This window comes from Diabrotica undecimpunctata, chromosome 5, assembly GCF_040954645.1.
Source record: "Diabrotica undecimpunctata isolate CICGRU chromosome 5, icDiaUnde3, whole genome shotgun sequence".
Taxonomy (NCBI): domain Eukaryota; kingdom Metazoa; phylum Arthropoda; class Insecta; order Coleoptera; family Chrysomelidae; genus Diabrotica; species Diabrotica undecimpunctata.
In genome coordinates this window covers 101,504,633-101,627,659 of record NC_092807.1, presented here as the reverse complement: position 1 = coordinate 101,627,659, position 123,027 = coordinate 101,504,633, and the positions used below count along the sequence as shown (strand labels likewise).

Here is a 123,027-nt window from a genome sequence, read left to right as displayed (position 1 = left end):
CGTCAAAAAGATATAATTTCTAACTAATATTCAGGCTTATTTCCAATTAAAATAGTAAATTTGCATAAGATACCACAAGAAAATAACTTCAGAACGATATAAAGAAACAGTTACCTCTATTTTCAGTACAACTATGATTTCATTTTCGTTGTTTGTTGATAATTCTTCTGTAGCCAATCAAAGCGGAGTGTTGGAAATTGTACCTGTGTGGGAGTGTTCAAAATAGATCTACAGAAAGGAAAATGATTTGCCCTAACAAAAAGTAGATGATGATGAAGAATCGTATATTTTAAAACAGGTTCCGAAGATCAACTGACTGAGGAAATTTTTGATCCGACCTGTGATCCGACTTCCAACTTCACCATTCACGCTCCCACTTCGTCGCCAGTTGGAAGTCGAACCTTCAAGTCGTCCCTCTAGATTATCCGACTCGTACCACCACTAGTTGTCCAACTAATCCAACGAGCCCACTTACGGTCCGATTTCAGATCCAACTGCGGAAGTTGGACCACTAGTCGGACTACAAATCGGAACGTGAATGGCATGTTTAAACGATACGATAAATGTAAATGATCACGCTCATGACTCTTTTCATTTTATGTTCATTACATTTCGTTTTAAAACTGCTTTATGGCAAAAAAAATATTTAGACATAACACATAAATGCGACTATTTAAGTTGCTTTGCTATAATCTAAAGTTTTAGTAGCTGAAAAATATTATAAACAAATTATATGCCTTTTTTTAATAAAAAAAATATCCGTTTATAATTGTTATAACTTTGTTATAAATAATATTTCGATTATAATTAAGCTTTATTTTTAAAAATGGTAACTTTTTCTTTAATTTGAGCTATTATAAAGTTCTTTTACTCAAAATTCAGCCAAGTTACAAGTGAAAAATCGCCTAAATGCCGTAAATTTGCAAGGTTTTTCCACAAATTTTGCAATATCTTCGGTTCTAAATATTGGATCAAGGTTAACCGAACATAACTTTATAGGTTTTTTCTTAAGTAACAAGTTGCATTATATAAAAATGATTTATATTTGTTTGTTTACGAATTATAATCATTTAAACAATTAAATTGTTTATAAAAAATTCGAATTCAGCGTGCCAAAATACATAAGAATACACTCTGAAACTCCGTGGACTTTGATCGGCCACGAAAGAGCCCTGATCCCTAGACTATCATAAACAACGCTTATATTGACAATCATAATGATAGGAAAACGCACTAACATTGATGATATAATACAAACTGGCGGAAATTCAAAAAATCGTCAATTAAATGTAAAATCAAAAACATATTTAATTACGATTTTTTTCCGTCATTCATGATTTTATGCAACACTACATAAATAAAAACACTTTCACATAATTACTGTTTTATTTATTACATTGTGCCTTCTATTCATATGCATACCATCTACGTAAATATAGATATTTTAATTCTTATCTTCACAATTAGTAGTAGCATTGACAAAGGTATACAATATGCTAATGTTAATAATTTATACAGCTTATTATTAACAATATTATCCATGTTTATTTCCAAAGTGTCTGGTGAACAAGTAAGTGAGGTTACGTTTTTAGTTGGTGGATGATCTCGATTTTTTATCTCCTTCCGACAGACAAAATTGAGAAAATTAATTTAAATGTTATAATTCTCTTCATTTATGGATATCTTCTTCTTGTACTGTCTATCCGTTTTGGATGTTTTACTGTATCAAATGCTTTATGGCAATCAATGAAGCATGTATAAAAAATATCGCAGTTCACATATCTACATCGTTGAAATTTTTTTCAGCACTTTTATGATAAAGAGAGCCTCTCTCCTACCCACTGCGTTCCGAAAACCAAACTGTGTCGGGCTGATTTTTTCTTCGCATAGTCTATATATCCTTTGATGTATGATTTTTAGAAATAACTTTAAAATGTGACTCATTAAGCTGATGGTCCGGAAATCATTGCAGGATACGGATTTTGTCTTCTTTGGTACAGCAATAAACGTTGACTTTGGCCATGATCTTGGTATTACTCCGTTTAAATATATGTCATTGAATATTTTTGTTAGTCGTTGTTTTACGTTTTTATGCATATTAAATGTATCGTGTTTTTGTTCCAACAACTCTATCTCTTCATACTGTGTTTTCAACCAATTTCTTTGGCTTTTCGTATTTCAGTTCTTATTTGTCTCTGAATATTTTTGTACATCCTTTTCTTATTCTTTGATTTGATTTTCTTCTTTCTTCCATGAGTTGCACTATATTGTCATTCATCCAACTTTTTCTCTTCTCTTTATTTTCTATTAGATGTTCTTCTCTGATCTTGTTAAAGGTTTTACATATATTCTGGAGTGATTCTTCTGTATCTTATGTTTGCTCCATGTTACTTAGCTTTTCTGAAAGAATCTGTGCCACTGTCTCCTTTTTTCCTTATCTTTTAGTCTTCTCATATCGAATTTTTTGTTACTATTCTTTTTTGTTACCATTTTAAATCTAAACCTAAATTTACCAATAACAGGAATATGATCTGACGATACGTCAACACCGGGGTAACTTTTAATTGATAGGCATCCATTACGGAATTAATTATTTATGGATATATTTAAGTATATCCATGTTTATAGATATACTTGATAAAAACGCCGATATATTTTTTTGAAATTACGACTTTTTTAAGATGTTTTCAGTCACGCTCGCTTCTTCTTCTCATACCTATTTAGATGTGTTCGCCGTCTCATATTCTTCTCTTTCTTCTGATAATAAGTTATTATAGTATTGCATCCATTGTTTTTCTGGTATTACCTGTATTGATATTTTCTCTTTTCTTTCTGTGTTCAATCATTCTTGCTACGTTGTTTACATTTTTTATCCAATGCTTCTTCCGCTGCTTCATGAATACTTCTGACTATATTAGTATGTATTTCCTGGAATGATTGATTTGGATCATCTATAATCTTTTGACCTAGTCTTTTCTGGTAAAGAAAGCGCGCATTGTCTTTCATAAAAGTATCTACATTATACGTTGGGTCTTCTATTATTTCATATTAATCTCTGATTATTAGAACAAGAAAATTTTCCAGAATACAGTGAAATGTTTTGAAATAAATAGTTTCGCCATAGGTAATTTAATGACAAAAAAATATCATGTTGTTCCATCAGTTCATTTAACTAAATTGTAATTAAAAAATATCAAAATTTTGCTTTTCCGTTTCTTATACATATGGGCGATTACTGTAATTTTTAATGTAATTTTTACGTCCCTCTAGGCAAATAACTGATATTTCTTAGTTCTATGTTTTTTTTTTTTTTTTTTTTTTTGGCTTAGACTTATCGTCATACAGCCAGACACAAAAGGACTAAGACAGTCATCATTATAATTATTTACCTAAATGCCCTATCAAAATAAAAGATTATTACATCGATATTAGGAGAACAGGGACACACTCTTCTCGCTAGTTTTATGGTTTAAAGATTTACAAAAATAAAGCTTCTAACGTTATTTATCTAACTAAGTGATAAAATATATGAATAGTTTCGTAAATGGTGCACAAAAATATTTTTAATCTCTTAATATGTATGTCAAGACCGTCCCTGTCCCGATCGTCCATTTTTAGTTTGTACTATTAAAAAGCTAAAAACATTTACCAGGAAGAATTATTTATTATTATTATTATTTTTTAATCTTCATTAGTTCTTACTATGTCCATAACTTTACTCCATTTTTAACTTTAAAAGAAAGTTAGATATTTTCTATAATATCCTGTCGCGACGTTGTAATTCAAGACCATCAAATTGATATATTTTCCACTCTATGATTTCATATTTCCCGCCAATCTAAAAGTTACTATCACGTGACATACGTTCTTTTACTGCAACGTTTTAATTACATTATTAATTTAGGGTGGTTTTTCTAGTGTCAAGACGTCCACATATCTTCATAAAATACGGTAAGTTATAAATGTCTTTGCGTTTTTACCAATTAAAGTTATTGCTTCTTGGTTAAAATATACATCAACCCATAGACATAGACGCGTCAGTACGACTTCAGCAAATTTATTGGCACGAACGATGTGTGCGCAAAAATGCTTAGATCTATTATACGTGTGCCTACATAAAGTTAACCCGCACAAATGCTATGTCAGTAGTTAGTTTCTGGGCATCAAAGAATATTTACGCGTCAATTTGCTTAATTTAATATATAGGGTAAGAGCACCAGTTATTGGCCTCTTAAGGAGAGCATGTCGATATATCTATGAAATGTTTTGTCACTGTGGCCTATTGTAACTATTTTTAACACCATGGATTTTTATTATTATTTATACATATTGCAAAATTTTATTACGTTAATATTTTATGTGTGAAAATATTTTATATGTGTTCTTTTGTAAACGTGCAAATGAACCAGTTATTGGCCACCCTGTTCCAGTTATTGACACCATATGTGTTAGTGATTGGCCATCATTTTTGAAGAGATATTTTACCAAATAATTCGTAAGTTAAAATAGATAGATAGGTAGGTGTTTGGGTAAGCAAGGATTTTGTGATGAGTGTGGACACAAAAAAAACACGTGTCAAAGTAAACTTTTATTTTTTATTTTGGCAAGATTCGCAAACATATAGGTACTTGATCTGTGTCACCATAGAATCTTGTTATGCAAGTTACATGATATGTTCTAAGATACATTTGACATCTAATGCCTTCTTTACACTCTGTAATATTTAGTACACATAGATAACAAAGGTAAATGCTGAAAAGGTTTGTTTCAATATTTGGTAATCATCAGATTGAGTTTTACAATTATTTGGACATAGCTCTTTAATTTTGTCATTGCCAACTATTTCACAAAATTGTTTATAAGAAATTGTTGTATTTCGATCAATAATTGTTGGTAAATCATTGTGCTCATCCAGATTATCTTCAGTTTCAAATTCTTTCCCAAGATATTTTGAATAGTCAAGAGCAGAAGAATTCCAAGGAAATATACCGCATGCCCTAAACCCACTTCTGATAACATCTGAATTTAACCTATCTATAGCAGATTTTAAAACAGGGGCAAACTGTACTTTCGTTAACACTTTTTGGGGGTTGTCTCTCCTAAACTGAAGCACAGCTTTGTTCCAAAAAGTTTTTAAAGGCTTAAATGCAGCCACATCCGCTGGTTGCAATAATCTCGTGGCATTAGGATATAACGCTACTAAAATAATTTTTAAATATGTACAAAGTTGACTTGTCTGTACAGTAAAATGGGTTTTATGCCCATCAACAAAAAGTATCACAGGACGTGTAATATAATTTCGATCTAAATAAGGGTTAAATATATTTCCAATATATTCATAAAAGTTTTTGTTGTCCATCCAACCATTTTCAGTTAAACCAATACCCCACGAATTCGGCACAGCACTTAGTATATCATTTGGCAATCTTTTATGGGGATAAATTATCATAGGAGGTAAAATATTGCCTATTGCAGAAAATGTGAATATAACTGTTAAGTTAACCTTTGGGTTATGTTCAATTTCATAGACGTTTCTGGAACCCTTCATAGCCAAAACCTTTTTATTTTTGGGACATGGATAAAAACATGTCTCGTCACCATTGAAGATTCTTGTTGGGTCTTGAAGAACGTCTGAAAGTCCTTTTTTATTTAGATAAGATTTTATGTTGTCAAACCATTTGGTAATACCCCTTAAAGGAGTCCTTAATGTCGTCAACACGAACAGGATATCCTCGATTTTGACAATGAAAAATCCAGAGTTTCAGTTGTTCCTCTTCATCCTTCGAAAGAAATGGATCTGGTCCATGGGTTATTTTGTAATGAAATTTTTCACTTTTCCGGTAACTTATAGTGGCTCTGGGAATATTAAAAATTCTTGAGGCTTCTCGCTCACTCATTTTTAATTAACTCTAACGCTTTTTTAACATCGTCTTCGGAATACTTTTTTTTATAATTGTTTTCAGTTTTAGATCGTTTTGGCATACTTTCTAAAACAATTTATAATAATTAGTTATTGGCCACATATAAAACACTAGTTATTAACATATGTCAATCACTAGATTCTTACAAAATCTAATGTTTCAGTTATTGGCCATCTAGGCCAATAACTGATACATTGATAATTTCATGCATTAGTAGTTGGCCACCTTAAAATTTACGTTATTTGTATAAATAACGTTATATTCGTTATGCAGTTTGGAACAGGACATAGACTATATTCTCACAAAAACATAAAATATAAAGTAGAAAGAAAATTGCAGTATATAGTACTTACCGACCAACACAAGTTTCTATAGGTAAATAACAAAATTTCGGTTGCAAACTAGCGGCACAGAACAGTGTCTCATTCAACATCGAATACTGACTAAAATTTAATGGTTACCTTGAAACTAGATGTGTCATACTCTAGGAGACATGTGGCCAAACTTAAAAAAAGTAGTTAGAATTAACAAAATACCAACATTTTCCTAATTCTAATCAAAACATATTAGTAGGCCAATAACTAGCACATGGCCAACAACTGGTGCATTTACCCTATATAATATATATATATAATAAAATATTTATTAATATTATTTTTTATGTGATATGTTTTGTATTATTTATTAAATGTTCATAATTATATTAGCCTTTTGTATTTCAAAATAATAATCTCACTAAATCACTCTATGACACAGAACTGTCAATTTTGAAATACGTTTGTGTCATATCCTCGGTAGTATAGTAGTCAGTATCCCCGTCTGTCACACGGGAGACCGGGGTTCGATTCCCAGTCGGGGAGGACTTTTTTATTAATATTATTACAACACATGCGTAAGTAGAAAAGTCATGTATATTATTGTCATTTTTTAATACTTATGAATATTGCATTTTGATTTGTATTGTATTATTATATTGAATTATGTTGCAGTTTATTGTATTGTACAATGAATTTTACTGCAGAGTATGTGTAAAAATTTTTTTGCATTCAACTCCTCTCATACATACATGAAAATAAAAATATACATTTTCATCAAAATATTGATTCAATCCTTCATTTACTATACTCCTATGAGAGGTCAAATGTTATTTATTAATTGTTAGTAAGTTGTTATTAATTCTGTTTCTCTTTCTGCTATGTCTTACCTCTAGCATTACATATGTAATGATTGTGCAGATTGACTCCCATATAAATTTGTAACGACGAACGCGTGTATAGAAGTATAATTTCTACCCGTAGTCCCAGTGGACTGCCACACCCGTTTTTTTTTTATTTTGTGTCTCTTTATGTATACACTGTACGTTACATTTTCTTTTAATGTCTTCACTTCTCTTTCAATCTCTCAACGTATTTCCTGTAATTCTTCTCAGTACTCTCATCTTTGTCGTTTCCAGTAGCCTTTGTGTTGTGGCTGTGTTGGGTCTTGTTTCTGAGGCATATGTCATTATTGGTCTTATACTGGCTTTATAAATTCTTGACTACATCTCAGTGTTAATGTGTCTGTTTCGCCATATAATGTTATTAAGGCATCCTGTCAGTTTATTTGTTTTTTGTACTTGATCTTTCACTTCTTTGTCCAGGTCTCCATAGCTGGACAATTTAATTCCAAGATATTTCATTTCCATTACTTACTGATGCCATCAATTTTTATTTTACATCTGGTTGGTTCTTTGCTGGTTACTATTTAGTTTTCTGAGATGAGATTTTCATATTAAATTCTTTTGCTCTTATGTTAAATCTTTGGACCAGTCTTTGCAGACTATCTTCATCTTGGACTATCAATACTGCGTCGTCTTTTTTTTTTCTGCTTAAGTATATTATGAATTACTACGTACTTGCACTTGCTATTATGATCTCTTTCCTTGTTGACATCTTGTATAAAACTAAACCGTCGCACAACCAGAGCACCCCTACGCGTAGAATAATTGGCATAAATCAAAATCACTCGCACGAACGTGTGTGCGTGCATAGCGACGTGCAAATTAATTTGCTTAAGTCAGTACGCACCTTTAGACTTGAAATTTCCTTAACACAGCTAATAATACAAAACCCATACGGAGCTGCTCGATCTTTCATAGGCGTCAACATGGTATTATAATCGTGAAAAATGTAATCGTGATTACATTGAAAAGTTAAGAATTATATTGATTAATATAATGAAAATTTGTAATTAAAATTTGAATAGGTAACTATTATATTGTCAAATAATAGATTATACGAAAGAAAGTAAAAAACAATTAAAATTATTGTAATAAAATACCACTTTAATTTGATAACGAGCGCACATTTGTCTAATACCATTCTGGTAACTGACAAATTTGTTTTAAATTGCCTGTAATAATAATTGTATGCATGTCTAAGTCTAAAACACAAGAATAAATCATCAGTTAAAGAAGGCTCCGAGAAAAACCGTAAGTTATGTGCAAATCCATTCGATATTGATCGAAATACGAATTATTTATCGCTGCCGAAATCCGCTAATAGTTTTTCAATGATACTTATATCTTCATACAAGTAATGTATTTCTTCTGGTATTTTTATTATTTTTTTTTATCTATAAATATGAATTTTATTATAATTTTGTTGTAGATTATGAAAATGGCATGTAGCAACAAGATAACTGTAGAAGTTCCTCTATTTCTTAATTACGTATATTTTTTGTTCACATGTAAGTAGCACTTTTTATTATTTCTTTAATTATAATTCGCACGTTTATGTTTAATTTAGTTTAAATATATGAATATCTAGAATGAGCACCTCTGTATATATATATATATATATATATATATATATATATATATATATATATATATATATATATATATTGTTATGATGTGTTTTTTGTTTGAATGATGAGCAATGAGTATTTTTAATAATATAATATATAGGGTTTTTATCGCGGTTCTCAAAGAATTAGCTTGTAAGTATTTTTTTAAATTATCTTTATTATAACTATTATGAAACACACATATATATCTAACCTAGCCAATGTAAATTTAAAATAAACTATCTTTAAATTGATATTCTTATAAAACTAATTAAATTCTATAGACAATGTAAAATTTAAACAAACTATCTTCAAAATTGAAATTGTTATGACACTAACTAAATTATATTAACAAAATTTTGTACCTTTCTTTCACTGAATGCCTAAATGAACTGTTTTCCACTATATAGATTCTAATCACCACTGAATGTCTTCGTACTTCGGTTATCCTTGTTTTTGTGAAATTACTTTTTCCAATTATCAGCTTCTACCAATTTAAGATATAGTTTTCTTCACCAGCATTTATACACCACCAAGCAAACCAGCAAACACCATTTATATTTATTCTTCTTTTCAATATACCAATATCCAATTATTATAAGTTGATTTATACTAATCTCCAATCATAATATAATTTTAATTCCTTCCAATGTCCATCCAATATTCTTCTAATATACTTTTATAATCTTCAATAATTATTTGTGTATAATTATAAATGTGCATTAAATATATGCATAATTTTTAATCTTCATTTAACTCACTATATTAAACAATTGGACTATTTGTACTTGATTCACTGACTCCAACTAACTTTCATATTTCTTCCTAAACTTTTCTGACTGACTTCTTGAAAATTCTGAACAATTTACTAAATGTGTCTACTAACTTTCATAATGAACTGGCCTGACTTCTGACTAAAAACTCCCTCTTGAATTAAAATCACGGGTATTTATATCTTTTTGGATATTCCAGAATCATCTGGTAAGAAACCATGTTCGATCTCGTTCTATTTCTTCGATATGGATGTTCTCGAAAAAATATCTGTTCCATCCACCGACATAATCATTATTCCAGAATGTTTGACCGTAAACAATGGTCACACTCTGCACTCTGGAGAATTCGTTAATGTTCCATTGATAATTTTGTTGACATTTAGGCTTTTCAGATCAGAATAAACACTTAAATCATTAAATATATATAAACTAAACATTTTAAACTAACATTATTATTATAACCCCACTTTATATTCCTTATAATTCTTAATTTCTATCTGTCACTTCGAGAGTATTTTTGGTTGCCTATGCACATGGCTCACTTAAATATATTTACAACATTAAAATACAACTTTTTACAATTATTATATGATAATTTCTTAAAAATACCCTCACATAAATAATTTTTATTAAATTCTCTAGTATATAACTTATTTAAAACAACCAAATATCTAATATTATGTAGTATATAACTTATAAATTATTTTCTATAAACCCTAATCGTATCAATACCCCAAAATAATATTTAAAATAAATAATTTACTTATTATTTTTTTAAATATTAATTTTCTCATACCTTATTAAATTTAATAAATTAATAATTCAATTTTTTTTTTATTATTTAAAATGTGTTAAATACATCCCTGTTCGCTGTCTATGTCAAAGCAGAGAACAACGGAGCACAGTTCGGCTATTCTATAGTCAAACTGTCATGTCAAATGGGGCAATGGATGCGATATCAGAGAATAAAATATAACCTTAATTAAAAATATAATCGATATGGTGTTCTGTTTGTTTATAGACAAAATCTAGGAATTATTTCCATTCAAAATAACTTTCATCAATATAAATTGGTAAGTTTTTTTTCACTTTATTATATTAGAAAGACATTTTTATAGCAATTATAGTATCAATTTTGTGTCTAACCCCAAATTATGATTTTTAGGGTACAAATTAATTTCCATATATACAAAATTCAACAAGTATGATGTCAAATTGATTCAAAATAATGAAATCTACCATCTACCATTTAACAAATCAAGTCTATTGAATAAAATGGATATATCAGTAAGTTATTAGTGTTATTATATTTGTGTTAAAGGTATAGAAATCATTATTCAATCTCTTCATGATATTGAAAAATGTCGTTGATATGAAATATGCCTCTTAGTCTGTTCTCTGCATCTATTAACACATAACTATTTAGTCCATTCTGATTTTCAATTGTATATGGACCTTCAAACATTGGTTGTAATTTCTTACAACGGTTTTCTTTAACATTACTTTTTCTAAGTGAACGAATTAACACTAGGTCTCCTTTTTGAAATGTGATTGGTTTTTTTATATTTCGATTTTGTCTTCTGATATATTTTTCAGCTTTCCTCCTAATTCGGTTATTCACTTTCTGCATTACTTGTTCTAACATATCCTGATTATATTCACTAATCCACTTTCTGTTTCCTATATGGCCAAACATTAAATATTCTGGTACTTCCTCTGTATTCAAATTATGTGTATTATTTAAAAAATACTCTACTTGTGGTATATGTTGCTGCCAAGTTTCGTGTTGATTTTGGCACAGTATCCTTAAATATTTTATAACTTCTTTAATATATCTTTCTGCGGGATTTGCCTGAGGATGTCTGATACTTGTAAAATGAATGTTGATTCCCTTTTTCTCACAAAATGTCCGAAATTTTTGGTTGTTAAAATATGTAGCATTATCTATTATGCAATTTCTAAATGGTCCTATTTCTTCGAAAAATTGATTAATATATAATTTTAATGTTTTAACATTTGTTCTAGAGCAGGGATATAGTTTAATAAATTTTGTATATAAATCAACTATCACTAGTATATGCTTTTTTTCTGTTGGACTGAGAACTAAATTTGAAATAAAATCCATGGAAACTGTATTTAGTTTTTCATATACAACATTAGATTTATATGTGTTCTGGTTTTTGAAATTCTTTTCTTTGTTTAGTTGACATATTGGGCATTGGGTAGTAATTTCTTTTGCTATACTTATGTCATTCTTTGCAAAATAATTGTCCCTAAATAGCATCCATAGCTTTCTTGAACCAATATGCATATAATTGTTATGTAAATTTTTCAATATTTTCTTTGCTAAAGTTCTAGTTATTACATATACTTCTATGCCATTTATTATTTTATAATATACTCCATCTTTCCTAAGGACTTTTTGTTTTTCACTCAAATTGATCTGATCTCTTATAATTTCTTCTTTAGAATATAATCCAGTACTTTCTACTAATTGATTTAATCCAATTTTTATTGTTCGCTGCCCTTTTTGTGGTGTATTTTCTAACCTTGATAAAGCATCTGCCACTATATTGGATTTTCCAGAAATGTATTTGATTTCAAAGCAGTATTCACTAAGTATTAGACTCCACCGATGTATTCTACTGTTTCCATATTTGTTATTTAATATAGACGTTAAAGCTTGGTGTCTGTTTCTATTGTAAATTCATTACCCAACAAATAAAATCTTAATTTTGTGACACAGTGTATTATACTTGCTAGTTCTAATTCTGAAACTGAGTAACCCTTTTCATGTGGCTTTGTAATTCTTGAAATGAATTGTATTGGGTATTCGACCCCATCATGTATTTGTAATAATACCCCTGATAATCTCTCTATTGATGCATCTGTTCTTAATATGAATGGCTGTGTGTAGTCAGGATAGTATATTTTCAAATTTGACAGAAAAATGTTTTTAATTTCTTGGAATGCTAGTTCTCTTCTCTGATCCCATCTCCATTTTACACCTTTTCTCAGTAGTTCAAGTAATGGAATTTCTTTTATACTTAGATCTGGTATCATCTTTTTATAATAATTAATTATTCCAATAAATCCTCTTAAAGTTCTTAAATTGTGTGGTGTTTTATATTCCTGAATGACTTGTGTCCGTTCTGGATCCATTTCGATTCCCTTAGTGTTTAGTTTATAACCTAGATATATGACTTCTTTTTGAAAAAATGTACATTTTTCTTGATTTATTTTTAGTCCAACTTTGTCTAATCTATTTATTATAATTTTTAGGTGTTTCTCATGATCTTCAGCCGTTTTAGAAAAAATTAATATATCATCAATGTAGTGAATTACAAAATGTTCATATTGATCCAAAATATCATGAAGACATCTACATAGAGCACTGCAAGATGATTGAAGTCCAAATGATACTACTTTGAATTGATATACTACTCCATCTATCTGAAATCCTGTATACTGTCTACTTTTTCTTTCTAGAGGTATTAACCAGAAACTATGCTGTAAATCGATTTTAGTGAAAAATGACATTCCTGTAATTCTTCCTAATATTCCATCTATACTCATTGGTGCTTCAAATTGCTTTTCAGTAATCTTGTTAATATTCCTTGCATCCAAACATAACCTGATTTCACCTGATCTTTTTCGTACTACTACTATGGGGTTAATAAAACGTGTGTCTGCCTTCTCAATGATCCCATCTTCTAACATATTATTAATTGTTTTGTTTACTTCTTCTCTGTATTTATATGGTATTGGGTATGATTTTGTTTTAAAATCTTTTTCTTCTTTAACTTTTATACTATGGATATAATTTTGTGCAATTCTATTTTCTTTATTGACAAGTCCCTTGTGTTGCTGCAATATGGAAATGACTATTGATTTATATTCTTCAGGGCAATTTAAAACTTTCCTTCTTTACAAATCACATTATTCTTCAATATGTACTCATTATTCCTTGCTTCCAATTTTACGCACTCCGCCTCGTAGGCATCCATCTGCTTAAAATTTCCATTCCTTAAATATTCACTACAATAATTATTCTTTACATTCTTTTGGGACATTTCCCTATCATCAAAATACATTTCTTCTTCATAAACATCATTATTTTCTTTTAATAATATCCTATCAACTCTTATTCCTTCTTCCACCTCATCTTTCTGCATAAATTTAATTATTTGCCTTTCCAAAGTTACCATTTTTTCTTCAAAATCTATCTTTACTTTCTTCTTTTCCAATTCATCATTTCCCATTAATATATCAACACATAAATCCTTGACAATAAATCCTTGCATATTAATTTCTTTATTAAGAATATTAATTTTAAAATTGGCTAGTTTATCAATTTCACCCAACTTCTTATTATTTGCACCAACAATTTTAATTTTTGGAATCTTTATTATATCTGATAATTTTAATGTATTAAAAATAAAATTCTCCGAGACTAAAGTACTTTCTGAACCAGTATCTATCATAATCTTAATCATTTTATTTTTGGCCAAAGCATTTATATAAATTAAATTAATAGATTCAATAATTTTATCTTCATCTAAAGAAATAAATTCAGAAGGTTTTTCATAATAGCAATGGCCTAACTTGTAATTCAAAAAGTTTACTGCACAAAATTTTGATTATTAGAATTGTCAGATTGTATCTGACCACTTGGATCTGATGTACTATGTCTTTCCCTACTATGACTTCTACTCACATTTTCTTGCCTTGTACGATTTCGTTCCCTGTCTTCGCAGCTCCTATTCCTTCGAACACAATTTACCTGTCTGTTATAGTTAGGTCGCTCTGTATTTCTTCTATTGTTAAAATCTTGTCTATTATTATTAGTACTGTTATTAAAATGTTGTCTATTATAATTACTGTTATTATTATTAAAATTTTGTAAATTATTACCATATCTATTATATGATTGTCTATATTGTTGATTATCATTTTTATTATATTGAAAGTTATTATTGTTTTTTCTGTTGATATTATTACTTGTCATATTGCCTCTTTGTATTCTTTGAATAAAATTAATAAAACTATCTATTGTTTGAATATTTTGTACAGTTACGGTTTGCACAACATCAGCATCAAAATGTCTAGATACATTTAAGACTGTTTCATCCTCTCTAAGTGGTGGTTCTAAATATTTTGCAACTGTTATCAATTTCAATGCATAATCTACCATATTTGATTTTAAATTTTGATTATACTTTCCAAAATATAGAATTTCTCTAAACTTGGCTTGCTCTAATTCACCCCAATAATAATTTAAAAATTTATTTTCAAATGTTTGAAAATTATCTAAATCATTCTCAATACTAGCAAACCAAGTTGCTGCATTGTCATTTAATGTCATTCTAATATAATCTTTAATATCATTAATATTATTCACAAATCTTAATTTATGTTTTAAACTATTTATGTATACTCTAGGATGCAAATTTTTTATATTACCAGAGAATTTAATCCCAGTCTCATTTGTTAAATTTAAGTAAGGTCTCCCTATGTCTCTCATTTGTGAAATATCATCTATTCTCTGTTCCACATTTCTTATTTGATTACAATTTATTTGGATATTTTGTTGTATATCGTCTAATTTTTCTTCTGTGTTTCTCCTGTCTTCGTTAATTTTTACTTCTAAGTTACATTTCTGTAACTCTATTTTCTGTTCTATATCTATCTTATTATCTTGAATAATCCTCTTTACTTCTGTCCTCTCATTGTCTATCCTTTTCTTGTAGTCATTCCGTATACTTTTTATTTCATTTGCTACTTTTTTCTCTGCAGCTTCAAGTTTTTTATCCATTTGTTTTACAATTTTATTATTATTATCTTCTATTTTCTTTTCTAATTTTCTATAATTCTCTTCCAATTTCTGTTCCATTTTTTTCATGTCTTCTTTGACTTCTTTTGAATTCTCTTCCAATTTTTTTATGTCTTCTTTGATTTCTTTTGAATTCTCTTCCATTTTTTTCGTATTCTCTTCCATTTTCTGTTCCATTTTTTTCATGTCTTCTTTGATTTCTTTTGAATTCTCTTCCATTGTCTTGTTCATCTGCATCATTAATGACATCAAAGCTGCCATATTGACATTTTCCTCTCTTTCTGGATTCATTTCTGCAGTATCTTGTGGAACTTGAACTAAACTCTCCTCTTGTATAGGTTGTGTTTCTACTTCCACATCTTCTTCATTCTTTTTGCTTCTTGTACCTTTCTTTCCTTGAGACATTTTGAGACTTTACTTGTTCAAATATAATTAAAAATAAAATCTATAATTTTTTCTTTCTACTGATAATTAATTTAATTATATGAGAGCACTTATCTTCCCAAACTAATTCTTTTAAATAGAGAGCCACCGCGTTGGGTGCCAAATTGTTATGATGTGTTTTTTGTTTGAATGATGAGCAATGAGTATTTTTAATAATATAATATATAGGGTTTTTATCGCGGTTCTCAAAGAATTAGCTTGTAAGTACTTTTTTAAATTATCTTTATTATAACTATTATGAAACACACATATATATCTAACCTAGCCAATGTAAATTTAAAATAAACTATCTTTAAATTGATATTCTTATAAAACTAATTAAATTCTATAGACAATGTAAAATTTAAACAAACTATCTTCAAAATTGAAATTGTTATGACACTAACTAAATTATATTAACAAAATTTTGTACCTTTCTTTCACTGAATGCCTAAATGAACTGTTTTCCACTATATAGATTCTAATCACCACTGAATGTCTTCGTACTTCGGTTATCCTTGTTTTTGTGAAATTACTTTTTCCAATTATCAGCTTCTACCAATTTAAGATATAGTTTTCTTCACCAGCATTTATACACCACCAAGCAAACCAGCAAACACCATTTATATTTATTCTTCTTTTCAATATACCAATATCTAATTATTATAAGTTGATTTATACTAATCTCCAATCATAATATAATTTTAATTCCTTCCAATGTCCATCCAATATTCTTCTAATATACTTTTATAATCTTCAATAATTATTTGTGTATAATTATAAATGTGCATTAAATATATGCATAATTTTTAATCTTCATTTAACTCACTATATTAAACAATTGGACTATTTGTACTTGATTCACTGACTCCAACTAACTTTCATATTTCTTCCTAAACTTTTCTGACTGACTTCCTAAAAATTCTGAACATTTTACTAAATGTGTCTACTAACTTTCATAATGAACTGGCCTGACTTCTGACTAAAAACTCCCTCTTGAATCCAAATCACGGGTATTTATATCTTTTTGGATATTCCAGAATCATCTGGTAAGAAACCATGTTCGATCTCGTTCTATTTCTTCGATATGGATGTTCTCGAAAAAATATCTGTACCGACATAATCATTATTCCAGAATGTTCGACCGTAAACAATGGTCACACTCTGCACTCTGGAGAATTCGTTAATGTTCCATTGATAATTTTGTTGACATTTAGGCTTTTCAGATCAGAATAAACACTTAAATCATTAAATATATATAAATTAAACATTTTAAACTAACATTATTATTATAACCCCACTTTATATTCCTTATAATTCTTAATTTCTATCTGTCACTTCGAGAGTATTTTTGGTTACCTATGCACATGGCTCACTTAAATATATTTACAACATTAAAATACAACTTTTTACAATTATTATATGATAATTTCTTAAAAATACCCTCACATAAATAATTTTTATTAAATTCTCTAGTATATAACTTATTTAAAACAACCAAATATCTAATATTATGTAGTATATAACTTATAAATTATTTTCTATAAACCCCTTATCGTATCAATATATATATATATATATATATATATATATATATATATATATATATATATATGTATATATATAAAAAAATGTGCACTCGTATGTGAATGGGATATTTTCGGTCAATTTGGAGATAAAAAAGACAAGAGTTGTGCTACTTTATCTATTTATTGAAGACGTTTCGCCCAATGTTCATTGGGCATCATAAGTTCATCTAAAAGAGTATTATAAGCGATACATCTATATGAAAAACAATTAAGTAAATGATCTTACCTTTAAAAGATCTGTAGCATTAAGATGTTATTATTGTGAAGAAACATCAAAAATTAATCTATTAAATAAATCAGCAAAAACACAGAAACACAGAACGCCGGAAGATTCCCAATTAAAGTAATTTTATATTAATTTTTTTTTAATTTAACTTTTGAAAACATTGATTGATTCTAAAATCTATCAAAAAATGTAATTGTCAATTTTGAAATGTTATTTACCGTAACCGAAACGAAGAAATAGAAAAAAGATTAAATTGCCTTAACAAAAGTGATGACGCCATACGGTTACCTTCCACATGGAGACCTCTCATAAAGAAAATATCACCCCCTCCATCCTCGAATCAAAATCCCACTGTCGGAAATGTTCGCGCCAACTCTCGCACCAACCCCCACCTAGGCCACGTCACCATCGTCGGTATAAATGAACCGTCCCCTGGTCCCAGCCGTAGTAGTGCAGTGACTAGTGAGTGTAGTAGTGTCTGGGGGCTCGCGAGATTAAGACCTCGGAAGCCCTGAAGAAGACATCAGAGAGGATGTCGAAAGCTCGGCCCAATGGATATCGACGCGGTTCAACCCGGAAGACTGATTTTTTTTAATGGAGAAAGTATTTTAAGGAACTCCTAAATACAGAAAAACCCACAACGACAGGGCAACAAAGACAGTACCAGTTAGCCGAACCTGAAATACCAGACCCACACTAGCTGAAGTAAAGTCCGCAATTTCGTCCCTAAAAAACCATAAAGCCCCAGACTCAAGACCCCAGACTAAAAAAAAGGGGGGGGGAGAAAAGCTCTACCTTGAGATATATCATCTTATAAGAGAAGGCTGGGAAAGAGAAGAATTCAGAGACCGATAGACCAGATATTCGTCCTACGCCAGGTGTTGGAAAAAAGCTGGGAATTCAACCGCGATGTACACCATATCTTCGTGGACTTTAAACAAGCTTACGATTCTGTTAGCAGAGAAGCATTGTGGGAGACCATGGTAGAAATGGGAGTATCTGGAAAGCTGGTACGATTAGCACAGGTGAGCACAGAGAACGCTTCCGCACGGATCAGAATTGGCAGCACCACGTCGGAGGAATTCCTCATTGACACCGGGCTTAGACAAGGAGATCCTCTCGCCCTCCTGCTATTTAATTTTGCACTGGAACATGCGGTAAGGAAAGCTCAACCACAACTGACAAACGGATTTGTCGCCCAAGGATCAAAAATACTATTGGCGACAAGATTAAGTACATGGTGGTTACGAAGAACCCAAGACCAAGCGTTAGACAAAACGTAAGAATCAATGAATACAACTTTGAAGTCGTCAAAGAATTCAAGTACCTGGGAGCGATCATAACATCTGAAAATAAATATAAAAAGGACGTGGCAACCAGGATCATTGCAAGAAACAGGACATATTTCATATGACTTAATCAAAAATACTCTCAATACCAGCAAAAATAAAAGAGTGTACAAGACAATAATTCGTCCCACAGTAACGTATAAAAGCGAGACATGGACTCTAAACCAGCGGGAAACGACAAAATTACTAGTACTGGAAAGAAAGATACTGCGGACTATCTATGGGTCTTGAAGAGACGAGACAACAAGAGAATAAAGAATAAGATACAATGATGAACTCCAGACAGTATATGGAGATGAAAACATAGTACGCTACATTAAAGCAAACCGAATAAGATGGGCGGGCCACTTACTAAGATCGAGTGACGAAAGACTCATGAACATCACATTCTGAGAAAGGCCCCATGGCAGAAGGTCAGTTGGCCGCCCAAGAAAGAGATGTTAGGACGCAGTAGCCAGTGATCTATGCAAAATGGGAATACAGCATTGGTAGAGTTGTAGAGTCAAATGAGATGATGATACCTGTGTACAGCTTCCTTAGCAGCGTTTATATTTTTAGGCGGTCCACAGTTTAGAAAGTGGAAGATCGCATTTCAATCATTTCTCTACTCTACTATAATATAATTTCTCTTCACTACTATATAATTCTTTTTTTTTAGCTTCAGTTATAGCAAATTTAATTATATATCGAACTTGCTACATATCACTCGGTTATGAAAAAAGCGATTGTGCTCAGTTGGGAAATAAAGATAATAATGTAACTCATCACTATGAAAAAATGGTTCAATCTCATGCAGATATCATATTATTGATAAAGTCTCTACTCGATTTACTTCTACCGACGTTTATTTGCCTGATAGCTGGATCATGGTCTGATAAGCATGGCAGGAAACCAGTTATGTTGTTAACTTTAGGAGGTGATGTATTTTGCATTATTTTTTAGTTTTTTTAACAAATAGGAACGAATGGAGAAAACACACAGCGGACTGTAGAAGAAAAATTATAAAATAAAATAAGAATAGGCTGATCTCAATCCAAAAATTATTTTTAAGTAAAACATTGCTTCAGCTTCTACAATTTTTATGTATGCATAATTAGTTGGTAAACAATAAAAATGCTTCTACTTGCAGGATGATATGTCTATATTTCCAATAACGATGATAAAGTACAGAAGACAGTTGGGCTAACAGCTGAGTGTCAATAGATCGCAGCGTGGAAACTGATCTACTACGTACAACACCCTGCCAGGCACGTAAGTCGTCTACAGACAAAAACATCGAAAAGTTTATAATACCTATGTTTGTCTGTCAAAAGATTAGATCTACTGACAAGGCTTGATTCCATCGTAAATCGATAATATCAAGAGAAATTAGGACTCGTGCGACAATCGTAGCGAAATACTATTGCCTACTGTAGTTAAGTCACATTTTTTTAGCCTTTCAACTCTCGGAACTTCCAAGAGATATATTTGCCACCTTTGGTTAGAAAAGATCAACCGCTCGAATAAGTGTGTCAACCAAATGTCCGAACCTGAGATTCTTCTCGTACTGATCAGGATTACCATCACAACGAGTCTCAGTAGGATACTAGCCTGTCTAACCCAACTCAGTTTAAAATATAGCTAAAATAGCAGATAAAAAAGCAGATTGAAAAAATATCAGGGAAAATGTGTTCTATATTTGTATCTAATCAATAATTAAAGATGTTTAAGAAACTGTAGGAACCTTAGATGAAAAAGTATTGCATATTTTAATCAAATAATTCAGTAGGAGCAAATTTTGTTTAAGATAGATGAGATAGACAGATAGACAAGATATATAATGTTGATTTTCAAGGAATAAGAATCAGTTTTCTTGATAATGTATGTAGCATTTTAAAAAGTATCAACCAGATATTTTATGCAAACTTACTAGCATATATGGTAAAAAAAGCGCATACACAATTTCATTGCCTGGAAAGGTTATAGTAATGTTTTTGTATGTATGATTTTCCAAAGAAAAAAAAATTCAAAACTCTTTCATTATTCTTAGAACCATCTGAATATTAGACAAATAAGCATTTTTTAAGCTAGAAAGTTTGCTATGTAGACCTGTCTACGTATGAATTTTTCATTGTAATTAAGAATTGGAAGAAAAACCTTAGTTGGCGTGAAATACTCCATCAAATAAATAAATATGTAAAATAGTATTATTATAGAGGAATCTGCATTTTTCCATTCCGTACAAGAGAACAGGCCACCCGTAACACTTAAGCATCTTGTATCGGAGGTTGAAGTCCAATTTGCGATCAGTCAGAAACTTACGAAGCCTCAAAAAAGCATTTCTGACTTGTTCAACTCTGCTCTTTATTTCATTCTCGGGGTCCCAACCCTCGTTCAGCAAACAACCCAAGTATTTAAATTGCCTGACCTGTTCGATTTCTTCTCCAGAGACATATATCTTTGCGTTGGGGTAATCATTTCTACTTATAATCATTGGTTTTGTCTTCTTGATATTTATTTTCAAACCCCGAGCTTCACTTGCAAGAGTTAGATCTTTTAAAAGGCATTGAAGATCTTCGATGTTATCTGCCACTATGGCTGTATCATCGGCATACCTGATGTTATTAATAAATATGCCATAAACTTTAATACCCTTATTAGAGTCTGCCACTGCTTCTGCGAAGGCTTTTTCTACGTATAAATTGAACAGCATTGGAGACAGTGTACAACCTTGCCTTACTCCTTTTTAATGGAGAAATCTTCTGTTTCGTTGAAATTTTGAAGACGTTCTGTTGCTGTCTGCATTGTAAAAACAATAAAACTAATTTAAGTTAATATTTATATTTGAAACTTTAATTTTTGTAGGTATGGCTTTAAGTTGTGTGCTAATGACATTATATTGCCTATTTGAAGATTTATCTCCCTGGATATTTTTGGTAACTGCAATACCAACCATGCTAACGGGCAATAACACTACATTTTTTGCCATAATACTATCCTACATATCCGATACTTCAACAAAGGAAACTAGGGGCATGAGGTAAGTTCTCAGTCCATTATCACACTAAACTATTTTTTAATATTGTTTACTCGTGTCGATTTTGTCTCGCTTATAGTAATTTTGTATGATTGTATTAATGTTACGATGACATGAAAAGCACCGTGAAAAGCTTGATGACGCAAATGCTTCAGCGGACGGGCCTCAAAATATTACACAAAAGACGATCCGGAGTCTGAACGGACCCATTCTTAAATGGGTGAACTATGCTTACATGAAAAAAAACTGTACCAGTAACACATTATTTTTATAGTATTGAACATTTCTTAGACTACAGCATACACCTTACTTCAAAATGCATTCTACTGCTGAGGCTAACAGAGGCTAACAGACTAAATAACAAATACATACTATTTGTACAATGTACACAAACTATCTCTGATTTTGCGTGTTCTAGGCATACAAAATTGTTACATTTTACACATATTTTACTAGTTTTTCTGTCTTTGCCTCTACGACACACATGGCACTGCCCCCTTGTATTGTTTGATTGTTCTACTCTGGGCTCAGTAATATTCAAAAGTTCTGCCCATCCTGGGCCCCAAAAGCCCATCGAAGTCTCTAAAGTTTAACGAATTCTGAGACCGGTACCTCTTTGAACAGTTGGTAGAGTTCATGGTTGTACCTGAATATCCATACTCCGTTTTCGTTAACGTTCCTAAGGAAGATGTTTGGACCTATTACCGATAACGAGGCAATTATTGGCTGAAGTGTTCTGTATACGGTAATTTAAAAAAAAAATAAGGAAAACGTTGCAAGGTTTTTCTACACATTTTTTTAAATTAAAAATTATGAGTGTACCACAATTATGATCGGAACATATTCCTAACTGCGTTACGTCAATTCAAGAGGGGCCAATAAGTCTACGAGAGGCTCAGGAAATATATGAAATTCCCAAGTCAACTTTAGAGAGAAATAACAAAGGGCCAATGAAGAAAAAAGGGAGACAAACCATTCTCACACAAAATGAGGAGGACCATTTGGTTCAGCTTATCGTATTATCAGCAGGAGAATGGAGCTATCCGTTCGACAAATAACATATTCGGTGTGCTGTGAAAGGTTATTTGGATCGAAAAGAAAAGTAAAATGAGACTATCCGGACTGGGTCCGTTCTTTTTTATTTCGATATAAGAATATCCTAACGCAGAGGCTTTGTGAAAATATCAAGAGGGCCCGCGCAGGTGTCTCTCACTGTTAAAGTGAACTCGCAGGTGAACTTATATTTTGATAATCTCCAGGATACCTTGAAAGATATCCAACCTAATTCCATAATTAATTACGACGATAATCATGAGTGTGTAAATATATAGTATTTTCCCCATAAGGGCCATCAAAATTACACTGAGAATCGCCACTAGTCCCGTGGTTAAATGAGAAATCCAATTATGGGTGACAATGGTTTATGAGTAACAGGGCTTACGGAAACCTTTAGATAACTTCCGAATGCTGTTTGCAATCCGCTACTAGACATTGAGATTAAGCTTCAAAGTAGACTTTGAAGATGCTACTTGATGGGAATATGGTGCTTTGTGGTCGTCTTTCTGAAATCTGTTCCATCTACTGTTTGTTCTTTTTATACACTTTGATTGCGATTATTGATCTTTTACGGAAGTGGATAACACCTCTTCAGCTCACTAGTGTGAATCGACTTCTTCGAAGCTCTAATATAATTTAACGTCCTATTATCGTTGTTTTTCTCGTTTAGGTGTTTGTATTTTGAGCTACCAATAAATTATTTTTTTATCCACACTGCTACAATCCACTTTTCTGCAATATTTTTGAATCGTCAATTAAGAACACCGGAAAAGGGGTAATAAATTTCTACAAACATTAAAAACTCATAAAACTTATTGATATTTAACATAATACCCTATTTTATTTTAGAATGGCTTTTTCTGAAGTGGCCTTAGCGACTGGATCTCTCTTGGGAAGCATTTCAAGTTCTTACATATTTTACGCCACAAATTATCCATCCATGTTTGCCATTGGTTTAGGATGTGTATTAATGAGTATAGCTTATACAATATTTTTTGTACCCGAATCTATAGAAAATATTTCCAATTCTAAGGAAATAAAAATAGATAACGAGGTAAGCATAGACATAAGCTTAGGTTTTGTATCATAACGAAATACGTCAACCATATATGGACTGAGCGCAGCTGATACAAAAAATAAACTAGAGACAACTACTAGACACGTCGAAACAAATAAAAGATTTACGATCATAAACTTTAGGTGATGTCATTAATTAGTCATAATTATTGATGCTAAAGTAAACAAAAGTATTAGTGTCATTTTGAGAAAGTTTCGAAAAGTTTTAGTTGCGAAAATTTGGGTCTTATGTCAGAAACCTTTACTACCCTACCATCTTTATTTTATTTAATAGCTGACGTGACTTCTTCAATGGAATCGAGGGTCCTGTTTGGCATTCCGTATTTTCACTGGTATTCTGCCTTCCATCTGCAAAAGTTACTTTAACATATTTCTTCCAAGTGTCTAGTCTCTCTTCCAGGCTTAATAGTGGTTTGCTTAGTTGCCTGTTAAACACCCAACTCTTCTAAGCTTGTGTAAGTCTGCAGCTTCATTAAATTTTTGAGCATATTAAATGAATCATCTTTATGTTTCAATATCTGTATTTCCTCACATTGCTCTCTTGGCCGTATGTGCTTAGCTATTTCGAATTGCTCTTTTGATCTTTTGGTTTGCCTTTTATATAATGTCGTGTCCTGATCTTTGAACTTTTATCTCTCCTGCATCATATCCAAAATCTCATTTGTCATCCACGATTTTTTCTTTATTTTTTATAGTTACATTAGTTGTCCAAACTTGATCGTAAAACACCTATTTGTACTAAATAATTATTACTGTTATTAATTTTCCATTAAAACATAATTATGCTGTAATGGATTTGAATCGATAAAAATTAATCTGCTGTTGTGATACGAAACAGGTACCTACTTAGATTTTCAATCAAATATTTTAATATACTTACCATTATTAGTGCGGGCGATTGTGTCAAAAATGTGCTGTGATTTTATTTGGAATCCAGAAATCAAATCTAATATTAATATTTATATGTAAATCAACATTTTCAATGGATATAATTAGTATCCAGATCCATTTCCATACTCTCAATGTCCAACTTCGAGCCAAATCAATCTCGGCGGTCAAAACTTACCAGTCCAACAACTAGGATAGTTTTCACAACAAATGCAAATGGCAGCACATCCTACATCACAAATCCAGAAAAATTTCGCTCCAAGCCAGCCAAACCAGTCAATGAAGCTACCTCAACCTCAATACCACTATTCAGTCTAAAGTACATTACCGCAATATCACCCACCCAGCACATCTAAAACAAATAATAAAGAATGGCAAACAGTTCAAAATAAAAAAAACGTGCGAGAAATAGTCCAGAACAACATCTCAAACTTAAACCAACCAAAATAGATAACTATTGGCTAAACACACCAACAGCAAATAAATTTAATGTATTTATTAATGAAGAAGCAGAGACTGAAGAGGCAAAAAACAGGAAAGGAAACCCTCACTGATTTTTATTGCTGGTGTTAAAAATATCCAACCATTAAACGAGCTATTAAACACTATAGCCGAAGACAAACATTTAATCAGAGTACTGAATGAAGAACAAATCAAGGTACATGCCCAAACAATTAAAATATAAGACAGTATAGTAAAAGCACTTGATGAGAAAAAAACCGAATATCATACATGTCGCAAGAAGCAAGACAAACCCGTATTGGTTCATTATATTCATCCCACTATGGATATACAAGAATTTAATAAAGAAATAGAGAGCCCAGGACACATCGTTCTACAAATAACGAATATACGACAAAGAACTACAAAAAAACCCTACCACTGTTTTTTGTGGACTTGAAAATGCAAGAAAATAATAAAGAAATTTATAAGTTGGAATATTTACTCAACGCAAAAATCGATGTCGAAGATCCAAGACTAAAAAGAGAGTTAGTATAATGTACTAGATGTCAAAGATACAGTCACACAAAAAATTTCTGCTATCATCAATACAGGTGTGTAAAATGTACTCTAAATCACCCAACGTCTGACTGCCCTAAAAAAATAATCACCCAGCGAATTACAAACGATGCAGTGTACATAAAAAATTGCAGGAAGCAAGATTTTCAACCTTAAGATAGAAAGAATCACTAAACGAACTACAAAACCAACAAATATAAGTACAACACAAAGATCTACATATGTTCAAACGGTAAATAATAATCAACAAAAGATTCCAATGATCACTCAGACAAATGACATACAGGAGTTAAGGAATGTAATGAAAGGGCTTATGGAACAAATGGGCTCTATGCTAAACTTACTCACATCACTTGTCTCAAAAATGAACTAATGACTAATACTCTAAAATTTGCACTATGGAATGCTAATGGCCTGACAAAACATAAACATGAGTTGCATGCATCATAAACTAGACATAATATTGATTTCAGAAACACACTTCACGAAAAAAAAGTTTCATACAATTTTATATCATTATTATAGCAAAAAACAACATCAAACATTACCAGACAAACCCAGTATCAAAAAGCATATAATCAAGCCACGAAGGACCTGCGTAGCGCAAGTGGTAGGATGCTTGCCTCGCATGCCGGTGGTCCGGAGTTCGAATCCTACCGCCGGCAAGAATAACTAGACATTCTTAAAAATGTCTATAGGCCCCAAGTCGACTCAGCCTGAATAAAAATGAGTACCTTGGGTAAAACCAGGGGTAATAATAGGCGGTTGAAGCGTAGCACTGGGCATGTTACCTTCCTTGTATACCGTAGGCCCTAGATATAGCAGACTACCCTGCTATACTCCCAAAGCCGCGAAGCGGTATAAAACGGGAGACTATTATTATTATCAAGCCACGAATATAGTTGTAGATGATTGGACAGGATTTATAACTTTTTCAGCTATATATTGTTCACCAAAACACTCAATTAAACAGCCAGAATTTAAAATATTTTTTGATACACTTGGACCTAGGTTTATTTGTGGCGGAGACTACAATTCAAAACATCTAATGTGGGCTCTAGACTTAATGATACCAAAGGCCGTAACTGTATAAATACTAATAGATAACCTAAACATAGTATCCCCAAGAGAGCCAACATACTGGCCAGTTCTTAGTGTTGGTCTTTAATTAGCCCAATGTTCTATTTTGGGTTGACACTACATCGAATATTTTTAGCCTGAGCCTAATTTTACTAATCAGTGGGTTATGGTCTGACTTTATATCGGCTCCTGGGTATATCTTGACTGATGTTATGCTGTTACGAAATCTTCTATTAATAAAAACTTTGCGACCTTGCATTATAGAATGCTTCACTTATGTTGTCTGGTTTGTCAGCTGTAGGGGCATATACTTGAATAACGTTAGTTGTAATTAGGTGGGTATTAAGTTGAAGGATGAGTATAATTTCCGATACCGTTACAAAGTGTTTAACGTGTTTGGCAGTTTCTTGATTTACGATTATACCTATTCCATTTTGTCCAGAGTTTCGTCCAAATTCATTTCGCTTATTCACATTATATCTATTGATAGTTTATCCATATCATTGATTGCATTATGCGTCTTGCCTGCCTGGTATAATGTTTTAACATTCTATTTGCAGTTTTCTTTACACTAGATTGGCGAGGATTTCGTCTGTTGTCGACCGAGAAAGCCTTGCCGTCTTGTATTTGTCCTTCTCTGTCGGATTTTGATATCCAAATTCCATCATTAGTATTTAATATCGTTTCTACGATTTGTCGTAGTCATGATAATGGTACTAGGGATACTCTACGAGTGTTTAATACAGAGGTTCGCCGTTATCGCCTGCATTTTTATGGAGTTGATTGTTGTTAATGGGTTCCTCCACCTTCGAGACCGATTTACCAATCTCAAGACAAAAAGGTAGAAACTTGTCAGCTCATCCACCCGGAGCCGTTGGCCAATAAGTGTGGGGATTGCTTGTACCGGCAAGAATTATAGAATGAAAATAGAGAAATTAATAAGTTTCTACTTACACCGAATAATATCAGCACCATTGCCAGTAGAACTATGCGTTAAATGTCTTTTACTAAAACAGTGAATGAATATCTTAAAACTTTATTTTCCTGGACCGATAACTTTGTTACACTAAGTTTATTGCCACCTTCTTTAAGGGAACAAAATCTTTGATGAGATAATAATATGGACTTTCGATTTGTAAATAAAATGTTAATAAAACATTAATTTTCCACATTAGGTATGTATAAATACCTAAAATATTGTAGAACAAAAATTCCAAATTACATTAAAATTAGGTATTTTAGGTTTATTTCGGTTTTACTTACACTATTTTCGTATATATTTCAGGCTAAAAAAGAAAAACTAATTCAGTTAAAGTTATTTAAAGAAATTATTCAAACTACCATTAAAAAACGGGAAAATTATGACAGATCGATAATAGTCCTAACAATTATCTCTATCATAATTTACATCTCCATCACACATGCAGATACATCTACGCGATATATATTCCTTCGAGGAAAACTGAACTGGACCTTTACAAAGTACAATATTTATAATAGTATTTGTAGCTTAATTTGGGTTGCTGGTACGATGACTGGAACTTATATTCTTCAAAGGAAATTTCATGTTCCGGATTCCATACTTGCCTTTATAGGGTTGATTTCGATGTTAAGTTGCTTCGTTTTGCAGTTTATTGCAACCAACGATACAATTATGTATATTGGTAAGTACCTCACTCTTCACACCCATGTTTTGATGGGTATTTACTGAGAACGAACCAAGCCAACTGAATTGTTGTGAAAAGTTAATTGTTTTCGCTTATTGTAGTGTAAAATTTTTTCTGACGGATAATTTTGGTTGCCGCGAGGCTCGGCCGAGGTTGACTAGACTGTGCTTCGTAGTGCATTTATAAAAGCTGCTAATGTTTTGGATAGTTTGTTAGCTTAACTGGTGGACACTCGTCTCTGGCAGCAAATTAGCGTGCAATGGGAACTTTTACGCTTAGGAAGTAAATTACAAAGAGCTTAATGAAGTGGAAAGTGCGTGGGAATGATGTTTTCGTATTCATGGAAAATATGGAAGATGCTGTAGAAGTTACAACTTTATAAACAAGATTGAGTGGGCTAATAAGCTTTTTACAGAGTAAAGTTCAAAATAACAAAAAATTGGTTTTGCAACGGAAGGTTTAATTTGCCGACTGAAAATAAAATTATGTCCAATAGCCTTGTTTCTAAGAAAAATGTAAAATTAAAATGTGTACTGATTCGTCTATTATTGATACATCGACCTTAGGAATTAGCCGCTCGGAAGAAAATAGAACTGAGCATCAGATGCTTGTTAATTTGAACAGTACACAGGTTTTTTACAAACTGTAAATAAACGTAAGCAGTGCACATAGTACTAAACAAGTAAGGGCACTTATTGACACTGAATCGCAGAGAACATAGGTATATTTTACAGTCTACCACAGAAAAAATGGGTTTTTCTGCTAAAAGGACGGAAAATATTGTACACACATTATTTGCCGGTAAAAGCACTTCTGAACAGTGATATAAATTGTACGAGGTAACTGCGAATGAAGGAGCTTTTGATCATTTGATACATAAATGTGTGCAGATGTCTCTCCTGTTTATATCGTTGAAGAACTCAGTGGTATGAATATTTCGCTCAGCGACGTCGGAAAAACAGTAGCTAAGGAGGGCTGTAAGGAGGAGTGGAAACGAAGCATCGTGTGTGTGCCAACTTTTCAACATCTAATTCAGCAATCGCCGCTAGAGCGATTCCCCAGCTAAGGTACTTCCCAAAACGTAACAACTATACTTCTGTTATGAGTTATCCAATTATTATTGCTTACTTAGCATTTAATTTGCCAACGCTGCGAAATTGGCTATTTTTTGAGCTATTTAAGACTCACGTCTGCAAATACTGTCTAATTATAATTGTCTAAATTTGGAAAATAATTTGTCATTTAAAATAAAAGTAGCATTTATTGCTTGTAAGAGGTAAAAATAATAATTAATATAGCAAATTATAAATTAAATAATATTAAATATATATTAATGTTTAATAATGATGCATTTTGTTTAATTTATTATTAAATTAATTACCCGTTAAATTAGATACGCTCTTGTACTTTTCAATTAGCTTGAATCTGAATTAGCTTCTTCTGTAGTAAACGTGAACACATTAATAGTTGTTTAACCAACAAGTGTATTAATAAGGGCGATTAACAATTGAGATATTTTAACGCGTGAGTGGAGCGAGCGCGTTAATGTTCGAGATTGTTAACCGCCATTTTAATTCACGAGTTCGTTACAAAACTTTTCCGTCGACCGTCCTTTTCAGAAATAAAGATATCTTAGTTTAAATTTTTATTTACTTAACGATAAACAACAATTTTTTCAGCTTTCATTAACTTTATTCAAAGTTTAATTTTCCTTAGTGGTAGTTTTATTATTGTAAACATTAATATTCGAAATAGTACAATAACTGAAATTAAAGGAAGGTATTGATAAATCTGCTGTGTAGCATTTTGACAAATTTATATTTAAGTCTTCTTGGACCTCTGTAAATTCTGTGATAGAAGAAGAAGCGGTGGTGCTGAAGGAAGTACTTTGACAAGGTTTAGTGGTATTTTGTCCCAAGAGTTTTTCAGCCGTCTCAAGTTGATTCTGCATAGAATTATCTTTATAACCTTCTGCTACAGCCGTCGATTTCCAGCCACCTAGTCTTTTAATAGCTGAAAAATCTACACAACTGTCACACAGTATTGAGGCAGAGGAACGTCTAAAACAATGCCCAATGTAGAGATGCAAGTAAGTGCTCTAATTTTAAGAATTTAGCAATAACTGAAGGAATTTTGGAAAACGTATTTATGCCAACTGGCTCTGTGGAACATTTGTTATTTTTGTAAACAATGAAAAATCGTTTATGTGGTGTGACGGTCTTAAAGAAATATAGTTTTTGATCGCATTGAGAATGGTATTTACTTCATTATCTACTATGGTAAATATTCTATTTGTGTGTGTGTTTTTGATACTTTTATTGTGACAAGAAACTTTGACCCCAAGTCTTGAACGTTATTTATTTCTAATTTGAATAGTTCGTGCTTTCTTAACGCACCAGCCACTCCGAAAATCAATGCAACCTACAAAATGAAATGTTATGAAATACGAGTATTAAATATATAAACTTAATTTGCTGGTTTACCTTTATCATTAGAAACACGTCGTTAGGAGCATCAGAGATGAAATTCTGGACTTGTTCTTTTTCGAGTGTTTTTGATTTCTTTGGTACATAACCTGTTCTTTTTATCTTGATAAACATAATTAACTTATTAAATTTGGATATATCAATGTTTGATTTTAAACTTAAGGTTGATTTTACCATCGAATATTTGGGCCACAAACTTGCTATTAGTCCTTTTTCGACAATTTTTGAAAAATATGTCAACAATACAGATTCTGAATATCGTATTATTTTTCTCTCGTTACACCATGCAATAAATTCAGCGTATAATTTTTCGTACAACACTCTGCTTTTTTCAGGCAGTAAAACTTAAAGATATTTCATTTGCAGTTTCTGCCACTTCTGGTGGAGTTAAATAAAACTCTTCCTTAATATCCATCTTTTTATTTTTCAAATACACAGAATTTTAAACAATAAAGTAAATAATGACATACAATGACAGATAGTACTAACAGCGGCTACTTCATTTTAAATTTTTTAGTGGGAATATAAATAGGTATATGTTTGGTTGCCTATACCACAGGTCTACCACAAAGCAATGTATTTTGTGTTGCCTATAATGAAATAGTTCATTAATAGAAAATCATTCATTAATAGGGGTCATTAATCAATTATTTTGACGGTGTTAAAATTGATCATAAATGGACGGTCGACGGAAAAAATAATTTAATTTAATGAATTGACAACACTGCCATGGATTTAACGTTAGGAAATCGTTCAGTAATATAAATTTTGATCAACATGCAACAAGCCACTTCTCGCTTGTCTTACTGTACTTACCTCTATATTTAACAAACCTTTTTTTAGCCGGTGGGTCAAGGTGCTTGATAGGACTGGTCGCTCCCATGCTGCGAGCTAATATATCCCGCTTAGTACCATCCGATGAAGTTGGTAAGATATTTGCAATGGTAGTAGGAGGTGGAGCTCTGGCAGCTGCTAGTTTAACGCCTGTCTATACAGTAGTGTATAACAGTACGATCTACATCAATTCTGCGTTATATAACCTGATATCCATTTCTCTATTGACAGTAACCATTGCTTTAGTAATGTAAGTATTTATTTATCCTTCTTTTAAACTCCACAAATTCAATATATTTTACCCAATATATCTAATTCCATAAGCACAACTTATTGCTTAAAAGTGTCAACGAAACTTCTTCTTTGAGATAACTCAGCATTAATCGTTCCTGCATATTTGAGAACATAAATACTAATTCTTCTTACATGCTAACATAGTTATTCATGTGATTCAGTAGAAACTATTATGAATAATATGATTTGACGTTAATTTTTAATATTGTTCTGAAGCTATTTTCTTCTGAGATCTTAATGCAATTTACTATTTTAATTGAGAATAAGCCCCAATTTTACTTTAAAATAAGTGTATTTTATGTTTTGATTTCCCCTTCGGAAATCGTTCTCAAACTACAAAACATTAATAAATTAAACAGATAGTGTTTTTTGTTATTTGGTAAAAAATTCTTCTAATAATTTAATTTTATCTGACTATATATATTGACAATTCAGACACATAAAAGATCGATTAAGGGAGACACGGGCAAAGCGGCATCACTTGCAAAGTGATAAGTATTAGTGCTATGAGGTGTTGTGAAAGCAGATTGTTTGCTAAATTGATTTATTGATGATATAAAGAAAACATTGGATTTTCCTACTGGTGATTTGAGATATGTGCTTGATACTACATTTGTTTTATCTTTACTCTGATTTTCTGAAGTTTATCAAACGCATTGCTCAAGGACAGTATGTATTTACGCATAGTTTAAATGATGTACTCCCAAATCTCTCTATTCATGAGAATTTACAATTTCCAAAATTTTGGCTACATAATGAATGTTCTTCTCAAATTTCACTAACACAAAAGAGTCTTTTAAAATTTCAGTATTTTCACCATTTGCATAAGATTCTGAGTCATGCTTTTGTTCCTGCATCATAGGAGAACTTAATTCATCATCTGAAGAGACTGCCAACTCTAAACTTTCGGAATCCGTTTCTGAATCACTTTCACCTGGCTTGGTCTTTTTTCTGGGATGATCCATTTTACAGGCTTTTTGTGCTTCTTCTTTAGGTGCCGTCTTCTTAGCGAAGGTTGGCGATGACCTCTGCAAAGTCTTCCCTATTATGGGCTTTCCTTATTAACCTTTGAAAGTCTAATCCTGTCCAATCTTTGATGTTGCGCAGCCAGGTCATTTGTCGTCTACCCGGGGCGCGTCTGCCTTCTATTTTCCCTTCTATAATAAGCTGAAGGAAGTTATACCTGTCGTGTCTAAATATGTGTCCAAGATAAGACGTTTTACGAATAAAAGAACTTTTTGATGTCGAAGGTATTTCAAGAGTCGAGTTCGGTTCAGTTTCTTGGGTTGTATTAAATGAAGTAGAAGCTATATTAGCTGAAGATGAAGACACAGTCTGGTGGGACTGGTGGGTCGTGTTTAGTGTCATTCGATAGATTTTTGAAAAATATTGAATGAGTTTTTTTATTGTAATTGAGATGTAATTTCCGCGAAATATTCAACCATTTCACTTCTTTTGGCACATCCTATATAATTTGATTATCAGTATTGACGAACCGTTTTGTAAGCGATATCCGTGTGAATTGTAAGCGATAATTATTAATGTAATTAGAATTTATCATATTTGTAATTTCGAGATTTTTTTGGAGTTAAAATAAAGTTAGTAAACCAAACGTTCTTAACTTATTCTCTGAACACACAAAAAACGTAACAATATTATATAACAGTATATATCAGTTTCATTAGTGAAACAAAAGAAACATCTATATACCTTAGGACACTATAAATGTAGTACGAGAATATAGTATCATAACATATACAGTATCATATCAATATATACTTTTGAAAGAAAGGTATTGGGAAGGATATTGAGACCAATTTGCGACAATGGTATGTGGAGAATAAGATTCAACCACGAGTTATACCAATATTAAAAAGAACCCTCTTTAATATTAACCACTTAGGGCGCGTGATTTTGGATGACTAATTTAATTTTTTATTTGCTAGTCTATAGTAGTATATGAATAATAACCCGAAAGTAGAAAAAAAGAATAAAAATATTTATAAGTTTAGAGATGTTGTATTTTAATAGTTTTATTAATTTTTAGCATTATCTCTTTATCAAAATTTTTCAGTGCGTGTCTATATTCCATATCATGTTTTAGGTTAATCATATTTTTAGAACAAATATCTAAAGCTGAAGTTCAGACTGTTAAAGAAGTAGATGTAAAAGAAAGCTAACAGCCTTACAATTGTGATATAATAATATGTTTCACTTTTTTTAAATTTTCTAATTTATTAAAGAAATATTAACTCTGTCGTGTTTTTTATATGTACCCTTTTATAGTATAGAATTATTTACTTTTTGTCGGTGTGGATTTTTTGCTCAGACTTAAAGGAGTAAAAGTCTGTCAATCAACTCACGAGTAGCGTCTGCTCTGTTCTTCTTCTTCTCGTGCCACTCCTAGCGGAGATTGGAAATCATCATGGCCACTGCGATTTTGTTAGCAGCGCGCCTAAAAAGTTCAATCGAACTACACCCGAACCATTCACGTAGATTACGAAGCCACGATATTTTTCTTCTTCCCACACTTCTTTTGCCCTGCATGATATTTCTTAAAAGTTCGTACTTTTCACCTCTCACAATGTGCCCCAAGTATTCCATCTTTCTAGTTTTTATCTCATTTAGAATTTCACATCTTTTGTCTAAAGTTTGGAGTACTTGCGTGTTAGTGACGCGGTCCATCCATGATATTCTGAGAATGCGCCTATAGCACCACATCTCGAAAGCTTCGATGTTTTTTGTGGTCAACTGTTTTAGTGTCCAAGCCTCTACTCCATACAACAGGGTAGAAAAGACATAACACCGCAGCATTCGTATTCGTAACTTTATATTGATATCACGATTGCAAAAGAGTCTGCGCATTCTATTAAAGACTGATCTAGCGATTTCTATTCTACCTCTAATCTCTTTTGTTTGATCAGTATCGTCTGTGATCCAAGCACCTAGATATTTATAACAGGACACACGCTCAATCGTTGTATTGTCTATTACAAGATTAGCTCTGTTGAGACCTGCTTATTTTAGCTGCTGTCCACGGTATTTTTATTGTTCGTCTATACAACCATATTTCAAAAGCCTCTAAGAAGTTAATAGTAGCTTCTTTTAAGATCCATGCTTCGAAAACATATAAGGAAACTAACCAAATGTAACATTGAATCATGCGTTTGAGAATGGCAAATTTATAAATCCAACCATCTCCTCTTTTCATGTTTTTCATCAAATTTTCCATGAGTGCGTCTGGTTACTACTAACGTAGTCACCACTCTCTTGGTTATTGGATTTATCTGCTGATTCCCAGTGAACCTTGAGACTTAATATTACCCCAAAATACTTTACTTGACCAAGTTCGTATAACTACGACCTATTGCATTATATATCTGGCTTGCTGTAGAAAACCCTGCTCTATATGCATTTTGTTCCTGATGTATCTTGGCTGTTCCCATGCTTTTGGTTTGTATCCCAAATCTAAGCTGGCCTATAATATCATGCATAATTTTTTATACAGGTCATTTTCTTTTTGGAGAAATATTGGATGAATCCCGTCCGGACCCGGTGATTTATATGGCTCAAATGAAATTATTGCTATTTGATTTATAGTGATCTACCACTTACTTTACCACATCTCAGTTTTCTTTAGAACCATAAAATAAAATATGGTATATAAAATATAAATGAACTATTTGTGTATATAATTAATGTAATTAATTAATAAAAGGGATCAAAAATACGTTGATTTAGTAGAACGGAAAAAAGTGTTATTTATAATGTTTATATATCGACAATAGAATCGCATCCGAAAGCTTTGGTATCGCAATTAGTGAAACAGACAGCTTTTTCTTGTGGAGTAGGTGAAGCTTCTGTGTACAGAATTGTTAGAGAGCAAAGGAATACCGTGGCGTCATCGTTATTAACGCTCAATTCGTAAATACCGTGCAGAAGGATACAACATAGTGTATTTGGATGAATCATGGGTAAATATCGAGCACAGTGTGAAAAAAGAATTGGTTGATAAAACAATTACATCTCATCGCGATGCTTTTGTTCGTGGTCTGACAGGAATTAAAAGCTCGTGGTGCAGGGTTCATTTTATTGAACGCAGGATCTACAAAGAAAAACACTCAGGACTACCACGACGAAATGGATGGATCGACCTTCGAAGATTCGTCCGAAAATAACTTAATGCTAAATTTGCCAGAAAAAACTGTTGTGGTAATGGACAATGCCTCCTATCACAGCAGAAAGTCAGAACAAATTCTTACCAGTTCAACAGTAAAAAATGATATTCAAGAATGGCTTCTGTCACCCTATCACTGTGAACTCAATCCCATCGAAATGGTTTGGAGTGAAGTGAAACGGTATATAGCTGGACACAACGCGAATTTTAAAGAAACTAAAGTGCGAAATTTAGGAAAAACTACGTAAACCACGTAATAGCAAGAGAAAAAAAAGTGGGAAATTGACAATTTGTTGGATGTATATCTAATAAACCAATTATTATAAATATAATAACGGAGATAGTGATGGCAGTAACGATAATAATGATGATGACGATAGTGAAGCAGAAACTAAATGTGACAGCGATTGACAGAAAAAGGGACTAAATATAATGGTGTACAATTACGATTACTTACACACGAAATTAAATACAATGACTTCTTTTATTTTCAACTTATTTATTAGTTTTATTTTCGGATATTTCTACGTTTTGTTACGGCCAACATATACAGTGCGGTTTTTAAAAGTCCTTCCCCGCTTAACTTTTGAACGGAACAATACAGAAATAAAATGTTTCTGTATATTTTAGTTTTATTTTATTCGATTTTATTTAAATCTATAAACAAATGGTTTGAATCGCTAGTACATACTGTAGAATTAAAAACAAACTGCTTGTGTGACATAAATAAAAGGCATTTCTTAATTTCTATTTTATTTTAATTTAACCCAAGTATGTTGTAGCAAATATTATTTGTTTGAGAACCACTGAGCGAAGGAAGTCAGGCAGGGTCGTTAGTGAGCATTAGTACTTGAGCTACCTTCAACACAAAAGATGGATTAGGCCAAGTAGCAAGAAGTGACGTTTATTTTAATACAAGTTTGCAAAGAAGTATGGCATCGATGTTGTGCATTTACCCTGTACAGACTAGTCACATTGACAATCTATAGTAGTATCAATTTTGTTTTAAACTCAAAAAAGTGCACCCTGAAAAATTCTTTATATACAACCCCGCCACACTCCTTTTAAAACACATATTTTTTCATGTGAAGTATTTTATATAGAACAGAAGTAACAAGTCATTTACTCGCAGTAAAAATTATTTCAAATGTTACCATCCTCAAAACGGACTTCCCTAAGGAAATACAAGTAAAAAAATCTTTATTGGAATAATCTACCTACATAATAAACACATATCACAGATAAAACACATAATTTTAAATTAAAACCATATTTATCAGAAGTACCTACTTTTATCTATATTGCAATAAACACTGCATATATCTTCTACATTATAATAATACATTAAACAAATTATATATAAAATATAAAAATTATTTACAATATATATTCTCTTACAAATAGAAATTATTAATTACCCTTTCAATAGGATATATGGTTGGAACTGGATCAATTTACAGACTTCTTACAGGCGTAACATTTCGCTTTAGAAGGAGCTGGTCCGTCTATATGAATAAAACTTTCCGGTCGGTTGTAATGCTCGTAGCACGGCAGGTTTTCGAGTATTTCTCTATCTTCTTGTAATTCCTTAGGAATATATTGCCAGTTTTTTGATAACTGTCGTGCAGATAACTGCAATAAAAACTTTTTTGGTAACAGCCTGATGACCTCTGGCGTGAGATCGCTATCCCGAAATTTAATAAAAAAGAAATTTGAACCAGATGATTCAACGGGATCGTTAATAGTATTCGCCGAACCCATTATAAAAGTTTGATTTTACTAGTGCTAAATGAGAACTAAAAAGATACAAACATCAATATTTCCCCATAGATTATTTGATAAGCTTTATCGTGTAGATTAGATATGAAAAATGATTCAATAAAAAAACACATTTCTTAATAAACTGTTCTAAAAAAAACAATAATATTTTCTGTCCCAAATAAATAAAACTAATGTTCTGATCTTCACTGTGTCTACTGGTTGGATAAAGATAATCTGATGCCAACTTCATATTATTAATGTAAATTCTTTAGTTGTAGTCACGTTTCCTCATATTAGGGTAAAGTGGGGAAATGGCGGCTGCTTAAGGTCTTTCGGTAATAACATGAAACCAAAATGATTTTTAAAAAAGGAAAGGGGATAAATTTAAAGAATACAATGTTAATTACAATTAACATTGTTACAATAATTACAATACAATTACAACTTTAAGTCGGAATTATTAATATAAGTTACAAAAATGATATTTTTCGAAATAAAAACGAATGAAAGAAAAAATATGCCTTGGCTGGTATTTATAAATTATAATAATATATTTTTATTTTAGTTTGGTTAAAGATTCAATTAAAAAACTAGCCAGAAACAAATCACCCGGAATAGATAAGAAAGCACAGCACAGTACAGCAGCTTATAAAAGAAATAAGAAATAGAAACCCCTTCCCAATGATTGGAATACTTTGCACCATACATAAAAAAAAATATCTTTGAATGCTCTAACGACAGAGGAATTACGCTTTTAAATGCAGCGTATAAAATATTTTCCACAGTATTATGACATTGTATGGCACCATATGCAGAACGGATAGTAGGAAAATACCAATAAGCTGGTTTCAAAGGTGGTAAATCGACAATTCATCAGATTACAACCCTGAAACAAATTTTGGAAGAAACACTGGAATATGGCATTGATACTCATCGCTTATAGACTACAAAGCAGCCTACGGCTCTGTGAATAGAAGAGAAATGTTCAAAGCAATGAAAGAGCTAGTAATACCAAATCAGTTGGTAAATTTAACAAAACTAACTATTGAAAAAGTTGAATGTAGAGTACGAATTCAGGGGGAACTGTCTGAACCATTTAAAACAAATAACGGGCTGTGCCAGGGATACACTCTCTCCTGTATACTGTTCAATCCGACACTGGAAAAAATAATACGTTTGTAACAAATCACAACCACTGGTTCAATATAGACCAATCTAGACAATCAGAAAAGACAGAATTGTTAGAAATCGAATTGACTTCATTTTGCTCAATAACACCTTTAAGAAGTACATACAATCTACGAAAACATATCCTGGAGCTGATATACATAGCGATCACAATCCAGTTATAATGGATTTTAGATTAAAAAGATTTCTAAAAGTCAAAATAAAAACAGTGACAAGAAAAATAGACATCTCACAAACAAGGAACCCTAAACAGAAAAAAGAAATAAGTATCAAGCTTGAGGAAGAAATAAAAACGATCGAAAACTTGGTACAGACAGACATTGAAGTAACATGGACTGCTCTAAAAACAAAAATAACAAAGATACAAGAAGAAGACATCGGGTTCATAAAACACGAAAAAAAAATAAAAATGGATAACGCAAGAGATCATGGACCTCATGGACGTTAGACGAAAACATAAAACAAGACCAATAGAATACAAGCCAATCAACAAAATCATTAGAAAAAAGTGTAGGGAGGCGAAAAAAAACTGGATGTCAACAAAATGCCCAGAAATCGAACAACTTCAGGAAAAATACGACACCTTTAATATTCATTAGAAAAGTAGAAGAAATGACAGGTAGATACAAAAAGAGACAAGCAACAATATTGAAAAATAATAATAACGAAATAAATATGGGTCTATGATATGGGTACAGAAGACAAACTAGAGAGATGGAAATAATACATATAAACTCTTTTTGACGACGATAGACCTTGTTCTCCACCATCCACAGATAATCGAATAAAGGAAAAAGGCCCAGAAATAACCAAAGAAGAAGTGATTCTCACAGTAAAATCTCAGAAAGATGGAAAAGCTACCGATCCAGACGATATCAATGTCGAGATACTAAAACTAATTGCAGATAACGAAAGTAAAAGCCTAGACTTAATAACAGCACTATTGAATAAGATATATGACACAGGTAAAATACCAACACACTGGCTAAAATCAACATTCGTAGCATTACCAAAAAAATCGAATTCCTCATAATACGATGATTATCGAATATTAAGCTTGATGTCTCATGTCCTTAAAACTTTTCTCAGAATTATCCATACACGAATTTACAAGAAGTGGGAGTTCTAGATGAGTGACACTCAATTCGGATTTCGAAACGGATTGGGAACACGAGAGGCTCTTTTTGCTTTAAATTTGTTAACGCAACGATGCAGAGACATGAATGTAGATGTATATGCATGTTTTATTGACTATCGAAAAGCAATTGACTGCGTTAACCATCAAAAGATGATCGAAATTCTGAGAACAACTGGAGTTGATTCTCCATCGATGGAGAACCAATCAACCAGAAGCCCACCGGTAGTCGAAAAATTAAGGAAATGGTAAAAAAAACACAAGTGTAGCATGTAAGTAAATCTTATGACATGTTTATCAAAAAATTCCTGAATTGAGTTAGTATCGAATTTTTGAATTTTCTAATATATATTTTGAATTTTTTTTTAATATTGAATTTTTGTATAGTTTTTGAGTTTTTGAATATTTACGTTTTTATTAAATTTACAATATATCATTTTTGAATATTATTATTGATTTTTGGACCTGAATATTTTAATAAGATCTAAATGATTTTTTTTTCTTTATAAATAAAATTAAGTAATTACATCATACAAATGCAAAATTTGTATTTAAATATATATATATATATATATATATATATATATATATATATAAACTTATTTTAACCTTTAATTGTGGCAATTATTATTTTATTAGTAAATACTTAATGCTACAATTTAGAAATAATGGAATTTGTAATTTTCTTCTATCTTTGCACTAATAATTGGGTATCTCTCTAAATAAATGTAAAATACATTATCAGTTAAAACCGTATTTTTACTTGTCTTCGACAGTGCTTCAAATATTGTAAGAATTTGCTATTAACTCTCTCAGTACAGCGAACCGTTTATCCAGCGTTCATCCCTAATCCAAAATGTTGCAAATTCGTGAAATGTACTATGGGAAGAGTTCAGTCAATAGAGGTATGGAAAGCGGCGACAGGCATGAAGAGAAAGCACAAAACAAAGCAGTCACTGATTTAATTCCTTTACCAGAATGATAAAGTCATCATGAATCAGAAGTTTATATTTGTAGAACATAGTTTGTATTTCCTTTAATGAGAATATCTGATCCGTTATTATTTCTGAAGCCAGCTTGGTATCCCCTTATCATCTGATTGGCGTACCTATTCAGTATGGAACGGAGAATATTCGCTAGTATTTTGTAACATATGTTTATTAGAGCTATCCCTCTGTAATTTTCGCAGCAAAGCTTACTCCCTTTTTTGTGTATTGGACATATCAGTGGTTTGGTAGTTTGGTATTTTCTTTTGTATCTTTGTTTCATCTTCCACCTTTTAGCATCTCCACAACTATTCCGCTCTCTAATCAAGTGTTTTACTATTATTGAGTTCTTGTACAGCCTGGAAATTGCTGTTCACAATGTTCTGTTCTTGTACAGCCTCTTCCCTTTGCTGGCATTACCTGATTCGCAGATCAATGTTCTTCCTCTGTTTGTATATGATTTCCCTTTCAGTATTTCCTATTAATAAAACAATCATCAGCATATATTAATTTCTACGGAATGTTTCCTTGTTATCTCATAAAACACTAATGGGAATAAATAAAGATTAAACACTGAGCCCCGATGCAATCCTATTTTCATCTAAAATTTAAATCACTCGTAGGGGAGGGAAGGGTAAAGTGAAATGTTGGGTAAAGTGAAATAGCACGTTTTCAAATTCTTCCGCGAACGGAGCCGCCACTCTTTACGTGTTTATAATCCAGTCAATGTTTAGAAGTAGTACGTGCTTATCGACCATTTTGTGGCAATCGTCTGTCGGTGTTATTGAAAATATCACTGTTTATACATTTTTGGGCGACAATTTGTAATATCTGCAGGTGAGTGTAATTGCTAAATCTTCTTGTTTAACTAAACATATTTTTGAAACTAACACACAAAAACAATTATAGTTAACCATATATTATACAAAATATAGATTGTTAGGTTAGGGTTAATAATTTTTACTGGACCAGTATTGCTTTTAAATAAATTTGGGGCAATGTGAAATGTTAAGAGATGGGGCATAATGAAATATAGATTCACTTTGCCCCACATGTAATTATACTTGATTACCACCATTAAATAAAGAATATCTGTCTTTCCAGGTATAAAATGCGAAATTATAAACGAAAAACGACCCAACAACAATGGTCCTTGGAGTCACTGAAATCTGCTTTCAGGTCTGTGCAAACTGGCATCCTTAGCCAAAATCAAGCTGCTAGGCAATACGGAATTCATGTTGCTACGTTAAATTGGAGAATCAAATCCGGTAAAATTGCGTTCTCAGCAATTTTTCTGCACTTCGCCATGGAATAATTAAATTTTCATAAATGTTTTTCTTATTTTAAAATTATCATTTGCAACAAATATTAGAATAGGTAATTTTGTGTTATTTTTCTTAATTAAATTTTCATTTTAAAGACTTTTTATGTATGCTAGTTATATCCCACATTACCCCACCACCTATTTCACTTTACCCAACCGTGTGGGGCAAAGTGAAAAAAAGACAATGCCTGGCAAACCCTCGCATAACAAAAAATTTACTGACTTAATTTAATTTATATTTCGTGATAATGATCATAAACGTTGCGGTTATAAGATATGTTTTTTACAAAATCTTATTTCGAAAAATGTAAAATTTATTTAATTTCAAAGTTTAGCTATTCTACTTTACCCTACTCTCCCCTACACCTGTCATCTAGCACTAATTCTTGCTCCATAAAACATATATCCGACAATCTTCACATACTCACCTGAAACACCTTTGATATCCAATAAAACCTCCCGAAGTACTCTCTTACACGCTTTATCAACATCAATGATATTTTTATATGTTCAAATATTTTATTAAATGATCATAGTCAACATTCTCTAATATTTTATTAATAACTATCCTTTTATAATAGAAATTTATATAAAAATATTTATCACATTCTGGTAAGTTATGATTTATAAATCATACATATATGACTTTGTTACATTATCACATTCTAGTTCCAATTTAATATCTATAAAATTTCACATAAATTTGGCCGACGAATTAAATGTTTAAACGACAAATTAAATTTTTAAATTATGTTTTCATTTCGAATAATTTGTTTATTACTAAAAAATGTCCTTTATTTTAAATGATATTAAAAAAATATTTTTTAGGTTATTGTAGCTACTTTAATGTTATCTATAATTCAAAATACAAAAATTGGCGACAAAAAATTGTCTTGTTAAGAAATGATGTGACACACTATTTTATTGATATTGTTATTCTTACTTGCTAATACTCACTTACATAAAAATGCGAAGATAAATTATAAAAATCAAAATAAAATAAGAGTAAAATATTTAAAATCCTTCAGATGACCATAAATTGTAAAAAAACGGCTAATATACTATTTCTACATACAGTAAAACCTCATAAGACGAATCCTGCTTTGACAATTAATCCTAATTGATTGTTCAGTACTAAATTAATAACAAGTAATAGATTGCTTGGCGAAGTAAATAGTTTTGATGATTTCAAAGATTTTGGAATGCGATTCGGTAAGCATAAATTCTCCCACCTTTTGACAGGAAAAACAAAAAGTGCATAAAAACACCAGGTAACTATATAGAATAGGAGGTGAGCGCCAAAATAGAGATTTATTTTATCGTATGGCATACAATCAGAACACATAATTAAAAATCAATATAAAACGTTACATGGAGTATTACAAACGAACTTCTAATGTATTATTAATTATAATGTAAAAAAATTTCGGTCGCATTCTGGAACTCATCGAAAACTCCAGTTAATCGCTTCTGGGGCATTTTTCAACAATGTGACGGGCTGTCGTTGCGCATCACAGTCACACTCATGACTAAGGGCTTTTCTCCATCTATATAAGCTGTCAGCACATCTACCGCTGCTTGTTCTTATTCTGTTTAGCGTTGTCCATGTATTGCGGGTCAGTAAAAACCTGGCGGTTTCTTATCGATACAGGCCATTTGGTGTGCTTCGTGTGGTGAGTCGATCTCTCATTGTCTTCTCCAAGCATTGGTGAGGTTGAAATGTTCCTGAGTGCAGAAGCTGAGGACCCCCATGTATAGCCACATAGCTTTTGGACTATATTATTTCGCGTTTTCAGTTTGGCTGCCGTTCTTTGTAGGTCTTCTGTCCAGAGTAACTCTAAGATATTTTGGTGTTGAGTTATGAGTGAGCAGTCTGTTTCCAAAGTGAACGGAGAGTTTTTTGTTGGCTTGTGCATTATTCAGATGGAAACAGCACTTTGGTTTTCGTTGCATTGGGCCATAGCCTCCATTTGCGAAAGTATTCTCCCATAACGGCAAGGTCATCCGTTAGTATTGTTTCTGTAATATCCATGTTATTATGTCTTGCTGCAATGGCCCAGTCGTCAGCGTAGCCAAATTTCTGCGAGGTTGTCCCAAGTAGGTCCGCGATGTCTAGATTAAACAGTAAAGGTGCCAAAACAGATCGCTGTGGCAGTCCATTGCTGAGCTTCATTTGGACACTTATAAAGTTGCTCATTGTAACTTGAAACGATATTTCCTTTGAAAACCTACTTCAATATGTGTTAGGGAAAACTGTCAAAACAGAGACTTTTTTAGACTCAGCTGGAATATTTAAAAAAGCCAGATAGTAATGTTATTCATTGCGGAACTTCTTAAAATTGATTCAAAAACCAAAATATAAAAATTTCACAGAAAATTAAAATAAAAAATTTAAATAAAGACATTAATTGTAATATAACCTAATACCAGCATCTCTTGTCCGAGCACTGCTCTGCCTTTAATAAAGATACCCAATAGACATATTAAACGAAGTTGTTATTTTCATAAAAAACTATATTTTGTATAACTATAGCAGCACTGTCAGTTAGGGCTTTAGTTTTATCTACGGTGGCGGCTAGATCTATTTATTTCACAATTCTAGTTCCACGTAGAGTTCTATGATGTCTCTTGTGGGTTAGTCCATAAAGTTTACATCGTCTGCGTATATCATACTCTGTTTATAATCATATTAAACAATATATTTTTTGGGTATTCGCTCCGTGCGTGACCATGGTAGGGGTACCTTGAAACGATGCCAGCGTGCGTTGTGGCGAAATATGACAAAATTGGACCTACCTTTTTACGCATAAATTTTATCAAAAATGTGTGCAAATACATGTTGCGTATTTAATTGTGCTAATAATAGCAAACATAGTAATTGTAGTGTTTATAGGTTCCTAAAGATTACATATAAATTAGAGGAAAGAAAAAGATGGAAAAATAAGTGCTATTAATATGAAAAAGTAAATATCACATAACTTCATTTTTATGCAATTGAAATAGAAAAAATTTAAATAATTTACCTTAAATGATATTTTATAAAGCTTCGAGCTAATTGCAGAGTGCCTGATGACTTTAGCTTTTATATCATAACTTTTACTATTACTGTTTTTAATTATATGCTCTTTCACGTGAAAAACTTGATTTGCCAGTACTAGATTTTTCCCTTTCTTTTCCGTTTGGGGTTGAAAAGATATATTATGATAAATTTTGAGAAACCCAGTTTTTAATACTACATTTATTTTGTATATAAACTGAAAAAATATAATTAAAAAGTTAATTATTAATAATTGTCAATTTTGCATGTATTTAACAATGTCAAAGATATGTCATATGTTTAACCTGAAAATTGGTAGGTCCAAAACTGTCAGATGAAGGCTGTAGGTGTCGCGTCAGTCACGCACGGAGCGAATACAAACATTTTTCTTATAACATACATATTCTATACATACATTAAACAAAATCGGAGCCAGGCCATTTCCCTGTTTTAGCTCTTAAGTTATCTGGAAGGGGTCTGTTAGTTAGTTTTGAACTCGTACTTTTGCATTTCTGTGTGATTAAGTTGCCACAGGCTTCTCGAAAATCTACGAAGATTTCGTAAATAGATAAATCGTGCTCTCAGGCTTTAACTAATACAATTATATAGCTAATATATCTAATGATATTTCTATGACGTCCTACATTTGATATATGTAAAAAAAAAACAAATTAATGAAAATAAGAAAAATAAAATGAAGAACATCAAAGTTTTCATACTTTTTTTACACTGTCGCTACGCTATTGAACGTTAAAAGGTCGCCAGATCTAAAAATATATTGAATGACACGGGAGCTGTCAAATAGTGTATCACGTGCCATGTATTCGTGTCATTTAAGAACATTCTCGATGACGTCACATTTTTGACAGATGTCATAAATGAACAAATTAATTCTACCAATATGCGGGAAAATGGAAAATAAATTGATTTGTTCAAGCGTTTTTCATAACACCTGGCGACTACCATAATATAGTGGTCAAAACAGAACCGCATAACAATCTAGAAAGATACTGAAAGGCACACGAGTTGTCAAATGAGCTATTACTTGTCATATGATTACTAATTTTACAAAATAGCACATACTATAATTGCACCACTAAAATGCCTTAATAATAATTAAAAACTGTGTTAGCTCAGTTCCATTAGCGGTTTCCTGGTGCCGAACAAAACAGCAACTATCATTTAGTAATAATTAACAACCCTAATATTTTTCAAGCGATTTTGTGGTTTAAAGTTTTTAAAACAAAATATTCGTTTTGAATAAACAAATTATTCGAGAATTAATGTTTTGGTACATTTTTAAAATGTTTCAATAAGACTTTCTGGTGTAATTTGAGGTTCTTCGTTGTTTAATTCCACATAAGGTAACGTTGTTTTGTATTCCAGTAACATTATAATTCTGAAAAAAAAAACAAATAAAATATGCCCAAAAAATCAATGAACTTCAATGTTAAAAGGTTCTAAAAAACCAAAAGCTACCATGATAAAAACAGAGAACCCGAGAAACAAAGAATTATTAATTTTCAATAAATGTTAAATTAATTAAATAAAGGGTAGTAATTTGGTCTTGTAGTTTTAAAATTGTGGTTAAAATTTCAGAGTGATTCATCAATTAGTTTAAAAGATATTCGTAATATATTCGTAATTTAAAGAAGTACATACGAATAGAAGTGATTTATGTCAGTACATACAAATTATAAAAAGAAACGTCAAAATCTATCAGCAAGAACCGGAGCATGAGTTTAATGTTTATATTTCATTTTTCGATATCGCCTATTTGAAAAAAAGGACTAACTTCGTATCTTCTTCTTCATGTGCCATCTCCTCTAAGAAGGTTGGCAACCATCATGGCAATTCGCACTTTCGATACCGCTGCTCTGAGGTCAGCAGAAGTGCAGTTAAACCAAGCTCTCAAATTGTTTAACCAGGAAATGCGTCTTCTTCCGTGACTCCTTCTACCGTATATGCTTCCTTGCATTATTAATGACAACAAGTTATAACGCTCGCCCCTCATGACATGTCCCAGATATTGCAGTTTTATGACTTTAATTGTATTTAAAACCTCTTTATCTTTTCCCATTCATCTCAACACCTCGACATTCGTGACTCAATCCACCCAACTTATTCTTAATATCCTTCTGTAGGCCCATCCCTTGAAGGCTTCTAATCTGTCCGAAACAACTTTCTTTAATGTCCAAGTCTCCAACCCATAAAATAATACGGAGAACACGTAGCATCTCATAAGTCTTATCTTTAAAGAAATTGAAATGTCCCTGCTGCAGAGTACTTTTTTCAGTTTGTTGAAAGAATTTCTTGCCTGTCCTATTCTTGCCTTAATCTCTTCTGTGTGCTCATTATTTTCGTTAATTATAATTATTGTACTCAGATATTTATATTTTTCAACTTTTTTAATTTGTTCTCCATGTATTGTTATATTTTCTTGGCGCTGTATAAAACCTTTTAAACCTGCTACAAATAAATATATGATGACTAGAAAAGAATTGATCGAGAATAGTAAATCGATGTGAAGAACCGCTATTTCGTGACGCTACCCATGACCCCTTCTCGTTGCACTAGTTCCGTGTTCGCCTCAACATTTTGCTATAGAAAAAAAGTAATACGACGCCAGTATAGAAGCTGTGCTTCAAAAATTTGTGCTTCAAAGTCCGAAAATGTTTTTTGCTTGTAGATTTTTTTTTTATTATATTAGGAACATTTTTTTTATTGTGAAACTATTGTGTTATGAAAAGACGGTTAATTTGAGTTTTTACAAAGTTCAAATACATGAATAATTTACTGAGATAATTGGAAAATCTTTTTTTTTTGTATAAAAAGGGTATATTTAAAGGTATTTTGTTTTTACGGGCAATACCTCTATACACGAATCAAATGTTGTCGTCCAGACAATTCGTGATTTAGGGTTCGAATTGCTGGAATACCCTCCGTATTCACCAGATCTGGCTCTGTCTTTCTTCGACTGTACTAAGATACTACATAAGTAAAAGTTATTTTGATCTAAATAGTACTCCATACAGTTAAAAACCATCAAAGAGAGTTTGATGGTTTTCCAGTTGGAAAAGCAACAATCATTTCATAATTATATAAAATATACTTACAGAATTACAATAATATCGACGCCGAAGAGCCCAGCAGATACAAAATTATAAAACCCAGGATCAGTATCGACTGTGGCATTGTAAATCAAAGTATAAAATGGCGAAGCTCCTATACTAACAACAAATTCAACCACCATTATCAAAGCAAATACTTTGGCTATTTCGTCAACAGGTACTAATTTCGAGATCAGTGTTCTAGATTGTGGGCTTATTATTCCAGAAATAAATTTTAGTCCAGCCGCTAAAACAAAAAATCGAAAAATTACTTAATCATCGCCATCATCATCATAAAATATTTTCATATCGTCTTTTCATACATCTTTTCTAAAAACCAATAGTTTGATTTTACTATTTTTCTTCTGGACATACAGCGGCTGACAGCTTAACATTTATTTATTATTTTGGATATGTCTCATTGGCTATATCCATTTCTATGGTGAGCAGTAATTAAATTTCTTTCACCAATCGTAGTTGGGTGACCCATTCTCAAACAATTTTAATATTTTCCGATTAAATACTTTGAAATGTCAAATTAAACAAAAATAACTGCAATATACTGTGTAATGCTTCACTTTATCTGCATCACTTTAGCTTGACATCAAAATCATACATAAAATAATTAAATGTTTATTGTTATTTAAGTATGGTATATTTTAAACCCAAAAAGTAGCTTATGCTTTTTTTTCTAATAAATATTAAGCCACTGATACAAGCTAGTTTTATTGAGCTAGCGACTGCATCATTTTAAGCTGTGAGTCACTGTAGTTGACGTCCAATTTCTTTTACAAATATCCTGTCCAATGATTGTTTTTCAGTTTTCTACCAATGTAAGGTTCTGTATGTGACAACTATTTGGAAGTGTGTGTTCTGCCAAGCATATGGCTTGAAAACCGGCAAATGCGCATTCCTATCTTAACCGTACTGCACTCTCAGTGTGAATTTCGCTATAGTGTAAATTGAAGAAACACAATCTTAATCGCTATCAACTTCAAGAGGTACAAATATTGGAACCAGGCGATATCAATCGTTTAAATTTTACTCGGTGAATTATACAGGAGGCCTTATTTATCAGATATGATATTTATAGTATTAGAAATGCGGAATGAGAGACATGTAAAAAGAAAGTAACAATTAGTATTAGGACAGGTATGGAAGAGACTGATAAATTTCATGTGAAAGTACAGAGTACATTACCTGGTGCCTAATGTAGTGTTAATAAAAATAGTGAAAGCGACTTAGAACAAGTAAGAAATCAATATATGTGGCGGAAATGACAATGCTTAGATGAATAAATGAAGACGTTAATCACCCAATACGAAGAATTGCTGATCTGCGAGTTTCTGGAAGGAGTATGAGAGAAGAGCAAAGAAGACCTGTGGGGAGACGCTTAGGCAAAAAATGTCAGTAAAGGGGATTGATATCGATATCACTTAAGATAGACCCTTATGGAGAAATGTAATTAGGGATGCCGACCCCGCATAGGGATAAAGGCAAAGAGAATGATGATGAATCTGAGAAATGCGTATATATTTCAAAAGAGTTATAGTTGTACTTACCAAAATAAATATGAAAATCTGTTGTTGCAAGTCCTCGTACTAAGTCACCGTTGAATGCACACATCAAACCTAACAAAATAACGACTGATTCGGTTACCGCTAACTTCTTGAAAAGGTAGGTACCACCTAGTGTACCGATAACGAAGATTATCACAGTTACACTGTTAAAAATAGTGTAATGTTGCAAGTTCCAGTTGAATTTTCCCATTAAAAAAAGATATGTTTTACCATCACCGCTGGATATGAAAATATACAATACCATAATCACAGTCATTAATAAAATTATCGCTCTATTAAAGTTTTCTCTTGGTTTGGTCATTACGTGAACCATTCCTTTTAGGTCTGAGGGTTTGAAAATATCCTTCCAACTTTTCTATAAAAATATATAAAGTTAAAAAATGTACATCTGAAAATAAAATAACTAAAATTTAATATATAACTCCATTTGCTTATTAACAGAAGTCAGGTAACCAGTACTATTTACTACACCGTCCTTAGCCACTTTTGTTAATCACAATTACCGTTACGTTCACCGATAACATCACAATATTTATTATACAGGGTGAGTCATGAGGAACTTTACATACTTCTACCATATGTAGAGTCCCTCAGGGAGCATATCATGTGGCCACTAAAAAATGTCAACTCCTCTTCTTTATTAATTAACAGGGTGATTTGTGTAATTGACCATTTATTTCATTTTACTGTAGTGTTTATACGGCTCATTTGATTTTTTAAATTTTTGCATGATACAGTACACTACTATCAAGCATTCGACTGGTATTAGCTAAACTAAAAAAATTCCAGGACTGGCTTTGGAAAAATTAATTTAGGGATTCGTATTAAATATTACACCCTGTATAATTTTTTTTTAAATGCAATAAGTGATTTTCAAACTACATAAATAGCCAATGAAAACGACATATGCGACAATGTTGTCGCACTTTTATTAAATTTTTAGTGAACGATCAAATCTTACCAAAAATAGAACAACCATAATGAAGTATCAAATTATAAGGTATTAATTTAAACAAATGTTATAAATTTCAAATATTTTAATTAAAATGAGTTCCTACAACATAATCTAATACGTAGAAAATTAACATCTTTACTGTCACTTCGTATTATCTCTATGATAGAATCAATTGTTTTTCAATTTTAAATTAAATTGATTAAAAAGTCAAACCTCTTGTATGTGTTAGTTTTTGTTGATTGTAAATGATTAAAATTTTATGTCAAATAATAATACATTGCATCAACTGTACTAAATAAAAATAAATATAAAAAAAGTTTAAAATGAAGGTTGGCGTTGACCGTTTGACGTTTCTTGATATTTTATACCCATTGTCATTATTGTCATTATCAATTGTTATTTATGTGTACAAGAATACATATTTCTTCTGTCATCTCTACGTTAAGTACATTGTGTTAGTTTTGGTAGAGCATTTGTTACTTTCGTTCAAAATGCCACATCAGTTTTCGACCACAGAATATGCAGACATAATATTTGTTTATGGATTCTGTAATGGGAATGGTAGGGCTGCTAGTAGAGAATATCGCAGGAGATTTCCTAATCGTCGAACTCCCAGTCATCCAAAATTTGGGTCAGTTTTTAATTATTTGCGAGAAAATGGCACTTTTCCTAGTGGAACAACAGAGCGACATGTAGATGAAGCGCAGGAAGATGACATTATGGACGCCGTTACTATGAACCCTACAATAAGCACTAGACAAATAAGTCGAGAACTCAATGTTACTCAATCAAAAGTAAGTAGAGTCTTACAAAAAAATAATCTATACCCATATCACATTCAAATGTTTCAGCGACTACATGCTGGAGATGAGATCGATAGGTTGGAATTTTGTAGATGGATTAACAATAATCGACCAACGCTATACAGGACACGATTTACAGATAAAGCCCAATTTACCAGAGACGGGATAAATAATTCACGAAATTCACCTGTGTGGGCAGAAGAAAATCCCCATGCTATTCGAGAACGTCGCTCTCAGTTAAGGTTTTCGGTTAACGTGTGGATTGGTGTCATAAATAACCAATTAGTAGGTCCTCACTTTTTTGATGGTTCTTTAACAGGGCAGGTCTATTTGAACTTTCTACAAAATATTTTGCCGAATTTGCTTGCCAACGCGAACGTTGCTATCCGAGGGATTTATTTTCAGCATGATGGGGCACCCCCAAACTTTTTACTGGCAGTGAGACAACATCTCAATAATGTTTATGGCAACAGGTGGATAGGACGTGCAGGTCCTATTTCGTGGCCTTCAAGATCCCCTGATTTCAATCCCTTTGATTACCATATTTGGGGACGATTGAAGCAACTAGTTTACGCAGTGAATATTAATAACCGACAACAATTAATTGATAGAATTATACATTGTTGTAATACTATTAGAAACGATCCCCAGAGTATCCGTAATTCAATAGGTCAATTAACAATTCGGCAACAAAAATGTGTACAGGCTGCAGGGTTCCAATTCGAAAATCTATTTTGAATTATTTTTATTTTGTTACCATTATTGTATCTTTTCCAGTTCTAATTTATGGGTTTATCATAACTATGTACATATTTTTAGTTTTTTTTTAAATTGTTCTTCGTTATTGTTAGTAGTTACTGTTTTTTGTTGTGCAGTGACTCAGTTTATCATTTCAATTAAAATGTTTGAAATTTATAACATTTGTTTAAATTAATTACCTTATAATTTGATACTTCATTATGGTTGTTCTATTTTTGGTAAGATTTGATCGTTCATTAAAAATGTAATAAAAGTGCGACAACATTGTCGCATATGTCGTTTTCATTGGCTATTTATGTAGTTTGAAAATCACTTATTGCATTTTATAAAAAATATATACAGGGTGTAATATTTAATACGAATCCCTAAATTAATTTTTCCAAAGCCAGTCCTGGAATTTTTTAGTTTAGCTAATACCAGTCGAATGCTTGATAGTAGTGTACTGTATCATGCAAAAATTAAAAAAATCAAATGAGCCGTATAAACACTACAGTAAAATGAAATAAATGGTCAATTACACAAATCACCCTGTTAATTAATATAGAAGAGGAGTAGACATTTTTTAGTGGCCACATGATATGCTCCCTGAGGGACTCTACATATGGTAGAAGTATGTAAAGTTCCTCATGACTCACCCTGTATAAACATGTTTTGTGAGACGGTGACGGAATTGATAACTGGTCTATGACGGTTATCGAAGTTGGCAAGGAACGGTAATTATCACTGATCACTGAATCACTAAACCACCGTGATTAAATCACCGGTGGTGAAATCACGTCAGGTGGTTCACACAAACATCCCAAGAGATCCCATACTGAATGCACTGAACAAACATTAGTTATCGTCGATTACTTTCCTTAAGTAGTATATAAATTATTATAACTCTGTTAAGTTAAGAATTAAATTGGTTAAGTATCAACAGTAAGGTTAGAAAATAGTTCGAAAAAGAGTTAATAAATTCCTAGTTATTATAACCTACAAATAACTTACTTCATGTTCGATACTTTCCAAAGACTCGGACAAAAAAAAATAAATATAAATTATGTTTAATCCTATTATTCCAGCTGCGATACCATACATGGACGGGTAGTTAGTTGCATAATATAGATAGGAACTACAAAGACTACCAAATAACATGCCTGCTCCTAACATCCCTTCCATCATAGCCATTCTGTAAACATACACGAAGAGTTCATATACACATTAGTAGACGTTATAATATTATATGCGGACAAAAATACAGTAGTACTACTAATACTAATAAATAAAAAACCAAAACTACTGTCTCATTATTTTCCCAAAGTTAGTTCAAACATTCACATTATTTGTTACATTTTCTAAGCACCCTTCTCAAACTAAACTGCTGGACATAAAACCTGGATATCTTATTTTTGCGTGATTATCTACAACTGTTAATAGACAATATACGCAATGTTGTACAAAATATTCCTAGAACATTAGTAATGTAGAGTAAAAAGACTATTTGGGCCGGAAACAATATTTAATAATAATTACAGTATTTCAATGCTACAACACTGTAAGTAATTGTTTATACCGTGAAACTACGTGTTTTCGCGAACCTAAACAAAAGTTGGATCAGTGTCAAATCATGATATAAATGGATCGGTCAGCAGAAGCACGATTATTCATTTTTGTAGTTCCATAAACTATTTTCCAGTTATCATTTCATCTCCTTTTTTTTGACGTTCATTCATTTCAATTTTTCATTTATTTTATTATGATGTACTAAATTCCCCCCACCAACCTCCATATAGTAATAGAGACATTGATTAAAGTATTCTCTAACAAGGTGAATAATTTCAGGAGTAATGTTGTTCCATTCGTGAAGGATGCGTTGCCGCAAATTTTGTAATGATGTTACTCTGTTAAATACATTTTAAATGTCTTTAAATGGCAACACAAAAATAGTCCAATAGAGACAAATCTGGTGAACGTGTAAGCCATGAAATAGTTCCCTACTTCTGATCCATTCTAGGTTAGGATAGGTTAGGTTTAGTACATGTGGGCGCTTAACCACCCTTCCACTCGACCTAAGAGATCTATTGTGGCTTTACAACCCTGTGTGAGTCCTAGCCTCCTCAAGAATTTCTCTTCCGTCATCCCTAACCATCGCCTTACTTCGCCAAGCACGTTTTTCCATATTTCTCGTGTCTTCATCGATGTTATCAAGGAACCTTGTTTTAGGTCTTCCTCTTCTTCTCTGACCAATGGGTCTATAAAGGAGCGTTTTTCTAGCCGGATCATTTTGTTCCATCCGTATTACATGTCCTATCCACCTCGGATGTCCTATCTTACTATGTTTTACGATATCAGGTTCCTGGTATATTCTATAAAGTTCGAAATTGTATCGTCTTCTCCACACTGCATTGTCATTCACTGCTCCATAGATTCGCCTTAGTACTTTTCTTTCGAAACATCTTAACATGTTTTCATTATTTTTTTGTTAGAGTCCAGGTCTCTGAACTATATGTTAGGACTGGGCGTTTTATCGTTTTGTAGAGTTTTATTTTTGCATTTCTCGATATAATCGTGGATTTAAGGAGTAGATTGAGCACAAAATAGCATCTGTTGGCCGTGCAAATTCCACGGTTTATCTCTGCGGTAGTATTATTTTAAGTGTTACGAAGCGCTCCCAGGTATACAAATTCATTCACTGAATAGATATCTCCTTTTTGTATATGGTACAAAGTATTCCAATATTCCAATCATTGTAGAGGGTTTTTTGTGTCCATATTTCTTTAATAAGCTGCTGTAATTCCATTATGGTATCATGGTATCAGCCTTTTTAACAAACTTTATTAAGACCTTCTACGGTGACACTTCCACAAAGTCGTAGAGCTCGAATTGATAATGTTCAAATGTATGGAGCCTTATCCTATCCAACCATGGGCAGTTGCACAAAAAGTGTTCCGCCGTCTTGTCTTTAGCCTGATCAAATCTGCAATTCGCACTTTCTGTCAGTCCGATTTTATTCATGTGCCCCTTGAGGTGACAGTGTCCTGTTAAGAGACGTACGATACTTCGCAGATCATTCTTATTCATATCAAGTAGATCTTTGAACCTCTTCTTCGAATGTTCATGTATAAAATGAATGAATTGAGAAGAAAAGTACTTTAAAAGTAAGTTAAAAGCATTGAATTCCTAGCTGAGCGCTTTCGGCTTACACAGTCATCTTCAGAGCTGTGGTCAAAATTTAAAAAGGACCACACAAATTGTATACCGTCTTACTCAATTGAGGTTGTTAAAACGAGGTTAATGTAATTTTCCAACAAATCCCGATATGTTTCACATTTCAAAGTTCCAGGTAAAAAGCATGGTCAAACAATATGATCCCCGAAAATTCCTGCCCAAACGTTGAGTTTCTGTAAATTTTGCCGTATACCTTACGAAACATTTTTTTTACTGTCCAACCAATAACGACAGTTATGACAGCTAAAATTACCATTGGGGTAAATCGAACACTCATCAGAAAAACAAATATTAAAAACATAATTTTGTAAGGGTGAAATTTGTGTCGTTTTAATATTCTTCGAACAGTACTTAAGGTAAGTTTCATTGCAATGTGACCAAAAAGATTGCTTCATTCCTTATCGAATCTTTTATTACACTTTTTTTTTTGCCATACATCCACTTTCTTAAAACTTTCTCGCTAGTTCGCTGACAGAAGTCTAAAAAACTCTATTAAGAGTGTAGCATTTTTTTACTGTCCACATTAATTTGTTTCATTTCTCCAATTTTTTTACTCAATTTCTTTAAAAACTGTTCGAGTAACCTGGTATATATAGGAGAACGGCGAACACTCTATAAGATTACTATGACCGATAAAGCCAGGATTGTGTGCCAGTCTCACTGGCACGCCAGTTCCTACTTGATGAAGTCAGTCGTTTGTTGTACTCTTTACAGGTACGCCAGCGACTAGAACGATGTGTTTACGCGCAGGCGCGGGGTTAGTTAGATTAGCGGGAAAGCAGATCTTGCTTTCTCTATCCTGCATTTTATTTCCAGGGAATGGTCCCAATTTTCATTGACGTTCGTACCAAGGTGTATGTTGACCCTTTGATAGTCGATTAAATTTAAAGGTGAGTTATATTGGAAAGAATGTTGAATTTATTTGTATTTATTTCAAAGTTTCGTTCTATATTATTAGCGTTAAAGTTGAAAATATACAGATATCCAAGTTTTTTGTCTAGCAATTTATTTTAACGTGTGGGCACGGTTTTTTATAAGTAGACGTTGAACAATTTGCATTTATTTACCTCATCCCCCTAGTTTCTTCAGTGCTAATATCAGAAATGTAAGACAATATTGTCACTAAAAATGCTGCAAATCCACCAGTTAACGTTGAAGGTATAGATGACAACATGAAGTACCATGGATTTATATAAGGAATGGCACTAAACAATGTCATAATTAACAAACTAAAAAATTGGCCTAAAAACAAACATATATATATATATATATATATATATATATATATATATATATATATATATATATATATAGAATAATACATAAAAATAAATTTTTGGGTGGCACAAAATTTGGACAAAATTTAAATTTGGCAACATTTGTGTCATAAAAGGTGACCAACAAAAGTTGAAGAAAATGTGGCAGTTATACATTTTTTAGAACTAAGAAGCATCCAATATTTAATTCAAAAATGTTACTAAAATCCTAATCAGAGTTAACTAGCAAGTTACTTTTTTTTATGCCGACATTTACTCCTCTAGTCATTACAAAGTCATTTTTGTCGCTTTTCCTAAAAAGCATGAGACCTATAGGCATCGACCAAACCATTTGACATCCCCAAAGAACTCCGTCAGGGTTGTACCTTTGCAACCTTTTTTTTTATAATTAGATTAGTAACTAATTATTATAATATAGTACTTTAAGATTAATTTTAAAAACCGTTTACAATTACCGCAGCTACTTTTGAAAGTAGGCCTAGAATCTCATATTTTATATAGGTCTTATTATTGTAATCTGTTTAGTATGAGAGGTGCCGATATAGGTTATGAGAATGTAACGGTACTTTAGAATTTTGTATCTTTATAGACCTAATTCTTCGTATATCTTTCGGCTTTTTTATTCCTGAAAAGAAGTACCGAAACATGCAGATTACTTTATGGCTGCTTTGTTAGAAATTTGAGAGCAACCGGCTTTATCGCCCTTTTTTATAGCGCTGGGAAGAGAGTAATAAAAATTTTTAAACTTCTTACAAGTTGCTACCTTTATCCGACTTGTGGCAGTTGAGTCAAGGAAGTGGCTACTTTACTTCAAAGAGAACATTTCCCTCAATATTGTATTTATTTGTCTTTTGCTTCCCTTTTTAAAAAATATCGTCATGTTTATATGTTTTCGCACAAAATGAAAATAAGTCGGTTCTTGTTAGGAAAGGGGATTATTCTGTTCGAGGGGATTATTCTGTTCGAGGGGATAGTTGGTCCAATTTGAGAATGAGAGAAGGACTTTCGTTTGGTAGTCTAAGAGATTAGACTGACTTTTGGTTGCGTCGTCTAAGAGTTTGGACGTATTTCTTTCTCTGGGAATTTATCTATAAGTGTATATATACACTTCTATTGTATCTCAAGTAGTTTGACCTAACACCCGAGTAGATCAAATATACATTATAAATTAACTTCAGTGTTTGATACTAAAGTTGAGTACAGTTTAAATTCAGTGCGATTTAAAAGGCAACATCATCTATAGTTACTTTAAGTGGTCTTACTATTAATATTAGCTCCAACTATCCCCAAAAGTAGAGAAATCTACAGGCTATCTTCGACAACATTTTCCTGATCGGTGGTTAAAGCTAAGCACCGATGCAATCAATTCCTCTAAGGAACTATTTCATCAATAGAACTTTTCAGAACTTTCATTAACTTTCATATCTTTTCAATAATAAATATTAATGACAAACATTCATTATTTAAATTAAAGCTGTGCCAGTAGCTTATTTTGAACCGTGAAGTGCGGGTTGGTCCTTATTTTAATTTTTGGTAAATCCGATTTTTATAATAATGTCTCTGTACTTTTGCAACTTTATTGTAAATTAATTTAGTATTATTTCGTACTTGCTATAAATTATTACTTTTGAAGCCAGTTATCTCGAGATAAGCCTACAACATTAAGGAGAGATATTTATATGAATTACTGTTTTGGAATTTTTTTAAAACATCAATTTCTCCTTAATGTTATATTTTATTTATATGTACATGTGTATATGTCTATCATATTCAAAGATTTCGCATTTTTTACATTTTACGGTAGATTTATTTATATTTCTTGTGTTTGGAATTCACCCTTCTAGTGATTCAGTTATTGAATATATTTTGTTTTGTTTACCTACTGAATTTTATTTATATATTCCTAATAAGTTTCCTGATAATAAAGTACTTATCTCTGAATATTTGCTAATTAAAATTTTTAACTATCATGATATCTTTGACCAGAAGAAAGATCAGGATGTATATGTTTGTAGGTAAGTAGGTGGACGAATTCCACCGAACATATTTATTATTTGTTTATGTAGTGTGTTGGTTGACCACATATCTTCTCTTATCTTTGGTAATTTTACCTATCTCTTTTGTTATCTATTTCTCTGTCTTATCTTATCTTATCTTTATTATTTCTTCTGCTGGATCCATTCCCGGTTCCAAAAGCTAGTTTCGAACCCCCGACTTGCTCTCCACCAACCATCTAGCTGCCGTTCGCAGTATCTCCAATGGTGACGTTTCTAGCTCCATACAAAAAAGGTTTCCGAGGTTACACCTTGTCATCGATAATATTCAATATATGCGTTGAAGAAAAAATCTTTGAAATAACGCTATAAAACGAATCAAAAGGCGTTAAAATCAATGGTATATCAGCTGTTAAGAGAACATCCATAAACTACGTCGTAGAGAAGAAGGGGGACTTTGCTTATTACGATGGTATACGACAGGAGTGAGGGGAGCATGAGTGCTCATCCGACGTCGTTTGGTATACTTCAATTTGTTGCTACTGTCTCTATAAATATAATTTTTTACTAGCTGTTGATACATTCATTACTAGAGTTGCAACTCTCAACGTCGGAAGCACGACAGGTAAAAGAAGAGAGCTCGCCGATTTCATGAAGAGAATAAGGATTGGTGTATTTTGTGTATAGGAAACTTGTTGGAACAGTCACGGCAGAAATGGAGTAGGTATTATTTTGAACAACGAATGGAAGTAAACATCTTGTAAGGGGTACGAACCTTACAAGAATACCTTGAATACAACCAGACGAAGTGATGAATAATGAGTGTCCAACTGAATACAGGCAATACGAACGTGAACATCATATGTGCTCACGCTACAAACTTAGGGGGTGAAGAACAGGATAATGAAAAATTTTTGGAGGGCACTTGGTTGCGAGATGCTCGAGATTCCAGTAGACGAAAAGTGTTTTATTGGAGGTGATTTTAATGGGTGGGAATAGAAAGAGTTCATGGAGGTTTGGGCATGTGAATAAGAAATGATAAAGGAAATAGTGTGATTGACTTTGCAGTGGCATGGGATTTGGCTGACATTAATACGTTCTTTATGAAGACTGAAGACCAGTATGTTACCTATAGTAGCGGGGGAAGGAAAAGTCAGATTAAAAGGTGAGTGTGTAAATAGTCAACACCGACCGGTTATAGTGGATACGGAGATAAAGGTGAGGTGAAAAGAAAAGCAACTAGGATACCAGACAGTAAAGTGGTGGAAGTGAAAGGCAGACCTTGACTCACGTGCGGCAGATTAAGAGTGCGCATGGAAGAGTGTTAAAAACCGATGTTGAAATAAAGCAAAGATGTATGAGTACTTTAGAAAGTTGTTAAATGAAGAACACCAGAGGAGAGACAGGATCCGGGATCCCAAATGAGAATGTAATACCGGGGATAGCAAAAGATGAAGTTGTCGAAACGTTAAAAAGGATGAAGAATGGTAAGGCGGCAGGACCTAATGGAGGTTACTGTGGAGGTTTGGAAGGCTGTAGGAAAGGAAATCGTTGTTATTTTGTGGCAAATTATGAGTAGGATGTATGAGGAAGAAATGATGCTCAATGTATGGAGAGATAGTGTGATGGTATCATTGTATAAGATAAAGAGGACATTCAGGACTATAAGAACTATAGATAGATAAAGTTAATGTCGCACACAATGAAAATTTGGGAGAGAACTGTAGGGCGAAGGTTAAGGAGAGAGACATCGATAGGAGCAGAACAGAAGAAGATAGAAACGTTCGTAAATAAAGTTTTATAGTTAATTTTAAAAAATCCAGAAATAGCATTGATTTTTTTTAAATCCCTGAAAAGGTGAGTCATGAGTTGCAATTGCGACAATGTATATGAGGGAGTGTCTCAACTGTAAACGACGCTTTACGACGAAGGGGTGAGAGGGTTTTAAAAAGTCAAAATACTCTACGACGTAGTCTATGGATAATCTCTAACCACCGAACACAGCATAATAAATCGATTACCTCTGTTAATCACTGCGTACACCCCAACTCTATCGGCTTTTATCAGAATTATCCGATTGTATTTTGCCTTATACCTGTTTAGACTCCAAATTTGGACCAGGTAATGCTTTTTGTAATTATTGTTGGATAAAAGTTTATTTTATTGACTTACATAACCGGAGTTACTCATTTACTTATCTTAGATAACCGAAATTGAACAGCTGCACAGGAACTGAGACATTAATTTATATGTGATATATTTTTTAGCAATAAGAAACAAGATATTTTAGAAACTAAAGCGCTTTTGTTAGATGCTATAATGGGATTCACTGATAAAGCCGTTCCTGTTATCTTACACAATAACAACAAAAATGTATTTATCATCATGACCTTGTGATTATCTTGGAAACGCAAATATGTGTCACTATAAAAGTGTTTTGTAGAATAAATATGTAACACATTGAATAACATCAACTATATATGCATCCCAGGGGAGTATTTTAGATAATGTCTAATAATTTTTATCTATACGAGGTGTGGCTATTAAATAACGAAACTGACGCTCTAAAACAGTTTATTTTTACTTTATATGTAATTACTTATTATCACCTTCAAAATGCACCTCTACTTTATCCCTAAAATGGTCCATGCGAATCTTTGATTGTTCAAAACTGCTGGAAGTATTCTTCTATAATGTCTTTCAAGACGCGTGCCGCTTTCTCTTTTACATCTCAATGGTATAGAATATTGTTCCCTACGATACAGGTTATGTGTATGTGTGTGTGTGTGGTTGAAATTATGACTGCGGATTACCGGATTCATTCGCCTAACTAATTTTTGTTCGACGCATTAATAGACAGTTAAGAGAGGAACGTATGATCCTAAAAGGAGTCAGACAAGGTTGCTTACTATACCCACTGTTGTTTAATCTATATTCTGATATAATCTTCTAAATGGTATTCTAGAAAAAACCTTCTGTTATAAGCCAGTCGCCGGCGCTCGGTCCACAGCGACATTAGACGCCTAAATGCTTCAGTAGAAACCTAAGACTGGTGAAAACACTGAATCTTTCGTTTAGAATATCAGTTATCTCGGCTCTTTGTGTAGTGTCTTTTTCATTTTCGAGAAAAACAAAATCTTCTATCTCAAGATAAAGTTGAAAATAATACATGCAAATTAAAAGGTTTTATGTTTTGTTCTTCTTCTCTCCTTTTCCTTCTTTTTATATAGACATGACTCTGTCTGTTTTGCAATGTGTCTCCAGTAAGTTGTCGTTCCATCGTTTTCGTGGTCTTCCTACTGATCGTCTTCCTATTGGGGAACCGTCTCTTGCAGTCTTTACTACTCTATTTGTTGTCATTCGGCTTATATGATCGTTCCATTCCACTCTTCTATTTCTTATCCTTGATGTTCTCCACCTTGCATCTATGTCGTATCTGTACTTCTAGCTCTGTCCTATAGTGTTTTACCATCAATTTATCTAAGTGTTTTTGTCCTCTCATCTCCTGGAGGTAACTCGAGATTTGTTAGTCCCAAATGATGATGTTCTTGATGTAACAATAAATGAAATAAAGACAGGACGTGCTGAAACCCAACGTGTGTCTAGGAAGGAATGTAAAACTTGCAGACAAAACAAAGTGAGGAAACAGAAGATGTTTGAAGGCAAACAATGTCCTGGAAGTCCTGGTTTTTGTGTAAAGTGCTTCAAAGACTTTGATGTAAGTTAAATAAAATGATTTAAGTTAATAAAACTATTATTTATATGATTTATAAATTTATAAAATGTTAAAACAAAATTAGAAATATAAAAGTCTTTTTGTTTACTATTTAATAATTATACATCTCTCATCCGATCTATGTATATCAATATAAATTCTCTTACCTATTTGCGTCACCAACAGAATCGGTTTCCTTCCAAACTTATCAGACCATTGACCAGCAAACAAACAAATAGTTAATCCGAAGACTTGGGTAACTATTGAACTGACTGTACTTATAACATTTACTGTTGGTTGAACTTTCTTTTGTAAATCATTATATGTAGAATTTTCTGTGTTTCCTAACAAGGCACAGTCTGTTTCGTTATATCCTAATATAATGTAGCAGGTACGATATAGTGTTAGATTTGTTCCTACCGGACCTGAAACAGAAAATTACTTAGATCGTTTGAATAAGTAAAACCGATTGGTAATATTGCAATATTTCTTATTTTGTTTGAAAAAAAGAGTGAATTAGCTGTTAGAAAATGCATAGTGTGAAAATTAAAAATAAATAGGCAAATTATTTAAGGTTTTTCGGAGATCCTTTTTTTAACAAGCAAATACCAACTTTAGCCAAAGTTTTACAAGCCATTACCGATGATCTGATCTGCCCATGACAAGTAGAATCAAATTTGGAAAGTTTGCTTATAAAACCCGAAGAAATTCTATGTTGGAGAGGAGAATACATACGAAAAAGTAAAAAACATAGGAGAGAAAAGAATATTATGTATTTATTATTTAAATCAAAAGTGGAGAGTAGGCGCAAAATTTCGGACCAATGCTTTTTAAATGCATTCATTTTTTTTTCGAATCCTGAGAAAACTAATAAATATTTTTGAAAAATTTAAATGCAGAATGAAAGATTGCATTATTACCGAGGGTCGAAAGTCCCTTAGAATAAACACAAAGTTTTTTTGAATGGGATATATGAAATTAAAAATCACACTAGATTTTCTCTTCTTTTTCACCTCTGTAACTTATTAAAATAAACATTATACAAGTTTTCAGGGACTTTTGGCCCTCAGTAATAATGGAATTATTACTGATTAATAATACTTATTAGTTTTCTCAGGATTCGAAACAAATGAATGCATTTAAAAAGCATTGGCCCGAAATTTTGCTCCTACGCTCTTAATGAAGGGCATTCTATAGGAAGAATATAGAAAGATAAATTTATAAAAACGACTTGCCATAGGTAATGAGTTCATTCAGTCATAGTCGTTTTTATATTGTCTATATTTATTATTAATGATAATGATCATTCCCAACTTTTAGACAGCATCTTCTAAGTGGGACAAAATATTTTTCAGTTATGGTGTAACCAATTTTGGCACACAAGTTAGACATTCCCAAATCCTCGAAGAAACACAAGTTTCATGATCACATTCTAGTTCATGCACAGACAAACGATGTTCTTTAATCTCACACGTATGATATAGTTTTAAGTCTACCGCCTCAGTTTGAGTTTATGCAGTCACCCTGTACAGGAGTGTTTTGAAGTATAATAACGGTGACCAAATCGCCCATCTGAAATGTCCTTTTATATTCTTTGCCAAAGTACAGAAGGTAAGGTTCATATCTTTGGTATTAAAAACATTTATCTGTAATTAAAGCTGTAATTTGGATATTTAAAAATAAATAAAAAATTGCTACATATACAGCACATTTCTCTAAATGGAAACAGATATTAAATTTAAATTAAACAGTGTATGTAAACTGGAGATTTTTGAATAATACAGTAATGGACACATCTATCTCATTAACAAGTATAAGTCACTTCACTCCGCTTAGGAATTATGTTGACATAATCATTATAGGCACATACAACACAAAAATTCATACTAATCGCTATTAATAACTCAAATAAACTTACTGATGTGAAGTTCTTTAACTTCTTTGAAAAAAGAAAAATTATGAAAAAATGAATAGTGGAATTGTAGACACATTAATTTTAATTAAAATCTATTTGTAAATAAAAATCCATAAACAACTATGAAATTTCAAAAATAAAAATATAAACCTTTATTTTATTTTTTTAATTGACTCAGTTTTATTTTGTTAATAAAAAACATGTAAATAATTGTTTACTTTCAAGTTACAGTCAATATTGGCTATAAGCATGTATGCTTGGTGGTCTAGTGACTTCCAATCACTTCTACTTGAAATCATAATTTGATCAATATAGCAAAAAAATAATTACTAAATTTACTAGACAGGACTGAGTTCAGTGAACAAGAGACACAAAACAGTTTATTTGGCCCATAAACTAATTGAACACACAGTTGATTCTAAAAGAAAAACTTAAAGGCAAATACAGACTTGACATTACATGTTAAGAATATTAGAGAACTGGCATGGGCTAAAATACTTTTTTTATTTGATCAACCTGCATGGACACAAGCACACCAACAAATCTCCAAATTTGACTTTTCATTTAGTTTATTGTATGCATAAAAATAAAGCTGAAAATAGGGTAAATAAATAAAATCTCCCCCTTCTACTAAACCCAGATGAATAACAGTTTGAGAGTATGAATCATGTATGTCCCATATTATTTGTAATAAACTATAATATTGGTTTAACATATGCATACTGTAGTGCTTAGTTTCATCTTGTCTTAATTAGTGAATTTGTGTGAAACTTATAGGATTGTGCTAATTTCATAATAGCACAAAGAAATAACTAACAAAATCATTATTATTTTGGCAGAAATTTATCTACAAATTATATATCACAAATATATTATATAATAATCAAATATCAAGAAATACATTTAAATATTAATCTTAACTTCTAAAATATTTACTTAAATACTTACCTAATAATTCTAAAGCAAAAAATGTGAGTAAGAGAGGCACTTCTATTACATGCCTTTTAAAAGCCATTTTTATTCTAAAACACAAATGAAAGAATAAATTTTGATATAACACAACTAAATATAGACATTATTACACTATTTGTAATTTTATATGCCAGTAATATACTTCCTATTATGCACAGATAAGATAACATTACTTTTACTATATTTTCAATGAAAGATGACTTTTATTTAATGAGGTAATATGTTGCATTAAAGACAAAACAAATTAAACATTTACAATTATTTGTTGTACTTCATGCCCTTCACAAAATTGTCTATTTATTATAGAATGGGGATTTTTATTACTGAAGGTCAACCAACTAAATTTTACACAAAGACAATATGTACTTACCCTAAAATATAATATTTCTAGTTGTACTGGATATATCAATTAAAATATATTGTCCTTAAATAAACATTTAATCAAACTTTGACTAGAAAACGTAGGTTTAATGGATTAAATTTATATATTATGTACACCATAGGTATGTCTAACAACTGTACTGTCTCATTAATGCATATTGTTTTTTGTAATTATTATTCCATAATAAAGACAGCATACTGAATCATATTATCTATTTCTATCATTAATTCTAGTTTCCAGGAATGTTCTTTTAAATGTTTTGTTTGAATAAAACAATCACAACAAACAAAGCCAAGGTCAGTTTGACATTTACGTCAAAAGGCGGTCAAAAATATTTAATCATACAGGAACATGGGAAATTTAAACAGTTATACCACAGAATAATAAACAATTGTTGTTATTGTTATTTATTCTGTGGTTATACTATTGATATTTTTTAGAGATTCAATATTTTAAGAAAACTACAATAGAGCTGCGCCAGTATACGTTCCAATTTTAGCTTAAAATAAATGCTAAAAAAATAACAGCTACGCATATGAAAACTCGAAATATTTCTGATAAAACGATGCATATTTTGTAGCAGTAATTCATATTTAGTAGTTTAATGCATTTTTGTATTGTAGTCCAATGTCCGTGGAAGAAACTTTTTTAAATATGAAATCAAAATAAAAAATGATGATGACTGATGAGACTGTCATTAGACATGTCTATGGTCTATAGCCATGGTACAATGAATACACACATTGTATCATGGTCTATAGCCACTAACTGTCAAATGTGTCACCAATTGTCACCTCACAATCAAGGTCATACAAATTGTCAATATCATATTTGATTTAATCATATGTAAAAATTTTTTAAACTCTATTAAAGATGAACTTTTGATAAGAGATGTAAATAAAAATCGTAAGCATAAAATCAAATATGCTCACAGCTTATCTTTATCAACATTACTACTACTGTTATCAAAATAATTTTATTAGGAGCAATTAACAGTGAAATCCAAAATATTGATTGCTAGTATTGGGATAAGAAATCTTTAAAATATTTTAAATATAGTGCCATGGGAGCTAATAGTAGTAAAAAGTTAGCAGCAAAATGTCCCTTCTTATCCAAAGATGAGCAACTGATTGTTAGTAATTCTTTCAAACTTGCCAGTAAAAATTCAGAAAAAATCAAAGAGGAAGAGCTGACTGTAAGTACAAATTTACCAAATTATACTGACACTGTAAAAGCATTTTCTTAGCATACCTATCTATATTCTACAGTAAATATACTTATATCCCACGTATTTTTATCCTAGGATGTTAAAAATTTTTATAAAGGCCTTTTAAGTGATTGCAACATGTTGGACTGAACGGAAAAGTGCAAGTGGAATTTTGCCATATAAAATAGTGAATGAATATTTATGTTATATCATAAGTTATATCATTTAAAATCACATGCACTAGTAAATTACACAAATTGTTTAAACAAATAACATTTTGATCTTATATAATTTAGTCAACTATTTCACTACATTTGATTTTATTAATGAAAAAGTAGTTAGGAATACATTTATTTCAGTAAGTATGTAAGAAATAATATATGTAAATACTTTTAAATCACTAAGTGGTCAAGCAACTAGTTACTTGTAAATGTCTGCAAATATTTGAATTTAGCGTCAATTCACAGTCAATTGGAACATTGTTGAATACAAACTATTGAAATTATATACATAAAACAGGCTAGATCTTTTGGGCAACAAACCTACAAACCAACATATTACTTGCTTTAAAAAGGCCTTTTGTCTTATTTTTGATGTAATTATTTTACAAAGATTTCAGATATAAGTATTTACCTATACTCAGATATACTTACCTATATCCTATCTACAGGCCTTGAAGGCCCTTATCTAAATTTCAGATTGATTTGAACATATACACTGATTTTTTGCAACTCATCTCTAAGGAATCTAATCTAATTTGTTCAAATTTAATTAATCATGTATTTGTATATTTTCTTAAAGGTATATATTCTAAAAATAAGAAAAAATTGTTTGAAGTTTTTAAACTGAGAGCACACATATATTAAATCTCTATAACTCTAGTAATATTGCTCGAATTTACTTCAAATTTGCTGTGAACTCTACTTTCATATGGAATAGAAAAATTAATTGGATTTTTTGAAAACGCAAGACCTATGTAACCACTTAATATAAAATGCACAATGAAGAAATCAGATGAACAAATATAAAAGATAATTTATTTACCCCATATTTATTGAGATAAAAACGGCAAACGCAATTTGAACCTGCTTTACAATAGTTTAAAATAAAAAAAATAAATCTCAATTCTGCATAAATGATAATAAATAAATATTAAATGGGATTGATGTTGAATTGAATTGCTAATGTGTTCTTCTTACATGTTAAATGGAATTGATGTTACATTGAATTGCTACTAAGTTCCTCCATGTTAAATGAAACTGCTATTGTATTCTCACATGTTAGATAGAATTGCAACAAAATTCCAGGAAAGAACTGACAATGAAAGATTATTATGGCCATGACCAATAATTGGAAAACAAAATATTTTAACCAAGTGAGACCTACTTAAATATTTCAAGATTGGACCCTAATTCCTACTGTTTACTAGAAAAGTCGGTACATACACATTTGCAATTCCTGTATTTCATATTCACTTATATTAATTTATTTGCCAAGATCAATTATTACCAATCAATGAATATCTTAGTACTTCATTAACTTTGTCTTATTCTTGTCTTATCTCATCTCATAACTATTAAAAAATCTGCTGTATTCAGTTAATTAAGTGCTTTATTTACATATATTATTGCAAATAAATTTAAAAATGGTTAGTGATATAAGGAAACTTATAAGTTGAAAATTGCTTTTATTCTTATTATAGCAAATATTACATAGTTTTCAAGCTTCTTTTTTTGGCCTTTTTTGAATGTTTGTTACTAATGTATTATTTGTAACCCTGTATACAGCTTTTTTAGATAGTCAATCTATGTATCCTTTTCTATATGTTTCAGGTCTATTAGTTTCTTTACCACCATTTTTAACCTCTCATGAAGCATAGATTCTTCACTCTCTTTCTCGCATTGGTCATCGTCATTGAATTTTTCATGTTTTAAGCTATAATTCTATTCCTATGAGCTTTTTGAGTATATAGTATATCAGTAGGATACCAACCTGGCTGTAGACACCATCCAAAAGGACTGTAAGCAGTGTTAAAACTTAAGTTAACTGTGTGAATGTTATAGTGCCATCTAGCAGCATAGATGAAACTATAATATTGACATTGTTTATTGGATTTTTTAGTGTTTTTTAATTATCTTATTAAATACTTTCGTGGGTTCACTTGTCTAATTCCCCTTCTAGTTTTATTCATAATTTGTTACATTTTGTTTCTTGAAAAATGACATTATATGTATTTATGGTCCAGTCTTCATCATTTGTTTTGATCAAATTATCTCATTTACATTTAAATAAATGATTTTATTTTTGCCTTTCACACATGTATTTTAATATTTCAGTCCTAATTTCATGGTCTTCTAAGGACTTTCTCTTTTTTAGTTTATACATGTTCGATAGTTTCTTTTCTTCATTTCGAATCAATCTTAGCACATTATAAATGACATATTGAGTAAAGTGTAATGTGATGACAGATTATTTAGCAGTTATTTAGTAGACCATAGGGTAATTTGGATAATCCATTTTACATTCCTTTTAACATTAACAAAACATATATTTGTGTTGCTATAATAATTTGGAACACACTTTATATAATTAACCTTTTTCTAGTAGTAAGGAGAATTTCATTATACCTTTATTTATATTTTAGAAAATATGGGGCTCCCAAGTAGATCCAAGACTGCTGCAATATCTAAACAATTATTTATTCGGTTTAGGAGATCTAAGACAGACTACAGTTGAACTGGAAAAGTTTGCTGAATTATTTGTATTTTGTACAAGAGGAACCGTTGATGAAAAAGTAAAAGTACTTTTAACTTCACTGGGAAATAATGATAGTGAGAGTAGTGACATACCTTATATGTTGGTAAAAGAGGTAAGTCTAAATAAGCTTCTTTTTTTCACTTAAGTGCTTTTAGTTGTATGTGCCCATTTTTGGCTTCTACTAAAGTAATCTCATTATAATTGTCCCATGCATCTAGTTACTTTAAACAAGAGGCATGTTTGTTATTTTGTAATCCAATTACAAATGCTGTGTAAATCTCAATAAGCTCCCTTAAGATCAATTCTTTTCAATCTGTGGATATTGAGTGTTTTATCATTGTTTACATTTTTTGACATTTTAAATTTTGTATCCTGATAGAACACCTGATAGAACAGATGATGCAATTCAGATATCTGGGCATAGATATATCAAGCAGACACGACCCAGTAAAGGACCTAAGGAGTCAGATCAACACAGCATCTGCATTGTCGGGATGTCTGCGGGAGATAGTCTGGTCAAATCCGTATATGCGCACAGATAGTAAAAGTAGAATCTACAAGACTTGTATACGACTGATCATGACATATGGCATAGAAGTGCGAGAAGATACAAACAAAACGAAGCAGATGCTAAGGGTTGCCAAAATGAAAACCCTAAGAACAATAGTGGGCAAAACAAGAAGAGGCAGGGTGAGAAATACAAACGTCAGAGAGCAGTGCAAAATTCAAGATATTGTAAGATGGGGAAGGCAGCGTAAAAGGATGTGGTACAGTCATGTAAGACGAATGGATGAGAATAGACTCCCAAAAATTGCCCTAGAAAACAAACCGCCCGGTTCAAGACCTCCCGGAAGATCGCCTAAAAGATGGAGGGATAGTTGGCAATCTACCTCCCAGGAAATTAACCAGAGGCAGCTTCAGAATTAAACAGATCGAAAGATCTCAAAGAAGTAGAAGAAGAAGAAATTTTGTGTCCGAGGTACAAATGATATTTCTATCCTATGTAAATATACACATATTTTATTATATTTTTTCCTTTGTTGTGAGCTATGCTGATACTTTCTGCCTTTATTTTACTATTAACTCCCATTAACCCTTTTCTTGTTGTTTAAAACTTTCTAAACGTTTGGCATTCCTTTCCTCGGGTAGCTTAGCTTCCTCCTTGGATGTGTTAGTTGTTGCTCTGGAAACCTCAGAGTCTTCTAACATTATTGCCATGAATGTGTCGCATTGCTCCTGTAGTGATTATTCTATCCACTTTTCCCTTGGTCTGCCTTTTGATTTTATTTGTTATTGTTGCTTCGATTATCCTCTTACCTACATTGTTTTGGTTTTTAATTATTGTGTTTCTCTACCAAAATTATAAAAAAATTTGACTGTCCGGGTAGTGTACTGTAACTGACAGTGACTGTCTAGATGGGTTTAGAGTGGATGTACATGTATAAATGACTAAAGGTAGCTAATGTATGTACACATGTGTAAACATATATTATAATGAGGTGTATTAAGTATATATAGTACAGATGTATCAGTGTAAGAAGTACCAATTGATTTTTACCACACTCACCACCAGCATGTACAATAATCAAATGATTTCCTTTTGATGTTGGTTGCTTAATACCTTCATTCGAATCATCACTCCAACTATTGCGTGTAGTATGTGTTGAGTGAATGTGTTTCACTCATATACACTATAGGGCGACCTTCTTCTCGATACTTATTAACAGCTCTTAAGTAGTGTATACGAAGCTTCTGAATGTCATGTCTTTCTATTGGAAGTCTTCGATTTGTTTTTGCTTATCTCTAGCAGAAGCCAATGTCTCTTTAAATTAATCTTAAAGATTCTCGATTACCTTGATAGCCTCTACAGCATCTCTACTAAATTTACACAGAATATTTTTTAGCTTATATGCATATTATGAATAATACGACTTAACACCCCTTTGTCAACGTCGTCAGTAGTTTGCTTCTTTTTTTTCTTTTATGATATGTTTTCTTGGAGAGGAGAACGAGGGGCATTGCCCTGCAAGTATATTTATTCCATTAGTGCTAGCATACATAATTTGGTATGGATACCATATAAATAACTAAATAAATAGATACTTACTCCAGTCGTCAGAGACGAAAATGCCACTGAACCTCTAAAAATCATACAAACAAGCTGAATTTTGCTGAGAATGTCAATTTTGGGACCCCAAAACAGATGTTAAAAGTTCACCACTTTTAATCTCGGGCGCTTCCCCCTAAAATTTCTGGTTTATTCTACAGCAAAAGTGCTAATACACATTTTTATTCAAAATTATCTTAGCTACATTTTTTATTGCAAACATTTTTTTCTACGGCGCGCGGCGTACAAATTTTTGGTAAATCGATTTTTATTGTTTCTCCCACTACGAGGAGGGTTTTCGGGGGAAGCCCAGGGGAAAAAGTGGTAAAGTTTTTTGCATCTTTTATTTGGGTACCAAAATTGACATTGTCACTTGTCAGTATAATGCAGCTTGTTCGTATGATTTTTAGAGATCAAATCTCTGACTACGAGACTAGGCAGTTACGTAAAATTTAATTAGATTACTAATGATGTAATAAAACGTGAGTTATAAAAAATGTGGCGTTTCAAAACTTAAAAATGCATGTAAAGATAGGGGTTAGATAAAGGTATTTTTTATTACTTTCTATAAGACATATCTTGTTCAATTTTCGTTTGTTCAACTGAAACTCTGTAAATTGTACTTTCGGAAACACCTATCGCTACCGCTACACGCTTTTTATGCAATGATGAGGTATTGTAACACCTTCCTCAGCTTCATTTTTCATAAAGCCTAACACATTGACAATTATTTCTCGACTTTGACTATTAACAGCCCGTCCGGATAATTAGCTCTTACACTCCATGCTATAATATTAAATAACACTAATTTAGGTATATCTACTTTTTTATATCACAATTATTTTCTTATCTTTACAGTTTTTAATTTTAACAGAGCTCTGAAAAGAACTTTTTCAGAAAATAGGTAAAACAAAATACACAAATACAAAACGTAAAATTAAACAAAATTAAATTTAAATACCGCGAGTAAAAGAAACAATGCAACAGTGTAAAAATATCTAGCTACTCACTGCATAACGTTTACTGCACGAATTTCTTTGCTAGACCCTCACTTTCAAATTTGTTTCTGCGCGGTGACTTTTTAATTTCACGGGATATCTGTTTGACTGTAATGAGTATCAATTTAAGTTAAAATCCAGTTGAACTGAAAATTATGTATACCATAATTTTGAATTGAATATTGAATAATAAGTGTTATCATCATCACCCAGCCTTTTGCGTCCACTGCTGGACATAGGCCTCTCTCTTTCTTGTCCATTGTGCTCTATCTTGAGCACTTTTCATCCAATTTCTTGACATTTTCTTGAGATCGTCAGTCCAACGAGTAGTGAGTCTCTTTGTCCACCTTTTATCACTGATTCGAGCGAGGTGTCCAGCCCAGTTCCATTTCAGTGTGGTAAAGAGAAGTTAAAGCTATGAGATGATAAATTAAAAATATTAGTAGAAGGGGAATTGTTCAATTAATTGGACATGAAGCGGGGTCATATACATAGAAGGGGGATCATATACATAGAAGGGGGATCATTTTTTAAATTGAATTAAAAATTAATTAAATAAATTAAAGCTATGAGATGATAAATTAAATATATTATAGGAAACAAACTTGTAAACAATCAGGAAAGGAAGGGGTGGGAATTAAAAAATTGTGGTGTAAGAGTAATTTGGGGTTCGATGTATAAGAGGAGAAATGTTCAATTAATTGGACATGAAGAGTCGTCATAGAAGTAGAAGAAGGAAATTTTTTTAATTGATGAGTAATGTGTGTTAATAGTCTTGAACTGTAAAGATGATAAAGAGGATATAGAATGAATTGATAAACAATAAATGAATGGAGAAAAGAATCTATAGGTAATGTTAGTGGGTGATTGATGAAAGAATGTAAGAATTTATACGATTGAGAGAATAGTTGACGATGAATGGGGACAAAGTCACGAGTGAAGGAGTGACGATTGACGTAGTGGTCTGACTATTTTACCATCCTTACTTTCGTTTTATCTGTATTATTTTTTAAATAAAATTGTATTTAATCTGTCGACAAGATATTGTCGCTGTCGGCTGTTATAACTGTGTCATCGGCATAGTAAAAGTTCATCATCATCATCATCAATCTGTATACTTCCACTGCTGGACATAGGTCTCCCTCAGCTCTTTCCATCTGTCTCTGTCTTGTGTATTATTGCTAACACGCTTCCAGTCGTCAGTCCATCCAGTTGATGAGCGTCCGAGCAAAAGTTATTATCAAATTAACAACCTGCCCATTAATCTTTATGCCAACCTCAGTAATCTTTATACCAATCTCAAGGCTCTTTCAAGAATTGCTTCTATATATTTATTTAAGTATATTGGAATAAAAAGAATTATAAAATATCTTTGTTTCAGTATGTCGAAAGTATAGTTGCCTCTTATATGAAGATTCAAAAGCTAAGTAACAATAAACAGTACAAAACATGGTTTTCAAAAGGTTGTTTTACATTACCTCAAAATATTCAACGGTTAGCCGAAAGTTTAACACATGAATTAGCCACTGGAGAAATTATCACCAGACGAACTTTAGAAACGTGGCTACAAGGCGCCACTCTGTTAGGACAACTTCTACTGTATGTGTCAATGTATTTGTTTAGTATTACTCATAAGGAAAAGGGAGGAGTAGCTAGTGAAAAAACAGGTATAGTATTGTAGTAATTTTTATTAAAACTAAGCTCCTTCAGATGAAGACGAAGAAAAAGATTGCGATGAAACGTCAGTTTTTGATGAGAGCAAAAACAAATTTCCCATATTTTAATCTCGTTTGTGGATTACAATTAAAAATAAACTAGTAATTTTGCCCATCGCATGCGATGGTAGGTCCAATCTAAGGCAATCTACACTCACTTGTTAAATTTTTAAATAATAAACTTCTTGCATGTAAACCAAGTAATAAAGTATGATCTAGTAATTTTCTGACACTTGTGATCATTCAGATCACACAAATTCAGATTTTTGCTTTAATCTGTGCCTTCTAAGAATTGCAAAGCAAAACAGACGTTGATAAAGATGTTATTAGAGACATGGGGAATCTAAAATTGCATTCCACAACATATCTCCTCTACTAAGCAAAAATCCTTAGCGAATTGGTTTCTAGTACTCATAAAGAGTATACCGGAATAAAAGGAAAAAGACAGTTAAGATTTGATTTCACGTATAGTGCGTCTGTATATCCGTTTATACATATTTCACCCTAAAAGGCATCATCAGAACGGCTATTCACAGACGCTCTGAACATGAAAATAAATCATTCCTGTCTTGAGAAGCAACTCTAACATGGCTTCGTATGGACGCAAATAGCGACATCTGATAATAAATCCGTAAACTAATTTTTTTGAGAACGATTTTCGAAGTGGAAATTGAAACGTCAATAAACTTACTTTAACCTTTAATTGTGGCTTATTCCCATTTAAGTAGTAATTACTTTAACAGTTTTTTTTTATTTCGGTTTTCTCTTTATGAGTACAAAAAACCAATTCGCCAAGGATTTTTGCTTAGAATAGGAGATATATTGTGGAATGCAACTTTTAGATTCTCCTTATCTTATTTACATCATTAGCATCGTCTGTTTTGCCTTCCAAATTATAGAAGGCACGGAATAAAGCAAAAATCTGAATTTTAGTTTAGTCAATAGAAATCTTTGGATTTCTACTTTCATGATTTAAAGAGTTAAATGTTTAATACCAATCGAAAAAGCAAAATTCGCCTTATGATGTTCTCATCCAACGCCGCAGATATGTCAGTTGTCCCAGAAATCACATTAAGATAATAATCTGAGACTTTAATTTAAAAATTGGAGGGAAGGAAATTTATCTACACCACGTCAGTAAACAGTCTCCACAATAACACAAATTTTAATGGGAATCGAGTAGTTACTCCACACAAAAAATACATAATATGATGACTTGGACCGCTTCCGATGATTTAATGAATAACTCAGTCGATCGTGTGTTTATAGAAATTACTCCAACATAATAGATTGCCGTACCTACCGAGGAGCCAATATTGACTCAGGCTACTTTCTAGTTGGCATACATATAGGAAGGCTAAGATAAGCAGGACATCTAGCCAGATCAAAGCAGAACAACCCTCCTAGACGAATTCTCATTTCACAGCCGGTCGGAAGTAGACGGAGAAGTAGACCAAAACTTAGATGAAAGATGGTGTAGACGAAGGTGCAGCACAATGACAACGGTTGACAATGGATAAAGCTGGTAAAATGGAAATAGGGGAAAGTTGAAGCTCTGCTATAGGACTGTAAAACCATTGATGATGGTCATCATTATTGTTCTTTGTCTTTATCTCTATGCTGGGTCGACGAAATTTCTAGCGATAATTAGTAGATAAATACATTTGTAATATTGATTATTTTAAATTATTTTAGGATCATCGATACCAACGGAAGAACATGATAGCGCCATAGAAAAGGAAAAGGACCGAAGTCTAGTTCCGTTCTGTCGCGGTTTAGACCTGATGCCTTCTTATCCAAGTATACTGGATTTAAATCAGATAGTTTTTATTAATGCGCACTTACCTCAACAATATCAACTAGAGTGGAGGTTTCTCTTTAGTTCACAAATTCACGGAGAATCTTTTTCAACACTTATAGGTAAGATTCGTAGAATAAAAAAGTTGCGCGTGGCAAGAGTGCCGATAGAAATGAATATTTCTTATAGCGCGTTATTACTATACAGATTTGGAATTTATTTTGCAATTTTATAACAATGATTAGCTGATTTGCAATTAACCAGTGTAAATTTCAATATAACGTCGCGATGTTTTATAATTAATTCATTTGTTCGACTGGACTCCCTCTACAGTCGATATTTTTCGACTGCTGCGCACGTGCGCACGTTACCAAACGCAAACGATCATCGTATAATAAAATCTCGCATCTCGCCAAGTCGCCAGTATAAAAACCGAACATAAGTAGGGTATCTACATGCCAATTCGCCAAATCCAGGCACACACGTAGCCAGGATGGTAACGCAATATCTGGAAACTGTCGGTGTGCCAAAAATTAACTGGCCAGCTCAAAGTCCAGATTTGAACCCGATTGAACATGTTTGGGACCAACTCAAACGAAGGGTAAGAAACAGAATACCTGCCCAATAAATCGTGAGCAGCTTCGGTTGGCGCTCATGGAAGAATGGGGAGCTTTTCCTCAAAACGACATCCAGAATTTGGTCAATTCAATGCCAAATCGAATGAGGAGTGTAATTCACATTAGAAGTGGTAATGCACAGTATTGATAATCATGACTTAATTGTAATTTTATAAAGAAAACTGTATATTTTCATCATTACTGATCCAAGTGGTTTAGGGCCATTTAAACGAATTTAAAAATTTTTTTAATTAGAAATTTTTAAGCAGATTTAACTGTACCATGCATCTACGTGGCACAAAGTTGTTACCACTCGGAATTAGGCAGCGCAGTATTCGCAGCACAAATTTCCCTGTTGATGAGCCAGTTGTGATCATCATAAGTGGCTCGATAATCCGTTGTGGATCTTGGCTTGCTCACAAAGAAGTCGCCACTCCTGTCGATTCCTGGCAACTTCTCTCCATCTTCTGACCCTTAGAATCCATCTCCTTTGTGGTCGTCTTCTACTTCTTGTGCCCTCTGGTTTTGAAAATGTTAATCTCTTCGTATATTCGTGATCTGATCCTCTATAGTTATTACGCTCCAACTGATCACCCTTTTTATGCAACGGAAATATTATTCCCTTTAGCCACTCTTCTGGTACCAATTCATACTGCCATATAAGTACTACTAGTTTATGGATTGCTGCAAAAAGTTGATCACCACCTTTTTTATACATTTCCTAGCAGAATTTATCGATTCCTGGGGCTTTATTGTCTTTGAGTTTTAGGATGACATTTGTTTATAAAGCCCGATTCATCTTATATGATTGGTTCCCTTTTATTTTTTATATTTTACAACCGGTCTTTAGAAGATTAGACTAATGACATGAATTATTTCAGGTAGGATAGTTAATCAGGGACCATCAGTGCTCGTAGTGGAAGATTCCAACGGTTACACGTTTGGAGGATTCGCTCCCGCAAATTGGGAACTGAATGCCAAATTCTTTGGTGACGATAGCAGTTTCCTCTTTACGTTAGCTCCAAGAATGCGAGTGTTTACCTCTACAGGTTATAACCAGAACTTCCAATATCTTAATTTACATCAGCAGACGCTTCCAAACGGCATGGTAAGATAATATTTTTGTGTAAAAATCAAATGAATTCAACTTGGACATACTTAACCTATTTGCTGCATATATTGATTGTATATATATACAGTAATGTTCGTAGAATCGTGGCTCTTTATCAAAAGGGCTTCTGAAACAGAAGGATGACTCTTTATTATCTCTTGTGTTACATTCCCCTGTTATTTTGTCCATTCTTCATTAAAGAAATTGTCGTTTACATCTTCTGGACTATTATTATTAAGTATATAAAATATTGTGATTGTGTTTTAGGCAATGGGCGGTCAACATGGATATTGGGGTCTTTGGATCGACAGCGAATATGGTAGTGGTCAAAGTAGTCCCACGTGTACAACATACAGAAGCTACAATCAACTCTCCCATGCCAAAGAATTTACCTTCCGACATATGGAAGTCTGGGGAATCGGTCAACCACCTCCAACGCCTCAAGAAAAAGGGGAGCGAATCACAGGGGCCGGAATGAGCGTTCTTGATGGAAATTTGGAGAGCAAAGCCATGTTGAAAATGGCCGGTAAAACACTGCACAGTGAAGGAATAGTAGAACCTCAGCCGGAATAGTCAAAGCGAAACTTGCCTTTTCACACGTCTTAACCACAAAGAGTGATAACTTATTTTAAACTAACTGAAATTATACGGGAAATCTCTATTTTAAAAATATCAATTTAAGTACACAGATTTTTGTGATAGTTATATTCATAATATAAACTTAGGAATTCGGTATACACTTTAACACGGACGAAAAATACATAAATGTTTTATGACCGTATTCACCAACTACAAATACCATAGGGAATAACGAAATATTTCCTCCTGATTTTCTGTCGGATAATCCTTAACGCCTTCCCGTGGAAATCATTAAGTGAGCGCAAGATCCAATTTTGCACCATACTTTACACATCCTCTGGCCTACTCGATTAAAACGTTCGCAAATTCCAATTCGAAGTTTCGAAAAATTTTTGGTTGTATCGAGTCTGCCAGCCCTCTGTGTCATCGAGACGACTTTTTGAAAATTTTAAGGATATATTTTTACAATTTGGCAACTTTTAGCGTATTAGTTGCATTTATATTTTCTATCTTACATTTTGTCCATCAGTAGATAAGCAACGTTTGTGTCACTATACTTGGAAATCAATGTGTTAAAGAGAGAAGTACCTTTAAAGGAATCTACATTACTTACTGTCACAGTTCAACTATTATCCGCTAGTTGCCGCCAGTAATTCGCCATTTTTTAAATTAAATTAATTTCCTTTTTACATATGTGACATTTGACATAAAACGTGACAATATGTAACTTTTGATATATAATATGGGAGATAGAACATAACGTATGTGATAAACTCGGTTCGCTAATCCCAGTCCGAACTGTCTAGTGAATTTAGTAATTATTTTTTTGCGAAGTTAGTTACTTTTTGACAGACTAAAAGTGGCTGGAAATTACTATACAACCAAGCACCCGTACTCATAGCCAATATTCATAGTAAACAAACTAAATAGTAAATAAAATAGAACTTTGCAAATTACCGACAATCAATATTTATTTATCTGCACCATATAATAAATAGTTATGTTAAATTATAACAACTAAATATATATTTTTTAAATATATACTACCCAAAATTTGATGGGTTTAGTATACACTTCGACTATTTAGAATAATTCTTCTTTTTTTAAAGAAAGAAGTCTGTAATAGCAGGATACTTGAGCTATTAATACTGAGAAGTAGGAATTGTTGTGTTGTAGGTTTCCGACAATGAATCTGTCAAAATATGCCCGAGCTAAGCGAATGGAGTTTATTTGGCGAATTACTGGCGGCGACTAGCGGATAATACTTAAACTATAACAGTCAGTAATGTAGATTCCTTCGACGTACTATATATATATATATATATATATATATATATATATATATATATATATATATATATATATATATATATATATATATATATATATATATATATATTGTTCCCACTCTTACAAACGTAAAAGGTACTTATCTCTCTAACACGTTGATTTCCCTATACCTGTAACACGAACGTTACTTATCTACTTCCACCTCAGACATTACAAAATAATTTTTTAATTGGAAATTGGAGGATGCCAGGAACTGCCTGGGAACGTGTTCATGGAAAAGAACAGCGGTAAATCGAGATGATTGGAGAAGCCTGTTGAACGAGGCCAAGGCCCGATTTGGGCTGTAGTGCCATTGGATGGATGGACACATGACAGATGTCGATTATTTTTGAAATTCGGTTTACCGGCTTTATTCATGTCACACATTCCTTGTAAAAAACATATCTTTATCTTTTCCTGTCTTTATATACTTATTGTTGAGAGATCCTCTTATAAAATAAAAAAATATTGTGAAAAAACGTGAAAAAAATTAATAAAACACATTGATAAAAACAAAGTTATTTTTGTAAAACGTGTATTGGTGAATAAGGGCATAAAATAATTAAGACTCATAGTACTACTAAGTTACATCGAAATTCATGGGATTTGTCAAGAAAAATTTTCCAGAAAAGTATTTTCCAAAGTAAAAAATGTTTTTACTGGTCGTACTGAATGGCAAAATACATTTTTTTTTTTAATTCTATTGTAAAAAATTCAATTCAAGACTGTAAAAAATGGATGAACTGTGAAGTAATGTACGTGTAGCATTAGTACAAAACAAAAAAATTGAATACAAAATGCCGTGACACAACCAAGTAATTGGACACTTAAATTTAAGGTATTTCAAAAAATGAAGTTAATTAATTTTTCTAGTGAACTGCTTGTATGTTAATGTATGACAAGAGAGCTCTTACGTTGATGTACCCACCTTCAAATCTGATGAGCAATATGAGCTGAATAGTAATCTCGACACTCAATCTGCTATAATATTGTTAGTAAAACCTTCGAAGTAATTTATCAAGCTGTACTCATCGAAAATTTTGGGATCCATAAAAACTTTTGGGTTTTACATGAAAACTTTTATGTTCTTTATGACAACTTTTGGATCTTCATGTCAAAACGTTTGTTTCAGTGTGGAAAAGTTTATGTTCCGTATGGAAACTTTTGAGTTTCTAAGGAAATTAAAAACTTTTGGGTATCGCATGGAAATTTTTAGTTTCATTTTAAATGCTTTTGGATTTCGTGTGATAATCCTGTGGTTCCGTATGGAAATGTTCAGATCCCTTATGACAATTTTTGAAATTCTATCTGGAAATGTTTTTCTTCTGTTTGAAAATTTTTGGATATGCTGAAAAAACTCTTGGGTTCCATCTGAATACTTATGGATGTCTTAAGGATATTTTGTGTTTAATATGGAAAATCTAAGGACCCTCATGAAAACTTTTGGACTATCTGATAGGAACCCAATATTAGTCTCGGCGGTTAGTTTACTGTTAAAGTTCATTCGTTTAGCAAATTCCCATCTGTCAACAAACGCACGTGTTGGTATTCGCCGTCTCATTCGTCAAGAGGCTATTAAATATAATTTATTGCCTTAAGCCACACAGATTCTCATGTTACCGATCCAAACTTGCCAGCATGTTTAAATTCAAATTGTATCGTGTTGATTTTTAAGTTAATATATTATGTTATATTTATGTTATAGTTATTGTTAAGTTATTTACTGGTCGTGTTATTTTTTAGAGTTGAGTTTAATTGTGATTTAATGATTAAATTTCAAGAAATTCTTACACTAATAGTTTCAAAAGTAAATATTTTTAAAAATCATATGATACACATCAGTACGACCCTGTTTGGCTTTCACGTGCTTCTGTTGACAATTGGGAATATGTAAAATGAATGTAGTTTAGTACTAAACCTTTGAAGTCATCAATCATGTGTGCAAATTTCGGGTTCCTTGATCAAACTTAGGGATTTCGTGTGAAAATCATGTGATTTCATATCGAAACTTCCAAGTACGTTACTAAAAATTGTTTGGTTTCTATGTGGACATCGTTTGGTTTCATTTGAAAACTTATAGGTTGCTTATACAACTATATAGGTTCCATTTGCAAACTCGTTTCCTAATGGATACTTATGGGTTTCATAAGGAAATTTTGGAAATATTAGGTTTCTTATAAAAACTTCTGGATTATCTGATCGGCAACCTTAGCTGAATATTATTCTCAACATTGTCTTCTATAATATTGTTATTAATAAAACACTTACAGTTATTTATCAATTATGTGGGATCTTAATAAAAAATGTATAAACCTTACTGCAAATTGTGGGTTTCTTAAGAAAACTTCTAGGTTATTAAGGAAACTTTTAGGTTCCTTATGGAGAATTTTAGAATTGATTTGAGAACCATGTTTTTCCTTTCAGGTTCCAAAGAAAAAACAATTTAGGTCATAAGGAAACTATTTAGTTGCATTTGAAAACTTTTCGTTTTCCTAAAACCTAGTGGAAACGTTTAGGTCCTTAAGGGATACATTTGGATACCATGTGGTAACTTTTGGATTCCATATGAGTACTTTTGGGTTTCATAAGGAAAGTTTGGGTTTTATGTGGAAACTTTTGTTTCTTATGAAAACTTTTGGATTATATGATAGGCAACCTTAGCTGAATGTCTTGGCAGTAAATCTATTATAATATTGTTACTAATAAAATCTTTGAAGTTATTTATAAATTATTCAATTGTTTGATAATCACAACTATATTTCATCTTGCCTAATAGGTTGGGATCCTAATAAAAAATCTTTATTCTAAATCCTATCCTATTTACAATTTTTGGGTTCCTTAAGAAAACGTTTGGGTTGCGTTTAGTAACCTTAATATGCTTTGAAATCGTTTATATACCTTATGTTAACTTTTGAATACCTATGAAAATTGGAAACAATCTGGAAACTTTTTGGTACCTCACGAAACCTTTTGTATAGAAACCGTTACAAAAACTTCAGATTTTATAAGAAATCCTAATAGTTCCATATAGAAACGTTCAGGTTCCTTATGAGAACTTTTGGGTTCCATGTGGAAATCGTTTAGTTTTTATTCGAAAATTTGACACGTTTAGGTTCCCTGTAGAAACTTTTGGGTAGCGTATGGAAACTTTCGATTTCCAGGTTCTGTTTGAATATCAGGAAACATTTTGTATGTAGCAACTTTTCAAATAGGTGTGAAACCATGTGGTTCTTTATGGAAACTGTTAGGTTCTGTGTGTTAACTATCTTTGTTACATTGTAGAAAATGTTTGATCCTTGGAAAATGGAAACGTTAAATTTGGCAATGGAAACTTTTAGATTCCCCATTGAAATTTTTGGAAGTTTGGCTGTTTGGAATTATCTTATGGATAATACATTGTATACGAAAGTAAAAAAACGGCAGCTAGGGATTAATCACTACAGACAAGAATGCAAAATATACGTTATTGGTAATTTCAATACAGTAACAATATCCGATTGGCCAGTCCATGAATTAAAGTAAAACTACTCATGTTTAAACGATAACATTTACTGTAAAATGCAGTTTGCTATTCCGTATGTCTAGTTAATATCTGATTTATTAGACCTGGTAAAGTTTCTGTTTATTAGACCTGATTGTACTAGAATCAAACTATCCGTAAAAAAGTTGAGTATAAATATGTAAATAACTGTATGATTGTCTAAAAGATTATTACTATATTAACGCTGAGGATAAAATCTTCAAAAAATATTTATTTCTAGATACTTTCTAAAATGGTATATCTAAAACTTTAAAAAATATGATTTAAACTAGTTTTTTAATCATCTTTACAAAACAATAACTATTTATACTTGACATATCATAACACGATATAGAAACAACTATATCGTGTTGTCATATACTTGATGTACTTATTACACATATACCTACTTTGTGTGTATGTGCGACCTTCACGAGATGAACGACAAACCTACAGTGTTGCCAGTTGTCGGTGGCGATCCGGATAAATTTCCCGTATGTACCGTGGTATTATATCTATATCCGTCAGGCCAATGAGCAGAGATCTTTATACTATCATAATTAAAATCAATTATAATTATGCATTTATCACGTTATCATTAATTTATATATCATTTTTCACGCCATTTTATAGCTTTTTCTATAATATTTTAGTTTTTGGTTATCTCATTGATCACTCATGGTATTTAGCCCTATTGTTTGCTACTGTGTGTATATTTAATATCATTTTCAATATAATTCGTTGTTTACTTATTTAAATATATGCATTTTGAACTGTTATTGCGTTGCATAATCACGTTTAAAGATTTGTTTTCAATTATTGTAGTATTTATCATTAAACTATTTATAATCCGTTCCAAAAAGTGTGCATTGGATTGAATATTGCACGATTCAAGCAAATGTTTTTTCTTTTACGTTAGTAGTGGCGTCAAATACAAGGAAAGTAATGTAACGGGATTGTTTATATACAGATTAACTGATCAGTGCAAGCTTCACTACCAAAACAACATCTCAAGTTGTTTATCTGCGTGTTCTTAGTTTTAAAATCTATTTTGAGAATAAATCCAAATCATTAGTGGTTAAGTAAAACAACTTAACCGTAATATATTTATTATTTACACAAAAACAAACTGAAACACGACTTTTTTTGTCTTCTTCTTTTGGTGCCTATCGTCTGTGGATGTTGGCAATCACGTTGGTCCATACAACTTTGTTGACAGCTGCTCTAAATAGATGTATGGTAGTCATTCCTGCCCACTGTCTAATGTTCTTCAACCACAATGTCCTTCTGCGCCCTTGAGATATTTTGCCTTCTAGCTTGCGTTGTAAAATTAGTTGATACTTTTCATTGCGCATCACATGCCCTACGTATTTCATCTTTCTGAATTTCCAGATCTTTATTCATACGTTGGATCACGGTGTTGTTTGTAACATAATGGATATAGGAAATTCTGAGCATGCGGCGGTAGCACCACATTTCGAAGACTTCTAATCGTTTGGATGTTGCCTCCGTCAAGGTTCAGGGTTCGACTCCATATAAAAGGGTAGAAAATACATAGCATCTCAAGACTCGTGTTCTTATATCAATGTTCAGGTGCATATTACATAAAATCTTCCTGAGGCGATTGAAGACAGCTCTCGCCTTTTCTATACGACATCTTATTTCCTGTGAGTGGTCCCATTTCTTATTTAGGCTGCATCCAAGGTATGTAATTTTGTCGATTATTTTCAAGGGTTCATTATTAGCTGTGAATTGGTGCTGTATTACGTCGTTTTTACTTACTACAAGAATTTTGGTCTTCTTACAGTTTAATTTCATGCCGTATCTGTCACAGGCTTCCACTACGGTCTATTAATGTTTGCAGAGCCTCCGCATTATCAGCAATCAAAACTGTATCGTCCACATATCTTAAATTGTTTATGATTTCACCATTGATTTTTATACCTTCTCTTGAACCATCAATAGCTTCTCTGAACAGCATTTCCGAGTAAGTTTTGAACGTCAGTGATAAAATGCAGCCCTGACGTACTCCCCGTTTTATCGTGAATTCTTGTGAGATTTCGTTGTCTACTTGTAGAGTTGCCCTTTGCTGTAAGTATAAATTTTTAATTAGGCGTAAATCTTTGTCATCAATACTAGATTCTTTGCATCTGAAATAATGTTTGGTTCCAATGCGCATGTCAATGATTCTACAAGGGGCGATTTAAGCGATTCTTAACATTTTAGCAATGGTTGTCAAAATAAAATTTTAATAAGAATAAGCAATGAGCGATAAACGTTTCACGAACGAACGAAATAGGAAGGGACCGATGTTTCGTTGGAATACACCTGTCGATGATGATTTTTCATGTAATTTGAACGTGTCTTAACTTTCCCATAGCAGTTATAAAATTATAGAAAGTTATTCAGTTAATTAACTGATTATGCGATTAAACGATATTGAAGGAGAGTACAATATAGAAAATGAACAAAATATACAACGTCAACTACACAGTGAAGACCCAACAAGAAAAGAAGTGTCAAATGCGATCCTAAAACTCAAAGACAATAAAGCCCCAGGAATCGATGACATCTGTTCGGAAATGTATAAAAAAGGTGGTGATCAACTTTTTGCAGCAATCCATAAACTAATAGTACTTATATGGCAGAATGAATGGGTACCAGAAGAGTGGCTGAAGGGAATAATATGTCCATTGCATAAAAAGGGGGATCAACTGGAGTGTAAGAACTATAGAGGCATTACTCTGTTAGCATCTGCGTATAAAATCTTCGGCAATGTATTATTTGAAAGACTTAAACATTTTACAAAGGATATTGTTGGTCAATATCAATGCGGATTTACTACTGGAAAGTCAACTACACATCAAATTCAAGCACATAGGCAGATTCTAGAAAAGTCACTAGAATATAACATAGAAACTCACCATCTCTTCATTGACTTCAAAGCAGCCTATGACAGTGTGAAAAGAACTGCATTATATAATGCAATGATAGATTTTGGGATCCCACCTAAGTTAGTTAAGTTGACCCACCTAACAATGCAAAACGTAAGCTCATGCGTTAGAATTGAAGGAGAAAACTCTACGTTCTTTGACATTAATAATGGTCTAAGACAGAGGGATACACTGGCGTGTCTCCTCTTTAATATTGCCTTGGAAAAGGCAATCAGACAATTAAATATTAGAATGAATGGAACTATTTTTAATAGATCGACGCAAATTCTCGCATTCGCTGACGATATAGTTATAGTGGGCAGAAGTATGAGAGACATGGTGCAGTGTTTTACAAGGCTTGCGGACGCAGCAAGTGAATTAGGACTTGTGGTAAACGAGGAAAAAACCAAATATATGTTGGTTTCTAAAAACCCTCGAAATATCCAACAAAGAATTCAAATTAACAACCATACCTTTGAGCAAGTCAAAGAATTTACATATCTTGGATCGCTAGTAAACGCAACAAACACGACAAGCGACGAAATAAAAAGACGCATAGCAATAGCAAAAAGAACTGTTCACGGCCTCCAGAGACATTTAAAAAATAAAAATATAAAACGTGCACTAAAGCTTAATATATACAGGACCTTAATAAGACCAGTTTTGATATATGGGGCTGAAACGTGGATCTTATCTCAAAATCATAAAAGACTTCTTGGTATTTTTGAGAGAAAAATTCTTAGAAAGATTTTTGGGGCCGTAAATGAAAATGGGCTATGGGCTATGTCGAAGATACAACTTTGAACTGTATCAGTTATACACCGATCCAGATATTGTGAAATTCGTTAAAGTGCAGAGACTTAGATGGGCTGGACACATTGCTAGGATGTCAGATCACGAATACACGAAGAGATTAACATTTTCAAAACCAGAGAGCACAAGAAGCAGAGGACGACCACGAATGAGATGGATTGATGATGTGGAAGAAGACCTACAGATTCTAGGGTTTAGAAGATGGAGGGAAGTTGCCAGGAATCGACAGGAGTGGCGACTTCTTTGTGAACAGGCCAAGATCCACAACGGATTGTCGAGCCACTTATGATGATGAACTGATTATGCAGAAAAGATCGGTAGGAAGAACGGTGGAAAAGGATCCACGGGCGGTCTTTTTTCATCGAAGACGAACCAAACCGATTTGAACATCTTTAGCGTTTGTCAAAATTAATAAACTGTTACACAGCTGTTAATACGTAGAAATCAGTCCAAATAATGGGCCCAAGAACGATTCTTGAGTGGTCTTTTCTAAGCATTGGAGTCAAAAGTTAGACGGAATCAATGGTTGATTCCAGTGCGCATGGCAATGATCCTACGAAGTACGATTTTTATGCGATTTAAATGACTTAACATTTTAGGAATTGTTATCAAAACAAATTTCACGAACGGTTTTCCTTAACTTGGAACCGAAAATAAAAGTAGACCAATTTTCGAATGAAATGCGATCGATGATAATTTTTCAAGCGATTTGAACGATTTTAAATTTTCCGTAGCCGTTGTTAAAAAATATAAAGAGTTATTCAGTAATCAAACTGATGATGTAAAGAAATCGATAAGAATAATGGTCCTAAAAACAATCAACGAGCCGTCTTTTTTTATTGAAACCAAAAAAGAGATAAGTTAATTTTCGATTCGAATGTGTATGCTAATGATCTTACGAGAGACCATCCAATTTCAAGCGATTTGATCGAGTCTTAACATTGCAGCAGCCATTTTCAAAATAAATAAAATGTTAATAATCAGTTAATGATTTAAACAAATCACTAACTGATACAACCAACAATAAAATAATGAAGCAGAAACGTTTTAAGAACGCTGATAAGCTGATGATGTAAGTATAAATATCAAAATAATAATCCAAAAAACTATCCACGAGCGGTCTTTTCAGTTGGAACAGTATCAATGTTTGATTGAATGCCCATGTATGGGGGACGATTTGCGAGCAATTTGAATGAGTCTTGACGTTTCAGCAGCCTTTGTTAAAATAATTAGAGTTATCTGCTAGAATGTCTTAAAATCTATGTTAAATTTTTGACTATTTAAAAAATTATTTCATATTTTTAAGTTACCTATGACGTCATCGCCAGTTTTATAACAGAAATGATAACAAATAAAATATATAAATCTAATGTACACTTGAACGCTTTCGCGAAATATTCCTATTAATTGTTAATTTTAATGAAGTTTATGTGTGTTTTAACTGTTGTTAAATCTTTTCAAATATTTATGAAGCTTTTTCTGTGTGAGATCTACTTGATGTTACTTCTTAAATTAAAGAATTGCTTAAATTTTATTTAATATTTACTTCCACAAGCCACCTACGATTTTTAACCATATAGAAATTGATTTGTTCATTAATACTAGAATGAATGTGATATTAGGTATTTTTTGTAATTATTTTTATATTGCCATAAATCGAACAATTACGTTTGTAATTACGAACAATTACGATAATTCTATGACCTTGAATTGTTAACGTCGGTAAGTAGTAGATCTGCATTATTTGAGTACAGTCTCAAACCATTTAAAGTACAACTTGTCAATTAAATATATATGCAACCTTATTCCAGGACCATAAACATAAACGAGAACATAAACGCAAAGGCAGAAATAACGATGGGGTTAAGAATAACTAACTAACTTTACGAGCAGAAACGGCGTGAATTTTTGACCGGCTAAAAATTATGTTTACATATCAAAGTAGGCAACCCGTTATACTTCGATAACATCGGATTTGAAATTTTTTTACACAAATATTTTAAAATTCGTTTGCATTATATATATATATATATATATATATATATATATATATATATATATATATATATATATATATATATATATATATATATATACATCGGTTTAGAATGTCTTTCGACGTTGTCCGATACCTAAACACCATCTCTTCCTATCTACGCAGTCGTTTGTTGTTAAATTTCTTTCGCTCATGGACTTGTTTACGCCGTGTTGCCATTCTAATCTGGGTCTTCCTCTTTTCCGTCGACCTATCGGTTGCCATTCTATTACTTTTTTGGGGAGTCTTGATGCTGGCATCCGTTGAACATGCCCATACCACCTTAGTTGTTTCTTCTCTATATCTTGAGTTATATTTCCTTCTATTCCCATACGTTGTTTTATTACATCATTTCTGATTCGGTCTCGTCTGGAAATACCTAAAGATCTTCTCATTGCATCCATCTCTACTGCTTCTATTCGCTTTTTGTTCTTTTCACTAATTCTCCATGTTTCAGCGCCATAAAGAAGAGTAGCTTTAATCATGGTCTCATATATATTAAATTTCCTTCCTTTCGTTATCTCTTTACTCCACAGTATACTATTGAGACATCCTAAGATTTTCTTGAGTGATTCGTTTTTCTATTTCCCGTGTATCAGTTCCTGTATTGTCAAAGGCAACACCCAAGTAGTCATAGCTCTGACAGCAGGAAATATGTTGTCCGTTTTCGAGGTCTATGTTATCTGACTCGTTTCCAATACAAAGATATTTAGTTTTTGTTGTATTGACATTCATTCGTTTGCATTATGACGACATATAAACGTCACTGATGACATGCAATGGACTTAAAGGAAATAATTTATAGAATGATATGGCATATATTTAATATTAATAAGTGTATTTTTTAGAAAATGATCCTTTAGTTTTTAACCTTTTGATAAGAAATGTTGCTTTAAATTTGAGAAGTACATCGAGTAAACTGATATTTTAAAAGTACATATATTCATGTTACGTGTGTATTTTAAAATCCACATGTAATCAGTGGTCAAGTACGCATTTTGTACTTTTCGCTCACTGAATTACATATCATATTATCTACACAAAGAAACTGCACAAATTTTAAATATTTATGCCTTTTAAAAGGAGTACGTCAGTACTTTTACTGTCATTATTCGTATACCAGCGTGCCAAACTTATAAGCACAAAGAATGGTAACAGTTTTTTCAATTTTTAATTTACCGAAAATCGCATTGTGCATATAACTTATTTTTAATTACTGTACTTTTTCCTCTACTTAATATGCCATACTCAATTTTTGAGCCTAGTCTCTTCTTTTGCATACATTTGTGTTATGTTAAGACAACAAAGATATAGGGGACCTGCAGTTTAGCGTCGCATTCTTAATGTAGAGGTGCTAGTGGCGATCTTAGCAATACTTTTTGATGTTATAGTGCGAATCAAACCCAAATTAGTCGATACCAGAGGCGGATATTATACATTATTATTCCATCTTATACCTAATACGTCAAGAATTGTCAGAAATCTAATTGACTTTATTCTACTCGACCTTAAGTTTAAGTAATATATAAAAACTTTCCCTTGTACAGACTGTTAAATGACACAAACCAGTCTTAATGGATTTTAAACACATAAGGTTTTTGAAAGTAGAGTTTTAAAGTTTTTGAAGAAAAAAAAGTGGCAAGAAAAATAGATATTGCACAACACCCAAAGAAAGAGATAAGTCTCAAGGTCGAGAAAGAAATAGAAACGATAGCAAACTCCGTACGAAGTGAAGACATGAAATAAATTTGGAATGTTTTAGAAATAAAAGTAGCCAAGAAGAAGACAATCCCATCCACGAAAAATGGCAGGAAGAAAGAATGAATAACGCAATAAATCATGGACCCAATGAATGTGAGGCATAAGTACAAGGCAAACCCAACTGAATTCAAGAAATTCAGAATATACAGTATTATGTATCACATTGACATTTTAGCGGTCTTAACTGAAACGCTTCTTTTTTACCTCTTCAAATACTCATCGGAAAGTTTAAATAAATCATCAAAACTTTTTGAGAATATTAAAATGTCATTAATTAATTAAAGTAGAGAAATACGGGATCTGGAACATCTGGAGTGTATGCAAACTTTGCCCATCACAGTGCGCCCTCGATGATTTACGGCTTGCATATACAAAGGCAGTAGATAGCTCTATACTGGCGAGAAAAATCGTAGTCGTATTCAGACTCGAAAAAGTAAAGTGGGTGCAGGAAATACGCTGAGTGATCGAAATAGGAGTGAAGACAATGTAACATACATGGTCTACGCGAGTGGATACTGAACGAAATAATCACAAAAATAGCAGGAGATACATCATCACCAAACAATAGAAGAAGTATTAACCTACTGCATAAAAGATGTAGTGACAACCTTCCATGTAAGTGTTGTCCGCAAATGAACAAGCACAATTGCTAACAGCGAGTGAGAAAAAGAGGAAGGTTTTCACCTCGTATTCTGCGAACGACTTCCGAGGTGGACATCTAAACGTCAAATATAATGTAATTTTCAATTAAAACTGTGGTGTATTTCCATTAAATACAATGTTGAGCGTTTTTTACTTTTTTAAATTAATTTTATTAATTAATAAATTTAATGATTTTCATGGGCAACATTGAAATATAACCAGATCTTCTATGGTGCTAGAATAAATAGCAAAGAGTTCGTAAAACTTCTGATTGAAAAAACTGTTATTTTCGTGATTAAAGGTGGCTAAATTAAAATGTGTACTGTATCCATACATTTTAATTATTAAACAGTCCATTAATATCAAAAACTAATCAGACACTGCGTGTCCCCCTTTGATCCATTTGGCTACTGGATGTTTCCATTGAACGTAAGAATTTGTATACATTTAAATTATATTAATAGCGAAAATATAACCCATTTTTTTTTATCGCGGTAATCATGGTCACGGTAAAAAATAACAAATAAATTTATGTGGCTAAATGACCTGTTTACAAGCCATCGTCTCCCACATACACAAGATTATTGCAAAAATAATAGATTATTCTGGAAGAAAATCCTATCTGCGAGTGAGAAAACTGGCAGTGAACGCGCAAAATCTAATGGAAGTCAAAACTTAAGATGCTAGGGTCAGGAATAAATCTAAGGACTTTTAGAATTATTTCGTATTTACCTAAAAAAATTCTGACAAAAAAATCCTTATTTTCGTACCGATTCGATCCGAGCGCCTTGTTTACATATTTATCCACTGTTAGTAACGCAACGTTAGTCGTTCGGTGTCGTTAATTATATAAAAAAGCATAATTACGCCACTATCCACCTTTTCGGATACAGTCGGCACACGCCACATGCGCTAGGTTGGATCTTCGTATGCGGCGTTTACAGTATCACGATTTATCAGATTAACTGACTTTTTTGATAAAATACTATACTGGATCAGTCATAATCAGAAATAACATTTACTATCAAGTGTGTGACAGCTCAAAGCACACTTCAAGTAATGTTTGAAATCCCCTACGACTAAATTTCTTCATCAGCAATCATCCCTGTAATAAATTGTACAATAATAAATTACATTCCCTTAAATAAAATTATGCAGATTGTGATAACGATTTAAAAATATATAGTGAAATATCGAATAAAAATTTTAATGAAAAACACAGGATTATATTTTTCCAGAAAATTTTTATAAAAGCATATTTGGTCGAATAGCCATATAGTCTGCATAACCTAGTCCGAATAGTTATGACCACCGTCTATGTAACTTACATTACAGTGTCACTGGTGACTGTATTCTAACAGATCCGTCAATTATTCGTCAGTGGGAACGTCCAATATAAACGAAATCACCATTTCGCATTTTAAAAACTAACTTTTGCTACCTTTAGTCCAAACTATATTTTGTAATAAGCATATTTTAAGGCAATCAATATTGTATGTGATTTCTTTTGTGTTAAAATTAGATTACAAATAAATATATACACGTCTGTTTTTTATTTTCAATTAGTTCTATTTCCCAGTTCTTTTATCCGTCATGATTAGTGTGACCAACTAGCCCGAAAAATCCGGGATATAGCCCGAAAAATCCGGGATATGGCCCGAATTACGAAGTCATGTCCCGGCGTCCCGGACAAGGCTTCCGGGCCATCCAAATTTTGAACTTTTTTGTAAAATTCTATTTTGAAATTTTAAATACGTTATTCTTCTAAGAATTCACATCAAATTGAATTGTTGGGACGAAAAAAAGTAGAAAATTTCTAGAGTGTAATACTAATACCACATCCAAAACGCATGCATTTTATCGTGGTATTATGTTATAGGAAAACTCAAATTGTGCACTTTTTTTCGTTTCTGTATTTTAATTATCCTTTTTCGAAAAGATAATTCAAAAACGATAACAATTCATGTATATTATACACATCAATCATGCCCACTGAGGTGTGCCGCATTCAACGATGTAATGATTGCTGATAAATGTTTTTTTTTCGGTTTTGTCAACAATTCTAAGTAGGTAAACAAACTTCTTGATTTCACTCGCGCTAAATTCTTGAAGAATAAATGATTTATTTCCAAACCGTTACGTGCTTTGAACCAAGATCAAATCTGCTGCGTTGTAATATGATTTTATGTAAACATTTATTTTATGTCACTAATCAGTTTGAAGCCTCAAATAGATTAGTGATCATCTACGAAGGTCCGAAGCATTGTTTAGTTGACTTTACATTTTTCATTTCTTTCTATTGTTAATATGGAACCAGAACAAGAAAGTAAAAAGAGAAAACACTATTGCACTTTTAGTAAAACATTGCAAGAATTCCCATTTAAAGAAAAAAGTTAACTGACGTATAATGTGATACTTGTGGATCCGAATTTTCGATCGCCCACAGTGGTAGAGCGGATGTAGTGAGTCACATCAAAAGTGTAAACACCAAAGAGGTATTAGTTCGGCGGCAAGCAGCAAAAAATTGACTGAATTTTTCAAGGCAACAGCAACATCAAGCAATATATTGATTTAGAGCCGGCAGCCCTGGAAGGTGTTTGGGCGTATCATATGGTTAAGGAAAATGAAAACTTTCGCTCAGCTGATTGCTCATCGAAAATATTTCGGAATTGCTTTGGATTGACCAAATTTCAGTCAGCTCGTACTAAATATGAGGCAATTGTTAAAAATGTCTTTGATCCGTACATCGAAAATCAATTGGTTGATGCAATGAACAACTCAATATACGTCAGTATATATACCGATGCATCTAACCATGGAAACGTAAAAATGTTCCCGGTTGTGGTGGGATATTTCGTTCCATTAGAAGGCATGAAGACGAAAATATTGAATTTTACAGCTAAAGATGGGGAAACATCTGATATTATTGTGCTGCTCTTGAGGAACACTCTTGAAAAGTACATCTCAACAAAGTTAGTTTCATTATGCGGCGATAATACTAATACTAATTTTGGTGGTGTAAAAACCGAGGTGGGCAAAACAATGTTTACTACGAACAAAAATCACAAATGAATCCAAATTTGATGGGAATCGGTTGTGCGGCTCACATTATTCACAACACTTTGCAATGTGGCTGCAATATGTTACCATTTGACGTGGAATTAATTAAAGTGAAAATTTATTCACATTTTTATCGTTTCACTGTTCGTGTCACATATTTGGAAGAGTTTTGTGAAACCGCAAACGTTGAATACGAGAAAATTCTTGGTTATGGGAAAACTCGCATTTTTGGAAATGTTCACATGCGCGCAATCAATCTTACCAGTTTGTGATGAAGTAAAGGCGTATTTTCTGGAAACTTCAAACAGCCCAAAATTACTGAAGGATTTTTTTCAATGACCCATGTTCAAAAGTTTGGTTGTTGTTCATTCTTGATCAGGTAAAATCAGCTTTACATCTAGGCAATGCAAGTCCCATGCTATGCAAGTCTGTCTTGCATGGCATATCTCTTGCCTAGCCTGTTTATATCAGAGCTATTTCTGTGCAATTTTTGATACCACTTTCATTGTTGCCAACAAAGGAAATATACCAAAACATTAACTTTAGATATTTCACCCGGAAATTTCAGTCCAGCATTAAATGTATTAAAATATAAATCACAAATTATTACATCCAATAAATAATATTATAAACTTACACAATAATATGTGATAATGTTCAGTTTTCTTCTAAACTATAAATTTTATTATACTGGCAACATGAATTTTGATAGCAACTTGCATGAAAATATATCTGTACGCTGTTGCATAATCTGTCTTGATTGGCCCTCGCCTAGCATAGCAGAATATTTTAATCTAACCTGAATTGCAATGGTTTTTTTTCTATAGGCTAAGATTTTCAATCGGGCAGTCTTAAGAATTAAGGGTGAAGAAGTAGGTGCGATTGAAATGACACAGGCTTTGGACAATTTCCTGCAGTCGTTGAAAACGAGAGTGGATTCACAATTCCAGTCGTCAGCTGTATTGAACGAAGTAAACAAAGTAGACGCGGACATCGGTATTGATAAATAAACAGTGTTGCAAACAGCCCTTCTATTTGATCAAACTTGCATCGATTATCTCAAGCAGTGGAAATCACAGTTTGAAGATGGGAAGTCATATTTGGATAGACTAAACCGTCGAGCGCGTTTTTTCATTGATTACAAAAATATGGACAGCCGAAAAATCGCAACTTGACGTCGACCTTAAAAAATATTTTGTTCTAAAAATTTAATTTGAAATATAAATGTGTTGATTTTTATTTATAAGTTTTTAAAGTCGCCGTCATTGTTAAAGCAAATTTCATCGCAAGACAAATATGATAAGCAAGACAAAATAAGCAGTGCAAAGAATTAATATAGTTTGTTCGTTAAAATCAATTTAAAATATGAATGGATTGAATTTTAAATGTTTTGAAGCTGTTTTCTTGTGGCATGTTTAACAATTATGTTTTTTATGCCACAATTGGTTGTAATTTTTCCTTTTTTGAGAATGATTTCCAGATTGGAAGTCGAAACGTCAAAAACTAACAAAAATATAATTATTATAACCAATTATGGCTTAATCTCATTAAAAATATCATTGTCAACATAAAAATGTTAAATAATCAATAAAATGATGGTATTACAGTCCTTGTTTAAAAAAAAAATAAAAAATGGCACGATTTTCATTGAAAAGTTCCGGATTTCAGGTATTTTTTTTAGCCTTGTCCCGAATTCAATTGAATTGGAGTTGGTCACACTACTCCTGATACCTTTTTATCCAGAAATGTTATGTAAAATATATAGACTTTGCTGACTTTTAGTTCACATCCGTGGTCAGTATTGGTAATATTAAGCAGTTGATAAACCTCATTTTTAGAAATTCGTGAAATTTAAGAATCCTTCCATATTTTGGCGATCTTTCCTACGGCGAATTTTGCTAGATCACATCTACGTTTTATTTCTTCCTATAGTGACCCATTGTTTGTGATCAATGATCCCAGATATAAATATGAAATCACAACCTCAAACCGGTCAATCGTGGTTATGTGTGGATGATTGTTATGTAGTATATCCACTATGTTTCCACTCTTTGTCTTTGATATGTTTAACACTTTAAACCACGGCAAAAAAAACTTCACACGAACCCGTGCGTATATATCTCATGCACACTAATATCCAATGTTTGAAGATCTGTGTTCATCAGCTAAGCGCGATAACTGTGCATTTATATAAAGGTTTCAGTAGACTTGGGCTCTGAAGAGATACAGAATATCAACTTTTCCTAATTGGTTTTCCCATGAACTTAGAATTTTGACATGTGAGAAAAGTTATGCTCACTCATTGTACATGAAATATCGTACCGATGTCAATTATAGTAAATTTTCTCTTCTTAGGACAAAATGCAAATGTTTGTCTAGTATATGCTAATCAATATGTTGCAGGTATCCGATGTTCAGTTGAAAGACAAATCCTAAATCACTTTGGAAATATGTTAATGATAAACGTTCTAGTCACAGTTTACCAAATGTTATGTTTTACAGGGATCAGTCTGCTTCTAATGGGCAAGTCATTGCTTACTTGTTCAAGAACTTCTGTCAAACTGTTTATACCCCTGGGGTTAATAACCTTCAGATTCCCAATATCACCATCAATAACAATTTTGGCACAGATTATAATGTCTCTGGAATCACTTTCATTGATATTTTTGGTTGCATAAATTCTCTTCCAAATAAGATCACCTCTGCACCTGATGGTGTTCCCAATTTTCTTTTAAAAAAGTGTGTTTGCACTGTTACCATGCCATTAGATACTTTATTTAATAACTCAATACAGTCATCTTTATTTCCTGATGTTTAGAAGGAGAGGTTTGTTGTACAGATACTCAAATGTGGTCAGAAAGAAAATATTGAAAATTATGGGAAGTAAATCGAGAGTCAAAAACAGGTGGATGCTATATTTGGATTTCAGTAAAGCATTTGATCGAGTTGATCATCAAATTCTTCTTGCAAAATTGCTTTCTGTGAGATTTTATGTTCATTTTGTTGAATGGTTCAAAAATTCGTTGTCAGGTAGTAGTCAAAGAGTTCAGGTTGCTGGTAATATTTCAGAGTCAATAATGGTCCTGTCAGGTGTTCCATAGGAAGGACACACATGTAGCTGTTTTTTAAGCAGTCAGTAGTGTTAATATTTGCTGATGACTTGATACTCTAGAGGGTTATAGAAGGAGATCATCTGTCTTTAAGAGCTGATGTGGATCGTTTATACAACTGGATTAGTAGGAATGGCCTTCATTAAATGGTAATAAGTGTTGTTATATATCAGTTTAACCCAGTAGCAATGCAGATCGATTGATTTGTTTAGAGCAGCGGGTTCAAAACTAAAAATAGCCATTATGATTGCCAACCTCCTTAGGGAGACAGCACTCTAAGAAGCTGTATTAGGCGGGATATTTCAGTTGCTGCTTTTATTTTAAAAATTATAAATAGTAATATTGATTGCCCTTACCGGTTGAACGAAATCAGATTTAATATTCCATAATATTTAGGTTTGCGCCATATCACCACTTTTAATGTCCTCCTTCATCAAACATCATAAGGTGTTAATTTATTATACAGATAAATGAGATTGTTGAATAACTCAGATGTAGATATATTTAATACCGGCTTGAAACAACTTAAGAGGTCTCTTGTTCTTTCATAAGTTTATTATTTTGTTGTTTATTAATGTTTGATTTATGATTTGTTAACATCGAATATCAATATTCAATTAAAACAATTAAATTCTTGTAATGCGTGTATTAAAAGAACAAGAACTATTAAAAATGCCAAATATAACACAAATAGTGATCCACCAACATGTATAAAAATCGTATAAAACATAAACGGTATAAACACAAACACTTCTTGAAACACTCTCTAAGTTGATAATTAAAATTTTTGATTAAATCTTCAAACGGTAAGCGAAAACTCCTGCTGCTCCAACTGCCAGAGCTGCTCCCAATGTAGCCCATACAATAAACTGCAAAAATATATTTAAATTGTCATTTTTGTCGGTATATATAATTTACTTTAATAAAACTATGTTTAGTTAAAAATTTTAACAGGTGCAGCTCCAGTTCAATGTGTTGCCAGTATATAAACCATTCATTAACTCTATTATATTTTACATAGAAAATCCCTAATTACTGAGTCAGAGCTTTTAGAATTGAGGATCATTACATTGCTTAGGTTTTCTCACCATCTATAATATCCTATTATTACCTTCACCCTTATAACAATATGCAGAGGAGGAAGGTCTAGTAAAGCCTCCATAACTGCTGTTGGTGTGCCTTCCTGAGCCCTTGTAATTCCAAGTCTTTCAACCCTGCTTAGTTTGAGGATGGCAATTTTTGCTGTACCTTTGGCCATCATGCCACTGATGCATGTGTAATTGTTGATTATACATCCAATATAACATGTCTGGTTGTAAACATTTTTTTATGAGTATGTTTGGCTATCATTAATGTAGTCACTGTCCTCTTGATTATTATCTGCAGTTTTAAATTTGCACTTTTTAGGTTTAGAAGATTCAATCCCTCTAAACTCCTGTTGAATTTCATGATTTTGGACCTCTGGAGACTTATGTTAAGTACTGCATTTAAAGTTGATTCAGTAACTACAATGATAGCCTGTAGTTACATAATCTCTGACAGTGCTATTAAATTTGTTGTGGGCTAAAATTACCACATTATCCACATAGTAAAAACTCTGGATCTATGTTATCAAAACCAGGAGATTTTTCATTTTTGCTTTTAGAAGCACTGCTTTCAATTCTTCTTCTTTGTGAATGTTGTTTCTATTTTATTCTGTTTTCTATTATTTTCTCATTGATCAAGTAGACTGCATTTTAATATTGATGTTCATATTTCTGATTACTATGTTAAAGTTCATGTATTAAAACCAAGCACCAAATCATATAATTTTACCCTTTGCTGAGGTGCTCACAAAATCGAAAAAACTCCACTTTATTGGCTGCATAAAAAAAGTGTTACTGGAGCTGAAAGTGTTATACTATAAACAACTTAGGGAGTTCTAAAATTGATCACTTATGAGACAAAAATATATGAAAACAAATTCATAAGTTAGAAATACATTAATGCAGTTGTCTCTGAAAATCCAAAAAAATTTTGTATGTGTAAACTGTGAGAAATTTCACACAATGAACATATTTTTGTAAAGATTGAAGAAAACATTTATAAGATTTATTGAAATAGTCTATAAAAATATCAAAAGTCAAATACTGACCTTCCCACCAGAGGATTTTTTAGAAGATTTATTATTAGACTCTGGCTTTGCAGTTCCATTAAACATGCGCTTTGCTAATTCTTTCTCGGAATTTTTCTGTTTCTGTATAAGTTTTGTCATTGCATTGATTTCCTTTTGAATGTCTGGATCGTTAGGTGCATACTCTTTGGCTTTCTGTAGACATTTCATAGCAGTTGTTAAATCATTTTGTCCTTTATAAGCCTGAAAATAGTATACACATTTTAACTATATATTAATTATAAAACACAATTAAGGATGTATAACTACAAGTTAAGAAGGTTAGTTGGTAAGAAGTTCAATAACCATTGTACCGTTAGTTGCAAATCTGGACTGTAAATCTAAGTTGCTCTGATGATACATTATCAGTTCAATTCATTATAGCCTAGTTTATCCAGGAGTTTTAGAATAATTCGTTAATTAGATAAGCAGCAATGATTTTTATAACTGTTTTTATCATCTTATTTAAGAGTAGGTGTAATTTAACTAGGTTTTTATAAATTGAGAAACAGCATGGTAAAAAAAATATATTAAAAAGGATGTGAAATGCATTTGAAATTGTAAACGAATAAGCAATTCAAAAAATAATTACATATATCAGGAAAACTCTGCCATTGCTATTGTTCTAAACCACTGTCACAAGTTTATTTATTTATTTATTTATTTCGACGGTAGAACCATTTACAATAAATACAACAAATGGTAAAAAGTAAAGATCATGTACACAATCAAACAATATAGAATTTTAGAACAATATAGAACAATAAGAAACATCAAACAATAACAACGAAACAAGTAAACAGTTAAAATTTGTACATTAAAACAGTATATCAAATCACAAAAGTTAAAAAAATATATATATATAAAAAAAAAGTTCTGTTGAGAAAGGAGGGTAAATGTACAGTGGTTGGGTCTTGGTGATAGGAGAGGAGATATAACATTGTCATTAGATACCAAGAAATACCCTAGTCGACATTGAGGACACTAACAAATCCTACCCAGTATGGAATAGGTGAGGCTTGGCGCACCCAGGGGGGGGTTTTGGGGGTTAAACCCCCCCCCCCCCCAGGGCATATAAAGTAAACAATATATAAAGAATAGTAGAAAAATGTAACTTGTCTTTCACACACAATACAAAAAATCCAAAACGCTGATTGAATAATTAAATTACCACTTTAAATATGTAGAACACAATAATTATTGTATAAATACACAATAATTAATAATATTTTTCATTATATTTAGATATAGATACCTAATATTAGGCTTATAAAAAATTAGACAGAACGAGTCTGTTGCGAGTAGCATGCGCCTACAGGACTGTATCTGCGGCGGCCTTGTGGACTATCAGGGGTTGTGTTCCTCTGCATGTGTTAGAGCAGTAGAAAAGAAAAGAGACATCTCTATGGGAGAAGAAAGCAGTTGACAACAGCTATAAAAAAAAGAAAGGGAAAGATCAATGGAAAAATGGCAAGAAGAGTGGAACAACAAGGAAGATGTTGCTCAGTGGACAAAGATGCTGATCCCGAGCCTAAGGGACTGGGTAGATTGTCTGTTTTAGGGTGTATCTTCATAGGTTCAGAAAGACAGATGCAGATAAATGCCTATACTGCGAATATTCCGACACTGTTACTCACACAATGCTGGAGTGTAATAGATGTACAGTGGAGAGAAACAGAATGTATAAAGAAATAGGTATGAACCCTGTGACTGTAAGAGATGATCGTAAAGATGACGGGAAATACGGAGGGATGGAATAGTGTTCACAATTACTTTCAAGCAGTCAATAAAAAGAAAGAAGAGGAACAGAAATACCAACCGGGCTAATGACAGAGATAAGATCTAATTACTATTTTAATGGAAATAAGTCGCAATTGAAGGTTAAAATAAGTTTATTGACGTTTGAATTTTTGATCTTTGATCTTGCACTGATAACTTGTTTATACTCCAACAATTAATATAAAAAAGAATAGCGGTTGGTACAGAAGTACATCTAGCCTTCATCGACCTAGAAAAGGCGTATAATACAGTTCCAAGACTTAAATTGTGGCAAGCTTAACAACAACTCGACATTAGTCCATACCTTTTAGGAATAATCACAGAAGTATACAGGGATAACACTACTTACCTAAAAATCGGATATAGACTATCAGAGCCAATAAAAGAAACTAAAGGACTAAAACAAGGATGCAGTATGTCACCCTTACTGTTTAATTTATATATTCAGGCAGCCCTCCAAAATTGGAAAAACCACTGCCAGGGAATGGGAATCCCCATAGGAAATGACGTACTGTTCTCCCTAAACTTTGTGGATGACCAAGTCATCCTAGCTCAAGATTCTTATGATCTAGAATTTATGATAAAGCGTCTATACAAAGACTATTTAAAATAGGGGTTACAAGTCAGCATGAAGAAAACAGAATATTTAGTTATCAATTCAGATGCAAGGTTTGAAGGGTTGATAGACGAGGATGTGGAAATTAAACAAGTGGACAAATTAAAATATTTAGGTGCACTCATTGCTATGAACGGCTTGGGAGAAACCGAAATTAAACACGAAGTAATCAGGGACGTAAAATTGTAGGATGTCTGAACTCCTTATGGTGGGATCACCACATTTCCAAAAGGAACAAAAAAAGAATAGGGCAAACCATGGTTTATTCAGTTCTTTGTTCTATGGCTATGAAGTATGGACAATTAATGCAGACCTGAAGAGAAGATTGTTGACAGTTGAAATGGATGATTTGAGAAGAAGTGCTAGAATATCAAGGCAGGAAAGGAAGACTCGAATCTATAAGAAATAACATGAATGCTACAGAAACGGTCATTGACAGAATAGAAAGAAGAGGTTCAAAATGGTTTGGACATCAATTGAGAATGTCTGACAAACGTTGGCCCCAAAAACTTCACAAATCGAAGCCCCCTGGAAGAAAAAAAAAGAGGTAGACCTCGACGCTCTTGAAATGAAGGAATTAGAAGAGCGATGGAATCGACAGGTTTGGAGGAGGAGCATGCCTTGCACCGGGAGGATTCCCGGAGGAGAACGGGAATACGGCGATAGCCGTCTTCAAAATGTATTGTATTTACAAGTTCGATTAATTTCAAACATCAATAACCTTATTTTAACCTTCAATTTTGGCTTATTCCCATTAAAATAGTAATTACTTTAAAATGCCACAAGAAAATAGCTTCAGAACAATAGATAAGATCTAGATAAGAGAAGGGAGTGTTCCAAAAATGTCGTAAGCCTTACAGTGGCCATCCCACTTTCGGAGTACGGTACGTGCGACAGTCAACTGCGCATAAGTAAGAGAGGGTGGTTTTAGTTGGTAGGTATCTAATAGATAGATACCTGAATAGATACCTGAATCTTCGGAACTGCTATCTTTAGTACTTTCAATTAAACTAAAACCCAAATTGTAGGGACTCAACATGGAGGTAGTATAAAAAAATTTCAAAACCCCCCCCCTAAGACAAATTCTGGGTGCGCCACTGAGGTGAGGATGAGTTTCCAGCACCTTATATTAATATGAATCCCTACTTTGGTTGAGCTCTACCCCATTAATATATGAAATAACTAGATTATTTTTACGTATGATTCTTCTTATATTTAGCTATTGCTGAAGTTCTCTTAATGTCTTCTTTTGAAAATTTTTACACTTCCCTCAATAAATAGTTTTGTAAAAATACTTACCATGGCTTTCCTATAATGTGCTTTAACGTTATTAGGTTGGCATCTAAGTACCACTTGTAAGGAATTAAGGGCAGCACTGTACATTTCCATTTTTATTTGTGCAGCTGCCATATTATTACAAACACTCACTCTGTCTTCCAAAATACTCTGCAAGTCTGAATCTGATATTTCACCTTTAGATTGATCTCCACCCTCCACTTCATCTAAATAATCTAGTGCTCTTCTGTAACACTGAATGGCTATATTGTTTTCTCCTCTAGTATACCACCAATTCCCTCTTTCTCTCTTTTTGTTGCTGAAATTTTCATATATTGAAATATAGTTTATTTAAACTAGCAAAAGGACATGTCATAAAATATTTACCCTTTAACTCTTCTCAAAGTAATAGGCATCATATCAACATCATCGTCTGGTTCAACATTTACTAGCTCTACATCATAGATAACTAAGCTATCTCCTGGAATTTTTGAAGGCAATCCTTTTTTGCCAAAGGCCAGCCTGGGTTCAATTTTTAACCTACATTTTTCTCCAATATTCATAAGTCCTAAGGAAACATCAAGTCCTTGTATTACCTAAAATTACATAAGCAACTTACAAATATAATAATTAGATATATAAACAAAACAAATAGTTAACTGTCAATCAAATTTGGCACTTTTAAATCAAATTTGAGTAAATATTAATAAAAAATAAAAATTACATCAGATTCTCCTAAATTTAGTTCGAAATTATCAGCACTGTCCACTAAAGTCTCATCTTCAAGGTAGCAACTGTAATTTATAATGCACTTTTCGCTTCTTTGTGGTCTAGTGTCTGGTTTACCTTCAGCAATGATCTTTTTCATAATAGCCCCACTGCCAAGAAGATCAACCCATTCTGGTTTAGGTTCTTCAGGTTCCTTGCTTTTTTCTTTTTCTTCTTCGGGTATATTTTCAATTTCATCGTTTTTACTGATATTGTCTTCACTTGAGCTAATTGGTTCTAGGTCGGGTATGTCAGATTCTTCTAGAATGTCTTTGCTGGAATCAAGGGAAATTACACTGTGGGAGGATTTTTCGTGTTCAATGAATGCTTCGGACATCTTAACCGTTCGTATTTTCTGTTTCTTGATTGAATCGCTAGAAAAATTATTATATTAGGCCCGTTTTTTATAAAGACCAGAAACAAGTGAAAATAACCTAATCTTATCTCTAATAATTTGACGTAAATACAAATTAAATTGATCAAAAGTAAAAGTAAAACAGAATACTCACAAAAATAATTATTTTTTCATCATAAAAATATTTTTTAATATTACTGAAATTTTTATTTCGTTTTTTGGTGTCTGACAACTTATTTTTTATTGGGTTTAAGGTTATGAGTTATGAACTTTAGACAGATTAGAGTTGGGCGTTATTTTTGTTCATGGTCATGCGATTTTTTAACTGAACTTTAACTACGGTATTTTGAAACGTAGCCCTGTTCTACATTCTACATTTTATGTATGAAGAATTGACGCAGACAAACGAGACTTCATTAATGTACTAAACATTTTCTAGACATTTTTACAATACTAAACTTAAGATTGCGTAAGTACAAGGAATTCTTCATGAATCAAATCAATCTTCGTCTGATTATAAAAAAATAGTATTGATTTACTGATTATTCTGCAATAAACCATCTAAATAGGTACATAACTAGACTTTATACATGTATATTATATGCATAACTGTATTTCTAATTGTTAGGTCGATCACTATGACAGCAGAAGAATTTTTCAAAAGGATAAAAAGAGCATCTTCTTAAAGAAGTGACGTCTCCCTATGGAGGTTGGCATGTTGGCAATCATAATGGCTATTTTTATTTTTGAACTTGCTGCTCTAAACAAATCAATCGATCTGCATTTACACTGAATGGTATGTAGTCTGATGTCCATAGTACCACAGTACATACTGATGTCCAAATTAAGATTTCTGCACGTTAGGGGTGGCTTCATTCGTATAAATGCTAATCTGGCAATCTCTATTCGCCTGTTTATTTCTGCAGTATGATCATTGGTTTCATTGATGAAGGTTCCCAAGTACCTACTGATATTTGTCTACTTGATCTATCACGTTACCATTAATTGTTAATATTGTGGTGTATATTTTGTGTTTTTTTTGTCTATTAGCATACCTATATTTTGTTTTTTTAGCGTTTATAGTAATTCCCATCTCAGCGCTATTCAGACTTAAGCTTTCGATTAGTTAACGGTAACTCCCGCTTTGATATTATTAAACGTGTTTTTGAAAATTTCTTGAGAATATAAGTTAAACAACATGGGTGATAAAACGCATCCCTGTATAGCTCCTCTCTCCGTTCGGCTGGCGGAGATAAGAATACGGCCGAGGCAATTTACCCTGCCTGTCGTAAGAGGCGACTAATGGGAAGGAAATGAGAAGTGGAGAGCCGTTGTTTGAGGTGTCGGGTTTGTAGAATCGCACGCAGGGCGCTTCGGCGTTACGGTCACCGGTCTACACTCCTAGTGTCCGAGACGAGACTCTCGTGGGACCACTCTACTCTCATTTCCACAAGAACCAGATGAGGTTGAACGAGCTGTGACTCTGACGCACTCCTTCCCCATTAAGGGTGCTGAGACATGACACGTACCCACCTTGGGAGATACAAGAGTGATAGAGGAAAGATCCTCGGCGGTTACCTGTCTACGTGCGAGGTAGAATTCCTCTACCTGTGTTCACCTTTCCGCCCGGGGGGAATAACGGACGGGCGTTCGTAATCGCAACACAGGTACTACAGGGAGGGTGGAGCCCCGCGATGCTTCGTGCAACGCGCTACCCTCATAATGGTGTCGGACTCGTAGTCCGTGTTCCCTCTAATGTTTTTATTGGAGTAAACACGAATATATTCAATGTATAGCTCCTCTACAGCTCTTTATTTCGTCTGACTGTTGCCCATCAATTTGAACTATGGCACTTTGGTTCCAATATAATGTTTGGATTATCTTTATGATGCTATTCATAAGTATTGATATTAATTTTTCATGTCGTACTCTATTGAAAGCTTCTTTGTAGTCAATAAAACACAAGTGTAGGTCAACGTTTACATCTCAATATCGCTGAATCAGTATGTGTTGATGGCAAATAGTCCTTCTCCAGTATCCATTCCATTTCGGAACCTGAACTGCATCTCATTAATCTCCTCTAACTTTTCATAGATTCGCTTGCGTAATACTTTAAGCAGTACTTTTAAAGTATGGTTCAAGAGGCTCAGTGTTCGATAGTCAGAGCACTCTTTTGCTGCTTGTTTTTTAGGGATAGTTACAAACGCTTACTTTAGCCACTTTTGCGGTATTATTCCAGTATCGTACACCGTGTTAAACAAATCTGCCAATACTTCCAAGTTATTCTCTTCCGCTAGTTTTAACAGTTCTACAGGTATTTTGTCTAATCCAGCTGAATAATTGTGTTTAGAGCTTTTGATAGCATATTTTATTTGAATCGTCTATTATCAAAGGTGACAATCTCTTCACAATGACATTTCCCACAGTGAGGTATAAATCATATTCTTACCACTTACTATTATTAAAAATTTCTTGACAGATCATAACATTGGATTTGCTTTAACGATTTTCGTTAGTTGTATCGTGTTTTAATTACAATTAAATCGAAAATTCATGAGAATAAAATGGAAATTTCCGAGATTGATAGTAGCTATAAAACTTTGTAGATATAGATCGAACTACGCCTAAAAAATTGGGCATGTTTACATGAAAAATTTATAAGCTAAGAAATCCAATTTGGTTTTTTTATAATTAAGGTATCATGACAAACGTTTTTATTATGCGATTATCCTTTCACTTTTCTACTTGTTACTATTTTTATTCTACTTATTGAAGATAATACGCAATTTTAATAGACTATAATAATCCATACTACACTAGAAATAGTTTCGTATGTGTTAAAAGATTGAATAAATAAGGACAGGATGCACCATTGTGATATTATTAACACTTGTTGTTGATCTCTTTATATAATCTAAACCAAATTTCTTAATGTAATAAATATGATACTGTAGTCCCTATTTTAGTATCTTAATAAAATATATTTATAATTTTGAAAATTAAGAAGCTTTTTCTTTTACAATGTTAACTATGACTATGAAAATATAATATGTGCTTTAATAAAAGAGTCGATTTAAATTTTCAGCATGTTATTTCCAAAATAGTAGTTAGTTACTTGTGCTGTCAAAAAAGCAGTTTTAAACGTTTTAGATCGTTTGTAATGTGAAAGTTTTAATTCAGTGTTTTTTAGGCTTATTTCAAATGTTTGTTGTCAAAAAATCAAACAATTTCAAAAAATCGGAATTTTGTGATATATAGATTTTGAATATTAGGCTCTAACAAAGGAAACTCAATAGTGACTTAGTCAGTGGAAGTGATAAATTTTATTGATCTCATAAAATCATGTTCATATTCAATCTCCCTCTTCTCATCTTGCCTTATCTTCTTTCTTGGTCCTGGCTTCCATCAGCGCATCCACCGTGCTCCTGTTCTTTCTGAAACTGTACTGCCGGGGTGACAGCCCGCCTGACTCTTCAATCACTGTGTCTATTCGCCCTCTTAGGAGCCTCTCGAATAATTTACCTATGCACGACAGAAGACAAACTGGTCGATACTTGTCTCCCCCATTTGGGAGTAGCACGAGCCTCGAGATCTTCCAATTTGCCGGAAATCGCTGAGTTTCAAGCAGTACATTCATGTGGTCCAAAAGCCACGTCGGCTCCATACTGCCAATGTGTTTCACCGCTTCTAGTGGTATTCCATCGAGTCCCGGAGCCTTTCGTGTCTTTAGGGCACTCAACGCTTCGTTGAGTTCGTCTACGGTAAAAGCATTGTTTAAAAGGTACAGCTGGCTCAGCTTCGGCGTCCCACTGCAGTCCATGCCAATGACCGGGTGGAAATAGCTCTCGGGTAACCTCAAGCTTCCTGTCCAGTGGCATCTCATACAGAGGGTACAGCTTGAACTGATTTATTACGATTTTGTACCCGTGACCCCAAACGTCCTCATCCAACTTGTCACACAGTTCTCTCCAGTGCCTCTTTTTCTCGGCTCGGATCATTCTGTTCAGTTCCTTCTTTCGCGCATTGTATACCATATCCATTCTGCTAGCCTCGGTTACTTCTCCTCTATCTCTTGCCCTCGTAGCCTGTCTTCTGATGGCAATGCATTCCTTCCTCTTATTGGCGATCTCTTCGCACCACCAATAAGGCATTTTTCTTTTTTCATCTATCCTGTTTATGCAATTTCTCATAGTCTCTCTTATTATTGATTCAAGTCCTTCTGCCGATGGCATCTTCTCCCCTCTATCAACCATCTAAAATACCCATCAAACGCTAGCCAGTCCGTTCTATCTCCACCTCTGCTTCCTGTTTGGTTCGCTGATGACTCCACGTTGGTAGACAATAGTTTCTAGGGTAGTCAGAGAACCACTGATTTTCTGCTGGTACCTCGTTATTTTTATATAGCTCGCCACAGTAGTTTCAAAACGTTTAAAATATTTCGTCAGTATCGGTCTTTAGACTACCTTACCCTACCTTATTTATCTATTACAGACCACGTTTGAAATTTAAATTCTCTGGTAAGGAGTTTGATCTTCTGAAATAAATTCCTCGATTCATTTCGACAGCCATGTTCCTCTATCTCTCTGCATATTTGAGAAATGTAATCAGCTTTGTCTTTGCGACACTGTTTTCTGATTTCTTTCAAAAACGCTCTGTATTCATCGTTTGTTCCGTATCTACTTTTATGTTCTTTTCTGCGTTGAATCATAGTCCACATATTATCGGATATCCACGGCTTACGATCACTATCTACTTGGTCTAAAGAAAGAGCTTCTTCTAGGTTTTGTTGGAAGTCATTGATTTTTGATGGATTTAGAGACATGACTTTTCTTAGGGGTCTTCTTTTGGGAACTTTAAAATGATCTTATTAGGATGTAGTCCATTTGATTTCTTGTTGGGTAGGGTATTGGTGGATATACGAAATAAATATAAAATAAAAATAGCAGTAAAAAAATTACCTAATTTATTTAAAAAAGGACATTAGGTACATATAAAGCTAAAATTACTGGAATTATTTACAAGATTTAATCTCTAGCATCTGCCTTCTCTACACTAAAAGGTTCATCTACACTTATGGCACCGCAATCAGAGATAACTACATCTTTACGTGGTTTATCACGACTATCAGTTTCTGTTGCTTCAATCTTCTTAACAACATCCATTCCCTTCAAAATTTTACCGAACACAACGTGACGTCCGTCCAGCCAGGAAGTTTGTTTTGTGGTGATGAAAAATTGTGAGCCGTTAGTGTCCTTTCCAGCATTAGCCATTGACAGCCAACCAGCACCGAAATGTTTCAGTTTGAAGTTTTCATCGGCAAAGCGTTCTCCATAAATACTGCGACCTGTAAAACAAAATTACTATTTAGTATTATGTGAGAACAGATTATAAGATGAAAGAACATATAAAAATATCATAATAATCGAATAAAAACGTTTGAATAAGGAAATAAGAGGGGAATAAAAAAAACTGGCCAGAATAAAAATTGCAAAGGACTGGTATATTTTGTACATACTTATGAACAAATTAAAGAATTGAAAAGAAAAGTACTTTAAAAGAGTGCAAAAAATATAATTCCTGGGTGAGCGCCATCTTTCGGCTTACAAAGCCATATTAAGAGCTATGGTCAAATTTTAAAAAGTACCACTACTAAAGGGATCCCATTGTTCAAAAAGAGAAACAAATTTTTTCATCAAAATCTAAAAATTTTTTTTAAAAAGTCTTTTTATAAAGGACACAAAGCACAAAAAACACATTGAAGGTTAGGTTATGATACAAGTGCAAGCACATATCCACTTGGACAGTGCTGAGGTTACATGCAGACTTATTCTAATCAATGACAGTAGCAGTTCTCAGTATAGTCGTTTGAATTTCATTATAAGAAAAATGGCTTTATTTACAGGAACACATAAAATAACAATTCGAGAGATGATGACTTACTTGTTATTTCATGAACAATTCTCAGTTTTGTGAGAAGCAGCCCTTGGATCTTGGATTCAAACAGTAAAAGAAAAGAAAATGCATACCTACATAATGATACCACCTCAAGGCCTCATGGAAAACGAATTTGATGTAAGAACGCATTCGAGCGAGCAAATATTGCATTAGATAACAACGTGATTCAAATACAAGCAGTCACAGCAAAACATTGATGCGATTGGTCAGCTAATTAAGGATGACCGCCGTGTAACATACCGGGAGATAGAAGCATTTTTGGGCATTTCAAAGACCTCGATCCAAAAGATTTTACATGAAGAACTGGGTGTTATGAAGTTGGTTTCCCATGGGATCCCTCATTTGCTCACAGAAGAGCAAAACGCGGTTCGCGTCAACTGGTATCGAAATACATTGGAACTGTTCAACAAAGGAAACTCAAAAAACGTTCATAGTATTGATAGTGGCAATGAATCTTGGATTTACTCCTACGGAAAATAAACGCCAATCCACTGTGTGGGTGTTTCACGATGAGGAAAAACCAACAAAACTGATCCGTTCTCGAAGTGTGTCAAAGAAAATGGTCGCTCACTGCCTTTCTCTGCAGACCAAATACCCTGTCAGTGTCAGCTGCATGACCTCAGACAAGGATAGAGTATGAAAGATGTGAGTGGAATATGGAGTGATAGGTAGTACATATAATTCTCCAGTGAGACTTATTTTGAAAGGTTTCTCAAAATAAAGAGATTGCACAAGTTATGAATATCTGGGTTCCATTGTAATTTTAGGCCCAAAAGAATCTCACTGACTCCATCATTCATATCATCTACATCTCTAATTGTGAAAATTACTTGTTTAATTTTAATGTTATTCAGAGCCAATCTATTTGCAGCAAACCATTGTCGTCAGTCCTGTGCCATGCCACCTGGAACCCTCCATCACATCCCCAATATTTTCAGCTGCAAAGGCCTTAGTGTCATCTGCAAATGTTCCATGTTGGGACCCATTTGCGACAATGTTATGTTGAGAATATATGAACCAACAACGAGTTATATCCGTATTATATCAATATTATGGTTTCCACAATACCAAGTTCATTCTACTACATTCAAGATATTGCAGAACAAATTTTTAAGATATTGTGCATATAAATTAAACATACTCATTATTAATCATGATTATACAGATATTTTAAAAACACTCAACATATGTTTTCACTGTACAAATTATGGTATGCATTCACCCATTAAGTGACCACTGAAAATTATAAATCGGAACAATTTAGAAATATTTGATGTCTCCTTGGCTTCATTTAAAAGTCGGATAAAAAGAGCTTGACAAGTTATAGGTACTTTTTTATTTATTTATAATGAATATTTTAATTTCACTTAGTTTGTAAGCAATTACAGAGATTGATTTTTATACTGAATGTTAACATACATATTTTTTTGTAATAGGGATAATCCCGTATATTAATAAATAAAATAAAATATTACAAAGAACAAATTATAGCAAATTATGCAAAAATACAAAGATTGCACTGGCCAGGTCACCTTATAAGAATGGATAAGAAAAATCCAAGTAGAACGCAGGTGGAACTGGTGGGATGTGAGGTGGATAGATGAAGTGAGAATCAATGCTAGAGAGATATTGAGGATGGATAACTGGAGGAGAGCAGCTGATGAAAGGGATGCTTGGAGGCAGATGTTGTGTGAGACCAGGGCTTGATATGGGTCGTAGGCTATTAGAAAGAGAGAGAGCACAATCTCCTGACTTAAACACAATTAAAAATTTGTGTGGAGTATAATATATTCGTTTGCAACTGTTTCCAAATAAACAATGGCGAATAGACAAAATCAGTCAAATTTGTCAAATCACTAATAATGAGTATTCTATAAACTATTCGATACTTTTAGTTTTTATTATTAATCAATTTATTAAATACCTTTTGTTTTAATATCTAAAATTAAAAAAACTTAAAAACAGTTGATTGTTTCACTTTTATAACACTTAATTTCGTCATGATTGATATCTATAATAAAAATATAACAATTTTTATCTTAAATGTTACTTTTTTATTGAAGGTCAATGTAATTTACTGAAATATCGCTTTAATTACTTATTATCACAAAATGATTCAAATGACTTGGTAACAGACCTGAATCTGTCTATAGAGAATGTCAAATTACTGGAATCTTTTCTCAACAAGTGGAACTAATTGACACATATTTTTCTGTGAAAGAAATGTATACTTTTGTACATTAGCAAGAAGAGCTTAAAGGAACACATTGTTCAAATGCATGGAAGTTGTTTATAGGCAGTTATCTAATAAGCTTTCAAGGTTTTTTTCTTGATAAACTTCCACCAATTTCTACTTTATATTTGACACAAACAAAAAAAAACTATGAGAATGTAAAAAAGTATTACTTCTAAATGATAATTAATAAGCATACAAATATACACATTAAATTGGATCCTGGAAGAATATGTCTGCATCGATGAAACCCTATTACCCTTTAGGGGACGCTTAGGGTTTAAACAGTACATTAAGTCAAAAAGACACAAATATTGTGTAAAAATTTTTGAAGTATGTTCTAGATCTGGATATACTTACAATTTCAAAGTATATGCAGGGAAAGAAAATAGTTCCAACGTCACTCTAGAAAGTGTTGTACTGTATCTTATGGAGGATTTAATACATCAAAGAAGAACATTGATAACCGACAATTGGTATACAAGTTTACCGCTAGCAAAAAAAATGTGGTCCGTCGATACACACCTGATAGAAACTGTTCGAAAAAATCAAAAATATTTACCCCACGAAGTAGTAGCTGCAAAATTAAACAAAGGGCAGATTGCTTCTATGGAAAATGATGATGTAGTGACCATTACGAACTGGAAAGACAGAAGAAATATTTATATGCTCTCTACTAAACACAGAAATGAAATGATCAAAGTATCTTGTAATCGACAAACTAAACTGAAACCCAAGGTGGTAATAGATTATAATAAAGGCAAAGCGGCAGTAGACTTATCTGACCAAATGGGAGCGTATTCCAACCCCCTTAGGAAAAGCATAAAATGGTTTTAAAAAGTGGGGTTTGAATTATTATTAACAACATCAGTTATAAATTCTTTTTTAATATATAAGCTTAATAATAGCTATAAGCTATACCTATAATGGAACCACCACAGTACCACGAAGAGTGTCAAATAATCACCATCAGCTTGAACACAAGGCAGACGGAAGTAAACATCAATGAAGATTTGCAAAAACTGCTACAAAAAAAATAGTGAGCAACACGGCCGTCAGTATGCTATGAACAAAACTAAAATGGTAGACACCTTTTGCAAAAGCTGTGACAATGAACCTTTTCTGTGTATAGGTTGTTTTAATGAATTACATAGAACTTAAATAACTTTTTTTATTGGTTGTTTTACATTATTTGATTTTTCTGTTGTTGAAAAACATATTTGTATCAATAAATATTATCCCAAAGTGTAAATAACGTTTTTGACTTATATGGGACCACATTTGTCATATTCCATAAATCGCACAAATTGTGTATACAGCACATAGCTTGTAGGTCTGGTTGGTCCATTCCCATGGTTATTTAATACTAAATAAACACCAACGGCTCGGTACGTATCGGAATAAATGTTGGCCCTATGCAAAAGTGTTGCCCTATGTTAATGCAAAACTTGCGTTGGTCTCTTTGGACCAATGTGGCCTATTGAAGCAACATCAGCGATGGTCCCATCAGACCAACATGGCAGGGAACGTGTTAAAATTACAGATTACTTTTTAAAGAAAATTTGAGGGATATGAGTGGAGAGCATCAGCAAAGATTTCACAAGAGTGTTAAAATTATATCTACTTAAACAATGCAACACTATTTATATGACACACAATAAAACAAATGTGCATGTTTGAGGACTTTGTTGGTACATTTATTTGTCTATGTGTAGTGTATTTTATTGTTCTAAGTTAATCCAAGTTTCATTAATTTGCTAGAAAAATATAAATTAAAAAGTTAACATTTATTTAAGTCAAATTCACCATTCATTATGGTTTTTTAATATGGCCCAAACTTAAACCTGCAAAACTATTACATTTATCTTTTTGCACATTTTAAAAGCACTAACTAAAAAAATTCAATCAACAAAAAAATTTCATTAATTTTCACTTAATTTTAGCTATTTCCAAAAACATTTTAATACTACTTGTGATATACTAAATCACACAAATGATATAAATTTTAACCATAATTAAATAATTACAGTAACTAATGCAAATGATCCAATAAAAATGTGACAAGAGTTATTAGTCTTTTTTTGTTCTTTCTTATATAATGGCTCTCATCTGGAGCAATTTACCAGCTCCATACTTTGGAATTTCAGATGATAGACACTCCTGGAGATTCCAACTATTCTTCATATCAGATACACTATATAGATATTGATATCAAACAGGAACTGCTTTTTCACTGAACATTAAAACAATGCAAACAAAGTAGCCTTTTCTTGCTCCCATACAAGAAAGCACAAGAATTACCAAAAAGTCCAGGAAGAAATTGTGATAACCAATAAGGCAGTTATAAAAAAGTATACAAAAAAGAAATAAGGAAAGAAGGGTAAAATAAATAGAGGTTTAAACCTATAATCAAAAATGCAATTCTAGTTTATAAAGAAATATTCTGACATTGTTGTTCTTCAACTTACCTCCAGTACCATCTCCTTTAGTGAAGTCACCACCTTGAATCATGAAATCTCTAATAACTCTATGGAATTTACTGCCTTTGTATCCTTCACCGGCTGGTTTAAGTGCTAATTCTTTGAAATTCTTTGCTGTCCTTGGCACTGTCTTTCCAAACAATCCGATTTCAATGCGGCCTATTGGCTCGTCACCGATTGTGATGTCAAACCAAACCTATATCATTTTTTGAGTAAAAGTGTGTAGGCATAAATTAAAAATAGAATTTTTTAAAAACTTACCTTATCGGTTACTTTTGGACCTTTTTTCGACGAATCATCGCTTTTTACATAGGCTAAAACGGCTACAAAAGCCAAAGTAACTAATAAAACTTTCATCGCTGCTTTGTAGCCGATCTTATCCCTTATGAGCCGGTGAAGTAAGAGAAAGCTCATAAAATATTGGTGAACAGTCAACTGGAATTGAACCTCTTAAAATTTACACAACGGGACTGGAGATAAACTAATAAAAATTTGAAATACCCATTCGGATTTCTCTTTCTTGTATACTTCGAAAAATGATTTGGAGAGTAGGACAAAACATCAACTAATGCTTGAAACGTTAACCAATTATAAGCCGCCACGGTCAGCTGGTGCCGAGTGATATCCCTTTCTCTTTTTATCTAATAACAAAGCGATAGGCACAATCTTAAGATGAAAAGCGGTTTAATTTAAATTCAAACTGTTAAATTATTTTTAACACCAGATTATTGACCTGAAATATTTTTTATTTGTTGGAAGGTCAATGTCAAAAATATGCTGAGTTGTAATGTTAGCAACAAAGACCATTAAAAAATCTAGTAAACAAAAGTCGCCAATCTGAAGTCTTGTGCATAAGTTGAAACAGGGACGGACTTATGAAATAATTGTATGAGAAAATTAACTAACGGTAAATGAACAGTACAGTACCTGTTAATGTGCAAGAACTCAAAAAATACTAATAATTGAACCCCCAGTTAGTCATTTTTTTATTGTACAAATTGTTTGGAGACAGTATAAAACTTGTTTTTTTTTACCAGAAACATTTTACTTCGTACTGATTTGCATATTGAATTATCAGAAACTTTGGGAACAACTTTATGTATTCATTCACATTAATAATGTATGGATTGAGTGGATGAACGGGAGTCGACTATATACCTAAAGATGTAAAATACTTAAATTAGTATATTCTCTTTATTTCAGAGGGATATTTAATTATTTGGTATATCAATAGAAAGGGTACTGTTAGCAACCGCAGATGCTGGTTTGGTCTCTATGTACATACATAACAGATAAAATTACACCTGTGGGAGTGTGCTATGATACATAATGTCTTCTAAAAACATGCGAACCATCTGGAAGAAGTTATACATCGAGTCATGCAGTAAATGAATCATATTGTTACAAATATAATCCTCCCCGCAATTGATTCTAGGTATTCGGCGTTCTGTTTAGGAAGTAAACAGATCGACACGTAATTATCAAAATTCAGTTTATTTCTGAGAAAAATTTAATAATTCAAGTCTTTTTGAGTGTCTAAATAACCGAGTTAGTCTAAGAGCACTAAGCGGAATTACATCAATGTCCTGACATTATCACAGAATAATAAAACAATCAGAATGCCCACTCTGCTTGTCAAGATAAGTACGCGCATCTCGTTTGCGCAGACAATGTATTAAAAATTTCAGTGGTAGCGTGTGTTAGAGTGTTCACTGTTTGTGATTATTGTTACATACGAGGGGTCTAGATTCAAAACCGGACATTTCCACTATATGTCATTTTGGGTAAACTAAAAAAACAATTTACAACTTTACTTTTTAATATATTTTAGATTTTTTTTTCTTCTGTCAATTTTTAAAAACAATTAAAATCATCCTGTTATAAATTTTAAAATATAGGATAAGGCGTAAACTAGAGAAAAAGGAATAAAAATTGGAAATGTCCATTTTTGCATCCAAACTGCTCAATTATATGTCCCTTAATATCTATATGTGATTGGAGAAAATATATGGGTAATAAAATAAAAGAAAATACTCATTTAGAGGAAAGGATTTATTTTATATACTAAAGTAGAAACCCTCAATTTAGAAGAGTGATATCATAGTTTAAACGCGGAATGTCCTCAAATTTAAATGGACACAGCGGCCCTCGAAAACTGCCTGTTTTCTCGATTGCAATTTGCGTTTCCTCATAAGAAATTACAGAATATATAAAGTAGTATATTTATTTGTTCTTCTCTATAGTAGACTTGACCAGAAGTTGTCGAACAGTGTAGCCAATTCTTGTTCACAAGTAGTAATTATGATCATACAAAACCTGTATTCTTCCATGCAGCGATTATTACCGTCATAAAAATACAAAAAACCTGATCTTTTCAATAGTAAAAATTAAGCACAAAATTGTAATGAAATAAATTTTATTTATATGTTCCGTTTGGTTACATATTTAAATTTATAAAATAAAAATCGATATTTTAAAACAATATTTTTCAATCGTTTGGCAACTTTGGAATTAGCGAGGGAACTCCGTTTCAATTCAGATCCACAGAAAGCCGTCAAACTAGTTTTTGTCGAGCGAGTGCCCATCAACAATAGGTTATTTACATTGGCGTATCTGAGAGTAGGGTATTTTATGCGATAAGTTTGTGTTATTGATAAAACGTGTTATTGATAATACGAGTGTTATAGTTTGTCGTTTTATAGTAAATGTTTAGTTATATTCTGTGATTATTTGGTTTGAGTTTTATTGGAGTTGGACGAAAAACCGAGTTGTTCCAAGAGAAGACTGCAAAATTCTGATGTTGATTCCAAAAATGAAATGCCGCAAAAGAGATGGAAAATGTTAACGTCCGAAGAGAAGGTAATAATACGAAACGTTTATGAAGCAATTGTCGACAGAAAAATGGAATTAAATGTTAGCCAAGCGGTCGACATTTGTAGGAGTTTAAGAAAAGTATCCGTTAGCTGTATTTATCGTGTACTTAAAAATACATCGGAAAATAAAAAGCAAGAAAAAGGTAAAACTAGAGGTAGGAAAAGCATTGTTTTGGATGACGAGACAAGGAATATTATACATCGAAAAATTCATTCATTTTATTTTCGGAATGAAATTCCAACACTGAAAAATATTTCTCAAGAGCTCGAAGACGATGACTCCTTACCCAAGATATCTCGTAGAGTCTTAACCAGGACCATGCGTGAAATGAACTTTCGATATGTAAAACTCAACAGAAAAAGTATGCTATTAGAAAAAAATAAAATTATTGTGCGGAGAAGAAAATATTTAGAAGAAATACGCAAGATTCGCAGCACTGGACGCAAAATATGTTATTTGGATGAAACCTGGATTAACCAAGGTTGGAAAAGGTCATACAGTTGGAAAAGTTTGGCAAGATTTAAATGTCAAAAGTAAACGCGAAGCATTTATAGAAGGCTGATATACAGGATTAAAAGCTCCATCAGGAAAGGGACGGCGTTTAATCGTCACCCACATGGGAAGTGATACAGGGTTTCTTGATGATGGTTTTCTTCAATTTGAGTTGAAAAAAACGGGTGATTAGTAAAGAAATTGAAAGGGAGGATTCAAGAATGGCTTACAGAAAAGGGGATTGCATACGAAGAATCAATGCTCAAAATTTAGCTCCTTGACATTGCACGGTTAAGGAAAATTGAATATCTTAAATATGCTGTAGATGAAACTACAAAAGATTATGGTGTCAAAGTTCTGCGTCTACCACCTTATCATTGCGAACTTAATCCCATTGAACTTATCTGGGAGCAAGTGAAAGGAGATGTAGCACGCAATAACAAAACGTTCAAATTAAACGAAATTAAGAAACTTTTGATTCAAGCAATCCTCCATGTAACTCCAGCGAAATGGGCTAAATGTATAGGCCACATAATTAAAGAAGAACATCGTATGTGGGAACTTGACACTCATATCAAAGTTTTACTAGAGCCAATTATAATTACACCAGGTGGTGAAGATAATGACAGCGATAGCAGCACTGCATCTTCAGGTTTAGACAGCGAATAATATTTTCTAATAGTTTAATAAGAACATCAGCATAAAAAAAACCAAAAACAAAAAAAAAACGAGAAGAACATAGTAAGTATGTATAGTGTTTGTGTTTAAACACATCAAACATTATTTTTATTTTGTTTTTATAGAATTTTATTTTGTTTTATAGGATTTTATTTTGTTTTGTTTTATACTGTTTAAGTGTTTTGTTCATTTTATTTAATAAGACAATATGGCTCTTGGCGAACACCCTTTTAAAAAAAGTATCGCCCCACAAGACATACCTCTGGGGTGGTGTGGAAACTGTCTTAAAATTTGTTTTAAAAAAATTTCATTGTGTAACTGTTTAAGGACGGGTCACGTCAAAAGACGTTTTAGCGTAACTTCCGCGACAGCCGGTTGGCATCAGTAAACTTTCTGCAAAATTATTTCTTTTTTATAGCTTTTTGTTTGTGTCATTCTGTATTTTTAGGGGAATGTAGGGAATGAGCCACAAAATATTTATTCATATGTTTATTTATTGACGTTTCGATCTCTATATCCAGAGACCGTTTTCAATTATACAAATGATAGTACTATTTATTTTCTATGGCTTTTCGCTTGTCGTTCTGTATTTTTAGAAATGATGTTGGAAATAAGCCACAATATATTTATTCAAATGTTTAATTTACGGACGTTTCGATTTCTATAAAGAGACCGTTTTCAAACATACAAATGACAGATATATTTATTTTTCTATAGCTGCTTGTTTGTGGCATTCTGTATTTTTTAGGGAGAAGGTTGGACATAAGCCACAATATATCTATTTACATGTTTAATACATTGACGTTTCGATCTCTATTCCGTTTTTAAAGATAGAAAAAAAAGAAAATAAACAATATAAGATTATAAAAATATATAATAATAAACAAATAAAATAAATATAACTACCATTTATATCTTTGAAAGCGGTCTTTGGATATAGAGATCGAAACGTCAGTAAAAACTTGTAAATAAATATATTGTGGCCTATTTCGAACATTAATATTTGAAAAATAAAATATAATTAACGTTAAAATAAAAGTAAGTGTACGTCACTGGATTTCCAAACAGCTTTCCGCATTTCTGGGCCTTTAAACGATGACTCACTCTCTCAAATAGTGAAATTAACCATATATATTATACACGAAAACTAGGAATAAATTCCGTATGTTCACAGATTGGATCATTAAAATCCTGCGTATGTTGCTCATTCTCGTTTAAAGCTTTGGCATAGAATTCTAGCTCCTGCATCTGCTTCCAGTTTGTACCGAAATGTTTGTTTAGTAGTTCGTTTACATCTTTAAGTTTTGCTTCTTTGGCCTTTACACCTGGAGGTAAAACTGCAGAATTCCAGTGTCAGATTTGTAGAACATCTCTCCTTGAACAAGAATTCTATTTCCTCGCAAACTCTTCTCTCGTAATATTGTAATTCTTGACGATTTGCTGATTTGGAAATGCCAACTTGGGAGCCCTTTCAATATCTCCATTTTTTCTCTTTTCCAATCCATATTACTTTAAATTCTGAATTTTAATTACGGTTGTATATTCAGAAAATATATCAAAATATTCTTGGGGTTGAATTATTGTCGTTTTTCTTCTTACCGCTTTTTCAATAATGCCAAAAACTCGACCAGCTGGTAAAAAGCTGTGTCCTGTAACTGGATAGACAAGTTGAATTTTATTAATATTAATAGGAGCATCATCAGCAAGCCATATTTGACACATAAATACAAGGGTCGAATTTTTGTTTTGTCCCCTACATCCGTCACATATCAGATGGACTGTATCTGTTTCAGAGGGAAAAATAATTTTTAAATAATTTTAAACTGTTTGTCCTTGTTTTAGTGTAGTCTTATGTACAATTTATGTTTAATTTCATGTTTATTACATTCTGCGCTTGCTGGATAGCCCAAATTTGACGAAAAGCCCCTGATGATGCCGTAGAAAACGAAAGTACTTGGGCAAGATTTGATTATTAAAATTGTGCTCGATATATGCCTTTAATTTTTCAAAGTTGATTATTGATGAGCAAAAAACAAAGTATATGGACATGGGGCAGACCACATATGAAAACACACAAACGAGAGTAAAGAGTATTGCTTCAAACAGGTGACGCAGTTTGAGTATCTATGAGTAACCCTAACAAGTAAAGGGGTAGAATGCCAAGAAATTAGAAGCGGATTTCGAGAGCAAAGAAGAATTTTGGAGCTCTACACAAAATACTAAGCACAAAAAACATCTCCAGAGAGGCAATACCGCACAGTGACCCAACCCTTAGTCTTGCACGGAAGCGAAACGTGGGTTATGAACAAAAATCAAGAAAATATGCTGAACATCATCTGTTTTAGGACAGATATTCGGGGAAGTAAAAGACTAGGAAGACGTTTGGAGGAGACGAATAAATGCAGAGATCGGAGAGCTGTATGGGAAACCAGAAATTAGCCAGATCGTCAGGACAAAGAGACTTGTCGTGGACAGAAGATATATTTTCTCTCTCGAGAATAAAAATGTTCCTTTTGTAAATATATTTAATATTTATTAATATTATTATTATTTTTCTATATAAGTCTTTCACAAATAAATATTCTTCCTGGAATTTCTATGATTCGTAATAACCTTTCCATTTTTGGAATACAATAAATA

The 123,027-nt window shown here is 32.5% G+C and overlaps 6 protein-coding genes across 12 annotated transcripts; 2 read left to right on the top strand and 4 right to left on the bottom strand.

Annotated features, from left to right (window-relative positions):
• Positions 1-1,538: 1,538 nt before the first annotated feature.
• On the top strand, positions 1,539-34,609 carry LOC140440724 (probable peptidoglycan muropeptide transporter SLC46). Of its 7 annotated transcripts, XM_072531088.1 has the most exons (9): positions 1,539-1,570; positions 3,919-3,951; positions 8,570-8,648; positions 19,599-19,856; positions 21,785-21,959; positions 23,862-24,066; positions 28,363-28,741; positions 32,074-32,314; positions 34,463-34,609. In XM_072531088.1, the coding sequence occupies exons 3-9, from the start codon at positions 8,573-8,575 to the stop codon at positions 34,536-34,538; spliced, it is 1,410 nt and encodes a 469-aa protein (XP_072387189.1). In that variant the 5' UTR covers positions 1,539-1,570; positions 3,919-3,951; positions 8,570-8,572; the 3' UTR covers positions 34,539-34,609. The 7 variants fall into 7 exon arrangements, with proteins under 7 accessions (XP_072387189.1, XP_072387195.1, XP_072387191.1 ...); XM_072531094.1 differs by lacking the exon at positions 19,599-19,856 and having other exon boundaries at positions 1,552-1,570; XM_072531090.1 differs by lacking the exons at positions 1,539-1,570; positions 3,919-3,951 and adding an exon at positions 8,320-8,391.
• LOC140442392 (uncharacterized) lies at positions 4,724-5,548 on the bottom strand. Its single transcript, XM_072533465.1, has one exon. It carries the CDS (start codon positions 5,546-5,548, stop codon positions 4,724-4,726), a length of 825 nt encoding a protein of 274 aa, XP_072389566.1.
• Positions 34,610-43,428: 8,819 nt separating the features above from the next.
• LOC140441568 (probable peptidoglycan muropeptide transporter SLC46) lies at positions 43,429-66,385 on the bottom strand. Its single transcript, XM_072532379.1, has 8 exons — positions 66,367-66,385; positions 66,233-66,306; positions 63,537-63,794; positions 57,451-57,625; positions 54,164-54,344; positions 50,639-51,011; positions 49,083-49,323; positions 43,429-47,365 (listed from the first exon to the last, which is right to left on the bottom strand). Exons 2-8 carry the CDS (start codon positions 66,297-66,299, stop codon positions 47,266-47,268), a joined length of 1,395 nt encoding a protein of 464 aa, XP_072388480.1. The 5' UTR covers positions 66,300-66,306; positions 66,367-66,385; the 3' UTR covers positions 43,429-47,265.
• A 1,050-nt stretch (positions 66,386-67,435) lies between these two features.
• LOC140441567 (MTOR-associated protein MEAK7) lies at positions 67,436-94,108 on the top strand. The gene is made up of 6 exons (XM_072532378.1): positions 67,436-67,833; positions 70,490-70,714; positions 75,089-75,374; positions 77,118-77,342; positions 78,719-78,945; positions 79,216-94,108. Exons 1-6 carry the CDS (start codon positions 67,702-67,704, stop codon positions 79,519-79,521), a joined length of 1,401 nt encoding a protein of 466 aa, XP_072388479.1. The 5' UTR covers positions 67,436-67,701; the 3' UTR covers positions 79,522-94,108.
• A 5,253-nt stretch (positions 94,109-99,361) lies between these two features.
• On the bottom strand, positions 99,362-105,978 carry zda (peptidyl-prolyl cis-trans isomerase zonda). Its single transcript, XM_072532377.1, has 6 exons — positions 105,830-105,978; positions 105,277-105,694; positions 104,940-105,148; positions 104,577-104,871; positions 100,865-101,086; positions 99,362-99,599 (listed from the first exon to the last, which is right to left on the bottom strand). The coding sequence occupies exons 2-6, from the start codon at positions 105,655-105,657 to the stop codon at positions 99,522-99,524; spliced, it is 1,185 nt and encodes a 394-aa protein (XP_072388478.1). The 5' UTR covers positions 105,658-105,694; positions 105,830-105,978; the 3' UTR covers positions 99,362-99,521.
• A 4,643-nt stretch (positions 105,979-110,621) lies between these two features.
• Positions 110,622-116,855, bottom strand: LOC140441565 (peptidyl-prolyl cis-trans isomerase 5). The gene is made up of 3 exons (XM_072532376.1): positions 116,605-116,855; positions 116,332-116,539; positions 110,622-111,019 (listed from the first exon to the last, which is right to left on the bottom strand). Exons 1-3 carry the CDS (start codon positions 116,755-116,757, stop codon positions 110,700-110,702), a joined length of 681 nt encoding a protein of 226 aa, XP_072388477.1. The 5' UTR covers positions 116,758-116,855; the 3' UTR covers positions 110,622-110,699.
• Between the last annotated feature and the right edge of the window lie 6,172 nt (positions 116,856-123,027).

What these genes read in the sequence shown, in the direction of transcription:
- zda (XM_072532377.1), bottom strand. Translation starts at nt 105,657, where the DNA reads ATGTCCGAAGCATTCATTGAACACGAAAAATCCTCCCACAGTGTAATT. An exon ending in TAAATTTAGGAGAATCTGAT is followed by an intron (nt 105,149 to 105,276) that starts GTAATTTTTATT and finishes ATGTAATTTTAG; the next exon opens with GTAATACAAGGACTTGATGT. An exon ending in CACATTATAGGAAAGCCATG is followed by an intron (nt 101,087 to 104,576) that starts GTAAGTATTTTT and finishes TACTATTTTCAG; the next exon opens with GCTTATAAAGGACAAAATGA.
- LOC140440724 (XM_072531088.1), top strand. Translation starts at nt 8,573, where the DNA reads ATGAAAATGGCATGTAGCAACAAGATAACTGTAGAAGTTCCTCTATTT. An exon ending in CGTATATTTTTTGTTCACAT is followed by an intron (nt 8,649 to 19,598) that starts GTAAGTAGCACT and finishes CTTTTTTTTTAG; the next exon opens with CTTCAGTTATAGCAAATTTA. An exon ending in AAGGAAACTAGGGGCATGAG is followed by an intron (nt 21,960 to 23,861) that starts GTAAGTTCTCAG and finishes ATTTTATTTTAG; the next exon opens with AATGGCTTTTTCTGAAGTGG.
- LOC140442392 (XM_072533465.1), bottom strand. Translation starts at nt 5,548, where the DNA reads ATGAAGGGTTCCAGAAACGTCTATGAAATTGAACATAACCCAAAGGTT.
- LOC140441568 (XM_072532379.1), bottom strand. Translation starts at nt 66,299, where the DNA reads ATGGCTTTTAAAAGGCATGTAATAGAAGTGCCTCTCTTACTCACATTT. An exon ending in TCTGTTGGTGACGCAAATAG is followed by an intron (nt 57,626 to 63,536) that starts GTAAGAGAATTT and finishes GTTTGTTTTTAG; the next exon opens with GCCAATTTTTTAGTTTGTTA. An exon ending in GTCGATATTATTGTAATTCT is followed by an intron (nt 47,366 to 49,082) that starts GTAAGTATATTT and finishes TTTTTTTTTCAG; the next exon opens with AATTATAATGTTACTGGAAT.
- LOC140441565 (XM_072532376.1), bottom strand. Translation starts at nt 116,757, where the DNA reads ATGAGCTTTCTCTTACTTCACCGGCTCATAAGGGATAAGATCGGCTAC. An exon ending in GTCCAAAAGTAACCGATAAG is followed by an intron (nt 116,540 to 116,604) that starts GTAAGTTTTTAA and finishes AAAATGATATAG; the next exon opens with GTTTGGTTTGACATCACAAT. An exon ending in TAAAGGAGATGGTACTGGAG is followed by an intron (nt 111,020 to 116,331) that starts GTAAGTTGAAGA and finishes TTTGTTTTACAG; the next exon opens with GTCGCAGTATTTATGGAGAA.
- LOC140441567 (XM_072532378.1), top strand. Translation starts at nt 67,702, where the DNA reads ATGGGAGCTAATAGTAGTAAAAAGTTAGCAGCAAAATGTCCCTTCTTA. An exon ending in CTTATATGTTGGTAAAAGAG is followed by an intron (nt 70,715 to 75,088) that starts GTAAGTCTAAAT and finishes TCTTTGTTTCAG; the next exon opens with TATGTCGAAAGTATAGTTGC. An exon ending in AGTAGCTAGTGAAAAAACAG is followed by an intron (nt 75,375 to 77,117) that starts GTATAGTATTGT and finishes AAATTATTTTAG; the next exon opens with GATCATCGATACCAACGGAA.